Source organism: Lepidochelys olivacea (genome assembly GCF_965140295.1).
Source record: "Lepidochelys olivacea isolate rLepOli2 genome assembly, chromosome: 1".
Classification (NCBI taxonomy): domain Eukaryota; kingdom Metazoa; phylum Chordata; order Testudines; family Cheloniidae; genus Lepidochelys; species Lepidochelys olivacea.
The window spans coordinates 48,987,313-49,105,203 of NC_140411.1; the positions used below are offsets into that span (position 1 = coordinate 48,987,313).

At 43.1% G+C, this 117,891-nt stretch overlaps 2 protein-coding genes across 3 annotated transcripts; one reads left to right on the top strand and one right to left on the bottom strand.

The window, feature by feature from the left end:
* Window positions 1-8,233: 8,233 nt before the first annotated feature.
* Window positions 8,234-83,710, top strand: LOC311521453 (cilia- and flagella-associated protein 337-like). Its single transcript, XM_084629787.1, has 30 exons — window positions 8,234-8,437; window positions 18,462-18,744; window positions 26,315-26,368; window positions 33,121-33,204; window positions 33,771-33,836; window positions 34,848-35,078; window positions 36,115-36,197; window positions 37,140-37,232; window positions 40,334-40,379; window positions 46,234-46,280; window positions 47,862-47,979; window positions 49,624-49,693; window positions 55,803-56,046; window positions 56,709-56,814; window positions 60,694-60,845; window positions 61,351-61,453; window positions 63,250-63,356; window positions 63,443-63,522; window positions 63,615-63,669; window positions 64,732-64,777; window positions 65,750-65,809; window positions 70,012-70,174; window positions 73,225-73,320; window positions 76,706-76,764; window positions 77,035-77,176; window positions 78,020-78,059; window positions 78,525-78,613; window positions 79,558-79,748; window positions 81,954-82,057; window positions 82,148-83,710. The coding sequence occupies exons 1-30, from the start codon at window positions 8,370-8,372 to the stop codon at window positions 82,320-82,322; spliced, it is 3,255 nt and encodes a 1,084-aa protein (XP_084485913.1). The 5' UTR covers window positions 8,234-8,369; the 3' UTR covers window positions 82,323-83,710.
* Window positions 83,711-85,420: 1,710 nt separating this feature from the next.
* HSPH1 (heat shock protein family H (Hsp110) member 1) lies at window positions 85,421-117,089 on the bottom strand. Of its 2 annotated transcripts, none has more exons than XM_084628566.1 (18): window positions 116,793-117,089; window positions 115,125-115,182; window positions 111,955-112,095; window positions 107,402-107,524; window positions 106,395-106,494; window positions 104,358-104,491; window positions 103,295-103,539; window positions 101,507-101,735; window positions 99,519-99,625; window positions 97,772-97,905; window positions 95,170-95,375; window positions 94,349-94,480; window positions 93,290-93,427; window positions 92,740-92,865; window positions 90,883-90,990; window positions 90,192-90,311; window positions 87,246-87,407; window positions 85,421-86,699 (listed from the first exon to the last, which is right to left on the bottom strand). In XM_084628566.1, exons 1-18 carry the CDS (start codon window positions 116,897-116,899, stop codon window positions 86,499-86,501), a joined length of 2,571 nt encoding a protein of 856 aa, XP_084484692.1. In that variant the 5' UTR covers window positions 116,900-117,089; the 3' UTR covers window positions 85,421-86,498. The 2 variants fall into 2 exon arrangements, with proteins under 2 accessions (XP_084484692.1, XP_084484693.1); XM_084628567.1 differs by lacking the exon at window positions 116,793-117,089 and adding an exon at window positions 116,074-116,239 and having other exon boundaries at window positions 85,424-86,699.
* Window positions 117,090-117,891: the final 802 nt, after the last annotated feature.

Genomic DNA, 117,891 nt, shown 5'->3' on the forward strand with positions numbered 1-117,891 from the left:
CAGGCATACAACACATTTCTGAGATACAGATACATAGCCAATATTCATAACTTCAGATATAAAGATATAAACAGAACTATCATACTTAGCAGATTACAACTTTTCATTGATACCTTACATGCCATACTTTGCATAAGATTTGTTGCAATTGTATAACAGTGCTAGCAACAATAATATAAATGGTCATATTCAATCATACAGCATCACATTGATTTCTAACAGAATAGTGATTGTCAAGTGTGGAGATGGTTCAAGTCCCCAGTGTCATATGAACAATGGATTTCTGTAAGGATCTGTACTCCCTCCAATACTCTTTACTCCTGGGGGAATACTGCACACGCCCATAATTCATGTCCTGCCACAGATTTTTTTTCCCTGCAGAAAACACATTCTGCCTGAGAAGTGCTGCAGTTCTGTTTTTCGCCTGCCGGAGGCGGCTGTGGCGCCAGAACAGCCAGCAGCAAGAATGCAGTCAGCTGCTGGCTGTTCTGGCACCACAGCCGCCTGTGGTGGGCAAAAGGCGGAACTGCGGCACTTCTCAGGCAGAATGTGTTTTCTGCAGGGAAAAAAAATTGTGTGCAGTGGCGCAGAATTCCCCCAGAAGTAGAAGTTCATCACAGCACTCTGCCTGTGGAGCCAAGTTAGCACAGGCAGAGTGGGGCACACAGGGCTGCTGGAGGGAGGGGGCAGGGAGGGTCACAAGCCAGGGTTCAAAATGGCTAGTGAGTGTGATACCCTGGAGCACGGGCTCAGGAGCTAGTGGGGTGACAGCATTGAGCCAGGGGCCAAATAGGAGTGGGGGTGCAGGGCCACGTGGAGATGGGGGAAGAAGGCTGCAGGGCCACATGGGGATGGGGTGTGTGTGTGGGGACAGGGTCAGATGTGCCTGACTGCAAAGGAGAGGTTTGGGGTCAGCCAGAGTCTGCATGGGGAGGCTCCCCAATTCCCTAACAATGCCTCCCTTCTCCCCCCTCTCTGTCCCCCCCAAAAAACTCCTGTTCCATACCTTTCCCACCCACACCCAACAACCCACCAGGTTCATTCCAGGCTCCTTTCCTCTCCCTCAACTGCTCCATTGCCCCTGATTCCCCCAAGCCTTTTGTGACATTGTATACCTTGGGGGACCATAATGTAACCCGCATATTCCTCATTTTCATATAATTGTGATCTTACATATAAAGCATGCCTTGTAAGGTATCGGGGAAAGGTATGATCTGCTGAAAGTCATTTCTCTATCCATATATGTGTATCATTAATGCATATGAAGTTATAAGTTGTGTGGTATGGTTGTCACTAAAACAGGCTGTAAGTTGGGGGAATCAGCCAGATATTAGCTCCGCAGAGGCAACAGCAAGGAAAGTATGTAACACCCAGGTGGGGTGTCAATCAACTCATCAACAGCCATTGTCCAGCAAGAGAGCTACAATGCGATGACTCACCTGTATGAGGCCACACCAGGGAATTTGCTCAACCTTGCTTAGAGAGATTCAGTAATGCTCCCCTGACTCTGAAGGTGGGGGGCAAAGCCAGGAGGGAAGAAAGGACATGATAAAAGGGAGAGACAGTTGCCATGCTGGCTCTCTCTCTTCCACCTACATCTACAGACACCACACCAAGCGACTGAAGCGCTGATCAAAGGGGAGAGCCTGACTGAAAAGTAACCAGCCAGCCTGTGGTGAGAAGCATCTAAGTTTGTAAGGACACTGAAAGTGTTAAGATCAGCTTAGAATGCATTTTGCTTTTATTTCATTAGACCAAATCTGACTTGTTGTGCTTTGACTTATTATCACTGAAAATCTATCTTTATAGTTAATACATTTGTTTGTTTATTCTACCTGAAGCAGTGCGTTTGGTTTGCAGTGTGACAGAGGCTCCCCTTGGGATAACAAGCCTGGTACATATCAATTTCTTTGTTAAATTGACAAACTTATATAAGCTTGCAGCGTCCAGCGGGCATAACTGGACACGGCAAGACAGAGGTTCCTACGGTTGTGTCTGGAACTGGAGATATTGGGTAGTGTCATTCGCTTGCAAGTAGCTGGGAGCAGCTTACATCCAGAGGCTGTGCGTGAACAGCCCAGGAGTGGGGGTTCTCACAGCAGAGCTCCCAGAGTCAAGGATTGGAGTGGCCTAGCAGACCACTGGTCTAGACAACACCAGAGGGGAACATCACACCTTTGCACTGCTTCTGACAGGTGCAGGAAATACGTTTCTGTGTTGTAGTTTAAATGAATTACTCAAAGTTCAGTATTAATATGTCTAGTAAGGAATCTATTTGTTAAAAAAAATCTTTTTTTTTGTCTGTATTGTTACAGACATACTTGCTGACAAGTATTTTGAAATAAATTATCAAAATAATTGAACTGGAGTGATTATCTTGTGTTACTTTGACAAATAAAATATGCAGAATTTTTCAGAATTTTTAATTTTTTGGTGCAGAATTCCCTCAGGAGTACCTCTTTTATAGATAGATAGATAGACACAGCTGACCTGCCACCCTCCTCAACAACAAAGTTTATGTACACTGATGACATCTGCCTGTCAATAGGCAGAAGGAGCTTTGAGGAGCTGGAGTCCTGCCTGTTATCTGACCTCGAGACTTCAGCCAAGTATTTTTTGAAGTGAAGACTCAAAAAACACACTGAAGACAGCGTCATCTTGTTTCAACTCATCATCGAGTTGAGCTCATTGCCAGCTCCAGGTCCTTCTGCACCGTCAACCAACTGTACCCTACTTATTTGGGGATAAAGCTTGAATGCGCTCTGTGCTTTCAACAACAGGTCAAGAAGACAGGCTAAATCCAGTCAAGAGTCATACTCCTCTGCAAGTTTGTCAACAACTCATGGGGAGCTAGCACAGCAACCTTGTGGACATGTACCAACGCCCTAATTATTGCACCTACTGAATACTGTGCAGCAGCTTGGGACTCTAATAATCATTGTGGCAAGCTGGATTCAGTGATCAACTGAGCCCTTCATATCATGACCGAGGTGACCAGGGCAACTTCAGTTTCCAACCTTCAGGTCATGGCTGGCACTGTTCTCCCGATAATTAGGTATGAAGGGAGGGCCCTGGCCACCTTACTGTGTGCAGCCAACTATCAAGACTGCCTACTTCACAATTTCATCTCAGAGCCACATCAAAAAAAGCCTGTTAAAGTTTTCTTTTCTAAAATAGCCATGCCTCTTAGTAAATCAGACATGACCTTTTTAAAAAAAAGCACCACAGGTTGCACAGGACTATTGTCATACATATAAAGGGAAGGGTAACCACCTTTCTGTATACAGAACTATAAAATCCCTCCTGGCCAGAGGCAAAACCCTTTCACCTGTAAAGGGTTAAGAAGCTAGGATAACCTCGCTGGCACCTGACCAAAATGACCAATGAGGAGACAAGTTACTTTCAAAGCTGGAGGGTGGGAACAAAAGGTCTGTCTGTCTGTGTGATGCTTTTGCCGGGAACAGATCAGGAATGCTCTTCAGAACTCCTGTAAAAAGTTAGTAAGCAATCTAGCTAGAAATGCGTTAGATTTTCTTTTGTTTAATGGCTGGTAAAATAGCTGTGCTGAATGGAATGTATATTCCTGTTTTTGTGTCTTTTTGTAACTTAAGGTTTTGCCTAGAGGGATTTTCTATGTTTTGACTCTGATTACCCTGTAAGATAGTTACCATCCTGATTTTACAGAGGTGATTCTTTTACTTTAATTAAAATTCTTCTTTTAAGATCCTGATCACTTTTTCATTGTTCTTAAGATCCAAGGGTTTGGGTCTGTGTTCACCTATGCACATTGGTGAGGATTTTTATCAAGCCTTCCCCATTAAAGGGGGTGTAGGGCTTGGGGGGATGTTTTGGGGGGAAGACATCTCCAAGTGGGCTCTTTCCCTGTTTGTTTAACACGCTTGGTGGTGGCGGCATAGGGTTCAAGGACAAGGCAAAGTTTGTACCTTGAGGAAGTTTTTAACCTAAGCTGGTAAGAATAAGCTTAGGCGGTCTTTCATGCAGGTCCCCACATCTGTACCCTAGAGTTCAGAGTGGGGAAGGAACCTTGACAACTATATTTTGGATCGATGGTGCATTTTTTGGCAGATATACAATTCAGATCTGCACTCTCTAGTCTATCCGGATCAGCTGTCGCATGCCCCTCAGCAGGGCACACGAGTTATATGAGCCTGTAGTGCCTGGGCTCCAGCAATGTTCAGGGCCTGGGGGCCCAGCTCCACCAATGTTTGGGGCCGGGTCTCTCCCCTGGCCCCCCTGCTGCCCCCACACACCTCCCCCAAGTGTCCCCCGGCCTCTGCTTGCTGCCCCTGCACACTTCTCCTGGGGCCCCAGAGCATCTCTACCACTCCCCTGCAGCTCCATATGCTGCCTCCCCTCTGCTGGCTCCCAGCATCAACTGCCACCGCAGGGTGCAGGCTCCTAACACCCCCCAACTACTAGTGCTTGTCCTTCTCTGGCCTGCCTGCACTCCAAACTCCTCATCCCCAGCCCAGCCCCACCCCAGAGCCTACACCCACAGCCAGAGCCCTCACCCCTCTCACCCCAACCCTCTGTCCTAGCCCTGAGCCACTCCCACACTCCAAACCCCTCATCCCCAGCCCCAGCCAGAGCCCTCATCCCCTAACCCTCTGCTCCAACCCTGAACCCTCTCCTGCATCGTGAACCCCTCATCCCTGGCCCCACACCACAGCCCTCACCCCACCCCCCAACCCTCTGCCTGAGCCCCTCCTACACCCTCAACCCCTCATCACCAGCCCCACCCCAGAGCCCTCACATTTTTACATTATTTTAAAATATATATTTTGGCTTACAAGGCAGATGTGTGTGTGTGTTGGGGTGGGGGGGGGGGAGACTTGGACCTGTTCTGGGCACCACCAAAAATTATACAAACCTGCCGCCTCAGAACAACCCTGTTTGTTTCTGTTTCCCTCAGAACAACCATCTGAACCAAAAGATGCTTCTTTGTTACAACAGGATAGGTTGTGGTCACGAATATCTTAATTTACGTCTTTACCCCTAGGGTTTCTTGAGCTCCCTGCCTTGACCCAGTGGAGCTCAGGAACAAACAGTGTGTCATCTGGTTATGGACTGCCCTCCTCCTCTTTATCATCTTGATGGTGGATGGATGTGCTTGATGTCTCCAGATGATGCTACCGTGTTAAAGTGGCGACATTGCTTACCCAATATTTGTTTGCACCATCAGAAGCCATATGACAGAAGACTTTATGTATAGTGTCTTACCTACAAACTGTAGCCCTGATCCTGTTTCAATGGGAATACTCCTGTTTATACACATGCTTAACTTTAAGCACAGGAGTATTCCCATTGAAACTTAAAATTGTGCTTAAGAGTCTGCAGGACTAGTGCCTTAGTTTGTTGGCAAGACAATAAATATACATACTACACAATGAAGTTATGCTACCATATTGTCTAGTGTAAGTGTTTGTAGGATAAGTGCTCAAATTTCAAAATGCTTTACAGTCTTAGGGCCTGATCCTGCAATTCTAACTTGGGCAAAACTCCCACTGACTTTAGGTCCTTAAATATATCCCTGTTACAGAAGTTAGGGTGTGAGGAATTTACAGATAAGAGATCTTGTATTTGTGCTTGTGTATTTGGATTTGTGCTGGAAATGGCCCACCTGATGATCACTTTAGATAAGCTATTACCAGCAGGACAGTGGGGTGGGAGGAGGTATTGTTTCATATTCTCTGTGTATATATAAAGCCTGCTGCAGTTTCCACGATATGCATCTGAGGAAGTGAGCTGTAGCTCACGAAAGCTTATGCTCTAATAAATTGGTTAGTCTCTAAGGTGCCACAAGTACTCCTTTTCTTTTTGCGAATACAGACTAACACGGCTGTTACTCTGAAACCTGTATTCTAGCTGAGATTGTTATGAGACAGAATGGCAATGAAGTGATTAGGAATTCTATTTTAGGGGGTATAAGCTCCAGAGGAGATGTCTCTTGCACCAACGATGGCCAGATTCAAAAGAGGCTAGAGACAAGTTATGCTCCCTCCTGTAAGATGAAAAAAGTTCATGAAGCATTTAGCAAACAAAGAGCAATGGCCAATTAACAACATAAAAATAAACAATTAACACATTAACAAAGGCTAAAGAAACACTTATCAAGATTTAAGTTGATATATAAAAAGGAGGAAATGTTTGCTAACCATTAGCAACTGATTGATTAAAAGCAAATTTTAGAATAGGTATGCAAATAAAGTAATGTAAAATGAACGTATTCCAAATATTAGTTTTAAATAGAAATTTTTAACATAGAAAATAACTTAATGGTAAATAATTTGGAACCTTAGTAACTCAGGCTGTCATGGGAAATAAAATAAAGAAGTAAGAGTCACGAATTTATAGAAAAAATGCAAAAGTCATGGGTAAACTTATTTAGAGCAAAATATCCAGGTCACTGTCCCATATTGCACTGTACTGGACATACATACAGGCATTCTTGGATTCTTTTTTAATTCATGGCAAAACCTTCCTTATTAATGAGTTTAAAGATAATGGGTGAAATCCTGGCCCCACTGGAGTCAATGGCAAAATTTCCATTGATTTCAGTGGGGCCAGGATTTCACTCCAAGACTTCTATAGTGTGGGGTGTGGAAGGGAAAGACAAGTTATACAAACACTCCCTGGGTTATGCAAGACCCGACTTACACAAACTCGCACTTACGGAAAAAGTTCCATAAGCCAGAAATAGGATTTTCGAGTTGTGGAAATTTTTGCGTAATGTACAGCTATACATTTCTGACTTACACAAAATTCAAGTTATGCAAGGCTTTCCAGAACAGAACGATTGGGTAAGTCGGGTGGCTTCTGTATGGTTAATGTCATGAAAGTTATTATTATGGTTATGCTTAACAACCTAACCCTCAGTTGTGGATTACATCTCAAGTGGTCTCCGCCAATCTGTCCTAATCTGCATTTAGTTTAGACACTCTTTCTCAGACCAAAAGAAGAGCTCTGTAAAGCTTGAAAGCTTGTACCTTCCACCACCAAAAACCCCCCCATCATGTCACATATCTTGTCTCTCTCATGAAAACCATGACACAGACAAACACATAGTGTTACCCATAACTTTAAAGGATGTTCTCTGGAGGGAGATGCAGTAGCTTTGAATCACAGAGGTATGTATTCTACCGTATTAATAAAAGAACAAAGGGAACAATGCTGATACTCCCTCTCTCCATGGGTTTTGATGGGCAATTGTTGGGCCACTCCACATCATTCAGTTTTTTAAAATATTCTGCCCATATGGGTCCTGATTCTGCCACTGTTACATTCTAAATGGGCCATCTTGATTATCACTACAAAAGTTTTTTAATTAATTAGCTTCCTACAGTTTGTATGGCAACTTCCACCTTCTCTGTATGTATATATATATCTTCTTACCATATGTTCCATCCGATGAAGTGGGCTGTAGCCCACGAAAGCTTATGCTCTAATAAATTTGTTAGTCTCTAAGGTGCCACAAGTACTCCTGTTCTATTCACTGAGTAGTTTCTATTGATTCCATTAGGTGCCTAAATACCTTTGTAGATTCACCCACCTGGCTGATTGTTTTACAGGGTTTTAAATTGTATTACTTTTCACACTGTCTCTCTGACACCCTGAGGTGGGATTCTTTTATCAGCAAAATGTTTCTATATCTAACATCCTTGCTAATCTCAAATTGCGTATATTCCGTGCTGGAATCGGCCTTTTTTTTGCAAAACACACTAGCTTTAACAACCCTGCTCCTTGCTGTTCTTTTGAAACCTGGCAAAATGAAATTAAAAGCAAGTGACAATAGCTGCACGTATTCTTTTCTGATCTTCTCTTGCCCTGACTGGGCGGGAGAGGAAAAATGATTTACCCCTAGTGTCAGTCAAGGGTGGCATTTTCCTGCCTATAACTGACAGCTCCATAGATTGGGGGAAAGTTCTGTTTATTACATGAAGTGACTAAATTTTGCCAAGCAGGGGCTGCTCTTCTGTGGGCATTTTTAATAAACTCTTCAGATCAGGGCTAGCGCTGAAATTTTACTTCTTTTGCTCACTATTGCGGCACCCCCTCTCCCTTTTAGCCAGGGGGCCGAGGGCCAGCCCCCGGAGAGATGCGTTCTGCAGAGGCTGCGCCGCAGCCCCGGGCAGCAGACCACGCTGCAGGAGCACCATTAAGCTGAGGAGAAGGGTGATCGCACTTTGCAGCGCTGTTCCCGCCAGCCCAGTGCAATCCTTGGCCTCACGTGCCAGGCCCGCGGAGCAGGGCGGGGAGCAACCCCACGTGCCAGGTCTGCAGCGCCCTGCAGTGCGGCGGGGCACGGGCTGCTGCCGCTGAGCGGGCTTGGCTGGGGGTGCCCGGAGACCATGGCTCTGAGGAAGGCAGCGCGACCGCGCTCTGCATCCGGAAAGCTGGAAACATTCCCCCGCGGCAGGTGAGCCCCCTTTCCCCCTCCAGCCTGCGGGCCCGGGCCGAGCCCCGGCGGCAGCAGCGTGGTGGGCTCGCTGTTGTCAAGCAACCAGGGCTGCGGCTTGCGCCGGCCAGGAGCCGCAGGTGCTCCCCGCGCCCAGCCCCGCCCCGCCCCGCCCCGCCCCGCCTCCTCTAGCCGCGGAGCCAGATGTCTGAGGGGTGTCGCCGCGCGCCTTCCCCTCCGGGCTGTGCGCGGGCTCGGGGCGTCGCTCCCCGCTGGGTCCCGCTCTGCTGTGCGCAGCCTGGGGAGTCGCTAGCCTGCTCCCGCCCCGGAGCGCTTGCTGCTGCCATGGGGAAGGTTTTGTTGTGGGCGCTTAGAGAAAGCGGTGCCAAGTCCCCCGCTGCTCGGGACAGCGCGAGGGAGGAGATGGAAGGAAGGAGCATTGCAATAGACACTGGGGGGAAGCCTGAGGGTCTTTTTTTTTAAACCCTTTCCTGTTAATGCCCTTGGTTATTGCCAGTAGTTATTCCCCTTCCTTTCTTCTTCTTCTTCTTCCTCTTCTGCTGCTGCCATTGTATTTGTCCCAGAGCCCAGCCTGATGCACAGGGCACAAGGTTGTGTCCTGGTCCCATGTCTGTCCTGGTTCCGGCTCACCACTGCTGTAGTGTATTGTGGAGGGGGGACAAGCCGCTGCTTCCGGGAGCTCCACAGAGCCATGTCACCCATGGAGCGGGGCAAACCCCCGACCCAGCTCCCCGGTGGGAGCTCCAGGGCCGGATTAAAAGGTCGGTTGGCTGGATGCGGCCTGCGGGCCGTAGTTTGCCCACCCCTGCACTAGGAGAACATTGTAGGGACTGTCTGTCTTTCCCAGGCCAAGTGTAGGAGGACTGGGCTGAGTGGAACTTACCCAAAACTTGGAAGGAAAGAACAAAGTTTAGGTGAGACCCAGGCATGGAGGCTTTTTGCTTTGCATGCTGTGTATCTTTGGTTGAATACATAATAGTTTCTTTTGAAGAAGTCTTGAAGTTACATTAATCAGCCACTGGTTTTTGGAGGAAAAGGGCTAATGTGCCAAAGGTGGGGCTGTCATGTTATCCGAATTGGTAAACAGGAGGGCTGCAGCATCATCTAAGCATGGTAGGACTATGTGGCCCTTTCCAGAAGGGGTGAAGATAGCAAAACCTATCTGCAGAGAGGTCCACTCAAGAGGGACTAAAAGGGGCTTAAACTGCAGCTCATCCCATAACTTAGACATTTGACAACATCTGCTTTTGTAAGAGGAGGCTTCCAGGTGCTTCTAAAACAGTCCTGGTGAGATCCCTACTTATAAAGAACAGGAATACTTGTGGCACCTTAGAGACTAGCAAATTTATTAGAGCATAAGCTTTCATGGGCTGTGATGAAGTGGGCTGTAGCCCACAAAAGCTTATACTCTAATAAATTTGTTAGTCTCTAAGGTGCCACAAGTACTCCTTTCTTTTTGAGCAAACAGATGGCTGCTACTCTGAAACCTACTAATAAAGGTATCTCTTGACATGACAATCTTGACTTCGCAACCTGTATTGAATTTCTTAGCACGTGAGCAATGTTTTTAGTCTTGGAAGAAATGCTTGTGGTGGTATACTTTTTGTTATACAAGTTTGGGGTAGAGGGAACTGTGCGAGTAGCAGGAGAGTCTGCGCTCTGCTCGCTCTGATTAGACTGAGGCAGAGTTGTATGCTGGAAACTGACCTTTGGTGGTGGACTGAGATTTCTGAATGAAGTGATTGCCTGCATCTCTGTTCCAGGACTAGTATATTTGTAACTAGAGCAAGTTACGTTACAGCTATGTCTACACTTAAACCACTGCAGTGGCCCAGCTGCGCTGTTGTAGCGCTTCAGTGTAGACACTCATTACAGTGGTGGGAGGGTGTCATAGGTGCCGACTCCATGGGTGCTCTGGGGCTGGAGCACCTATAGGGAAAAATAAGCGGGTGCTCTGCACCCACCGGCAGCCAAGCTTCCCACTTGTCACCTCCTTCTCCCACCCTCCGAGCGTGCCGCATCCCCGCTCCTGCCCCTCCCTCCCAGCGCTTCCCACCCCTCCCCTTGCTGCCTAACAGCTGTTTGGCAGCACTTAGGACTTTCCGGGAGGGAGGGGGAGGAGTGGGGATGTAGCATGCTCAGGGGAGGAGGTGGGGAAGGGGTGGGGACTTAGGGGAAGGGGGTGGAATGGGGGCAGGGACTTTGGGGGAGGAGTGGAATGAGGTGGGGCGAGGGCAGGGAAGAGGTGGGGCCAGGGTGGGGTGGGGGGGTCAAGGACCCACTAGCCGGAGGGGAAGTCGATGCCTGTGGAGGATGTGACGGTATCCCTGAGGTGCAACCGGGGACTGTGGGTCTGCTGTGCCCCCTTAACTCAGTAATCTTGGTTGTCTCAATGCCTTACTGGTGACAAGTAGCAAACCCCTCCAGTAGACCCACACGTGGAGCCCCACACCCAACCAGATTGCCTGAATGCTCCTGGAGACATTCATGAATCACACAGAAAAAGGCACCAGCCAAATCATCCCTGCTCCCAGCCTTGTACCACCAGAATATACCATCTTGCACTGCTCAAGACCCTTTCTTGAGCAATGCAGGTTTATTAATTTGTTCATCACTTCATCAGTGGAAAATGGACATAACACCAGCCTTTGTAACCTGAGCAGATTTATCAAGCACTTCAGTCAAACTCACTGATAAGGATAAACATTAGAATAAGTTTATTGATTACAAAAGATGGATTTTAAGTGATTATAAGTGATAGGCAAAATTCAGAGTAGTTACCAAATGAAAATAAAAGATAAGCACCCAGTCTAAATTCTCAACCTTAATAAACTAGGCAGTATCCGGACTAAGCAGTTTTTCTCATCCCACTGGATACTGCATATTAGTTACAGCCTTCATATGCAGGCAGAGCCATCCTTAGGATTTATGGGGCCCTACACAGTATTATTAAACTGGTGCCCCACGGCAGCCCAAGCTTGTAGCCCAGTGTGGGGCGGAGGGGAGGGAGGGATGAGACAGCAAAGGATAACGAGATGTCCGGCCTGCTTCAAGGTGGCGGAGAGTCACAGTTCCCCGCAGAGACCCCTGTACTCTCTCCCTCATGCAGAATGGACATGCAGAAGTTACCTATTTAAAAGCACTAAACTTGGGAATAAAAAATGTCAGTCACAGGTTTTTTGATATGCTCTGAAGTTTGTCAGACATTTATTTTCAAAAACTTTGTAGTAAGGGTGAGTCAGCTGTCTTGCTGAATACAACATTAAATATTATGGAATACATGATGGAGCTCTTCTCTGTTTTACATTTTCTTAATCAGTATTTCTAAGCTGATTTTATATTTTAAATGTACTCTTAAGCCTTCATAAAATAATCATTCCAGATTACTACATATTTAACTCACTGAAACAAAGACATTATTTTAAGTTAATCAGTCACAGAGGTTAAGTGTGTTCATAACAATGTTCATTGCTTTTAGAAAAAGGGAACATTAATTTACTTTGTGTAATCTCCATAACAATAGACATGCTTATGAAATTTCACCAACTTTAAAAAATATGTTTCCAAAGATTTTAGGCATAACAAAGGATTTTATATCTTATTAAGGTACTGATTTTGCTGGAGGGTTCTCTTAAAAGTAGTTCATCAGATAGTCAGAAGTAAAGAAAGGGAAACTTTGTCCAGCTATCTGGAAAGAAAGGAGTGTTGTCTCTTTAAGGGCTCTCTTCAATGGGGGGTAGGGGGAGAGGGGGTGAAGGGAGACAGGGAAGGACAGGAAGTCTTTGGAAGCAAGTTCTTTTTACTATAGTAATTAAAATGTGTATTTTAGATAAGGGTGGTCTTTTTGAAGGATTTATTTAAAAAACTATGTGTCTGAAGATCCCAGCATTTAAGGCTAAAGATGATTGTGTATCTAAAAATCTATGCAAGGATTTTTTGGAGATACGATTTTATAATCTTCACCAACTCACTAATGAAATATTTTTAAAGCACATTTTAAACTAAAGGCCTGTAGACTGACATGTTCTGAGTAAATATTACAGTAATGCACCACTGTTTTTGTCAGTAAATTCAGAAACTGACAGTATATACCTGGGGTTTGGCAAATGCCTGTTAAATGGCTTCATTACCCCTTGAATGGCTCTTTAACAGTTTCAATGTTGTGCTAATAGGTCTGGCTGGCTGGAATGCTTTTTCACTTTTAACTACTAGATCCCCTCCCGAGGAAGACTCACCAGGCTGCAGCAGCCAGCTGTGGGAGCCTGCAGGAAGGGTCAGAACAGAGATAGGAAAGCCAGAATGGTGGACACTAAGACCTGGTGGTGCCCCAAATTTTCAGGTGCCCTAGGCAGCTGTGTATGTTGCATATGCCTAAGGACTGCCCTGTATGCAAGCTCTGTCTGTTAGCCTGGGGACCGATCTCCTCAGCTCCAGAGTTCTCATTCCCTTCAGCGTAGGTGGGGGAAGAGACAGGACAAAGCATGCGGCCTCTGCTCTCTATTTTATATCCTCATTCCAAGTGCTTGGAGAACACAAGTCCAGGCATGTCAGGTGGGCATTGCTGAGTCACCAGGCAAGGCTGAGCAGTTCCCCTAGTGTGGCCTTGTGCAAGAGAGTCATTGAACTGTAAAAAGAAAAAAGAAAAGGAGTACTTGTGGCACCTTAGAGACTAACCAATTTATTTGAGCATGAGCTTTCGTGAGCTACAGCTCACTTCATCGGATTCCACGGTAAGCATCCGATGAAGTGAGCTGTAGCTCACGAAAGCTCATGCTCAAATAAATTGGTTAGTCTCTAAGGTGCCACAAGTACTCCTTTTCTTTTTGCGAATACAGACTAACACGGCTGTTACTCTGAAACCTGTAAAAAGAAAAGGAGTACTTGTGGCACCTTAGAGACTAACAAATTTATTTGAGCATAAGCTTTCATGAGGTAAGTCTCTAAGGTGCCACACGTCCTCCTTTTCTTTTTGCGAATACAGACTAACACGGCTGCTACTCTGAAACCTGTCATTGAACTGTAACTCCCTTGCTGGACAATGGCTGCTGATGATTGTTCAACATCCATCTGGGCATTGGTTAGCTCCCTTGTGGTTTCTGGGGAGCTAATATCTGGGTGATTCCCCAATTCACAGTATATTTTAGTGACAACCATACAGCACAATCTCATAATTTCATATGCACTGATATACATATTTAGATAGAACAATGGCTTTCAGCAGATCATAACTTTTCCTGTGATACCTTACATGGCATGCTTTATATGAAATATTACAATGATATAAAAATGATGAAGAGGTAGGTTACAGGGTGCTCCCCCAAGGTATAGAGTGTCACAGAGGGGTTCTCCCATTGCTGTAGTTAATCCACTTCCACGAGATGCGGTAAGTAGGTCGACAGAATTCTTCTATCAATTTACCGCTATCTACACCAGGGATTAGGTCGGTTTAACTATGTCCATCAGAGCTGTGTTTTTCACACCTCTGAGCATCGTAGCTGGGTTGACCTAACTTTTTAGTGTAGACCTGGCCTTAGAATGTACCCAGAATCTGTATCACTGATTTCTGCTCTGCTGGAAAAGCTGACCTGCAAGGTCCTGACATCTGCTACCGCTTGGCAGATGGGCAAGACTGGTGTCAGACTGGGACGTAGTATCAGAAGGGGGCATTAGGATTGAGTTGTGTTAATTAATCACAAAGTACTGGCATTCTGTCCAGCCTTCGTACCCAGCCTTCAGAGACTGACACCTCTTGGGTTTCCCTTTCTGTCAGTTTGACCAAAATCAAAAGACTTACTGATGTTGGGTAATAGAGTTTGGACTGAATCCATACATCATCCTGGGTCATGATCATAGTCCTCACTTCATCCTTGGCCCAAGTTGTTGGTCAATCCATCACAGATATGGCTGGCACAAGAACTTCACAATCTGCCAGAAAATAAATGGTTGTGGTCAATAAGGGACGTGTTGCCTACACCTTCCAGGCTATTTATACTGCCCCAGAACATCCTGGTGACGTAACATTACCGTAGTGATACATAATGTGGTGTGGGGAGCATAGCATGCAGGCACAGAATGCTCCTTGTTACATTTGGTGCACTGGATTATGGGATTGGTGGACTGCACTGTGGGATTGCCTACCACAAAGAAAAATGAAAGTTAAGAGAATGTTCTAAACTGACTAAACTAGTGTGAAAGGTTTGATCACAGAGATCCCCTTGGGACTGTCACCTGACGTGCTGAATTTACCTCTGAGCCCATTTTCTCTGCCATCTTGGGACTCCAGAACCCTGTCTTGTTGAGCCAGACACGCTAGCCTGCTGCAACACAGACTCAGATCTGGTCCACGCCCCCAAAGCCGCAGACTTTAACCAAAAACTGCTCACCAGGTCACTTATCTCCAGCACCCAGACACCCAGTTCCCAATGGGATCCAAACCCCAAATCTGTTTTACTCTTTATAAAGCTTATACAGGGTAAACTCATAAACTGTCTGTCCTCTAAAACACTGATGGAGAGATATGCACAGCTGTTTGCTCCCCCAGGTATTAATCACTTACTCTGGGTTTATTAATAAACAAAAATGATTTTATTAAGTATAAAAAGTAGGATTTAAGTGGTTTCAAGTACTAACAGACAGAACAAAGTAAGTTACCAAGCAAAATAAAACAAAACTCTCAAGTCTAAGCCTAATACATTAAGAAACTGATTACAGGTAAATCTCACCCTCAGAGATGTTCCAATAAGCTTCTTTCACAGACTAGACTTCTTCCTAGTCTGGGCCCAGTCCTTTCCCCTGGTACAGTCCTTGTCAGTTCCAGCAGACATCTTAGGTGGAAACTAGGGGTTTTCTCATGACTGGACCCCTTTTGTTCTGTTCTACTCCCTTTTATATCTTTGCACAAGGCGGGAATCTTTTGTCTCTCTGGGTTCCCACCCCGCCTTCTATATGGAAAAGCACCAGGTTTAAGATGGATTCCAGTATCAGGTGACATGTTCACATGTCCTGTGAGACCTCAGCCTCCATTCTTCCAGGGCTGACCCCCAGGAAAATAGGAAGGCTTGCAGGTAAATAAACCATTTAAAACTAATTGTCCTAGTCAATGGGAGCCATCAAGATTCTAAACCACCATTAATGGCCCACACTTTGCATAATTACAGTAGTACCTCAGAGTTATACTTCATATTCCTAGTTTCAGATACAAGAATGATACATTCATACAAATAGGATGAACACACTCAGTAGATTATGAGCTTTGTAATGATACCTTACAAGAGACCTTTTGCATCAAGCATATTCCAGTTACATCATATTCACACTTATAAACATATTTTTATAAAGCATATGAAGTGCAACATCACAGCTGGCACTAGTCATGCTTCCCATCCATATCAGGAAGCTAGCACACTACCAAGAGCTCAGAATGACACTGGCCCCAAGCAAGACTGTCAATTTTGTCAAAACAGTCAATTCTGGGTCTGATTCTGTTCAATATCTTCATCAATGATTTAGATAATCGCATAGAGAGTACACTTATAAAATCTGTGGATGATACCAGGATGAGAGGGGTTGCAAGTACTTTGGAGGATGGGATTAACATTCAAAATGATCTGGACAAACTGGAGAAATGGTCTGAAGTAAATAGGATAGAATTCAATAAGGGCAAATACAAAGTACTCCACTTAGGAAGGAAAAATCAGTTGCACACATACAAAATGGGAAATGACTGCCTAGCGAGGAGTACCGTGGAAAGGGATCTGAGAGTCAGAGTGGATCACAAGCTAAATGTGAGTCAACAGTGTAACACTGTTGCAAAAAAAAAACAAAAAAACCCAAGTATAATTCTAGAATGTATTAGCAGGAGTGTTGTAAGCAAGACACGAGAAGTAATTCTTCTGCTCTAGTCCACGCTGATTAGGCCTCAACTAGAATATTGTGTCCAGTTCTGGGCACCACATTTCAGGAAAGATGTGGACAAATTGGAGAAAGTCCAGAGAAGAGCAACAAAAATTATTAAAAGTCTAGAAAATATGACTGATGAGGGAAGATTGAAAAAAATTGGGTTTGTTTAGTCTGGAGAAGTGAAGACTGAGGGGGGGACATGATAATAGTTTTCAAGGACATAAAAGGTTGTTACAAGGAGGGGGGAGAAAAATTATTCTTATTAACCTCTGAGGCTAGGACAAGAAGCAATGGGCTTAAATTGCAGCAAGAGTGGTTTAGGTGGACATTAGGAAAAACTTCCTTTCAGGGTGGGTAAGCCTTGGAATAAATTGCCCAGGGAGATTGTGGAATCTCCGTCATTGGAGATTTTTAAGAGCAGATTAGAGAAACATCTGTCAGGGATAGTCTAGATCAGTGCTTCTCAAGCTATCTGATGTGTGGGACCGGTGTTTTTTTTTCCCAATATGCGCGCAGACCGGCAGCTGATGGCTCGTAGACTGGCACCTGTCCGCGGACCCACCACTTTGAGTAGCACTGGTCTAGATGATACTTAATCCTGCTATGAGTGCAGGGGACTGGACTAGATGACCTCTTGAGGTCCCTTCCAGTTCTACGATTCTATGATTCTGTTAATTTAATTTCAGTTCCAACAACCTGTGTTAACCCATGTGTATATGTGAATACAACCTAGGTTTCATCTTTAAAAGAATTGGGCACTGAATTTGAGCATCTTTTTGGCCAGGGGTAGATGGGTGATTAATTGTTCATTAGCTTCATGTCTATGTTCTCAGTCAAATTATTTTGGTGCTAACTTCTCCTTACTCCTGGCAATGTTGTTGTCATGAGCAAACTTCACAGCTGCTGCTGATGTGCTCTCTTGTGTTAGGAGGAATGACTCTCACTGTGGCAGTAAATGATAACAAGAAATCTCAGTAATGCACAAATGAGATCATCCTCTCACAACTTCAAACCCACATGTGATTACAAACCATGACATTTCAATGTAGCGTGATCTCCCGCATGATGGAGAAAAGCAGCTTGCCATATGGATCGCTGCTCCATCACATATCTTTGCAAGTACATTCACAGACATGAGTCCAGTAGACAAGAATCGTTAGTGTTTGGGCAAATGTAAGCTGTACTCGAGTGTGCATCGGTGATTATTTTGTTATGTGCTACATCTTGGGGAAACATAAGATGGTTCCTGCTTATAGGGGCCTGAGCCACATAGGAATTATTTTCAATTATATTTGATTGAAAATACATTATGGAAATATGTTGGAGAGCCTGTATCAAGGGCTCTTACTCTCCTAGGCTAGCATGACAGATTGTCTTGTGTACCCTAGCAGCATGAACATCATCATCATGTGAAAATAACTATTCTTGGCTTCCATGTTCCACTAGGGAAATTCATTTGCTTTCATCTAGAAAAATTGTTTGTGCTTTTCAGACCTGCAGATGAGGCAAGATTCAGCAAGTGCGCAAAGGACCCAGTTCTTCTGCCCTTACTCTCGTTAATGGGGCTACTGATAGGAGTAAGAGCTGTAGGATCAGGTCCGTATCCAGATCATATAGTGCTGTAAAATAATTTCAGAAAATTCTAAGGAAGATCAACAATCTCACTAGTGCCTAATGCCTAAACTAGGCGGGGGGAGATTGGTAGCGTGCCTCACCACCCTCTCCCCAAACTGATGGTGTGCTCTAGCTTCCCCCTACCATCATTCATTGCCTTTTCCCATTTGTCAACAATGAGAAGTAGAAGTATGGAATAGCTAGCAAAATCTCCCTAACTTAGTTCAGAGAGGCAGTCTTCTCTAGTAGGTAGGAACACAGCCTAGGAGTTAAGCAACCTGCTTTCTGTTCCTGGCTCTGCCACCAGTGTCATGTGTGGAAGTGAGCAAGCCATTTCACCTTTCAGTATCACCATTTCCCCATCTTTAAGAGGGACAGTAAAACTTATCCCCCTCTGTAAAGTGACTCGAGATGTACAGATGAAAAACACTACACAAGAGCCAAGTATCATTGGTTTCAGTACTCTGACGTTGCCCCGTACATGACTCTCTTCTGGTGTTTGTTCTGACAGCATTCTGAATGAGCTACGGGAGTCGATGGCCGAAACCGAGGCTTCATTTCGACGTGCCCGGACTTCGCTAGGAGGCCCCAGATTGCAAGCTGCCTCTCCAGTTTCCCTCAGGAGCTTTTCAGAAGAAGCACGAGAAGAAAGCTCTTGGCTTCCAGAATGGCTGGTGAAAGAGTTACTGAAAGGGCAGCAGAGGAGTCACTCCATAGAACTCCTGGAGAATATATTGGAGCGTGAAAGTTTTCGGCATCACATTGACTCTGCCAAGAGTCTGAGGAAAGGAAAGGTATTTTCAGTGCTCTCCAGTTTGTGTCTCCTGTGGTATGCCCCCTTTGTGAATAGCATTTGCCACAGGAGAGGAGCCAGAAAGCCAGAACTCTGGTTTTCAGTGTGAGTGTAATGATCTTAAGAACTTTACAATGTAATGTGTGTTTTAAAACCCCCCCAAAAAGCCTGTTTAGGCATATGCTTGCCTTTTGATGCACCGAGTTATATGGCTAAATCCCTGCATGGTGACGGGGATGTATACTCAGATGCAACCCACCTGAAAATTTATCTGGCCATCTAAGAAAGCAGAGCATCAAAAAGCCCTGGATGCTGGCTCTGCAGTAGGCTGATCTGAGGCAGAAACCAATTTAAAAAAAAAATCTGCATACAAAAAGCAACCCTCCAGTTTTATGGTGCGAGTTGCCCAATGTAGGGATCGCTGCTCAGGTACCTGAATTACCTGCATGCACTCCTATAATCAAGACCATCAGCCTACAAGTCTCAAAAGAGTGACTGAGTGTGGGTTTGGGAGGATGATACCTCTAACACTCAGCTGCACCAAGCCTCCACTTAGCTAGTCTAAAAAGGAATGTGGCGAGTTGGGGTGGAATATCAGTTGCTGGAAGTTGGGCTGAGTAAGGACTTGTCTACACTTGAAATGCTAGAGCAGAGCAACTGCGGCACTTCAGTGTGGACGCTGCCTATGCCGATGGGAAAAGTTCTCCCATCAACATAAATAACCCACCTCCCTGAGAGGTGGTAATTAGGCTGAGGGGAGAATTCTTTCATCGACCTAGCGCTGTCTACACAGGGACTTACATTGGCTTAATTATGCCACTCAGGGGTTTGGTTTTTTCACACTCCTGAGTGATGCAGTTATGTGGGTATAACTTTCTAGTACAGACCAGGGCTAAGGACTGCAGGATTTAGCTCAAGAAAAGGAAAAGTAGGGTAAGTGTCACATTCTGGGATGCAATCCAAACTGGTGATGAGTTGTCACCTCTCATCCTGTAACCCTTAAGTGCCTTAAAGCTTCGCTATTGTAGCTCTTTGCCTTGGACACCCACAGTCAGCAGCAAGCATGCACTCTATGTCTATGTATTGGGCAGCTCTGGTCCAATGTTTTGGATCCAGGAGCCTGCCTGCAATACCACAGACTTCTACTGGTCTCCCCCAGCCTTGGTTAACAACTGGTAAGGTGACTCCATGCTCTCCCCAGCCCCAAAATTTTCCTGAAACGTGTTCTGAAATGTCCAGCTCTGTCCTGGCACAATCAGAGGAATGTTAAGGTTTTATTGCTCCTTTAAAGAGTCAATATCCAACAGTTTGTTATTTTAACTGGAGTTACCAAACAGTTTGGTTCAAACTAGCGCTGGATTGGTTTAGATTAAAGATAAACCAAGTTTATTTAATTCCAAAGAGAGAGGTTTTAAGTGAGTACGTGTATAAGGATTAAAGTCAGAAATGGTTACAAGAGAAATAAAGCTCAAACCCTTTCTAATAACTAAAACTTAACACTCTAGAGTTGGTTCAAGATAAAATCCTCACCATGTTTTCACCAAGATGGCTGATCAAACTCCTGAGTCAGGATCCCCAGAAGTCAAAGGGCTGGTACCTTTGTCTGCTTAGGTGAAAGATGGCTAATTTAGGATTCTGTTACCCCTCTCTTTTATAGTCCAATGAATCTTTGAAATGGATTCTTCTGAAGGATACCTCCAGATAAGTCTATTTCTACCTCTGGGGCAGGCAACATGGAGTTTGTCTTGAAGGAAGTGATCTGCTGCTTCTTCTCCCACTGGGGTTGGTTGCTAAAATGCAGATTATTTAGTTTCTACCCCTCCAGTGCGGCAGAATGACCATTAAACACACGATAGTCGATCTTTTCCCTGCTGTAATAGTGTGAGGTTTGCCTCCACAAGTTGTTAGCTTGATGGGTCTGTTTATGTAATATATAAATACATTCTTATGGTCTGTCAAAGTATTTTGGAAGTAACTTCCTGGTGGGAAAACCACATTCCTTTGTCTAGTGTGGGATAACTCTTCTTTGGCTGGCAAACACATTTCAAGAATTATAATTTCAGTTTATGTCCATAGTTCAGTTCTTTGCACCTATATAATGCAATAGAGATGGGCTGAACACTTCAATAGTCTACTCAATAGACCATCCACAACTGATCGGCGTGTCCTTGATCATTTACCCAAGAAACCTATCAAAGAGGATCTCGACTTCCCTCCATCAGTTGCGGAAGTTATGAAAGCCATTAAACAACAGAACTCTGGCAAAGCATCCAGAAAAGATAGTATTCCAGCAGAATTGTATAAAGTAGCAGGCCCAAAGTTTATCAAGGTGTTCCATGACATCTTGAGGAGCATTTGGGAGGAAGAAGAAATGCCACAAGACTTCAAAGATGCTATTATTGTATTACTGTTCAAAAACAAAGGTAGCAAAGCTGACTGCGGAAACTACAGAGCCATTGCTCTCCTCTGTACAGCAGGGAAAATACTAGCTTGCCTTCTACTGAGCAGACTCATTGCAAACATATATGAGGAGAATCTTCCAGAAGCGCAGTGTGGTTTCAGACCTGTTCGTAGTATTATGGACATGATCGTTATTGGAAAGCAGGTCCAGGAAAAATGTTTAGAGCAGAACATAGACCCTTACGCAGTTTTCATTGATTTAACCAAAGCTTTTGATACGGTCAACAGAGAGGGTCTAAAGAAAAGGAGTACTACAGGCTATTCTACATAAACTGGGCTGCCCAAGAAGGTTCATATAAATCATCCATCTGTTCCAAGACCACATGACAATGCAAGTGCTCACCAGCAGTGACTTTTCTGATGCATCTGAAATTTCGAATGGAGTGAAGCAAGGCTGCGTACTTGCTCCAGTGCTGTTCAATTTGTTTTTTGTCTGTGTCCTCAGCCATGCCACAAGGGACTTGGATCAGGGGATATACATCCGCTACTGACTCAATGGCTCCCTCTTTGATCTTAAAGACTCAATGCGAAGACCAAGATGCTGGAGAGACTTCTCATCTAGGCACTTTTTGCAGATGACTGCACCTTAATGGTCCATAGATATGATGACCTTCAGGCCATTGTTGATAGGTTTTTTGAAGCATCCCAGCTCTTTGGATTTACGCTCAATCTTGGTAAGATAGAGGTCTTGTTCCAATGCCCCAGTGCCAGCCATCTTCATCTAAGGCATACAGCTGAAAAATGTGGATCAGTTCAAGTATTTGGGCAGCACCATCTCAAGTGGCAGTTCCCTTGATAAGGTAATTGCCTCCAGAATCAGTAAAGCCACCCAGGCTGACTCCAAACAAAAGTCCTTAACCAACACAACATTCGTCTCTCCACCAAATTGAAGATCTACAGTTCAGTGGTTCTAACATCTCTCCTGTATGGATCTGAGACATGGACTCTTTATTGCTCTAGCAATTTCACATGTGCTACCTCCACTCAATAATGAGCATTCACTGGCAGGACAGAGTGACCAATATTAAGGTAATTGAGCATAGGTGCTGACTCCATGGGTCAGTGAGCACCCATGGAAAAAAATTAGTGGGTGCTTAACACCCACTGGCAGTCAGCTCCCCCTTTCTCCCCCAGCACTTTCTGTCCACCAGCAGCCCTGTCGATCAACTCCTTCCCCTCCCTCCCAGCACCCCCCGCCTGCTGCAGATCAGCTGTTCTGTGGTGTGCAGGAGGTGCTGGAGGGGTGGGGGAGGAGCGGGGACGGGGCACACTCAGGGGAGGGGCGGAACTGGGCAGGAAGGGGCGGGAAGAGGCAGGGCAGGAGTGGGGGTGTGGGGGAAGGGGTTGGGTGGGGGTGGTGCCTGGGGCAGAACTGGGCAGGTAGAGGTGGGGTGGGATGGAGGCTTGGAGGAAGAGGGTGGGTGGGGGCGGGGTCTAGGGTGGAGCGGGGGGTTGAGCACCCCCAGGGCCCAGAGGTAGCTAGGGCCTGTGTCCTTGAGAAAGAAAACACAACCAACAGTGAGGAAATGTTACTGAGAGCACAATTTAGGTGCACCAGACATGTCATCAGAATGGAAGAACACCATCTCCCAAAACAGATCTTGTAGCTGAGTCAGGGCAAAAGAAAGAAGGATCGTCCATATAAGCACTTCAGAGATAATCTGAAGAGCAGTCTCCAGTGGGCTGGCATCATTCCCAGAGAACTTGAGCAACTTGGCTCAGAACAGGGCTCACTGGCAGTCTCTGTTAAGAACAGCATGTAACAGGTTTGAGAGGGATCGACAAAATCATCTCCAGGCTGCATGTGAAAGGCGCCACAGAGTTGCATCATCAAACATCAAAGATACAGACTTCCCATGCCCTCAGTGCGGCCAACTCAGTGCACCAGGGTTTGGACTTCAGAGTCAAATGTGTAGCCATAGATGAGAACTGCAACAATATCGTTATCGTTGGCTGCAATGGACTACCAACATGCAATTATATTAGTAACCAGTGGGTTATGAGCTTTCTGTTGATACCTTGCATGGCACTTATCAGATACATTTCATTACATTAGAACTGGTAGGCCAGCTGGAAATTCAATAGCAGATATCAGAGTGCCCCTTGCCCCCTGGGCTGTTCTTAATGTCACAGTAAGAAATATTAAAATATTCCTGGTTATAAACATATTATGCAGCGAGAAGGGTAATTACAAGGGTGGATTAGTCAGACAAATTCTGCACTTGTATCCAAGTATGAAAAGCTGATAGCCTTAACATGAGTGGCGACTTATGGGAGTGTCTGTGCAATGATACGTACCATTACATATATGGGGAATTATCAGTGTGTTAGGGTTCTGAGCATGGCCAGCGTTACCAAGATATTTCCAGAAGCCTGAGTAGACTCAGTCAAAAGTACCTCTTCTCAAACCAACTGGCCTCTGGAGTTATTATTAAATATTACATCCACTGAAACTCTGTGTGTGTGTGTGTGTGTGTGTGTATTTGTATTCAAGAGCAGAATTTTCCCCTTAATATTTGTGTGGTGCTTGGAAGGTGTCAAGCTCAATATAAATTATAAGTATTATTACTCTTGCATGTTTATACAGTGGTAAAAGTATCATGTCTGTGGTAAATTGTTGTTGTGTCTATGTTAGATCAGTCATGATGCACTCTCACTTTGCCACAGATACTGTGGATAAGAAGGAACTTTAAGTGAATCAGCTAGAGCAGGGGTGGGCAAACTTTTTGGCCCTAGGGCCACATCGGGTACAGAAATTGTATGGAGGGCCAGATAGGGAAGGCTGGGGGAGGCGATGCCTCCCCAAACAGCGAGGCGTGGCCTGGCCCCTGCCCCCATTCCAGCCCTCCAGAACTCCCACCCCCATCAAACCTCCCCTGCTCCCCACCCCTGACTACCCCCTGGGACTCCTGCATCCTATCCAAACACCCTTGCTCTCTGCCCCCTGACCAGCCCCCTGACTGCCCCCTGTAGTGCCCCCCCTACCCCCATCCAACCCTCCCTGCTCTCCCCGCCCCATGTTACCTGTGGGGTGGGGGAAAGGGGGGCTCAGTCATTTCCCTGTGCGTTTTCCCTGCTCGTTCGGCTGTTCTCCCTGGCAGTCGGGCAGGGCTCACTCCCTGTCTGGGCTTGGCTACTGGGGACAGGGGCCAAGTATGCTGGAGGTGGAGGGGGGCCCTGGTTTGCTCTGTCCCTGTCCTCGGCAGCAGGGCCCAGGCCCCTTGACCACCCCCATGCAACTCCCTCTGTTCCTCACCTCCCCCCCCCCCCCGAAACTCTCCCTGACCGCCCTGCCCTGGGGCACCAGGTTGGGCCGTGCTATAGCCATGCCACCTGGCCGGAGCTGTAGCCACGCTGCCCAGGTGCTGGGGGAACTGTGACTGCGAGGGAGGCAGGGGAAAAGAAGGGGAGGACCAGGGGCTAGCCTCTGCCCCGCTCACCACACCGCTGCCGGGGAGTTGGGCTGGCTCCTCTGCAAGCCTGTCCTGACCCCATTCCCTGGCAGGAGCTTGGGGGCCAGAGGGAAGGGTCTTGCGGGCCAGATGTGGCCCGCAGGCCGTAGTTTGCCCCCCTCTGAGCTAGAGACTCGAGCCAGTAGGAGCCGTGGCAAAAGGATCCAAAGCAGGGAATGCTGCATTGATGGGGGTGGGAAGAGGTAAAATAAGGTCCAGCCAGGGCCACCTCTTTCCCCAGTATCCCTGCACCCAGAACAGTGCAGGGAAGACACTCCACCCCATCTCTGGGGAAACTAGGATCCAGGTGGTTACTTCACACTTCACCCCCACTCCACTATGTATGTGGCCTTGTTTGGGGGGCGGAACTACAGGGAGGAGCCAGCCAGATGCTCTGTCCAGTAGAAGCTGAAGCAGACAAAGCAGAATTCAGAGACCTGTGTACAGTTTTGACAGGACTTTCTCTGCCCTGTGCTAATTGGTGGTTTGCTGTAACCCTCTCCCTCCCTTTCCTCACAGTCTCTTCACCTCAGCTGCATTCCACACCTGCCCCTCTTACCACCTTCTCCCCTGCCCTTCAGTGTCCCATCTCCCTTCAGTTTTCTTTCCAGGTAGCTGATCTCTTCCAAACTAAACTCACCTGCCCTCAAAAAATTGTGGAACTAACCTCAGGTTTGCTGCCATCACATTGTTCGCTCTGTTTGTGTGTTTTTATAACCTTTCCCCTACCCTGTGTCTGTTTTGTCTATTTAGACTGTTAACTCCTTGGGCAGGGACTGTTTGCTGCTCTGTTTGTATAGTGCCTAGCACAATGGGGCCCTGTCCTTGGTTGGTCCTTAGGCACTGCCTTAATAATTATGATTAAAACCAAAGTGAAATGCAGCTTGATTCATTGTTTATCATTTCAATGAAGCCAACAATTGTAGTGTTGCATAGATTACAGTTTCAAAAGACACATTGTTTATTCAATAAATTATTGATGAATGCAGCTCAGTGAACATTTGAAACAATTGCTTGTCAATCTACTGAATAAATAACAACACCTAAAACACTTACAGTAAATATTGCCTCCTGGATTCAAAGGGACTCAGGGAAAAGGACAGATGGATGCTCTTTTACTTTGTCTTCATAGAGGTATATAAAAATGCATTTCATATTTGAGGGTCTGATTATGTGGTGGTTTGAGCATCTCCAGCAATGTGTGTGGCTTCAGTAGAAACTGAAAACAGTCAAGTGAAGTTGAGCGTTCTCAATATTTTACAGGATCAGGCCTTTAGTCTGTCATAAGGCTTAGTTTAAAGATGATTTTGATAAAACAAAGAACGGGCCTGATCCTCTTCCAGTTACAGGCAATTACAAACCCCTTTGTCTTCAGTAGGTGTAGGATTGAATCTTAATTCAGAGAATGTACAATTGGGATTTTCTTAGCATTGATGTAACAATTATGTTTAAGAAAACAATCTGAGGGGAAAGAAGTTGGTTTAACTTGTACGTAAGTAGAGATCCTCTTCTTTCCTTTCCTCTCGACTCCCTTTTAAACATGAACACACTCAGGCTTCATATCAGTTGTGTATTCCACTTTTGTGTCTTCACTAAAGGTGTGGCTCTAATACAGTACATATATTTTTAACTCTTGCTTTCTCTCTTTATTTTGGAAAGATTGAACAACAAGTGACCCTTGAACAACTTCAGAAACTAAATACAGCTTTTCAGGTATGACTTTATTAGTGAAATCATATCAGTACATAGCCCTGATCACAAAAGGAAATGCCCAATTTATGCAAAACAATGTGTAGATTAGCAATAAACTTGGGGGGCAGGAACTGTTTTTCTCTGTACAGCGATGAGCCTGTTTTGGGTACCACTGTAATACAGGAATCATTTATAGAATCATGGTTGGTACTTCAGATGTTTCAGGTAATGTTGTGTCTTGTGCTTTTATGTAATGTTGTTAATAGGTACATTATGCATTGAGGTTTGTTTCCATATGTAGTTGTCACTCACACCCATGTTTGTTTCTCAGAACTGTGATCTTTCCTAGTTTGCTTTTTGGTAAAGAATATTTCAGGCTGAACTTGTGGATCTAATTGTTAACATGACAAACTCTTTTTTTTTTTCTCTGAACTATATATGGGGTTTTCTTAATGCATATGCCAAGCAGAATGCCCAGAAGATTTGAATATTCTTTGTGGAACACGTCTTTGTACAAAATAATACAGCTGGTCTCATGCAAGAACAATATACAGAGAGAGCAGATCTACCAGTAGCCTGTACATCAATGTAGTTACACCGGTGCAAAACCCTAATGGCAGACAACAGCACTGTTGCAATCTCCTTTATGCTGAAGTTACACCAGTGTGAATTTCCTAGTGAGGGGCTGCTGTTTTGTAGGAGGAAGAGGGGAAATGGGAGCTGTGCTCAGGAACTGGAGCCACCAACCACAATCAGGAGCTGTTGCAAGGAGAGAAGGCAGGAACTAATGGAAGGAGAGGAATGTTTGAGGGGGAAGGAAACCTAACACCCAGGTAGCAGGAGAAGGGAGCTGGTGGCCAGGCAGCATGTGCAAAGGGAGAGGAGGAGCAGGAAACATGCAGTAGAGGTAGCATGGTACTTTGTTTTGTTGCAGTCCAATACCTAAATACTTCCCTAATGCTGCTATTGTTCTAGAAGTCCCAAGGTGGTGGTCTGCATGACTGTGAATGGCTGGGGAAGTTTCTGTCAGAAGAGGGATGATCAGGGAGCTAGCCTGGAACGTAGGAGATCTGAATTCAATTCGCTGCTCCATCCCAGACTTCTGGTGTGATTTTGGGCAAGTTGCTTAGCCTCTGTGGGCCTCAGTTCCCCATCTGCAAAAGTGGGGGTAATTGCACTTCCCCTATTTCCCCGGGATGTTGTGAGGGTAAATACATTACAAGTGTTCTGATACTACATAGATGAGATGAGCCAAATTATCAAAAAGCTTGAGAATCTCTGCAGTAACTAAAATAGCAGTTTTTTAAGTTCTCAGATTGCTTGTGAAGGAGTCAATGAGCCAACTGCAAAATGAGATGGATGTGCTGACTAAGCCCCCTGCTAGCAGCTTCCTGAAATCTGTGCAAATGTTGCAACCCTTGAGAGCAGGGGTGGGCAAACATTTTGGGTCAAGGGTCACATCTGGGTGGGGAAATTGTGTGCAGGGCAGGGGATTGGGGTGTGGGAGGGAGTGCGGGGTGTGGGAGAGGGTGCGGTGTGCAGGAATGGGCTCAGGGCAAGGGATTGGGGCAGAGAAGGAGTGCGGGGTGTATGAGGGGGTTCAGGGAAGGGGGTTGGGGTGCAGGAGAGGTGCAGAGTGCAGGAGGGGTGCGGTCTGGGAGGGAGCTCAGGGCAGGGGGTTGGGGTGCAGGAGGGGTGTGGGGTGTGGCAGGGGGCTCAGGGCAAGGAGTTAGGGTGCAGCAGGGGACTCAGGGCAGGGGGTTGGAGTGCATGGAGGTGCAAGGTGCAGCGGGGGCTCAGGGCAGGGGGTTGGGGTGCGGCAGGGGGCTCAGGGCAGGGAGCTGGGGTGCAGGAGGGGTGTGAGGTGCGGCAGGGGGTTCAGGGCAGGGAGTTGGGGTACAGGAGGGGTGTGAGGTGCGGCAGGGGGCTCAGGGCAGGGAGCTGGGGTGCAGGAGGGGTGTGAGGTGCGGCAGGGGGCTCAGGGCAGGGAGTTGGGGTACAGGAGGGGTGTGAGGTGCGGCAGGGGGCTCAGGGGAGGGGGTTGGAGTGCATGGAGGTGCAGGGTGCAGCGGGGGCTCAGGGCAGGGGGTTGGGGTGCGGCAGAGGGTTCAGGGCAGGGAGCTGGGGTGCAGGAGGGGTGTGAGGTGCGGCAGGGGGTTCAGGGCAGGGAGTTGGGGTGCAGGAGGGGTGTGAGGTGTGGCAGGGGGTTCAGGGCAGGGAGTTGGGGTACAGGAGGGGTGTGAGGTGCGGCAGGGGGCTCAGGGCAGGGAGTTGGGGTACAGGAGGGGTGTGAGGTGCGGCAGGGGGCTCAGGGGAGGGGGTTGGAGTGCATGGAGGTGCAGGGTGCAGCGGGGGCTCAGGGCAGGGGGTTGGGGTGCGGCAGAGGGTTCAGGGCAGGGAGCTGGGGTGCAGGAGGGGTGTGAGGTGCGGCAGGGGGTTCAGGGCAGGGAGTTGGGGTGCAGGAGGGGTGTGAGGTGTGGCAGGGGGTTCAGGGCAGGGAGTTGGGGTACAGGAGGGGTGTGAGGTGCGGCAGGGGGCTCAGGGCAGGGGGTTGGGGTACAGGAGGGGTGTGAGGTGCGGCAGGGGGTTCAGGGCAGGGAGTTGGGGTACAGGAGGGGTGTGAGGTGCGGCAGGGGGTTCAGGGCAGGGAGTTGGGGTACAGGAGGGGTGTGAGGTGCGGCAGGGGGCTCAGGGCAGGGGGTTGGGGTACAGGAGGGGTGTGAGGTGCGGCAGGGGGTTCAGGGCAGGGAGTTGGGGTACAGGAGGGGTGTGAGGTGCGGCAGGGGGATCAGGGCAGGGAGTTGGGGTACAGGAGGGCTGTGAGGTGCGGCAGGGGGTTCAGGGCAGGGAGTTGGGGTGCAGGAGGGGTGTGAGGTGCGGCAGGGGGTTCAGGGCAGGGAGTTGGGGTACAGGAGGGGTGTGAGGTGCGGCAGGGGGCTCAGGGCAGGGAGTTGGGGTACAGGAGGGGTGTGAGGTGCGGCAGGGGGCTCAGGGCAGGGGGTTGGGTGCGGCAGGGGGTTCAGGGGAGGGAGTTGGGGTGCAAGGTGCAGGCAATGAGGTTAGGGCAGGGAGTTGGGGGGCAGGGTGAAGGAGGGGTTCGGGCTCCAGGCTCTGTCCCGGCGCCCCGTTCCTAAAGCGGCTCAGGGGTGGCAGCGACGCGCACCGGGGCCGGGGCAGGCTCCCTTGTGGCCGGCCCTGTGTCCCTGCGTGGTCCCTGGGCTCCACATGCTGCCCGTGCCACGCCTCCAGGGACCTCCCCTCTAGCTCCCACTGGCCGCGGTTCCCCATTCCCGGCCAATGGGAACTGCGGTGCCTGGAGGCAAGGGCAATGCATGGAGCCCTCTGCCCCCGCCCCCGGGGCCACAGGGACATGCCGGCTGCTTCTGACGGTGACACAGGGCCTGGGGCACCATGGGGGGCAATCCTGCGGGCCGGATCCAAAGCTCTGAGGGGCTGGATCCAGCCCGCAGGTTGTAGTTTGCCCACCCCTGCTTTAGAGGAAGTTTGATAAGTTGAGCAGTGCAGTCATCAGTTCTGGAAATACAATGACTCCTCCCATCTGGTTGAATTCAAGCCCTAGAAATAGCACTGAGAGGCATTAATATATGGTCTGAAATGAGCCAAACTCAATGCTCAGGCTCAAACCGACACTTACTTGCACTTCTAGCCAACCATGTCCTACTCACTCAGAGCGCCTGTGCTCCCACAGGGGGTCAGCGGAAGGGAGGGAGGGGAAAATGAAACAGGGCTACATGGCTGGAGGGAGAAACAAACAGGGGTGACCCAGAAGAGAGAAGAGGGGCCAGTGAGAGAGAAATGAGAAGGTGGGGGGGAGGGCCCAATCCAACTGAAGTCCATGGGAGCTGTTCCGAGGTCTTTTATGTGGATTGGTGCCCTGCAGGGAGGGAGAGGCAGAGAGGAAATAGGGAAACAGGATGGGGAGTGAGATGAGATGGGGGACTAGGGAAGGAAAGAATGGGGAACAGTGATAGGAGAGAGACAGTAAAACAATAAAAGGGAGAAAAAGAGACAAAAGAGTTTAGTGCTAGGGAGGATGAAGGGAGAGATGGAAGGAAAGAATAAGAGAAGGAAAAATAAAAAGCGAGGAACAATTCACCACTTTCAGGTTAGACTCTATTCATACATTTTTTTCACAACAATTTAGAGCCTGGTGGGGAGTGGTGAGATTGGGGCCAATTGTAGCCTGGGCCTGAAGGGCATATTTTCAGATTGATGGTGGGGAAAGAGATGTATTTGCTCAGTTCATGGACCTGAACATCCTTGCAGGCTGGGTAGATGGGACACTGACCACTGTCCCAAACTGCCCCGTTGGGCATGGGGAGGATTGAACTTCCCTTTCCTCACTTGTGGAACGTGATCCAGAGACTGCCCCCAAACCTGGTGGGTCTGGGGAGGCCAGGGCTGCTCAGCCAGACATCCTGTGCCCCTTCCTTGGCCCTGGTAGCTTCGTCCAGCTCCCTGGCAGCATGACTTCATTGGACTCTCCTCTGTCTATGTCGGCCTCCGAGACCCAGGGATTATACCACAAAGGTGGTAGAGCTCTAAGATGTATTAACTTTTCCAGGATCCTTCCCTGGGACCAGATAGAGGAGGATTTACATGCTCCCTTCAGCCCACCCACTGATCCTCCCAGCTACCCTCTTTCTCCCTTTTTACCTCCCCGGTACAGACCAGAGAGGTCCCTGCTAGGTCTGGAGGAAGGCGGTTAAGCCACCCACTTCTGTATGGAACAGGTGGGCTGTGTTGGATCTATGGAATAACAGTCTGGCCTGATATATATTACAAACCCACAATATCCTATCGAGAAGTCTACCTTGACACCAGGTGTCCTGTGATAGGATGGACTGGACAAGCAGTAATATAGCATTTATAGCCATGCCAACCCTTGCTAACAGCAGACTGTTAGAAGGGTCAGACTAGAGGAGCATGCTGTTCCTTTTCATATAACGTTCCTGTTCTGTTTGTCTAACCTTGTGGTCTGTCTTAGGCTTCCTACTAGTCATAAAGGAACACGGTAAAAGGCTGATGATTGATGATGTTAGACTACTTTACAAGTACACTCGTTATTGTCCATTATATGCTCCATGACTTGCTGTAATACTCTTCTTGGATACCAAACATTTTGAATATTGTCTCAGGGCACGGCTACACTTGCAGATGTAGAGCGCTTTGAGTTAAACCAGCCTTCGGCGAGCACAGAAGGGAAAGCGCTGTAGTCTGTCCACACTGACAGCTTCAAGCGCACTGGCATGGCCACATTTGCGGCACTTGCAGTGGCATTGAGCGCGGTGCATTATGGGCAGCTATCCCAGCATGCAAGTGACTGCAACGTGCTTTTCAAATTGGGGTGGGGGTGGAGTGTGACAGGGAGTGTGTTGTGTGTATGTGGGGGGGAGAGACAGTGGGTTTTTGGGGGACTGAGAGCATGTCAGCATGCTGTCTTGTAAGTTCAGACAGCAGCAGACCCCCCCTTCCCCCTCCGCCTCTCTCTCTCACACACAGCATTCCACACTAATGGTTGCTTTGTCTCGGAGCAGGTAACCATGCCCGCTGTCAGAAACGGAGCTTTCAAAGGGCATATCCGCATTCCTACAGTGATTCAAAAACAATGAGAAGAGTGGCCACTTGACTTAAGGGGATTATGGGACGTTTCCAGAGGCTGATCAGAGCACAGTAATGCAACACCTTGTCCACATTGGTGCCACGGCACTCCAGTGGGAGCACAGCAAACGTTATTCCACTTGCCAAGGTGGAGTACCAGCAGCGCTGTACCTGCAGAGTCAGAGTGCTCTACGTGCCTTGCCAGTGTGGACGGGTAGTGAGCTCGTGTGCCCAGGGCTCCTTTATTGCGCTGTAACTCGCAAGTGTAGCCAAGCCTTCAGTGTTCCCATTTCCTTGAGTTGCTGGTACCCATGTATGAACTGAAAAGTGTTAATGGATGCTTTTGGGTACTTAGCACATATACCAAGCTGTGAAAATATTGATACCCACTAGCATCCACTGGTATTGTGCCCACTGTAAATCCTTTGCTTCCCAAATAAGGAAACTGGTAGATCCTGAATCTGGGTCCTTTGTGTGCTGGGGAGAGAGGGATCTTCTGGATATCCAGATAGATTAACACATTAAATCAATAAGTTAAATTAAAATATGGCTCATACACTTGAAACTATTTCCCTAATAGTTATAATTTTCTCTGCCAGCATTTCCCAAATTTAGCAAACTAAGCCTTTCTCAAAAAAGGCTACATTTATTAGAAGTTTGAAACTACCATCATTTTTTATGTATCCGAGTGCAAAACCAGTCTGAATGTTTTTTTGGCAAGGGTTTGGAGTTTATTTTTAATGAGTAGGATAAACAATATTATTATCACATTCAGGTAACTAAAAAATAGCTACACAGATTTTCTTGATATTATTAAAAAAAATTCGGGAGTAAGAAAGCATGAGAAATCTCAGTCTAAATGTTATAATTTAGAGCAATAGGCTGATACATGCGTATCTAAGCATCTATCTATGTTAATGCAAGCTAAGGCTATGATACCATGTTTTCTAGGCTAGCGTACTGTAAAAATTCAGGTGGCATCCCACAATATATAGTATAAGACTGTGACCAAGTTTTAAAGAGGAAATGGTCCTGAAGATTAGGTTCATGTTAAGGTACTCACATAACGATGCTCTTTTACAACAAGCAAATCAAAGGTAGTCCTTTTCAGTAGCTAACTGTGCTTTGCCTGTTGCTGCTTCTGCTTTCAGGAGTTAGAAAAGAATGGATGTAAATCACTAGATATGGAGAAATTCAAGCAGGTAGTGAAGAACTGTATGGCACCACATAGAACAGTAAGTGAGCAATTCTCTTAAAAAAGTTGTATAATAGAAAACCTTTTACGTTAAAGCCTAGCTCAGCTCTGGGCATAACCTTGAAATCTTGAATATATTTGATCCATGAGTTGTTGGATTGACTGGCTTCTTCCTGCAAACCCAAGAATGTTATACATCTGTACTAAAAGTTCAGAGCAAATGAGTGTTAAAGTTCCCATTCTGGACTTGAAACTGGGAGTTCTTCCGAGTAAACACTGCAGGATTGGACCCTTTAGGACAACTCTCTTAACAGATCTGAACAACATCTGGAACTTTTTCTTCTGTGTTCAGTCTTTGGATCTGAGGATTTGAAAAGTTTAGATAAAACACAACAAATTTGGAGTATTCCAATGTGATTCACATTTGGAAACAAGCTAGGAAATCAAATAGAATTTTTTTAAAAATTTAAATAATGTAGCATTTGCAAAACCCGTTGTCCCTAGCTGGGGAGAGATGCACTATGAAAACTTAAAATCTTTTGATTATTCTTCATATACTGTACTTGTAATATATAACAATACTTTTAATATGCCTTTTTCCCGTAGAGTGATGAACAAATAGAAAAACTTTTCATGAAAATAGACTGTGCTGCAACGGGAAGAATTCAGTGGGTGAGTGAGTGTATGTGTGGGTGGTGGTTGTTTCGGGGGCTTTTTGCAGTTCGTGGATCAAAACTTTGTCAGTAAGGAAAGTGTGTCAGAATTGCAGATCCACAACTTCTGGAGACATAACTCAAGTGGGACTAAATGTTTATTTTATTCAACCTTTTTAAATCAGTGGTGGAAATTTAATTCAAAGGGAAGGGGCAAAATGTATAATTATAGTTTACAGAATATTTTGGAAAGAGAGAGAGTATTAAAATGAGATTTATTGTTTCAAATTGAAAATATTCCCCAGCATGCATCATTTTATCCTACTTTAGAGTATGACCTAGGAAGGGGTCCAAGTCTCATGGTTGAATTTTGACTTAAGTAAGCAAGAAGTTAGGAATATTATTCTGGAATCCTTTTCCAATCAAACTTACATAAATTCACAGCTCCAGCATCTTGTCAATGCTCTCTTTGTTCTGTACAGCACTAAGCATGCAACTCGTGCTCCAAAAAATAAAGTACCTGCATCTCATGATATTAATATAGAATGTGACATTGTTTCTTCCAGCTAGAAATAATGACTAGGTAGCTGGCCAGTGAGGATTGCTGATATATTTTTTATCTTATAATAATAACAATATACTTGATAATTATTAATAAATATATTATTCGTATTATTATTATTATTATTATAAATAAAAAACTTGTAACCCTCAAGTTGTGAACTTAAGACATGGTTCAGCAAAGCATGTAAGGACAGGGGCCGTTGCTGGTCTGTGTAGCAGCATATTCCTATTGCATTTGCCTTTGTCCTCTCCCTCACATTCCTTCTATTTATTGCACCAACTTGTTCCATCTTGGTCATCTTAGATTACAATTTCATTGTGGCAGGTGCCTTGTTTTTCTGTATGTTTGTAAAATGCCTAGCACAAAAGGCCCCCAACTCTCACTGGTGCCTCTAGGCACCACCATAGTAACATATTCGCTGTCTTTCTATTATAACTATGAATCACCAGCTCTTTTCTGTACTAGGATGAGTTCTGCACATACATGCAGCTAGAATATGCAGAACAAGACGTGTCATCTGCCCGATTAAAGGAGCTGACATTCTCGCTTCCTGCTGTGATAGTAGAACGCTCTCCTGGAGAGCCTGTCCTGCGCATTTGTTCTCTGTTTGACAACACCTTAGTAATGACTCAAGAAGATGGAGTTATTTCCTTCTGGTCTCCACAACTAAAGCTGAAACGAAGCAAGATGGTTTTTGTATGTGCATTTTATTTTCTCAGTAACTGCTCAGGTTTCATGGAAATGCTAGAACGCTTGATTTCATTGACAATTAAATTGTTTATTTTAAGTACAACATTGTAAATCATGATTGATTCTGCTATATTACCAGCACGATAGGGAACTGCTCTTAAAATATAAGTTTTTATTATGCTCCCTTGTTCTATGGTGATTTAAAGCAGAAATGATTCTTTACATGCTGTTCGGAATAAAAGTTTGTAATGGCTGAATTTGCAGAGGTCCTGAGCACCCTCCTGGCTTTTCCTGAGGTGACCTGGGAAAAGTACATGTTAAATGCAGTTGAATTTAACTGAAATTACACAAGCAAGGTGGAGAAGGATCATACATGTGGGGCTGGAAGGGACCTCAAGAAGTCATCAAGTAAGCTCCCTGAGCTGAGGCAGGAGCAAGTATACCTAGACCATCCCTCTTCTGGTGGTTCTGGAATACTCCACAACCCTGCCCACAGGATAATAAATGGTAATAACATCACCAGAACAAACTTGTATTTGCTGAGCGTGTGATGCTGTTCACGAGTAACTTCTCAGAGGTATTAACCTTTTTTGAGTGCTGTAGGTCCTGATCCAGTGACAATGGCTATCAACTCTACCAGGGTTCAGTGGGACTTGAGTGCTCAGCACCCTGCAGGGTTGGACCTGTATATAATAATTTGACACCATATAACGTTTTGAGATTTGCTTCTGGGCTATATCCTGTAGGCAGCAGCTTTGTGTGTAAGAAATGGTTCCACTCAGAGGGACTTGGGAAATGAAACGAACTAAGGGCTGATCCCAAGAGATGCTGAGTGCCTCTTAATTCCCATTATATTCAGTGGGAAGTGTCCTGTGCTTTGCAGGATCTGGCTATAAAGGACATATACTCTTCCTAGTTAACCCATGCAACCCCCTTTCAGTGCGTTTGCAACAGTGTCACCAAGAACAGATTCAGCCCTCATCTGTGGTGTCTTGTCTTTTCATATGATGTAGGGATGACAACTAGCTCTCTCACTTTTTAGGAAAAATCTGTCAACAAAAAATCTAAGTGGGCGACAGATTTCACTGTTATGACACATTACAACAAACTCATCCTGGGAACTGGGTAAGTGCTGTTCTTTACCAGAATCAGAACTAAAATTGAATGTGGTATTATCAGCACTAATTATCTCTGGGGGCTGGGAACTTGCAGAATAACGCTACGTAAGTGAAACAGTTGGTGATGTGAGTTCCAAAAATGCTGTCACAGCTGGTGTTCTTGTGGACAGCCTCATGGTGGCTGAACTGCCCTCTCACACCCACAGAGAGTCTTTCCAGGTCAGTGTAGAGTGAGATTGGGAATGCAGAATAGGGAAGCGTGTGCTGACCATATTGTCATTAATTAATTCATTTATTAGGTTATTAATAATCATAACATAAAGCTGTGTATGCCCCTTTAAAGACATAAAACCTGTTCCTTGTCCTGAAGTGCCTGAATCTAAGTTATTGTACCAGCCCACACCCCCAGACCCTTAAATACCAGGTTCAGGATTTAATCCAGCCCAAACTGGTAATGAAATGACAAAAAAGTTATTCCTATCTGATGGCTGCTCAGTGGCCTATGTGCAATGAGATTGGTGATCTCAATCCAAATTCCTATGAAAGGATGCCCCTACCTGAAAAATCACCACCACAGATTTCAAGCTTGTTACAGTCCTCTGCTAAGAGGCCAAGGATGGAGTGAACATGGAGATTGGTCCCTTAGAGGAGGTCTCTCAGGGTCAGGGATTAGGGCTTGGCTACACTTGCGAGTTAGAGCGCATTAAAGCAGCCCCTGGTGCCCTAGCTCACTCCCTGTCCACACTGGCAAGGTAGGTAGAGCACTCTGACTCTGAAGATTTCAATCTCCAGGACTGCTAGATAAACAACATCCTTAAATTAACTACACTTCACACCCATTAAAAAATATAATTTAAAAGACAAACTGTTTAAAAGAAAAGATTAACAGTGCCTCAAAGGGATGACTGAAATCTGCTGCTCATTTAAAATCTGTCTTGTTTTCTGACAGGGATCGTGAAATCCAGTTGTATGAGATGTCCAACTTCGAACCATACTGCCAGATCAGTGGTTTGGAAGCAATCCCTTTAAAACTTGACTATTGGTAAGCAATGTTCTATGTTCATGTTGTCAGTCCCAGGTCAACAGTATTTCATTGCACACTTTTAGACACAAGGTATTTATTTGTGATATCTGTCTGGTCTTGGTATCATCTCAGTGTTCAGTTTTTCTGTTTGTGTGGTATCTTGTGCTATTTCTTTTCAACATCCTGTCAGACATACAGTGTTTTGTTGTCAGTTCATCATTTTATCCCTATAGATGATGATCAGAGTTTTACTTTTCTACTTCAATTTGTACATTTTGGCTCTTATTAAGCAAGATAGTGGGACACTCATATGCTTAAAGTTAGGCAAGTGCTAAAGTACAGTGGTGCATCAGGGCTGTAACGGGAAGTGAATATCAGTCTTTGTAATGTGCATGTTGAAAAGCTATCACCAAAATATTGTGCACGGATAAATATGCAATGAGGGTGGGAGGTAGGAGATTACTCTGACTGGATATTGTGGTAGAAGTTGAGTAGTGTGGATGAAATGACCTCAGTGCTTCCTCGTGAAGTTCTATAGTAGTTACCGCGTATTGGAGATCATTAAGCAACTGGAAAGCCTCATTTTATTTCCTATAAAAACGTGTTTATTTCTCTTTGTTTCAAAATCTTACCAAAACACGCATCTGTCTCATGTTCATGTACACAGAATTCCTATGCAACCTTGGGCAAATTACCTGAGGTAGAATTTCAAAAGTACTGTAGTGATTTACGAGTCAGTCCATGGGGGCGGGGGGCACGGGGCGGTGGCGGTCCAGAGGTGCCACGGGTGCTGGGGAAGGTGGCCCGGGGGACTCCGCTGTTGCTGGGGCGGGAGGTTGTCAGGGCTATCGGGCTCCCTACCCAGCTCCATGTCTCTGCAGCTCCTAGGCGGTGGAGGAGTCAGGGGGCTCGGCACACTGCTCCTGCCACAAGCGCCAGCTGCCACAGCTCCCACTGGCCAGGAACTGCAGCCAATGGGAGCTGCGGGGGCAAGGCCTGCAGGCATGAGCAGTGTGCGGTGCAGAGCCCCCCTCATTCTCCCCCCCGACCCCTTCGCCACCCAGGAGCTGCAGTGCTGTGGAAGGTGGGGAGCCCCCCACTCTGAGGTAAGCTCCCCCTTGCCCCTAGCCCCCTCCCACACACCCAAACTGCTGCTGCTGGCCCAGGGGCTGCCCAAGTCGGGCAGCCCTTGGGCCAGCACCAGCAGCTGCAGAAGTCACTGAGGTCACAAAAAGTCACGGAATCCGTGACTTCTGTGACCTCCGTGACAGACTCGCAGCCTAACTCATAGGTCATGTTTTCTAGACCTGTAATCATTTATGTTGCTCTCCTCTGGACTTTCTCCAATTTGTCCACATCTTTCCTGAAATGTGGCACCCAGAACTGGGCACAGTACTCCAGTTGAGGCCTAATCAGCGTGGAGTAGAACGGAAGAATTACTTCTCATGTTTTGCATACAATCCTCCTGCTAATACATCCCAGAATGATGTTTGCTTTTTTTTTTTTTTTTTTTTTTTTTGCAGTAGTGTTGACTCTTGACTCTCATTTAGCTTGTGATCCACTGTGACTCCCAGATCCCTTTCTGCAGTGTTCCTTCCTTGGCAGTCATTTCCCATTTTGTATATGTGCAACTGATTGTTCCTTCCTAAGTAGAATACTTTGCATTTGTCCTTATTGAATTTCATCCTACTTACTTCAGACCATTTCTCTAGTTTGTCCAGATCATTTTGAATTTTAATCCTATCCCCCAAAGTATTTGCAACCCCTCCAAGCTTGATATCAACCACAGACCTCGTAAGTGTACTCTCTGTGTGATTTTCTAAATCATTGATGAAGATATTGAACAGAACTGGACATGTTGAGCCACTGTTTTTCTTCACTTAAAAAAAATCTCCCTGTGCACAGTCTGTGTTCTAGTTTATGGCATTAAACTCTGCATTTATGACATTAAATTCTGCATTACATTCCTGGTGCCAAATGCAACATGGAGTAAATGGGTCCCTGAATATGTCAAGGCCAAATTGAGCAGGGACATGAATGAGGGAGTGGCTTACACTTTGTGTCAAAGTAGTGAAGTAATTTTCACCAATTTGTCATTCTGTGGATGTGCAAAAACAGGGGTAACATAGAGAAGTATTCTATTTGTGTTCTCCTTCATCACTACCTCTATCTCTCTCATCACTGTAGTATCAGAGTGCCTTCTGGTAGTGCATAAACAACACAACTAACATCTGTCATGTGTGGTTTGTTCTCTCTCTGTGTGTTCATGGCAGAGAAAAGAAGCCAAAGATGTGTACCTTTCACTTGGAGCAGAAGGTAGTGAGGTTTGTGGTGGCCCTCAGTTCCTAGGGGAATTCATTATGCAGTGTTGGATCAGCCTCTAATAAGTTCTTGTCTCCTGCACAGACGAGCTTCACCTTTGTGACAGAAAATTCCATTATGCCTGAGGAGCAGAATTATTGATCATTGTCTTCATCACAGAGCTTTATGTGATCATTGTCTTCATCACAGAGCTTTATGTGATTTTTAGGTATCCTAGGCCATTGGGTTATCAGGAATTTCTGTCGCATGCATATTGCTCGCTGGTTTGATGATGTTCGTTGTGGTTTCACACTTAACAGGATAGGCTGCGTGAATGTCGTCATATTCCAACCTGTTATCAGCAATATGTAAGATAAAGCAGCCCTCTCTCTCCATTAACATTTACTTGCAGTTTGCACCATCCACAACACTGGTGGGGACCAAATTTGTTCCTGGTGTAAGTAGATAGACCTCCCATTGAGTTAAGGAGAACATTTATCCTTATACCAGGCCTGAATTTAGTCTTCACAGAATGCTACACCTGTGAACAGCGGCGGATTAGAGGTTTGTGGGGCCCTGGGCCAGAACAAGGTGGGGAGGAGTGCTAGAGCAGAGCAGGTTGGGGTGCCCACTTTTCTGGGGTCCCCCCAGTTGGCTGGGGCACCTGGGCCCCGTTGGTCCAGTGGCTAATCCACCACTGGCTGTGAACATGGCATTTGTTTTGTCTAATGTATGTTTCACTCAGTCCGACTTTTATTTCTTTTAAACTGAAGTGTTTTGACTAGATTGCACTTATCCTTTTTTCCATCTTTTTTTAGTTGCACTGATCCTGATGAGTGCATGATTCTATATGGTGATGACCAGGTAGATTTTTTTGGTGTGTTTTTTAAAACAACAACAAAACAGTGGTTGATATAAGTAGGGCCCGTCATTTATTTAATTTTTCCAGGGAATTATCAGTGTTTATTACTACAACAAAAACAGGTGAAAATTGGTGGAAAAAACTATTAATAATTTTTCTGGATAAATATTGGGGTTTATTTTGGTGGATGGAAGGACAGGGGGAAAAGTATTCAGTAAATTAACGCTTTGATGAACGGAATTCAATGTGGCTTGCTGCGGAACTAAAACAGAACTTAAATACAATGCCACCTTTGACTTTAAGAAAACAATATATCTCTAATCCCCAAATAAAACTTTTCATTTGAATAAACAGTTTACGTTGTAGACTTAGACCCATTAGCCTATAAATATTTAAATTTAATAATTGGGCCACACCATTTGCAGTGCATACACTCAACTTCATCCTTTTCTCCTGTTTTTGTTTTTTTAAAACTTTCAAACACTTCCTGTGTTCTGAAAAAAGAAAAGGAGTCCTTGTGGCACCTTAGAGACTAACCAATTTATTTGAGCATAAGCTTTCGTGAGCTACAGCTCACTTCATCGGATGCATACTGTGGAAAGTGTAGAAGATCTTTTTATACACACAAAGCATGAAAAAATACCTCCCCCCACCACACTCTCCTGCTGGTAATAGCTTATCTAAAGTGATCACTCTCCGTACAATGTGTATGATAATCAAGGTGGGCCATTTCCAGCACAAATCCAGGGTTTAACAAGAACGTCTGAGGAGGGGCGGGGGGGTAGGAAAAAACAAGGGGATATAGGTTACCTTGCATAATGACTTAGCCACTCCCAGTCTCTATTCAAGCCTAAGTTAATTGTATCCAATTTGCAAATGAATTCCAATTCAGCAGTCTCTCGCTGGAGTCTGGTTTTGAAGTTTTTTTGTTGTAATATCGCAACTTTCATGTCTGTAATCGCGTGACCAGAGAGATTGAAGTGTTCTCCGACTGGTTTATGAATGTTATAATTCTTGACATCTGATTTGTGTCCATTTATTCTTTTACGTAGAGACTGTCCAGTTTGACCAATGTACATAGAATCATAGAATATCAGGGTTGGAAGGGACCTCAGGAGGTCATCTAGTCCAACCCCCTGCTCAAAGCAGGACCAATCCCCTATTAAATCATCCCAGCCAGGGCTTTGTCAAGCCTGACCTTAAAAACTTCTAAGGAAGGAGATTCTACCACCTCCCTAGGTAACGCATTCCAGTGTTTCACCACCCTCCTAGTGAAAAAGTTTTTCCTAATATCCAACCTAAACCTTCCCCACTGCAACTTGAGACCATTACTCCTTGTCCTGTCCTCTTCTACCACTGAGAATAGTCTAGAACCATCCTCTCTGGAACCACCTCTCAGGTAGTTGAAAGCAGCTATCAAATCCCCCCTCATTCTTCTCTTCTGCAGACTAAACAATCCCAGTTCCCTCAGCCTCTCCTCATAAGTCATGTGTTCCAGACCCCTAATCATTTTTGTTGCCCTTCGCTGGACTCTCTTCAATTTATCCACATCCTTCTTGTAGTGTGGGGCCCAAAACTGGACACAGTACTGAGGGGCATTGCTGGCACATGATGGCATATATCACACTGGTAGATGTGCCCGTGAACGAGCCTCTGATAGTGTGGCTGATGTTATTAGGCCCTGTGATGGTGTCCCCTGAATAGATATGTGGGCACAGCTGGCAACGGGCTTTGTTGCAAGGATAGGTTCCTGGGTTAGTGGTTCTGTTGTGTGGTGTGTGGTTGCTGGTGAGTATTTGCTTCAGGTTGGGGGGCTGTCTGTAGTCAAGGACTGGCCTGTCTCCCAAGATTTGTGAGAGTGTTGGGTCATCCTTCAGGATAGGTTGTAGATCCTTGATAATGCGTTGGAAGGGTTTTAGTTGGGGGCTGAAGGTGACGGCTAGTGGCGTTCTGTTATTTTCTTTGTTAGGCCTGTCCTGTAGTAGGTGACTTCTGGGAACTCTTCTGGCTCTATCAATCTGTTTCTTCACTTCCGCAGGTGGGTATTGTAGTTGTAAGAATGCTTGATAGAGATCTTGTAGGTGTTTGTCTCTGTCTGAGGGGTTGGAGCAAATGCGATTGTATCGCAGAGCTTGGCTGTAGACAATGGATCATGTGGTGTGGTCAGGATGAAAGCTGGAGGCATGTAGGTAGGAATAGCGGTCAGTAGGTTTCCGGTATAGGGTGGTGTTTATGTGACCATTGTTTATTAGCACTGTAGTGTCCAGGAAGTGGATCTCTTCTGTGGACTGGACCAGGCTGAGGTTGATGGTGGGATGGAAATTGTTGAAATCATGGTGGAATTCCTCAAGGGCTTCTTTTCCATGGGTCCAGATGATGAAGATGTCATCAATATAGCGCAAGTAGAGTAGGGGCGTTAGGGGACGAGAGCTGAGGAAGCGTTGTTCTAAGTCAGCCATAAAAATGTTGGCATACTGTGGGGCCATGCGGGTACCCATAGCAATGCCGCTGATTTGAAGGTATACATTGTCCCCAAATGTAAAGTAGTTATGGGTAAGGACAAAGTCACAAAGTTCAGCCACCAGGTTAGCCGTTACATTATCGGGGATAGTGTTCTTGATGGCTTGTAGTCCGTCTTTGTGTGGAATGTTGGTGTAGAGGGCTTCTACATCCATAGTGGCTAGGATGGTGTTATCAGGAAGATCACCGATGGATTGTAGTTTCCTCAGGAAGTCAGTGGTGTCTCAAAGGTAGCTGGGAGTGCTGGTAGCGTAGGGCCTGAGGAGGCAGTCTACATAGCCAGACAGTCCTGCTGTCAGGGTGCCAATGCCTGAGATGATGGGGCTATGGATGTAGAAAACCTCTACACCCACATTCCACACACAGATGGACTACAAGCCATCAAGAACACTATGCCCAATAATGTCACGGCTAACCTGGTGGCTGAACTTTGTGACTTTGTCCTTACCCATAACTATTTTACATTTGGGGACAATGTATACCTTCAGATCAGCGGCACTGCTATGGGTACCCGCATGGCCCCACAGTATGCCAACATTTTTATGGCTGACTTAGAACAACGCTTCCTCAGCTCTCGTCCCCTAACGCCCCTACTCTACTTGTGCTATATTGCTGACATCTTCATCATCTGGACCCATGGAAAAGAAGCCCTTGAGGAATTCTACCATGATTTCAACAATTTCCACCCCACCACCAACCTCAGCCTGGTCCAGTCCACAGAAGAGATCCACTTCCTGGACACTACAGTGCTAATAAACGATGGTCACATAAACACCACCCTATACCGGAAACCTACTGACCGCTATTCCTACCTACATGCCTCCAGCTTTCACCCTGACTACACCACACGATCCATTGTCTACAGCCAAGCTCTGCGATACAACCTCATTTGCTCCAACCCCTCAGACAGAGACAAACACCTACAAGGTCTCTATCAAGCATTCTTACAACTACAATACCCACCTGCGGAAGGGAAGAAACATATTGATAGAGCCAGAAGAGTTCCCAGAAGTCACCTACTACAGGACAGGCCTAACAAAGAAAATAACAGAACGCCACTAGCCGTCACCTTCAGCCCCCAACTAAAACCCCTTCAATGCATTATCAAGGATCTACAACCTATCCTGAAGGATGACCCAACACTCTCACAAATCTTGGGAGACAGGCCAGTCCTTGCCTACAGACAGCCCCCCAACCTGAAGCAAATACTCACCAGCAACCACATACCACACAACAGAACCACTAACCCAGGAACCTATCCTTGCAACAAAGCCCGTTGCCAGCTGTGCCCACATATCTATTCAGGGGACACCATCACAGGGCCTAATAACATCAGCCACACTGTCAGAGGCTCGTTCACCTGCACATCCACCAATGTGATATATGCCATCATGTGCCAGCAATGCCCCTCTGCCATGTACATTGGCCAAACTGGATAGTCTCTACGTAAAAGAATAAATGGACACAAATCAGATGTCAAGAATTATAACATTCATAAACCAGTCGGAGAGCACTTCAATCTCTCTGGTCACGCGATTACAGACATGAAAGTTGCGATATTACAACAAAAAAACTTCAAAACCAGACTCCAGCGAGAGACTGTTGAATTGGAATTCATTTGCAAATTGGATACAATTAACTTAGGCTTCAATAGAGACTGGGAGTGGCTAAGTCATTATGCAAGGTAACCTATTTCCCATTGTTTTTTCCTACCCCCCGCCGCATCCTCAGATGTTCTTGTTAAACCCTGGATTTGTGCTGGAAATGGCCCACCTTGATTATCATACACATTGTAAGGAGAGTGATCACTTTAGATAAGCTATCACCAGCAGGAGAGTGGGGTGGAGGGAGGTATTTTTTTCATGCTTTGTGTGTATAAAAAGATCTTCTACACTTTCCACAGTATGCATCCGAAGAAGTGAGCTGTAGCTCACGAAAGCTTATGCTCAAATAAATTGGTTAGTCTCTAAGGTGCCACAAGTACTCCTTTTCTTTTTGCGAATACAGACTAACACGGCTGTTACTCTGAAACCTGTGTTCTGAAACATATTCTGATACAGATTTTCGTTTTCTTTCCATTTTAGTGTGTCAGATCTTTAAACCGTTATCTGCGAATAGTTTGAAATGTGTACATGATGGGCGTGAGATTCATCAGTATGTTCAAATTTGCATGCACTTCAGAGCTTGCATGCGTGCCTGTTTTCTTTATTGTTTTATCTTCTACACTAATACGTAGCCTTACTTCAACAGGCAGCTTTTGTATTAATGTATTAACAGACTAAGGTATTATCGTAATACATATATCTCATGCAATGTATTGTATTTTCCTAATAAAACAAGTTATTTTTTATATATTTGAATGATACAAAAGTAGAGAAAATCAGAAAAAACGAATAATACTTTCTGTAAAACCTGGGATTTTTTTTGGTAAAAATTGGTTTAATCTGAAAACAAAGGGGCTTAAATATAAGCCATGAACTCACGGGGCATCCCTTAGATCTTTGGGTAATCAGGGACCTGTCCTAGAAGTGTCTCCTGGCCAGTCTCCCTGATTATCCAATGGATGGGGTGTGTAAGGTACACCTTTTATACAGTAGGTTGCAGGACTGCTACTTGTAGGTCAGGCTTCTGTACCAGATACAGACTGACTACAGAGCTTCCTTCCCAGAGAGATATACCAGAGGTGTTCACTGTAAGATCCTTTAAAGCACTTCCTGGCTCTAGCTGTGACCAGCTCAGATAAAGTATGGCACCCCCTTGTGGCTGAAGCCCCCATATCAGAACCTCCCCCTCTCCCTAGTGCATCCTGCTTGCCGGAAGGCCCCACCAATCAACACATCGCCCTCCTTCCCCGCGCCTCCCGCCCACTGCAATCAGCTGTTTCACGGCATGCGGGAGGCTCTGGGCGGGAGGGGGAAGAAGCGAGGATGCGGTGTGCTTGGGGGAGGGGGCGGAACGGGATGGGAAGAGGCAGGTGGGGTGGAGTGGGGGAGGAGTCTCGGGCAGAGCTGGGGGTCGAGCACCCCCCGGCACATTGGAAAGTCGGCGCCTGTGTCCATATAGTTGCTGTTGGTGCATGGGATGAGGTATACCACATGTTGTGATAGGACCCAGGGATCCTGGAAGCTTGTGTCTCTCAAACAAAAGTTGGTCCAATAAAGGATATTACCTCACCCACCTTGTCTATACAACATTAATTATCCATCTGCTAAATATAGTCCAGAAATTCTTATTCTGGTAAATCTCCTCCCACTTACTTCAGGGACTGAATAAGAACTACAGGATTTGGCCCTATCCGTTTAGATTTTTATAACAACTTTTTTTTTCTCTTTTCAGGGGTGTGTGAATATCTTGCTTTTGTCTTCTGTGGGGGAGCTCCTACGGTAAGGACTTTACATTGTAGATGTAATTTTAAAAACTGACAAAACTTCCCCCCCCCAGTCAGAGGTTTCTGCGCGCCCTGTTGAGTAGGTTGCCCGGTGCTAGGGCAGGGTGCCTCTCCCTGACTCTGGCCCCAGGCAAGGATCAGGGCACTCTGAGTGCCATCCAGCCACTCTTCCAAATCATGCAGTGTTAACTTTGTTGACATTTAACTCAGATACCCAGTGATGAGGATGAACTATTTAATTCCTCATGGAGGAGAGGAAGAGTCACAGACTGCACAATTTACTGTGAGTGACCTCTCATTTTGCTGCCATAAGTGGGTGGCATTTAGGAGATGGCACTAATTATTTTTTGCCCAGAGTCATAAGGGAGCCAGGACCCAGGAGCCCAGTAGAGCCCATGGGCACATTCAAGCCATACTAAGGAGGAGCTCAGAAAGCCACAAGATCTACTCCAAGCAGTGTTTCATTTTGGCAATTCACATGGGCAGGGCTTGGAAGAGTATGGCTGCCTTTTTCCCTCCCCCAGTAAGACCCCTGCCCACTAGTGACTCCCAGCAAGTGGTCTGCCCTCCCCAATCCGCCAGGCCTCCCTGGATCCTTGCTAATATAGACTGTGGCGGGATGGTCACCCCGCCATGCCTCGAAGGGCTTAAAACAGCCTAAGAGAGGGCTGTAGCCGGAGGAAAGCTACGCTGATTGGCAGAAGTAGCCACAGGTGGGGCCACGCCCCAGTCAGGCCACAGCTGGCCCTATAAGAGGGCTGTTAGCCAGGAGCAGAGACAGCCACTTTCTCTAGCTACATGGAGAGAGAGGGACCTGGCTGCTTGGGAAGCTGAAGAGGGTACCTAAGGCAGAGCAGTGCTGGGGAAGGGCAGAGGGAGCTGGGGAGCTCCAGCCTAGCGGAGCTGCAGGCCGAGGTAAAGGCCCACAAAAGAGTAGTAAAGCTGCAGAGGAGCAGCCCAGACCTAAACAGCAGCAGCTGGTCTGATTCCCCCCTTGCCAATGATGAGTGGTACAGACTGCAGTCTGCCCCAGGGAGTGGGGGCTAGATGATGACTGAGAGTAGCCACTGAGGCAAGGGAGGGATTGGGGATTCCCTGGGAGAGGAGACCCAGACTGAGGGGGTATTGCCAGGGGGCAGAACCCTTATCTAGAAAGGCACCAAGGTCTGGGAGGGGCATGGGGCCAGTTGCAGGCAAGACACTGACTGGCAGAGGGCACTCCTGGCTGAAAAGAGCTAATTCCCTGGACAACCAGCAGGAGCCGCCACAGCGGTGAGTTGTCGCCCTGTCACATAGACCCAGGCAGATCCCTTGCTGGCTTCTCCAGCAGCTACTCTTCTTTCCTCAGCAGGGTGTCTGCTGGAGCAGCCTACAATCAGAAATTGCTGGGGCAACTTTTCAGTATCCCAAAAGGCAAGATAAATAGCTACAATCTTTTAAAATAACAACCTTGGGTTGGGAGTTTAATGCCAGAGAAATAGTCCAGATTTTAGGAGTGTGAGGAAATATTTGCTTCCTAGCACTTAAGGATGATGGCTGCTGTTTCTCTTCTCTTCTTTGTCCCTGGATTTTTCAGAACGTGGAAGAAACTGCCAAAAGCTGAAAACCTGCCTAGTGTTAGCATTGAGAATGCTGTTCTTTCTCCAAATGTGACTTACATTCGTTGGAAAGTGCATGGAGACTGGGTTACACAGGTAAAAGAACCAAAATCTTTCTCACTCCAAAATAAATAAAATAGAAAGTTTTCCACAAATGAAATTGTCATGGGAATAGGTAAATAAGGTTTCAGCCACAGCATCTAGTCAGTCTACAGAAAAAAACTCTTATTTGTCAATTAGAATAGCACTGTCAGCAGTATGATAGGAAGAACAGGAAAATGGCACAAACTGTCAAACTTGATAGAATGAGGGCTTGACAATAGAGAATAAGGCATGAAATTCAGATTGAAAGTTGTGAAGCCCAAATTCAACACCTGTTTAGTTTTCAGTTGGACTTCAGTAGTGCTAGCTTTTAAAGTTAGGCAAGTGCATAAACTCCTTGCTGGGGCCTGAATAAGGAGAGATCTGAGTTTGGGATTACTGCACCCCCAGGATCCAAAGTCAGAAGCTAAAGGAGAGTGGGCATGGAACTAAAGAAATGCTCTCTATCTCTTCTAGCCCTGACTGCAAGGTGTACAAACTTTGAAGTTGTCACTGCCCCTGGACTGACTGTTGCCCATTCTTGACCTTTCAACAGTGTCATTTTGGGGGATAAAAAGGAAGTATTTGATAGCTCTCTGAAGCTATTCTGAGTTTTGGAATGTTAAAGATAGTCCTAGTGGCATATTTATACATTGTCTCACTAGCTGATCTGATGAGATAAATAGAGCCCTGCAAATCTGTGGATATCCGCTTTTTATCCATGGACCATCTTTGCAGATTGTGAACTGGATGTGGATACAAATTTTGTATCTGCTCAGGGCACTAGAGATAAAATGTATTTATTATAGCACCATACATTTTTTTTAAAGCTATGCCCTCATATCTAGAAAGAATTTTAGCCCCATTGCACAGACCAAGCAACTGGGTCACTATTGCAGCCTTAGCACTGGAGTAACCTCTGCACAGCTTTACACCCCTTTCATATCTAGAGTAATGGCTTCCTCTTCCCCCAGCGTGCTTGTCATTGGATAAGTGTGGCTCAGACATCAGGTTCCCAAATCCTGAACCCTTGTGCAGCAGCACCACATTGGGCTAGATCCTGGAGGACCCTCCTTGACCTTGGAGGAAGGGTCAAGACTTGTTCTAAAATCAGCTTTATGGGTCGTGTTTTACGTTCTTGAAGGCCGATAACCAGTCTGGGGGTTACATGCCGTGGTACATGATGGGAGCTGAGTATTTTTTTTACTTTTCTAATGCTGCTGTTGCTGCTTTCTGCAAGCAGTGGGGGCCCCACCAAGCCGACTGTAGCTCAGATGAAGTAGCAGATTGTTTTCCATGTTCTGGTCCATCAGGGAAGAAGTAGGGAAGCCTCTGACTTCCGCAGAGAGTCCTGAAATGGAACTTAGAATCTGTATGTCATGCTTTTGGATACACAAAGGAGTGAGGTACACGCATTTTGCCCTTTTTACGTGAGAAAAACAGCAGGAACGTGCTGGAATAAGAGCCACTGTAATGCACCCACTCAACCCACCCTTAGGCAAACAACTTTAAATGTTCTTATTATTCATCCTGCCTTCAGAAAGAAAAACATTATAAGAACAGAAACAAATGAAATAATCCCAGCAGATTATATTCTCTTCTAATCTGTATTGTGTATCATTCATATATAACAGTAATCTCTTGTTCTGTTCCTTTTAGCTGCACTACTATGATTCCATTAAAGCAGTGATTTCTACCTCCAACCATGAACCTACAGCTTTAGTAATAGGTAACCATTTTACTCCTATTAAGGCCTCTAGGAATTTCTTTCAATTTAATGTTTCTCTGATTTACACTCCGTTCCATCTCCATGTCTGCAATCTTACTTTGCTGTCACCTAGTTGGCTTTATTTCTAGTAGTGCCACTGTGTGTAAGATTGTAATTGGTAATGGGAGAATCTCAAAGGGTTTTTCAGTCTTCTGATTTAGTTCAGCTAAACATCCTATCATTAGGAGGCTAGAATGACCTTCCACAAGGGCATATTGTGTCCTCAGAGCCAGCTGAGTCAGAAGTAAGGGAAATTTTTAAATGCCATCTGGGGCTGCATAGGAGACACACCAATCAGTGCATGTCCCAGCTGGCTTGGGCCCAATCCCTTTCCCTCACCAGCCCCACTCAGTTTGGGAGATGAACCAGCTGGCCATGGGCCTTCTGGCAGAAGGCAAGTCACAAGCCGCTTTCACTGCTGTATCCCTGCTCCCATGGATTTACAGTACCTCTGACAAGGGCCTGCATCAAGCCCAGTATGTTTGTCCAAACTATCTATTCTCTTGTTTCCATCACAATTATGTGGCTATTAGTGGAAACCTTACAAGAACAGGCTTTCTCCTGAGACTGCCAACTCTTTCATTCCTGTTCCAGGTGGATATACCATAAGACTAGTGTTTGCATGGTGTTTTACACACACTAATGTAGTGAGTAAAAACCTCCTTTTATCTACTGTATAAAAGCCAGTTGCTTGGGACAGGTTTACTACCCATCTCCTATTTCTCTGAAATATTTTCTAGTCCTTCTGATATTTTTATCATTGCTCGTTCAAGAACATTGCTCAACAGATAATTTGTACCCTCTGTGTGCAGGCTGTCACACTGTCTGGAGTGGCTCACGGCCATGAGTACCTACCTCAGGGCAGACTGTCAAAAGCAGGGCAGACACCCCAAACTGGTGGTATGTTCTATAATTAGATTTCACCAACCCAGTAAAAAAACATGAACTCCTGGATCACTGTAACTGTCTTACCATGGAGTCACAGACAGTCCCCTTAGACTCTCCAGTCTATCGTGTCACCCAGACAAGCTGGACTTAGTGATAAATGATTCCAAAAATCACACAATATTCTGATTGCTTCCTGTCCTGAGAAACCAGTCACTTATGCCAGATCAGTTGGTACCCTAGATCTTACACCAAGGCCTGTAGCCAATCCTGTAATAAACTATATACAAGTTTAAACAGGAAAAAGAAATTAGTTATTTACAAGTTAAAACAAGCAAACATATGAGTTATCATCTATGATTCTGAAACATGACAGAGATGTGGTAATATGTCAATTCAAAGTGTAACCTTTTTATTTTATTTAAAGTGAATTGAGTGATGCTGTATTATACCACCATGCATTCGGCACAGGTTGCTACAGTTTCAAACTCAACAGAGTGAAATTGCCTCTGATGCTTTTCTCAAATTTGGAGGCTCTAGAAACACATGGAGTCCAAGGATAATGACCACAGACACAGTCACAAGTACAACGTCTTATCTGTGCTACAAGTTTTATTAAAGCAATAAATAAAGATACAATTAGCCATGCATATAGAAATCCTACAAAAACCTATGCAATAATTATGGCTGTGGTCATACTCACATCCTCAGAGATATTCTAAGGTCCGAAGGACCTCTCAATAGATGATTGAGGAATAGTTCCTGTAGGGGTTTCCCGTGGGCTCATCCCTTAGATCTTCCCACTTTTACCCAACCCTGGGAACTCTTTTATATTGTAGTTCTGACCACACCTAACACTTTATGCACATGCATGAAGGTGTCAACCCTCTTCCTTATCTGTACTTCCACACCCCATGAATATTGGGGAGTTTGATTTTTCGCAGGTTTTTTGTAGTTCCTCTTATTCTCATTAGCATCTATGCATGACATGTATCCTGTGGTCCAGACAGACATTTAAAGACGTTACAATCAGGTGTCTACTGCCTTGGACAATGCATTTCAGTCTATTGCAATCCATTTTTCTGTGACATCACTATTTGGCACATCTTTGGCAGTAATCCTGTGACTTTATGGGCACAGAGTTATTCCTAGGTCACTCATTCATGTCCAGCATTCTTAAACCTATGTCCTAGTGTGGCTAAGCTAAAGACTTACAGGTCTCAGCCTGTAGGCCTTGTGTTCCAGCCATGCTTTACTTATACACCCACTACACACTTATCACACCTACATACTTATCAGTCCTATAATTCTATAATCCTACAATTTAAATCTGTTTATCATACATTAATTCTATATGAAATAGCATATAAATTGACCATAACATCACACAATATAAGGATAAATGGATGATAAAATGAACTAATTAGCTACAAAAGTGTCTTTCAGGGCAGACCCCCTGCTAACTCCTGGGGATCTCTGCCTCACTTTAGAGTCTCTGACCCTGTGAGTGCTCAAATAGCAGAGAGGACAAATTTTCTTATGCCCTGTTTTATCTTTTACATTTGGCTTTCCAGTCCATGTGAAAAGCTCCCTTGCACATAGCATTTCCAAGGTTTGATAGGGCCATTCACCAATCCCTTGTATTGTCATGTTTCTTAATGGCTCATTTAATCTTGATTCCTGTGCCTGGGCTCACAAGTTCAGAGCAAACATTTTTAAAGTTAAAAAGCAAAACTTATACAATTCCTTATAGTATGGTATACAGGCATTACAGGTGAGATTAATGTGTGCAGCAATTTACAAGCATTTCATAGAGTCTAAACACTAAATACATTCTTATAAGACTAATACCTATTTTGAACAAAACTAATATACTGTTGAGCTGTTTTGGTTTTCAGCTATGAGTTTGTCAGTTCTTAGGGCCTTGGCCAAAGCTGGCACTTGGTTTACCATTATCATGCAGGTTGTGAAGAACAATCTTATTTTACACAAGTTATACAGGAGAGTCTTGTTATGATGCAGAGTCCGCAGATTCATAGATTTGATTTTTTTTTTTTTGAAGCCAGAAGGGACCATTAGATCATCTAGTCTGACCTGCTGTATATCACAGGCCATTATATCCATTACTCATGTATTTAGCCCAATAAACAAAAGCAGGCTGTTTTACACAACGTAAAAGCAATTAATATAAAAATGTGTCTTTTGTTTGATGTTTTGGTATTTGAGTTGTGGCAACCAAAGAAGTTCCAAACTCTGCTGGAGAGGTGTTTCTTCAGGTTTGGGGAGTGGAACCAGCTTGGAACTATGTTCTTGTTTGTTCATGTTATGCTTTACATCATAGACTTGGTCTTGGGAGGGAGTGTGTGGTTCCTCTTAGGGCACTGAACTGCAAATGTGTAGGATGGAAACTGTCCATCAGTCAGGATGATAGCCATAGAAATAGATGACCCAGAAGTCATTTTGTATTTTTCAGCTATGTCTGGGAACCCTGAGAGCAAACGACAGATGTTCATGGTTATGGAATGAGTTAATAAAAAGATGTCCAAGCCAAGTGCTAACTGACAACAGTATGATTGTCATATTTCTTTGTCTCGGGGCTTATGGGGTTTTTCCCTCCCCCATTTATGTTGCCTCGCCTCAGTCAGTCCTTAAATAACCAATGCATGTGAAAAAGATTTGTACCTGGTTCACTTAAAAATTCAGATAATCTAATTTCTTCACATTGGGCCCATAGGCATAGGCAGTTCTGAGCACCCACAAATCTCATTGGGTAGGCAATGGGAGATGTGAGTGTTCACCTCTCAAGAGCCCTGATTCAGCAAAGCAGATAAGCACATGCAGAATTAGGACCAGAGTTAGGTTCCTCCAATCTGTTCCTACTCCTAGAAAAGTCAATAGCAGTACTCCAATTGACTTCAGGGGATATAGGAGCAGGCTCTTTTATTCAGTGCAAATAACTGAATGAAATGACTTCAATATACAAAGCAGTATTCATATACCACAAAGTAGTGTGATACAGCAAGTTTCTCCTTTATTTAAGCATCACAGAAAGCTGAAAATAGTGCTGAAAATAGTCCAAATTAATTCATGGTCCATACTTCCCTTAATTTTTCATCTTAAAATATCCAGTACTGTTACCTGGAACTCCACATATGATGAAATCAAATGAAAGTCCTTACATCTATTTCAATTTCTTAAGCGTCTCATTTGCTCTAGCCAAATGAGTAAAACATACTAAAACTACTCCCTTAAGCAAGCTTATAAAACCCCTACCTAATCTACCTAGCCCATGTAGATTTCAATTATTCCATTCTTTGCTTGTTGAGATCCCTTTCACACTTACTCCTAAGAGACTCGGAGGACAGGTTGACAAATATTTAGAATTGGTTTAGTGCATTGGGGGAGGGATAGCTCAGGGGTTGGAGCATTGGCCTGCTAAACCCAGGGTTGTGAGCTCGATCCTTGAGGGGGCCATTTAGGGATCTGGGGCAAAAATTGGGGATTAGTCCTGCTTTGAGCAGGGGGTTAGACTAGATGACCTCCTGAGGTCCCTTCCAACCCTGGTATTCTATGATTCAATGCACAGTCAACCTGTAGAACTCTTTGCTAGAGGATGTTGTGAAGGCCAAGACTATAACACAGTTCAAAAAAGAACTAGATACATTCATGGAGGATAGGCCTATCAATGGCTATTAGCCAGGATGGGCAGGGATGGTGTTCCTAGCCTCTGTTTGCCAAAAGCAGGGAATGGGTGACAAGAGATGGATCGCTTGATGATTACCTGTTCTGTTCATTCCCTCTGGGGCACCTGCCATTGGCCGCTATTGGAAGACAGGATACTGGGCTAGATGGACATTTGGTCTGACCCAGTATGGCTGTTCTTATGTTATTTCAGAGCAGTTTCTTGCTGGTTTTGGTGAAGCTTTATTTCAGTTGCAATTATACTTTTTTTGACCACCTAATTTATAGTAATGTAATAACACTTCCATCCAGTGACCTCAGTGCATAGTAAAGTATTAATGAACAACACTGCTGTGAGTCAGACAAGTATTCTTACCCACAGTTTGCAAAGAGGTAAATGAAGTACAGAATGGTTAATGGCCCATCTACAGAACAATATTCATGAATGTTAATTTCAGACAAAAAATACCCCAGCAGTCTGACTTCACCAGATGGTGGACACACACAATCTGGAGTAAGTCAAACTGACACAGTGACAACAACAGCTCCCATAATTCATAAACACAAAGTTCTTTTAAATCCCATCAAGATCTTATTTTCTAAGGAGTAGCTCACAACTGGAAAATGTTCCTAGTTTAGTGTGAGAGAATTAATAATAGATCACTAATCTGTTCTGGAAGCACTGAAACCCCCTAGGTTAGAATCTTCTCAGCAGCAACATTTTGTGGTGGACTCTGAATTTCCAGCTTTTTATTTAAAAGCTTTTTGCTTTGTGTGTGTACGTTTTCCAGATCCCCTCGTTTTAGATCTTGGAGGTGGAGGGGGGAGTTGAATGCCATTGTTTGTGGCATCCTTTGCCCCTTAATGTGGGCTTTTTTACTCCCCCTCATACTGGGATTAAGCATCAGAATTAGTCTTGGGAAAGCAATAGTGATATAGAAATGAGGCTTCAGAGACTTGTTTGCTTCTTCTTTGTATCTTGTTTCCTGCCTCTCCTTCCTGGCACTTTTCTTTGTTTTATTTTGCCTGAAATTAGAAGCAGCAGCAGCAAATTAGACATTGGTGCAGACTCTGTGCCTTGATGAAATGATGAGCAGCATGTTCAACATGGTGTTCAGTTTTGAACCTCTCTTTGCCAGAACAATGTTAACAAACTGTAAGAAGTTCCAGAAAGAGAAGCTGGAAGGATTTTCTTATCAGGAAAGATCAAAATAGCTAAGTGCTGACTAATGGGAAACATGGTCAACTAAAGGGTTCTGAAAATAGTAAACCCCAGTGGGATTGGGAGGAGGGATTTTTTTACCATAATAAAAAGGTTATAATAAATAGGACTAATGGCATGTAATGAAGAAAGAAAATTATAAAAATTTATAAAATGCCTATTGGGAGAAATTTCCTGAGGATGAAAGTTATTAGTACCTAATCTGCAGGAGGTAGTGGGAACCAAGATGTCTAGGATATTTTCAAATTTATCAGCTGTTTCGGTGAGTATGTTCTTTTTCAGGGTGTACTGTTGGTGCTACTAATGTTGAGCAGCAGATGAAAAAAATAAAGGACCGTGGGAAAGATTCAAAAGCAAGAAAAGGGCAGGTGATACCTAGAATCCCTCCAAAGAGAGCTGAGGGAGATCAGACTGTGTTTCAAGTCTACAAAGGAGTAAAAACATTTGCATTCTGTAAAAAAAACAACCTCATAGTGACAGGCGGAATGGATCGAATCATTCGGATGTGGAACCCTTACATGTCTGGGTAAGAGATGGTTACAATACTCACTGAAAGACTCTGTTATGAAGGGCTTTGTAACTACACATTACTGATGAGTAATTCTTACTGTCTAGTGAATTGCCCTGTTAATAGGCATCAGCTAAGTGCATTGAGGAGACAATCACAAATGTCCTGGAAATATGCGTGAGTTTACAGAATGGCTCTGCTGCACTGTTGATAATATCAGCACGCACACATGCATGCAGCAAAATCATTCCCATAAGTTTAAATATTTTATATAAATATAAAAATTCATGGATTATCCTCTGTTTTTTATCCAAGATTGATTTGAGATTTTGCTTGTGCCTAAGACCCCAGTCCTGCGATATCTCTGCCCACATGGATCTCATTGTATAATTGAGGTCTAGGAATCCATTTGGCGCATTAACATCTTATGAAAAGCTGAACTCTGCAAGCAGATACTATTGTTTCATGTACATCACTCCAAGTGCCTGATACTGGAAAACTGCTCTGTTTATGTGTGGGGTTTTTTTTTTTTGTTTGTTTTTTGGTGAGAAAACCCAAAATACAATTCCCACCAAACATACAACTAGTAGCAGATTCCAGCCCATTTATTTTTACTTTGTTTTATAAAAAGCGATCAATTTGAAACCGCTTAATATTGAACTGTTCTTATTAAATTTCAGCCGACCAACAGGCATGCTCAGAAGCCACACAGCGCCAGTCTGTTACCTCTCCATAGCTGCAGAAGATGTGAAAATATTTTCCATATCCACAGACAACACTATTAAGGTCTCATTGTGTATAGCAAGTGTCTGATATCCTACCCCAGTTCTCTTTTTTGTTTTCGTGGAAATAAATATAAATAATGTTCAATCTAATAAACATGAACACATACATAATAGTACAGTATAGAAATGTAGGGCCTGATCTAATTCTCACTGAAGTCAATAGAAAAGACTCCAACTGAAATTGAAGTTGGATCTGGCCCTTAGACAGATCAATGTACAGAGCAATTCCAGCAAGTACTCCTATGAGTCAACAGTCTCTTAGGTTTTCAGTTCAGTTGTATTAAATGCATTTGTTGCTAAATGTTTCACAAATTATGATAAAACTTTTAACAAGGATCTAGTACTCTGAAGTTTTTAAAGTGTTGTTCTACTTTAGAAAGTGACTTTGTGTTTTGTTTTTTAATTTAGGGATCTTGCTTCTATGGTATTTTCTCTAGGATAGAAAAGGAGTACTTGTGGCACCTTAGAGACTAACCAATTTATTTGAGCATAAGCTTTCGTGAGCTACAGCTCACTTCATCGGATGGGAAATAACAATAAATTGGTTAGTCTCTAAGGTGCCACAAGTACTCCTTTTCTTTTTGCAAATACAGACTAACACGGCTGTTACTCTGAAACCTGTCTCTAGGATAGGTATTTCTGTTTCTTCCTTTGCTGAAATCTCCCTAACCAGGCATATATTACATGTGTGTATTACACAAAAAAACAACCACCATACATTAAAATAATATGATGAAAGTTGGAAATGCTGGAATTAAGGTTTTCTCATGCAACCTGAATTTGGGCTCTCCTGCACAGGCAGACTAGTTTAAATACACATACTATTTTTCCCACAATTCTTTTGCCTCATTCAGTGCACAGAATGGATAGTGCTCACTTAATGAGAAGCTATCAAATATTCTGCTTTCTTCTTGTTCAACCCAGGGTCTCATTAATTCTGGCATTTTCCTAACTTTTGAGTGCTTGACTTTGCAACCTTGTAATGTGGATTTTTGTGTGTAATTTCTTAGGTTTTCAAAAAGCTAACTGAAAAAAACCTGAAACTCTGTCACATGAAATCATACTGACATTTGCATGGGTCATCAGCAGGGGTGGAACTTGATCCACCGCACAGACCTCTACCATTTGAGCTAACAGGACAACTGGTAGCAGTAGTAGGTTGTCATCATCTGTGTAGACAAGCACTACAGGAGAATGGGACACTTTCCCAGTGTGTGACCGACTCAGGGATCTTGGGCTCCATTCAAGCTTTGACAGGGAGTGTGCTCTAGTGATACAGACTCTTCTGTGCATTCCCCTGAAGTGTGACCCCGTCTGCCCCATTCCCTTCAATTTATCCCTGTCCCAGTCCTGTCTGTTCCATACCCCAGGCTTCTCATCCCTTTCCAAGTCCCATTCTCCTAGCATAGCCAGTCCCAGTCTCCACTCCTCAGATTTCTCATCCCACCCCCAGTCTTCTTGCCTAGCAAGTCCTACTCTCACTCCTCTGCACTGCCTGCCACCATCTTCCCCGTGGCCCCAGCAACATTTCATCCCCAGTCTCCTTGACAAGCCAGTCCCCTACTCCTGGATCTCTCCAGTTCCAGTTTCTATAAGTCCCAGCTCCTTGTCACATTCTACTTCTCCCAAGCCCCAATAGGTTAATCTTTTGTCCCCTCTGTATTTGAATCAGGCAGCTTCCTCTTCCATGCTGCCTGGGCCCAGCAGGGTGTCACGGTCTCCCTGCTCTAAGTCTAGGTGCTCAGACCCAGCAGGGCCCACAGCAGCCAAGAGCTGCAGTTGCAGGGAAAGTCTTACTTAGCCCTGGGCTAGAGCATGCCCAGGGTGGGTGGAATCTTCAGGGAGATTAGCTGCTAAAATTAATCTCTGTTTAGCATGTGCGAACTGTGATTTTTTTTTTTTTTTAAAAAGAAGGCTTATAACTTTGCCAAATTTGGCAGACTTTCACAGGGATGGCAAAAAGCACATCCCTGACACAAAAGCCCAGCCCCTTGCTAAATCTAAAGAATACCTTTTCCAAAGTATGGAGGAGCTAGAGCTTTCCAAAGACAAGTTTGATAGATTTTTTTTAACATGAGTAAAGCACATTTTTTTTTACCCTTGTTCTCAGAAACTGCTGAACCATTTTGGCTGAAATTTTCCAAAATATTTAGCTTAATGCAGACACTCAGCATGGAAAACTTTAACTCAAGTGGTTAAAATTTGCTAAAATAAGTCACTGAAAACAGGGTCTTATAATGGAAAGGGTTGAGCAACCTTAATAATAGGCAGTTCTACCAACTCTGTCTATAGTAATAATATTAGCTTTTGCACTTCTTCCAGTGTATGACTTCAATATTAAGTTTATGTTTCTGACTGCTATATTAGCAAGCACTATTATATTATTATTTTTAATTACCTATTTAATCTCCAGTGGCATGTCTTTAGAACTCTACTCCACACTTTATAATCACAGACATCTTCTGGTGTTTGTGTGGGTCTTTTGTGTTTCCAGAGGATTCCACTGTTTTTCTCCAAGTTTGTACCTCATTTGAACCATGTATGTGTACAACCATTGTGAGCACCTTTTCTGTTTGATTAACTTATTAATTGCCCCTAATTTAAAATTTTATTCAGAATTTGTAAAAACACGATGCAGGGGTTGACTTGTTTTATAAATGTAAATTATTGTTCATCATTTTCCATTATACCATATGTGCCAAATTCATCCTTAGTGTGTATCCATTGAAGTCAGTAAACATACACTGAAGATTAATTTAGATATAGGGCTAAATTAATCTCTGGTATATTTCCACTGACTTCACTGGGTATATACTAAGGATGAATTACGCATACTTGGTATGAAGGAAAATCACAAACAGTAGCCTACAGTTATATAGCACCTTTCATCTCAGAGCACTTTCACCAAGTATGGGCTAGAGTCAGTGGAAAGACTCTCAGGATTAGACCTATAAAGCTGCTTAGGTGCCTAAATCCAACACTTAGGTGCCACTGACGTTTTCAAAACCACCACTCAGCTGCTGCCTAACCCTGCAGGTGCCTAAAGTCCACTAGCTGTCTAAGTTTCGACCAGTGGGTATGCACAAAAAGGGGCCTGAGTCCTGATGCTGCACCACAGCTAACTAGCTGCTTAGAGCCCTTGTTTGTGCCTAAGCCCAGTGGGATTCTTAGACTAGCATGTGCGTGTTGTATATAATACCCAATAGTCTTGTGGTTTGGGCACTCACCTAGGAGGTAGGTGACCTGAGTTCATGTCCCTGCTCTACCTGATTCACATTATAGACTTGAACCTGGGTTTTACGTATTCCAAGGGAATAACATAACCACCAGGCTATGGGGTATCCTGGCATTGGTCTCTCTCAATCGCCCCTCTTGAAGCAGCTCCACTTTGTATAGCTAATTAATTATTCACTGGAGCAGAGACTTGAACCTGAGTCTCCTACATCTCAGGTGAGTGCCCTTGCCTCTGGTCTATAGAGTCCATCTCTCTGGCCCTGTGAGTATGTATGTATGTATTTATACAAAGAGGAACGGCTCCAACAGGAGAGATGGAGATGGAGAGATGGAGAGGATAATCTATCTTGTGGTAGCTGTTCCCTTCTGTGGAAAAGTAACACAGCATTTTTAGGGTAAGTAATTTGTTGCTTACTTCCCTTCTCTGATTCTAAAATACCCAGAGACCCTGGTCTAGCAGCGTTGTGTTGGGGGTACTGTTGGTCAGGGTCTAACCTTCCAGTGTATGTGCCATGCATAAATACTTGACCTGGGTGAGAAGGGAAGCATAGCAGTGTAATTTTAGAATTGCATGAGGACGAGTGTCTGACAATCGAGTACAACCCTACTAATTTTTGTTCTGTTTGTGTAACATCTTTTCCTGCAGATCTGGGATACTGTAGACCAGACCTGTTTATTTACAGCCTGTTCAAAAACCAGTGGAATTAAGGGAGAGCTCACTGCTTGCCACTACATCCCAGGCATCAGATCGCTTTGTGTTGCTGCGGATACACTTGCTCTTCTTCATCTAAGATTAAGGTACATGGCAAGCTCATTTGAGTTTGAGGGGTTTTGAGCCTCTTCAGCTGTTGTTCAAAAGTTCAACAGGTGGGAGGTTTGTGCGTGTGGGAAACCTAGAGCATATGAAATATAATTGGAGAAGTTTGCCCTCTGTGGGAACAGGGTAGCGTAGATCCCTGTCCCCTCCTTTCTTATCTACCCTCAGGCTTTCACTATAACAGCTGCTGGTGCAGTGGGACTGGTAGCAGCACAAGTGGGAATTATTTGCAAAGATTCCCTAGAGTTTGGTCTAATAGATGCAGGCAGACTAATAATGGGATGGGTGTGGAGACCAAAGGCCTCCCTCTTTCTTCCCACCGCTATCAGTATCTTTAAATTAAATTCACAGCATCGCTTTTCCCCTTTTGGAAGATGTACTGAGGAAATAGCATAGAAATGCTTAATGCTGTTGTACTTTCTCCAACTCTTGTAGAGTCTGGTTAATATATGGTGCATTGCTTTGGTTTGTTTTTCCATGAGACAGGCCTCCTCCAGAGCCCCACTTGATCGTGTCTCATAAGGAGCCCGTTCTGTGCTGCAAATACAACAAAGAGTTCAGGCACGTGGTGAGCTGCTCAGAGGGATCTGTAAGTGAAAACTATACCACATAAAGGCAATGTAGTTGCTGACACAACTCCATGTGCCTGTCTAATCTATTGTATGTAATCTGTGCCTTTTTAACACACCCATCACTAGAGCTGGTCAGAGATTTTCCAGTGAAACAGCTTTGTCAGAAAATGCTAGTTCTTTAAACCCCAAATGTTTCATGAAAGCAAGTCAGGTTCGACAAACTTTCTGTGAATCAACCTGCCTGGTTCCCTGTCAGCTTGCCTTGTGGGCTGCTGCAGGGCTATGCTACGTGGACTGCCCGGGGCCAGAAACTCCAGGCTTCCAGGATCCATAGTTTCAGAGCCACCCTGTCATGCCAGGGCTTCCAGACTCCCTGCCATAGAGCCAGGAATCTGGAAGTCCTGGGAGACCTCGCTCTAGTCAGGACTCAGAATCTAGGTTCCGAGCTCCACAACAGGAAGCTTAGAAATCACAGGGCTTCAAGGCTCACTGGGCAAAGCTGGGACCTGAGAGGCCCTGGGACAGAAGTGGGGGAGCCAGCTGACCTCGGGTCCTGGGACACATGCTAGGGCTACCCTGGAGCCACAGACCTCAAAGTCTGGGCAGCTGCTGCCTGCAGTTGGCATTCTTGTCAATCTCACTGTTGCTGTTAGCAGTAGTGAAACTCATCACAGCAGTGACACTGACCACAATGTCAGTTGCAGTCAAGCAACTGCCATCCCAGAGAGCATATTTTGTTTTGGAAATGCAGGATGTCAGAATCAGGTTTCTTTCTTCTCCAGGATTTCTGGTACACAGGAAACGTCAAAAATTCTGGATTCTGGAAATTTGGAATTTAATCAAGTTTGAAAATGTTGCAATTTCTCACGAACCAGAAAGCCCAAGTTTCAAGCAGCTCTACCCAGTGTAGCTAATCGCCAATCTGTAAAATATTTTAAAGGCAATAAATCAAGTCATGTAAGCTACAGTGACATCTTCAGAAGAACTTCACATATTTTTGAGAAGAGGCATATGTTACTTAGGGCTTGTCTTCACGTACAGCGCTGCAGCTGCACCACTGTAGCACTTGAGTGAAGATGTTACTATGCCAACAGGAGAGCTTCTCCCATCAGAGTAGTTAATCCACCTCACTGAGAGGCAATAGCTACACTAGGAGTTAGGTCACCCCAATATGCGTCTTTCTAGAGTCAGTATTTCTTTTTTCTCTCTCAAACACTGAGCCCGTGAGAGGCGTAAGTGCTTAGGTCGATGTAGTTAGGTCAACACAGTATCAGTGTAGCTTACATCGGCTGTTGCTGCCTTCCAGAAGCCATTCTACATTGCCCCACACGGACAGTTAATCAGTGCAAGTGCTCCTGGTGAGGATATGCACTGCCAACACAAGGAGCATAGCGTGGACATGCAAAGGAGATTTAATTACTGCCTTTGCTATACATTGACGTGACTTAGGTCGTCTTAATTTTGTCCTGAGTAAATCTGGATACTGATTAAAGAGATGGTAATCCAGGCAGTCACGTTGAGTAGTGCTATATAAATTTCTTCATGCATCCGTGCCAATCCAGGATAGGTAGATACTTGGCAGACATCACATTGGTATCTAGGCACCTTACAAGGCTCATTTTGAGACACTGAAGATCTCAGTAAAGGAGATCAAATAATAGGCTCTCCTGCTGCCTGCAGCGACACCATTCAGCTAAAAAAAAAAAAAAAAAAAAAGCAGTTGGGAAAGGCTGGACTGAAGGGGGTAAAATGGAAAAATCCTGCTACTTTTCGGACTCCTTCAATCACTATTTGTTTGCTTGTCTTTTAAAAGGTGGTTAAAGTGTGGGATTTTGAAACAGGAAAGCATTTATTTGAGTTTAGTGGTGCTCATGGAGGTGCTGCAATCACCTGTTTGACCTTTGATGTCAGTGGAAGAAGGTATGTTTCTTTTTATGTCTATTTAAAGCTATATATATAATTGTTGGCACATGTGGGAAATATATTGAATTTTAATCCCATTTTAGGTTAATTACAGGAGGAAGAGATGGATGCTTGAAAATATGGAATTACAACAATGGACATTGTTTGAATACTTTGAAAAGGGGTAAACAGCATGTTTAAAAATATTTGAAAGACTGGAAAAATGTGATTTAAATTATTGAAAAGAATAAATGTTTGGTTTATTTTTCCCAACAGAAGACAAATGTGCTGAAGTCTGTGACTGCACCTACGTGGAGGTGAACAGAAGCAGGTCAGATCTTTCACAGCTTGGTGTGAAGCTTGTCCTAGGGCTAGGGAGTGATATGTATTGTGGGAATTTATATGGCAAGTGCTAGCTCTTTTCTGTAAAAAGTGATTACTGGAGCATTGGTCACACCTGTGCCACAAAAAGAACTGCAACCTCTGAAAAAATAAACATAGTGCAAATAAACAGACTTGTACAGCTATACAAAGCAGGTTACATTCTTTGATGAATGCCTATAGGGCCTTTAATGGAGCACTGGCCTGTAAGTATGGGGGCAGCCAGGCCATCTGTTGATGGGGCATGGCACAGGGGTTGCTGAGAGTTGTAGTCACCAGACAAAGCCCATGAGGAAAGGGGTCAGCGGACTAAGCAGTATGTTACTGTATGCTGGAGACTACATAATGGAATGCCCTGGTTCAGTCTGGAGAAGATAAGGGTTGACCTAAGACCCTGAGAGAAGTCCCTTCATGGGAACCTGGCAGGAGGCCTAGCGAAGATAGCCAGGAAAGGCAGCTCAAGGCGAAGGTTGTGTCCTGTCTCTTCCCAGCTTGCTGAAAGCTTCACAGGCCTCTGGTGGTTGGGACCAAGTGTTTTGAGATACTTTGCTCTTGTTTTGAATCCTCTAGTGATGACAAAGCCAGCCCAGAAAAAAAGGGTATGACCCAAACTGCAGTTTTGGCTTTATTTTACCTTCCCTGGCTAGTGTATCTGCTTACTGGCTTACAGACCCCTAGTTCTCTGAGACAGATACTGTTGCTCCGCTACTCAGTACACAGTGCTCCCATGTTATCATTTGTATTACAGTAGCATATGGAAGCCAGGACCCCAGTTGTGTTAGCCACTGTAGAAACATAATGAAAAACACAATATTGTCCTAATAGGTGCTGTCATTCCATGAAGGCAGTTCTCAGTGGATTATTTCATTAATTTTGGCAAGTTGTTTGTAACTTTCCCATTTCCTTGATGTTTAAAACAGTAATATTTAAAAAACATCTCTCTTTAAAAAAAATAACTAGTATACAAAATCAAACAGAAGAATACTGAACACTTTATTAAATCTTCTCGTAGGTATATCATAGCTGTTGGATGGGATAGAAGAATAAACATGTATTTTGTAAGTGAAAAATATATATCTAAAATGACTTAGTATAAATATAAAATTATTATTATTTTAAAACAAACACTTAAAATTTGTGTTTATTGCTTCTCATTCAAAGTAAAAAGGGGAAAAAAATCTGTTTACAGTCACTGATGTATTAACCATTTCTGTTTTGGGCTAAGATTAAAAATGTTGTCCAACACTCAACCTCCTCCGTTTAAAGGTGGGATGTAAAACTTGATCTCACTCTCTGTAGGTTGCCTAAGGTTCTATGCCCAGTAAACAAACAAAATTTCAAGGATATGATCCTGCAGAGACACAATAATGTGGGTAACTTATTCCACTGAGGGTGAAGTCCTAGTCCCATTGACTTCAGTGGCAAAACACCAGCTGACTTCACTGGGGTCAGGATTTCACCTTGAGACTAGTTCCATTTAATTCCACATGGCCACTCAGCACATAAAGTTGGGCACACATGTAAATCTTTGCAGGATCATGGCCTGGACATTTTGTCTATTTTCTGAATTCAGTACCTTAGGCAACCTGCAGGAGCAAGTAAATGCAAAATTACATTTGACAGTCATCAGTGAGCCATCCAGTTGCCCATCATCAAACACATGGCCAAATCAAAGAGCCTTTAGCAAGCAGTGCTGTTACATATACTGCTATTAATATGCAATGCATGTTTATTATAATAGTTAGCCAGATTTTAATTAAAATCTGAACTTAAATAGACATCGGAAACATGCTGTTCTCAAACCTTTTGGTTTGTTACCTATTGTTTCTAGCAATATGAAGGGCCTCATCTGCTCCCTTTTGTATCAGTGGGAATTACTTGCGTTTTAAAGCCATTTGGCTTTTGCACATGTGAGTTCAACTTCTTTTGAGCTGTACATACATACCTAGTAGGAGAACAAATCCCTGTTGGCTGAGAAAATGCTGAAAATACACCAACTTCTTCTCTTTTATCTATGTTGTTTGGAACAGGACTCTGCAGACGACCTTCATCACTTTCAGAAACCTCAGCCCTATTGGCATGATGACATAGTAAGAATCCATCTTGATTCTGTATTACAAATAAATTTCTTTTAAAAAAAAAAAAGTCGGATGTGATTTGACACAAAGCTGGATAAATAATTGAACATAGGATTGAACACAGACAATTAGACTTTAGTAAAGAGCAGTTTATTTGAATTCTTCCCAACATATAATTCTAGATAGATTATTTTCACACCTGAGTTTTGAGCAGACTAGAGAGGAACTAGGTAAGTGTCATACAGGTTGGAAAGGTGGAGGAAAAGGAGAGTAGTAGTTGAGGCATGAAATGATCGAGGTCTGAACAGGAGCTTTTTATGTTGGGAATGGAGAAGAATAGCTGATTTTGCAGAAGTTTTGGAATGAAAACCAGCAGAATTAGATGGCCACTTCAGTGTGAAAAGGAAAGAGGAGTAAAAAACTGACATCACGGTTGTGAGGCTAGGAGGATGGTGGGGCTGTGGATGTAATGGAGAGGGAGAGAAGATGATGATCCTGCAGGAAAGATGAGTTCGTTTTTTGACTGGTCTAGTATCTTGAGGCTTCAGTGAGACATCCAGCAGGAGATGTCAGAGAGACAGACACAGTCTGAACTGAGGATGGGGGGAAATCTGTGAGTCACCAGCAGAGATTCATAGATTCATAGATTCATAGATATTTAGGCCAGAAGGGACCATTATGATCATCTAGTCTGACCTCCTGCACAATGCAGGCCACAGAATTTCACCCACCACTCCTAAAAAAGACCTCACACCTATATCTGTGCTATTGAAGTCCTCAAATTGTAGTTTGAAGACCTCAAGGAGCAGATAATCCTCCAGCAAGTGACCCGTGCCCCATGCTACAGAGGAAGGCGAAAAACCTCCAGGGCCTTCCAATCTGCCCTGGAGGAAAATTCCTTCCCGACCCCAAATATGGCGATCAGCTAAACCCTGAGCATATGGGCAAGATTCATCAGCCAGATACTACAGAAAATTCTTTCCCGGGTAACTTGGATCTTACCCCATCTAAAAACCCATCACAGGCCATTGGGCCTATTTACCATGAATATTTAATTACCAAAACCATGTTATCCCATCATACCATCTTCTCCATAAACTTATCGAGTTTAATCTTAAAGCAAGATAGATCTTTTGCCCCCACTACTTCCCTCGGAAGGCTATTCCAAAACTTCACTCCTCTGATGGTTAGAAACCTTCGTCTAATTTCTAATCTAAATTTCCTAGTGGCCAGTTTATATCCATTTGTTCTTGTGTCCACATTGGTACTGAGTTTAAATAATTCCTCTCCCTCTCTGGTATTTATCCCTCTGATATATTTATAGAGAGCAATCATATCTCCCCTCAACCTTCTTTTAGTTAGGCTAAACAAGCCAAGCTCCCTGAGTCTCCTTTCATAAGACAAGTTTTCCATTCCTCGGATCATCCTAGTAGCCCTTCTCTGTACCTGTTCCAGTTTGAATTCATCCTTCTTAAACATGGGAGACCAGAACTGCACACAGTATTCCAGGTGAGGTCTCACCAGTGCCTTATATAACGGTACTAAAACCTCCTTATCCCTACTGGAAATACCTCTCCTGTTGCATCCCAAGACGACATTAGCTTTTTTCACAGCCATATCACATTGGCAGCTCATAGTCATCCTATGATCAACCAATACTCCAAGGTCCTTTTCCTCCTCCGTTACTTCTAGTTGATGCGTCCCTAGCTTATAACTAAAATTCTTGTTATTAATCCCTAAATGCATGACCTTACACTTCTCACTATTAAATTTCATCCTATTCCTATTACTCCAGTTTACAAGGTCATCCAGATCCTCCTGTAGGGTATCCCTGTCCTTCTCTAAATTAGCAATACCTCCCAGCTTTGTATCATCTGCAAACTTTATTAGCACACTCCCACTTTTTGTGCCCAGGTCAGTAATAAAAAGATTAAATAAGATTGGTCCCAAAACTGATCCTTGAGGAACTCCACTGGTAACCTCCCTCCAACTTGACAGTTCACCTTTCAGTAGGACCCGTTGTAGTCTCCCCTTTAACCAATTCCCTATCCACCTTTCAATTTTCCTATTGATGCCCATCTTATCCAATTTAACTAATAATTCCCCATGTGGCACAGTATCAAACGCCTTACTAAAATCTAAGTAAATTAGATCCACTGCGTTTCCTTTATCTAAAAAATCTGTTACTCTCTCAAAGAAGGAGATCAGGTTGGTTTGGCACGATCTACCTTTTGTAAAACCATGTTGTATTTTGTCCCATTTACCATTGACTTCAATGTCCTTAACTACCTTCTCCTTCAAAATTTTTTCCAAGACCTTGCATACTACAGATGTCAAACTAACAGGCCTATAATTACTTGGATCACTTTTTTTCCCTTTCTTAAAAATAGGAACTATGTTAGCAATTCTCCAATCATACGGTACAACCCCTGAGTTTACAGATTCATTAAAAATTCTTGCTAATGGGCTTGCAATTTCTTGTGCCAATTCTTTTAATATTCTTGGATGAAGATTATCTGGGCCCCCCGATTTAGTCCCATTAAGCTGTTTGAGTTTCGCTTCTACCTCAGATATGGTGATGTCTACCTCCATATCCTCATTCCCATTTATCATGCTACCATTATCCCTAAGATCCTCTTTAGTCTTATTAAAGACTGAGGTAAAGTATTTGTTTAGATATTGGGCCATGCCTAGATTATCCTTGACCTCCACTCCATCCTCAGTTTTTAGCGGTCCCACTTCTTCTTTCTTTGTTTTCTTCCTATTTATATGACTATAGAACCTTTTACTATTGGTTTTAATTCCCTTTGCAAGGTCCAACTCTACTTGACTTTTAGCCTGTCTCACTTTATCCCTACATATTCTGACCTCAATAAGGTAGCTTTCCTTACTGATCCCTCCCTTCTTCCACTCCCTATATGCTTTCTGCTTTTTCTTAATTACCTCTCTAAGATGCTTGCTCATCCAGCTTGGTCTACAACTCCTGCCTATGAATTTTTTCCCCTTTCTTGGGATGCAGGCTTCCGATAGCTTCTGCAGCTTTAATTTAAAATAATCCCAGGCCTCCTCTACCTTTAAACCCATAAATTCTTCAGTCCAATCCACTTCCCTAACTAATTTCCTTAATTTTTGAAAGTCAGCCCTTTTGAAATCAAAAACCCTAGTTGCAGATTTATTTTTGTTAATCCTTCCATTCAGTTTGAACTGAATTAGCTCATGATCACTTGAGCCAAGATTATCCCCTACAACCATTTCCTCTATGAGGTCCTCATTACTCACCAAGACCAAATCTAAAATGGCATCCCCTCTAGTCGGTTCAGCAACTACTTGCTGAAGGAATCCATCAGCTATCGCATCTAGGAAAATCTGAGCCCTATTATTATTACTAGCACTCGTCCTCCAGTCTATATCTGGGAAGTTAAAGTCTCCCATGATCACGCAGTTTCCATTAGTATTTACTTTATTAAAAACATTAAAAAGGGCTCTATCCATATCCAAATTAGATCCCGGAGGTCTATAGCACACCCCAAGCACTATCCCAGGGGAGGCTCTAATAGTTTTCTTCCCCAATTTAATTGTTGCCCAGACAGACTCAGTCATATCCATTTCATCGCTTCTTATTTCTTTACATTCGATCTCATCATTGATATACAGTGCTACTCCACCACCTTTACCTTTATTTCGGTCTTTCCTAAACAGCACATACCCTTCAATACCTGTAGCCCAGTCATGACTACTATTCCACCAGGTCTCTGTTATACCTATAATATCTGGTTTCACTTCCTGCACCAGTAACTCTAGTTCCTCCATTTTGTTACCTAGGCTCCTTGCATTAGTGTACAAACATCTTAATTTTTGCTGTTTGGCCTCACTCACATTCTGTACCCTATTAGGCACGGTTAAACCTCCTTATCCCTACTGGAAAGAGAGAGAGAGAAGGTGGTAATAATTAAAGTTGTGTGAGTTGTAATCCCTGATGGGATGGGAGGAGGAAAAGCATCTGCAAATAAGATGTATGGTCCAAAAGACACTAATCTCAGTTGTTTTAAATTTCTCACCTGATGCTACGTAGGAGATTGGGCTGGAGAGATGACATAGGTTCTTGTGTGTGAGCTGCAAGAGCCAGGGGAAGTCCGTGCCTGGGTCCCTTTCTCTTGCTGAACAAAGGGAAAGGAGCAGCCTGTGTTTCTCTGATGTCATCTTTTTTCATTTAGAGCTGTGGCCACAAGGAGGATATTCTGTGTATTTCTCAGTGTCCACCTACTCTTCTTGCCACCTCCAGTTATGATGGTGAAATTATTGTTTGGAATATGATCTCAGGACACCTATACCGCAAACTTCACACGTCTTTTCCCACTCACTGTGCTGGCATAGAAGGTAAGTACTCACTAGGGAAACTATAGGGAAAACAATTCCTAAACACTTTCCAGCTTAATCCTTCATTGGAAATCTTTTCTGGAGAGATGTGGACCTTGCATGTTACAGCAAACTACTATTAGAAGTACACTTAATAAATTCAGTAGAGCAGGGAGACAGCAGGGTAGCTGTACATCAGATAAAATTATTGGAAGGTAGGGCAAAGGAGCACTGCCATACCATTGGTTTAGTTAAAGCTGTTATCGCTAACGTAATGAGCAAATCAAATAGTTTGTAGTAAATATCAAGGACAAAGGATGAAGCTGGTTATATATGCTTTCTTGATATGTTTGAGAGGGTATATATACACATATACATGAATAATTATTTGTATTACAGTAGTGTATTACAGTACCCTCCCTTGAACAGCTTATATTCTAAATAAACAACCCAAAGGAAAGCTTATTATGCTCATTTTATAGCTGGGAAACTGAGGTACAGAGCGACTAAATGACTTGCCCAAGGTTAGGCAGGGAGTCTGTGGCAGACCAGAGAATTGAACCCAGACCTTCAGAGACCGTCTACTGCCTTAGCTGCAAGGCCATCTCTTTCTTTAAGCATTACAACTAAATGAACAATTGTCCTTTGGCTACGTGCTTAAAAGTATAATAGTATTTACAAGTTCCTTCTTCTGGAAATATTGGGCCAGGTCCTCAGACCATGCTCTGTCTCCTTAACTCTGCAGAGCAGCAAAGGGGATGGAAAGCTGCCCTAATAGGGTATCTGGAGATTCCCTTGGCATGGTGGAATTCCTGATTGGTGTAACTCAATGGTTCTCAAACTTCACTGCACTGTGACCCCCTTCTGACAACAAAAGTTATTACTTTTGTTAAAAGTTATTAAGTTGTCAGGAGAGTGGACTGAAGCCTGAGCTCGCCCAAGCTCCACCACCCGAGGTGTGGGGGACAAGCCAAAATCCAAGGGTTTCAGCCCTAGGCAGGGGGCCTGTAACTTGAGCCTCACCACCCAGGGCTGAAGCCCCCTTGGGCTCTGGCTTGGGCCCCGAGCAATGGGGCTTGGGCTTTGACTTTAGCTCCGGACCCCAGCAAGTCTAAGCCAGCCCTGGAGATACCATTAAAACAGGGTCGCAACCCACTTTGGGGTCCCGACTCACAGTTTAAGAACCACTGGTATAACTCATATCTGGCCTTCCTCAGTGTAAGAGGTGCATTGGGAGGTATGGTGGGGCATGGTTACAGTGCCTTTCATTCCAATGGTCCTCAACGGCCTGTTGGCCCCTAGCAGGCTATTACCGGTCAGAATCAGTTGTCCTTTCAGCAGTTCCATGGGACCTGACTATGGAACTGGTGCTTAGGAGCAGCTCCACATCACTTTCTGCCCCAACTTGACTGACCTTGGGATCGGTCAGGCTGGCAACAAGCTCCCCTGTGCTGGAGTTTGGGGCATATGTATCCTTTAATGCCATGGATAACAGGGTCAGAATTTGGCCCCAAATTGATATTCCAGTGCTTGGCCTGGCCTGTGGAAATGACCCAACTTCCCTATCCGGTTCAATCCTGTGTACATAAGAATGGTACAGAACCATTTTCTGTCATGGCTCTTTATCTAGGTTCTTGTACCATACACATCACTGGTGTCCTGCCTTAGCATGCTGCATGCTCTGCAATACTATACATTATCTTTCTAAGGTACACATATATTAATACAGCAGTGATGAGGCACATTTCCAAATGCCTTCACTCTGAAGAAATGCAAATGGGCGGCTATACACCTACCGACGTTTTCTTATTGTGTACTAAAATTCTGAGCATTCCTGAAAGTAGAAAATATTTTGAAAAATTTTCCATAGTAATTATAAAGGAATTGCTGTCGAAGAAAAAAGGCATTCTTGCCAAAACCATAATTTGTACTTTCTTCCTTTCACCATCTCACCACTAGCATCCAGATATTTTATCTAAGGTTGCATTAAATGAAAAACTACTAACATAAGGAGGGGTGGAACTTTTTAGGTGTTAAAAGAAATCTATGTAACAATTGCTTTAATTTATCATAATTAAAAATTGCACAACATATTTTATTAATAAAATACTTATGATCATTTCATTTATTTGTATTGTGGTAGTACCTATGCGCCCTCCTCATGGAGCAGGACTTCACTGTGCTAGCCATTGTACAAACACAGAACAAAAAGATGCTCCCTGCCTGAACCAAAGCATTTCCAATCTATATAGATTTCACTCAGAGTACCCACACTCTCTGACAACAGACAGTGGCTGTCACTACACATGGTAAAATCTAGAGCTGGATACAGAACAGAAATTCCATTTCATGGAGGATTTTGAAATTTCTACATTTTGTGTTCATTCTGAATTGGAACAAAACCTGAAAATTAAATCCTCCAGGAAAGAAAATTTTGATTAAAAAAATTCTCTTCAAATTTATCCAAACATTTTGTTTCAATGAAATCGAAACATTTTATTTCAGTTGACTTTTGACTTTATTATATTATAATTCTGTATTATATAATAAAATATTTTAAAATTCAAAATGGAAAATCATTTTAAAAGGAAAAATCAAAATATTTTGTTCAGAAAATGTAGAAATGTTTTTTTTAACTAATTTCCCCTTTTCTCTGTAATTTCATGAAAAATAACATGATTTTGCAAAGCGTGTTTATTTAAACTGAACTGTGTTTTTTCCCAAGGAAAACTGTTCTGTTGAAGTTTTCCCAACCAGCTTTAGTAAAAATCATCAGTGCTGATATATTTGTCATCAACACACAGAGAGGTTTAGTATGTCTCAAGCAAGTATAGACAATACATGGAGTTGTGCATTATGCCTACTTAGAGAGAGAGCAGTAGGAATTTAATTGTTATAATCTAAATATGGTGGAAAATAATACCCTGATCTCTGGAAAACCTGCAGTTACAATATAATTCTATTTTAACATTTTGGTTTTATCCTTCACTAGAGAGCAATTAAGTTGTGTTCAAGATTTAAGTAGGCTTAGAATGAACAAATCAATCTTGTTCTTCTTTTTCCTTCCCAAGCTGTAGACACAAGTATTACTCAACTCGTATTTCTGAGGACTCGCGCAGTGAAATTTGAATCAGCAGCAGCCTCTCTTATTTCCAATGGGCCTCAAGGTAGGAGTTAATAACTCTAGCGTTTATTACAATATGTTGCATTTCTAAGAAATAGGATTTTTTAAAAATGATTCATGCTACTAAATTGATTTTAAAAAATCCAGACGATTATGGTTTTTCCCGAAAAAGAGCATTAAACAATCCTTACCTTCTTTGGGACCATAACTAATTGCCGCCTTTAATCCAACTCAGTTCCCACAACACCTTGCACTCTGGAAACCAACTTCCAGCCAAGAAGAATTGAACAGCTTTCCCTTCAGAGACCGTCAACAGCTCATTCCTTAAACCTGCATAATCGTTCTAAGGCTACATCTACGCTATGAGCAAGAGGTGTGATTCCCCTCCTTGTGTGCACATAACTCACATTAGCTTCATGAGAGGTAGTGCAAGCATAAATAGTAGTGTGGGTGGCCGCAGAGCATGGGCAGCAGCAGCATGGCTCAGCCATGCCAAGTATGTACCCAGGGGGTTCAGGAGGGCTTATATTCAGCACGACTAAACGGTGCTTCCACTGCTGCTGCCCGCGCTACTGCAGCTACATTACTGTTTGCACTTGCACTAGTCCTCATCCAGCTAGCACGAGTGTGCGTATGCAAGCACGGGAATCACACTCCCAGCGTCTACTGTAGGCATACAGCCTTTCCTATCCATCCGTACAGCTGAAACTCTCATCACGGTTCTCATCATCTTCTCTCAATTAAAGCAACATCCTTCTCTCTGGCCTTGACAAATGCAGTCTTGCCCTGCTCAGATCCATTCAAAATACTGCTTCAAAGGTAATTTCCTAGTACATCGCTGTGATCATGTCACTCCTCTTTGCTTTCCTCCACTAGCCCCCGCTTCTCTGTTGCATCAAACATAATCTGCTTGCATTCACTTTCAAGGCTCTTCACAGTCTGTCCCCACATTGCCTGTCCCCTCTCATTTACTGTTGAGATATCAGCTCCCACCTCTGATTGGCCTATGGGAGAACCTCCATTGCCCACTTGCTGAATTTTCAAATAATCACCTTCATGCTTTCCTCATGGTGCCCCTCACACTTAGGAGAAGTTCCCTGTAAACATCTACAAAGCTACGTCCTCCAAAATCCTCCTTTGTCATGATGCCTACAAAAATGTTGACCATGGTTAGGCCACTGATGTGCTGAGACCACAGCCTGTCATGTTGACCAGTATTGTCTCATTGTTTCCTTGTACTCCTCTGTCTGTCTCTGTCTCTTGTCCTTTGTTATATACTTAGATTGTAAGCTCTTTGGAGCAGGGACTGTTCTGTATTTGTACTGTGCTTAGTACAATGGAGTCCTGGTACTTGACTTGGGCTCCTGAGGTGCTACAATAATACAAATAATTAATAACTAATTACTGTTGTGTTATGCAGCACAACCTCTGGGACCTTTGCAGTGATCCCATATGCTGCCAGTAAGCTGCCCCAGAATAGAATTTAGGACTACTCTATGGCAGGATTCTCTAACCATTTTTGTATCACTTGGATTGATGCTTCCTCTTGTTTTTGCAATCACATTACATCCCTATAGCAATTACAGCAATTGCTTACATGGAAGACTAATACCGAGGAAAGTACTTACACTGAACTGAAAGAAGCTAAAAATATATTATAGCTAGAAATGAGGAGGCAGAACCAGCACTGCGTGAATGGCTAGCTCACTGTAGATCAAGTGCCCTGTGGGGGAGAGACCTCGATATTGATGATAAAATTATTATGCCTTTTTTCATAAGTCATAACAAACTTGTTTGCATCTTTTCTGAACATTAAGATATAGCTACGCGCATGTTATAGCTAGGATGCTTGGAAATATAACGATACAGTATACTCCTGATTATCCGAATAGCATGGGCGACACGGATTTTATCCGGATAGCTGGGAGGTGGGATAATTGAGAAGGCGGCAGGAGCAGCAGCACAGGGAGCCCTCTGCAGTGCCACTGTCCCAGCCCTGCTCACCCACAATTCTGGATGCCTGTGAAGTAGCGATCAGTTGAAAAAGGAGTGTTTATGAAACAGAAGTTCAGCAGGAAAGAAGTAACCCTCTTTCTGTGAGCTTGCTGAAAAATCTGTATTATTTCTGGGCCACCACCTGCAGCACTGACCTGCCAAAGGGTGCCGCTGCAGAAGAGAGAAGATCCACCTTATAGTGCCCAACGAAGGTGTTCGGTGTAGACCCGGGCGGGGTCTCAACTTTTTTCTTTCTGAGGCCCCCCCACAGTAGGCTGTAAAAACTCCACGGCACACCTGTGCCACTACAACTTTTTTTCTGCCTGTAAAAGCCAGGATGGCATGTGGGGGAAGCAAGCAGGGCAGTTGCCTGGGGCCCCACAAAGCTAAGCTGCTCAGGCTTTGGCTTCAGCCCCGGGTGCTGGGGTCAGGGCAGCGTGGACTTTCTGCCCTGGGACCCAATGAGTCTAATGCCAGCCCTGTTTGGTGGACACCCTGAAACCTGCTCATGGACCCCCAGGGGGCCTGGGACCCCTGGTTGAGAACTGCTGGTGTAGCCCAAGTGGCTGCTTTGCAAATTTCTGAAGTGGGCACACTTGCTCGTTCCACCTGTGAAGTTACTAAGGATCTTGTGGAGTGTGCCTTGATCTATAGGTGCTGGAACTGGGGGTGCTGCTGCACCCCCTGGCTTGAAGTGCTTTCTATCACATACAAGGTTTACAGTTTGCTTCAGTGGCTCTCAGCACCCCCACTATACAAATTGTTCCAGCACCCTGCCTCGATCCTTTCTGGGACAGGAGCCTCTGATGATTTGTAGGCTTCCACAGTACATAGTCTAATCCACCTAGTGATGGAAGACTTGGAAGCTCTGAGTCCCTGGCATTTTGGTGGAAGGACACAAATAGGGAACCTGATTTTTTCATGGATTCTGTACACTTGAGAGAGATTTTCAGTGCTTTTCTGACATCTAAGGCATGTCACACCTCTTCAGTTGGATGTTGTAGTTTTGGACAGAACTTAATATCTTCTATGAATGCACAGTAGTAGGGGTCGTGCATTGCAGAGAAACACCTCTGAGGAGCTCAGAGGTTGGAGTGTACTGATTATTTCCTACTAGGTGAGATTTGGACTGGGAGATTCTTGAGCAGTTTGCTGGTGAGGGAGATTGACTGGTGTGGCAGGGAGCTGACAGCCTAATTTCTAGCAAAGCTCACTCTTGCTGAGGCAGAAAGATGTAAACAGAGACTCGGTGTCCCCAGCAGACTGTTACACCCTTGCAGTTCCACAGTCCGGGGGACCAAAAGTGGTTCATGGACCCCAGTTTGTGAACCTCTGCGTCCAGAAGTCAAACTCCTAAATATTTGTATTCCTGTCAAAATAGACTTTTGTTTCATTGCTATTAATAAACATTTTCACTGTTTGCTTTTTTTCAGGTTCTGTCAACTTCTGGAGTCCGTTCAGTGGAATCCCACTTACAGCAAGCTTCATACCTGTAAGTTTGAGCGATGAATTTCAGAGGGCTAAGCTGTGTAGGACTGAGTGCAGCATACTTCTTACAGTTCAAGATATACTCTGTATGGGGGAGGAGGGGAAACTTTGCTTTGCTTTGCTTTGCTAAATTATGGTAAGTACACATCTGCTTGTTTAGATTTATTATGAGCATTCATATGTTGCACTTTTATTTCCATTATAATCAATATAGTATTATCATGCTGCATGAATTATTGGCTAACAACAAAGCCTGTATTAATGTTTGTCTCAGTCTAGAGTGAAATCCCACATCAGCAGTATTGCCGTCACTGCGGACGATTCATTTATTTATGCAGCAGATGATGATGGATACGTGTATGTCTACAGCATCAAGGACTATGCCCTTCAGGACCCGGAGAGAGAACCACCGAAATGTGTGTCTTGTGGACTGGGTTTTTATATATTAAATATTTTTGTATTTGTATTTTTATATATAAGTATAAAACATATTTTGGAACATATGTGATCTAGGGGAAAAGGGTTTAAAAACCAAGTCCTTCTCATGATCTGTGTCTACTTATACTTCTATTTCATTGTAGTATTTTAAGCCCCCTTTTCCAAATCATGTATGCTCCAAAATGTTTATGCCTTAGCTTGTTCTTAGCTGAGTATGGTGGCCATAGTTCCCATATAATTTCCTTAACAAAATTAATACACTGTGGACCAAATACAGGCAAATCTCAATTGAATTCAGTGGGAAGGAAGGACTGAGTGAAACCTGGATGAGACTTCAGGATTTCATCTGGTGCAATGGTTCTCAACCTATTTACCATTACGGGCCACATATGCAGCTCTGTATGTGTTATGTGGGCTACATCCACTCAATATCCTCAGGGCTGTACAGGTAGTATATATGTCACATGGCGTGCAACTGTGTACTGATTGGGCCACAAGCGGCGTGCGGGTTGCAGGCTGAGAACCACTTATCTGGTGACGTTTATAACTGTGTATCTTAGTGGGAGCTACCTAGTAACAGAAAACGGAGCAGTTTCAAAATACATCCAGGGTAAAGTTTTAACAACTTCGTTGCATTTACAAAAAAAAATTGCTTTAAAACCATGAGTACTCTTTAATGTCCTTGCTTCTTAGGTAGTGGTTGGTTTACACCTAACATTTCTATCTTACCTGACACAGTGCAGTGTTCTTGTGTAGTAACATATTTGTGTATTAATCTGAATTATATGTATAATACATATTTATTCTCTATATTGCTGTAGATGTGAATCATTGGAGAGCTCATGTAAATATAGTTGTATCGTAAGTACTGTCTTGTGTTTTTAACAGAATATTTTTATGTATAAATACACAAACCTGCACACGTGTTGCTTGATATAAATATAATTAGGTTTTATGTCTACTGTGATAACATCTAAAAGGCTCAGTCATGAGTCAGGATCCCTGGTCCATCTTCCACTATTATACGATGATCATGTGCAGTACATACTTTTCAAATGACAAACTCATTTATGGTTCACTTCAGTGTCATTCAGCACTATCAGAAATCTACAATATCAGATATTGCTTTGAGCTGTAATCCCTTGAAACAATGAATACTGTAGCAGCATTCCCATTAAACTTTAGCATTGGCAGAAATGACCCATGTAGACAATTTGCAACACAAGAAGTTTCTAATGACAAAATTTAAGTGACATGGTGTCATAAGTCTTTAGTTAATATGGTTCTTAAGTAGATTTGTTCTGATTATCACTTTCATTTTGATAGAGTAGAGGTGGTTGATGAAGAAAAAGTCCTGCTCTCCTCTTCTATTGATTGTACTGTTCGTCTGTGGAGTCTGGGTGGAGAGTACATTGGTAAGGCTTATATCTACAAAAACAGCATGGCTAGGATAGTCAACTTTAAAAAGGAGTGACATACAACAAAAATATCTACTCAGGTAGCCCCTGTGGATATTCATAAACTCCCATGTTGCTGTATCCATAGGCTAATAAATTATCTTAGCCAGAGGAGTCTCAGCTCACAGTGGAGTATTTCATGTTAGGACTTACACGTTTTCATGGATAAGCAGACCCTGTTTCAGTTCTACATGGGCTACGTTTGGCTCACGAGGCACCATTTGCCCACCCCTGAAATAGATGCTCTATTTTTTATTCCCAGTGAAAGCCAACAGTGGCATTAAAATAGTGTATGATAAAACTGCTTTCCAATACAGAGCTTTCTAAGGTGGTAGAGTATGGCCACATCATATTTAGAAATGGCTGTCCTTCAGTTCAAAGCACTAAAGGTTAGATTTTGAAGTATTTACATGCCTAAAGATGCAGATAGGCACCTAGTGGGGAATTTTGCAATTAATAGGAGTTAGGTGCATAGGCACTTTTGAAAATTCCATTACATGCTATCTGCATATTTAGACACCTAATTAAAATATCTTTAAAAATCTGTCCCTAAGTGCCTGATCCAACACTCCCACTCAAGCAAACAGATATCTTTTGATTGGCCTCAGAGGCATTGGATCAGACCCTAATGAAATAAAATCTGACAAACTACCTTGCAATTAAAGACTTTTCTGGTTAGTTTATTTCATCCACAAAAGTTTTTAAACCACAAGTGCTCTTCCGAGACACAATTTCTTTTCAAAGTTCTTCCCAGCAGCAGAAGTTTGTATACTTTAAAAAGTAAAATTTTTAAAAAGTCGCTCTCTGTCTTAGTTGTGACTTCCCTTGATTTTAGGAGAAGGGTTGGGGCTGTGTACCCTTTGAAACTTTACAATGCCTGCTTGTTTGTATTTTCTTTCTAGGGACTTTTGGGCAGGCAGAACCATGGGAAATTTTCACACCTGCCTCCTGGAAACATCCCAGGGTTCCCTATGAAATCTTGATGAACCCACAAAGCATGCCAGTTCACCCCATGCTAGAAGGAGAATCACCTGTCTTACAACCCATAAACACAGAGCCAAGTAATGTAACTCTGGAAAACTCCTTATCTAAGGTTTGTGTATAGGCAGCAAAGTGGGGGCTATTTCACGTGGGGTGGCTGTTTTGCATGTTATCTAGTGAAGTGCACCTGTAGGAAAATGATGTTTTAGATTTATGTAAGGCATTTGTAAGGCAAATGGATTAAAACTGTCTAGCTATAGGTCTCAAAATGTAAATGTAAGTGGGGAATCGTCAAGAAGATGTATTTCAAGAGCGGGCCCACAGGCATCAGTTCCTGGCCTACCCTGTTAAACATTTTTTATCCATGTCCTGCAAGAAAGCAAAATCATTACTGGTGAAGTTTGCATATGACAAAGATTTGGGGAGTTGTAAATAACAAACAACTAGTCACTGTTGCAGTGTTTTCTGGATTGTTTAGTAAGCTGGGTACTAGCAGATGTGTTTCAGTAGGGCCAAAGTCATACATCTAGGCCTGAAGAATGCAGGTGCCATGCTCACAGGATAGGGGACTCTATCCTAGGAAATAGTGACTCTGAAAAGATTTGAGCCATGGTGGACAATCAGCTTAATTTGAAATCCCAATGTAACACTATGGCCAAAAGAGAATATAGAGTAGGAGTAGAGAGATTATATTACCTTTGTATCTGGCACTGGAGCAACCACTACTTTGTCCAGTTCTTGTGTCCACAATCAAGAAGGATGTTGATAAATTATAGAGGGTTCAGAGAAGAACCAAGAGAATAATTAAAGGCTTGGAAAATGCGCCTTACACTAGCTTGAAGGAACTCAATCCGTTCAGGTTAAGAAAAGGTTAGGAGTGACTTGACCATAGTTTCAGTATCTACATGGGGAACAGATATTTAATAATGGCCTCTTCCATCTAGCAGAGACAGGTATAACAAGATCCAACAGCTGGAAGCTAAAGCTAGCCAAATTCAGACTAGAAATAAGGCATAAATGTTTAATAATGAGGGTAATCAACCCCTGAAACAGCTTAAAGGTTGTGGTACATTCTCCAGCACTAGAATCTTTTAACTCAAGACTGGATGTTTTCCAAGAAGATAGCTCTTATTCAAACAAGAATTAATTCAGGGAAGTCCTATGACCTTGTTATGCAGGAGGTCAGACTAAATGACCATGATAGTCCTTTTTGGCCTTCTATCTGTGAATAGACAACTTACAGCCCAGTTTTCATTTTTTACCTTTAAACCATAGTGTCTAGGACCTTGCTCCTGAAAATCCTAGCACAGGTGCACACAGTTGTGTTGCAGTGCAGCTGAAGACTACATGTGAGCACAGTTAAGATTAGACTAGGCACAGGCCCCTGCATTGAACATATGCAAGTATCTGGCCCCTGGCATACCTGTCCCTTTACTTGCAAGTAGCCATCTTTCCAGGAAAAAGGTGTGGGAACACAATGGGTTTCTTCCTTCTGAGTTCTCAGTATCCATTTCACAATATAGGGATTACTTTAGTTTCACTGTCTTTTCTCTTTTTAAATAGCAATCAGTGTGTAGTAGTTCAAGTCAGTGTTCTTTTGAAAAGACTTCCCACAAATCTTCCATTCCAATTATCTGTCTGGCTCCTGATTAGTCTTTTTCGATATGTAAGAACAAGCTGAGATTTGAATCTCAACAAGACTAAAGACCAGGCAGACTGGTATAGCGGGCTATAGGAATTTGTTTCTTTTAAAATAAAATCCATTATGAGGAAGAAGTCCTCCTGGAAGTGTAGCAATCAAGGTTTGCCTCCATCTTCCTTCTCAAACCAGAATGCTGTATCAGCAAAAATAATTTTTTTAAATAAGCAGTTACAAGTAGTTTACCAGAGTTCAGTCCACATACATGAAGCTAAAATTGATAGTATCCCATGCTGTATCCTAAATAGTAAGCAAAGAAGAGTGCATGCAGCCTGCTAAATGCATATTCTTATTAATACAATCTACTTGAAGAATTGTCACAACATAAGGTTCATGCAAATTGAGGCCTTACATAAGATTGTAACCTGAGAACCTTCCAAATAAATTTAACAATTAACACACATGTATGACACCGAATACATTTAATTCATCCCTCATCTCTGTTTTAAAGCAACTGATTTCTTCCAAACATTTTTTAAATGGTTTACTCAAACTCGTAAAGCTGCCCCAAAAGTGACAGGATTAGGTAGAGGGACCATCATGGCAGTAATATGAAGAAATGTAGTGGCAGTCTAAATACTTCCTGCGTTGCTAAGTGTTCTCTTGGTGTGTTTTTAGCATGAAGTGAGCTATAATCCCAAACTTCCTCAAGTCACTATTCCTGACCTGGATATCAAAGAGGAAATCAACCAGCGGTCTTATGCACAAGCTTTGAGTAAAAGGTAAAAAGAAAACAAGGCCACCAGGTAAATTAATTTCCCCCCACTTTCAAGACAAATTAATAATTCATGCTTTCAATTTTCTTTCCCTAGATTGAAGCAGGAGCATTACAAGAAGATAAATAGACCACTTGCGTCTGGGGGACAGAGTACATATCACCTAATCAACAGCTGCGAAGTTGTCATTGCTCCACCAATATGTAAAAAGCCTGACTTGTCTGTTCTTGGTACAGACTACTTTTATGAAGAATTGTTAGGGGAAGAGTAGAGCAATAATTCTGGAGGTAAACTGAGCATAGGACCATCTGTCCCTTCAGTGGTAGAAAAGCAGTTATTTTTGTTTCTGGTGTAATTTTTCTTCTATTGTTTTGACAGAAATACACTTAAATATGGTGAAGTGGGTTCTAGCCCATGAAAGCTAATGCCCAAATAAATTTGTTAGTCTCTAAGGTGGGGTGGGCAAATTTTTTGATCTGAGGGCTGCATCGGGTTTCCAAAATTACATGGAGGGCTGGTTAGGGGAGGCTGTGCCCCAGCCCCCTTGGGACCCCTGCCCCATCCAACCCCCCCAGTTCCCTGACTGCCCCCTGGGACCCCTGCCTCATCCACACACCCCCATCCTCTGTCCCCTGACTGCCCCTGGACCCCACACTGCCCCATCCAACCCCTCCTCTCATTCCTGACTGCCCCCCTGGGACTCCTACCCCATACAACCACCTCTTCTCCCTGACCACCCCCAGACCCCCCACTGCCCCATCCAACCCCTCCTCTCATTCCTGACTGCCCCCCTGGGACTCCTACCCCATACAACCACCTCTTCTCCCTGACCACCCCTAGACCCCCCACCCCTAACTGCCCCCTGCTGCCCCATCCAACCTCTCTCCTTCCTAACTGTCCCCCTGGGACCCCTGACCACCCTGGAACCCCTGCCCCTGACTGCCCCCCTGGGACCCTTCCCCCATTCAATCCCCCTGTTCGCCGCCCTCTGACCGCCCCGGCCCCTGACCACCCCCTGCCCTCTATCCAACCCTCCCTGCCCCCTTACCACGCTGCTTGGAGCACCAGTGGCTGGCGTCGTGGCTGCACCAGGACAGGCAGGCGTGCCATCTGGCTGGAGCCAGCCATGCACCGTGCAGCACAGAGCATCGGGTCAGGCCCAGAGCATTGCGCCAGCAGCACAGTGAGCTGAGGCTGCAGAGGAGGGGCTAGGGGAGAACCTCTGGGGCTAGGCAGGAGGGTCCTGTGGGCCGGATGTGTTTGCCCACATCTGTTCTAAGGTGCCACAAGGACTCCTCGTTTTTAACTTAAAATATGCATGTTTCTTAATCGCTTCTGGACAGTTTATCCTTCTAAGCTTCCTACTATAGTAGCTCATCAATTAATTCTATAGAGCTGGACTTATGTGGCATTTAAACAAGAATTATATAAGCAAAAAGTGAAAACAGAACATGACTGTTAAATAAACAATTCCATATTAACTAGAGCCTGGTGATATAATAGCACTGTGGAAGCATAGTAAATCTGCACACTTAAGGCCTTAGCAGCCTTGGTTTAGGTCTAGTGAGACTTATTCAACCTACGCTCTGGCTTTGGGGGTTCAAGCTATGGTTGGTGTATTGCATATGCTCCTGGGAGAATTCTGCACCAAAAATTAAAAATTTCATGCACAATATTTTAAAATTCTGCATATTTTGTGTGTCAAAATAACACAATATAGCCACACCAATTTCAATTATTTTTGGTCATTTATTTCAAAATACCGGTCAGCAAGTATGTCTGCAACAGTACAGACAACAAAAAAGATTCAGGAAATATTTCTTGACAAATAGATTCCTTCCTAGTCATATTAATACAGAACTCTGGGTAATAATTCATTTAAACTACACTACAGAACCGTATTTCCCACACTGCTCAGAAGCAGTGCAAAGGCTACTAGAGTCAGGGGTAATGGAGGAGCTGAGGGAGAGGGAAGTAAGTTGCTGGGAAGGAGCCTGGGTGAGAACTTGGAGGGTTGTTGGGTATAGGTGGGAAAAGTATGGACCAGGTTTTTGTGTGGGGTAGGAAGGGATTATTATGGAGCTTCTTCCATGCAGACCCTGGCTGATGCCTAGCCTCTCCCATTGGCAGGCACATCTGCCCCATCCCCATGTGTTCCTGCACCCCCACTCAGACACCCCCATGTGGCCTTGTACCTCCTTCCCCTTATGTGGCTCTGTACCCCAACCCCATGTCTATGCCCCCATTCAGCCATCCCCCATGCTTGTCACTATACCCCCTCCCCATGTCTGTGCCCCCACTCAGCCACCTTCTGTCCCTCTGCACTCCCTTCCCCATCACCATGTGGCCCTGTGCCACCACCCCCATTCAGCCCCTGCCCTGGTCTGTCCTTCTCAACTTGCCCTTATGACCCCCTTCCCCCCCACAGCACCCTATGCTGTCTCCCTCCCCAGAGCCCCCATCTGCTGACTGGCACTGAGAAGAAGACAGAGTCTCTCTCTTCCCTGGCTGGCTAGCAGCTGCTGCTGTGTTCTGTTGCCACAGCACCCTCACGTGGGCAAAAGGCAGAACTGCAGCAACATTTTGGCTGAAGCTTTTTTCCCCACACAAAAAATTAATATGCATGGCTCATTAATTATGTGCACACACACAGTAGTGCACAATTCCCCCAAGAGTAGCATATGCACCTGACATGGAGCTGAGCAGTGATCAGAAGAGCCTGCCCTGTCAAACAGTGCTCTGATATTACAGCTACTTATGGTAGCTCAAGAGTGGCCAAAGCATGAGGGAGCTGGTGAAAAGTTGCAGGCAGGAATATGCCCCCCTCAGAGCTAGTGGAGGAGGCAGGAATGGGGTTGGAGGAGGAACACAAAACAAGGCCAGCAAAAGGGTGTACTTGGCTTTCTTAGTACTGACTAATCAGGTATGGTCTGCACCATTAAATCAACTCTGATCAGAGTAGTGCTAAGCTCACCCTTTTGCTTGTAGTATGTAAGTTGTTCCTTGTAGCAGTAAGCAAGCCAGCCCTCCCAACTGCATGCTACTGTCTTGTAGATCTTATTGGGCTGTCTATTTAACAGGAAGGCTTCATCACCACCATTGTGTCCTCCACATCAATTGTTCCTTTGCAAGAAACTTGACCAGAAATTCCTGAGAGGAGAATCTTAACCTTTAACTGGCTTTTCAAGCTGGCCCTCCCCCAAAGCTGCTTGCTTAGTAGGGGAGAACATCTCATTTACCGTGTTTGTTTGAGATCAACTCCTTTCTAATAAAGGCCAAGAAAGACTTCCAACTGATTTTTAAAAAAGGAGTAGTAGTGGCACCTTAGAGACTAACCAATTTATTTCAACATAAGCTGTAGCTCACGAAAGCTCATGCTCAAATAAATTGGTTAGTCTCTAAGGCGCCACAAGTACTCCTTTTCTTTTTGCGAATACAGACTAACACAGCTGCTACTCTGAAACTGATTTTTAGTGTCCCTTTAGACCCACTTTTAAAGCTTTTGAAAGTTTTATGCCCAGCCTTTGATATTTTAAGTTTCCAGGCAGTCATGCTGTTCCCAGATGCGTGCTGGTTTGTGCAGTTAAGAGTAACAAGCTGTTTCTGCTTGGGTAGGCTGAGTATCCACAACTCCAATTTTTTCCACACTCAATGGGAGGGCAGGGGGAAGTTCTATAAGCTTCTGTTCACACAACACAGCTATTTGGCTTTATTGTCTTTACCATTTGTGACAAAAGACAGCAGTCACACTGAAAACAGTACTGAACATAATCAAGGCAGCATTTTAGGAAATACCAGTTAGATGAACTTTATTATTAAAGCTCATTAAAAGGTTTCACAACAAGATGAACAGGATCAGCATCTCCTTCATTTTGCTTTCTCCACATGAAACTGTACTGTTTAACAAGATGAAATCTACTACTTAACATGCTACTTAACACCTTTCACCATCTTACTAGTCAGCTAGGGTGCAGGACAGTGATAAAGAGAGAGGCTTAGGACAGGAGGTTTATTTTGTTCATTGTAAATTGAACAGCAATTGGCTTTATACAGATGTGCCAAATCAGAGGTCAAATGAAAGAAAACTACCTTGGCATCTACAAGTGCTTATGACTATTTCAGTTACAAGCCTGGTGAAGGAGCAGTAAGTATCATAGCAAAAACTGATTTAATCCTTACTGAAGCTAACGGTTAAATACTGCACAGAAGCTTAGTATGAAATCACAATTCCACAGGAATCTGAAAGTTACGAAGGCAATTTTCCTTTTTATGGTAGTCATGATCAGCTTTCTACTCCCCCGCCCCACCATCATACAACACATTCCAGACAACCTTATGAAAAAAATATAAATAGTTCCCAGAACTATATGTCCCCCCCACAAAATCACATACTAAAGCAACAATATTTTCTTTCATGAGATCAAATTGCTCAATACAATGCAGTAGTCTAGTCCAAGTCCATGCTCGTCGTGTTTTTATCGTTTGGATGACAATCACCATTTTGTTGATGGATTTCAGCATTATTTTTATCTTCTTCCATACCTTCATTTGTATGAAGACTGGGTCCATTCAATGGATTTTCCTCTTTAGGTGAGTCAACATTTGGTTTTGGTTGCAGCACTACAGGCTCACACACACTGTGTAATTCCTAAGATCAAGAGAGGCACTCAGAATACAATTCATGTGATCAGCAAGCTACCTGACGAGCCAGCACTGCTGGTCAGAGACTGATTCCCAGTACCTTTGCTTCCTGAGCACAAAGAGGCTGGAGATACTTTAGGGGTAGCATATCTAGTTTACTTTTTAGACAGGTTATATTAAGGTTCTTTATACAACACTTTGGCACTTTAAGTGAAAAAAAAATCCAATCTCTCAGAAATGTTGCACTGCTTTAATATTTTCTTACACACCCTGTTATATGTATTTACATACTATTGGAAAAGCAGACACTGAATTTTTAACTCTACTGAAAGATGTTTGTAGTGTAAGTTTATCTGCCTAACCCATATATATAGTAAAAACATTCTCCACAGAAATTTTTACACAATAGATTGTAGCTTCATCCCTCCCTTGCTACTCAGATTATTAATTATCCTTTAGAGCTGCCAACCAGTTAGAACATACTGTGATTTCTAAATAATGGCCTAGCTATATCACTAGTCAGTAGTTAGAATTAATTTCTTTCAGCACTAACCTTTAGCTTTGCTTTGATTTCACTTGCACGTACAACTGGATCTTGATCAAGGCTCATTTTAGCCTGGGCATTCATAACATTACTCATCCATTCCATCATTTCCTTGACACATTTCTCCACTTCTATCATTTCTGATTCATCAATGTGAATGTATTTCTCATCCTGCATGGAGTTGAATATTTTGGGTTTGTCAGTAAGAACCAGTTCAAGGATATCAAATTATCTGGACAGACCATCCAAGTTGGTTGTGTTCTCTCACTATTTAAATATTTGTTACATTACTGCTTACTTTGGAAAGAAAACAAGTTCACTGCAGCAAGAAGGGCCATGAAACAGTGGCAGAATCAAACCCATTTCTGAGTTTGATAAACAAGCTCACAGAGAGGAAGCTGGGCTTCACAACAATTTAATGGGGATAACATACCTAGAATTGGGAAAGTTCATACTTTCATGTTAATAGAGCAAATCCTGCACCCTCCAGAAGCCATGTATTAGGTTCTGTAGGATATAATCCAACCTTTTTAGGGCTCCAGTCAGTGCTGTAGGTGGGGGGCAAAAGAGGGAGAAAAGGTATCCAATTACACTGTCTGGTGTTTTGGCTGGCCTTAGATTGGAGAATTTGGGTTTATAAAAATGAAAGCTTGAGTCAACCAGCAGAAATTACCTTTCATAGCTGGATGAGTCAATGGAATCAGACACCCAGCTGCTTTGATATTTCTGGACCATGTGATATTAATTAGGGCTGTCAAGCGATTAAAAAAAATTAATCACAATTAATCATTGTTAAACAATAACAGCATACTATTTAAATTTTTTGGATGTTTTCCACATTTTCAAATATAATTTATTTCAATTGCAACATAGAATACAAAGTGTACAGTGTTCACTTTATTTTTGATTTCAAGTATTTGCACTGTAAAACAAAGTATTTTTCAACTCCCCCATTACAAGTACTGTAGTGCAATCTCTATCATGAAATTTGAACTTCAAATGTAGAATTATGCACAAAAAACCTGCATTCAATAATAAAACAATGTAAAATTTTAGAGCCTGCAAGTCCACTCAGTCCTACTTCTTGTTCAGCCAATCGCTCAGAAAGACAAGTTTGTTTACATTTGCAGGAAATTTGCCCACTTCTTGTTTACAATGTCACCTGAAAGTGAAAATAGGCGTTCTCATGGCACTGTTGTAGCCAGCGTTGTAAGATATTACATGCCAGATGCGCTAAAGATTCATATGTCCTTTCATGCTACAACCACCATTCCATGGGACGTCCATGTTGATGACAGGTTCTGCTGGATAACAAGCCAAAGCAGAGCAGACAGATGTATGTTCATTTTCATTATCTGAGTCAGATGCCACCAGCAGAAGGTTCATTTTCTTTTTTGGTGGTTCAGGTTCTATAGTTGACGCATCAGAGTGTTGTTCTTTTAAGACTTCTGAAAGCATGCTCCATACTTTGTCCATCTCAGATTTTGGACAGCACTTCAGAGTCTTAAACCTTGGGTCGAGTGCTGTAACTATCTTTAGAAATCTCACACTGGTACCTTCTTTGCGTTTTGTGAAATCTGCAATGAAAGTGTTCTTAAAATGAAGAACATGCTTGGTCATCATCCAAGACTGCCGTAATATGAATGTATGGCAGAATGCAGATAAAACAGAGCAGGGGACATACAATTCTCCCCTAAGGAATTCAGTCACAAATTTAATTAACGCATTTTTTTTTTTTTTAAACAAGTGTCATCAGCATGGAAGTATGTCCTCTGGAATGGTGGCTGAAGCATGAAGGGGCATACAAATGTTTAGCATATCTGGCATGTAAATACCTTGCAACGCCAGCTACAAGAGTGCCATGCAAATGCTTGTTCTCACTTTCAGGTAAATAAGAAGAGGGCAGCATTATCTCCTGTAAATGTAAACAAACCTGTCTGTCTTAGCGATTGGCTGAACAAGAAGTAGGACTGAGTGGACTTGTAGGCTCTGAAGTTTTGCAGTATTTTGTTTGAGTGCAGTTATGTAACAAAAAAGTCTACATTTGTAAGTTACCCTTTCATGACAAAGATTGTACTACAGTACAATGAGGTGAACTGAAAAATACTATTTCTTTTATCATTTTTACAGTGCAAATATTTGTAATAAAAAAACCTTTGATTTCAATTACAACACAGAATACAATATATATAAAAATGTAGAAAAACATCCAAAATCTTTAATAAATTTCATTTGGTATTCTATTGTTTAAGAGTGCAAATAATTGGGATTATTTTTTAGTTAATCATGTAAGTTAATTGTGATTAATTGACAGCCCTAATATTAATGCAAGTTTAAAAAAAAAAGAGTAAAGTTTTCTAGCCCTTTTGGACATGAAAAACCCACTCTGAATTTGGCCCTGATGCAGTCCTGACAAACTGGCTAAACCAGCTTTGAATGTTGTGAATTACCCCCATTCACATAAACAGCGTATTGGCTCCAAAACCTAATGACACCAAGGACTAACCAGATTTCCAAAGGGCAGGTGTGCTATTGTGACTAATAGTATGTCAAATGGTCAAATAACAGGCACAAATATAACATACATAAAGTAGGGATGTGTAAGTAACTTATCTTAGGCTGTTGTACAGACACTCATCACTGAGCCACTTCACCACCAATAAAGTTGGAAGAGCACAAAACTTGGCTCAAGAAGTTCAGTTAAAAAATCATAGCTCATTCTTTGTGCAAATGCCCTTTTTGACCAGAGAGATATATTGAGCAACTCAGATTCAGATTCATTGTCTGTGGGAGATTTGTTACAGATTATGTTCTTAGTTGCGTAGGCTTAGCATACAGGCTACCAATAAGTGAACAGCCCACTTGACAAGGATTTTGACACCACTGCTATCTGGTGCAAGTCTGAATGAATCAGTCCCCTCCTACTCCCAACCCATTCCCTGTGAGGCTACTTACCTTGTCCCTGTATTCTCCTGCTATTTTGGCATAGTGTTGAAGCCTGTGTCCCAGTTCTTCCAACACCCGTGGTCGCTCCTCAGCTTCTTGGTATCGCATTTCAATTGGAGTACCTAGTTTCTATAGAAAGTAATATTTTCGATGCATTTCATAATTCAAACCTATATTTACAAAAAAAAAATCATTCCTGCAATACACCTCTACCCCAATATAACGCGATCTGATATAATGCAAATTCGGATACAACTCGGTAAAGCATTTCCCCTCCTCCCCGCTCCCTGGCTTGCGCAAGCCTGGGAGGGAGGGAGGGATGGGGGAGAAGTGGAGCAGCGGCATGCTCAGGGGAGGAGGTGGAGCGGTGGTGAGCTGGGGGGAGGGGGAAGACAGGACATGTGCAGAGGAACCACTCTCCCCACCCCAGGTCACCTCCACTCTGCCTCCTCCCCAGAGCACATCGCTGCTCTGAGCAGCATGTTAAGGGGGCTGGACCATTGGCTAAGGGGCAGAGGGTTTCGGGGGGTGGTCAGGGGACAGGGAGCGGGGACAGGCTGTTTGGGGAGGCATAGCAAATTCAATATAACACGGTTCCACCTATAATGCGGTAAGATTTTTTGGCTTCCAAGGACCGCGTTATATCGGGGTAGAAGTGTATTTTGAAAGTTACATTATACGAAAGTGCAAATGGACCTACCTTTAAATCATCCAATTTATCTATGTACACCTGTTTAGCTTGGTCCTCTCCATCCTCATACAACCAATCTTCTATCTCTGTTAGGAATGCAGAGAATTTTTGAAGATCCTAAAATAAAATTTGGATGCAGTTTGGAATACCAATCAGGCCAAAATACTTAGTAAGTAAAGGAAAAAGGAGTACAACTGCAACATGGTCTGTTACGAAGAAGGCTATTTGCATTTTTCATAGTCAAGCCCTAAGGCTGTTTCATGCCAGGGGCTCAGAAAACAAGAAATACAAAGATTACTTAAAACCACACTTGTACACCAGCATTTGTTTCTGCACTGGGAACAGCTTGGTTTGAACAAAGAACCCAGCCCAGCAATCTGTCTTGACACTGCATGCTTTTCTGTGACACCACAGAAAGGCGCTACCAAATTCATTTTTGTCTGCCTCATATTGAGGGGACACAATGTTTCACGTAAGGCACTCATTTCAAGTCTCCTAGCTGGGAACTGCATTTACTATTGCAATTTCTAGAAGTCTGTGCAAGTCAAGCTAAGCTGCAAGGGTGAACATAGATGAAGGCAAAGCCAACAGAAATCTGTTCGCTCCCTAATACGGTTTTACCAACTAAAATAAAAGCTTGATAGCCTGCAGGAAAAAAAAAAAACTTGCACGGAACAAAAAAATATGGGTACTTTGTCTTTTTTGGATACCTTTTTAAAGATGTCAAAGGTCTGTTTTGATAACATCTATGCATTTGGACAACTCTGTTGATAGTTAGCAAGATACGCTGGACCAAATGATGTCCTTTTGAAAATACAAGTGCAATTTTAGTAGATGTACATCGCTCTGCCTTTTGATTTTAATGGATCAAAATGTGGCAGGTGTTTGCATCTCATATCTTTCAAATATTTAAGATCCAGATCTAGATCCAAGTATGGCTTTGTTGAGTGGAATGTTTACTTCTAAAAAGGTTTAATTGATCAGTTATTTGTGGGAGGATCAATTGGCCAGTGATATATTTTAGGGGTGAAACTGCTGGAGATTCTCTTTGAAGAAGAGTCCAACACACTTTGCTTCCTCCCCTTTCATCTCCTCTCCTTTCTTTTCTCCTGCTTCACCTCCCCATCACCAGATACCTCCACTTATTCACTCTCTGGTCTCATCCCTTCCACTTGTCCTCTGTGCCTTCCATTCCAGGTCTCAGCCCTATTCTTCCTTGCAGTCTTCCATGGTTATTTAACTAGTTTATGACTAGTCAAATTCAGACTTTATTACTTCAGTTTTTAACACTTACTACAGTAGAACCTCACAGTTACAAACTGACCAGTCTACCACACACCTCATTTGGAACCGGAAGTATGCTATCAGGCAGCAGCAGAGACAAAAAGAAAAGCAAATCCAGTACAGAACTGTGTTAAACAAACTACTGAAAAATAAAGTTTAAACATATATTTGACAAGGCAAGGAAACTTTCTGTGCTTGTTTCATTTAAATTAAGATGTTACAAGCAGCATTTTTCTTCTGCATAGTAAAGTTTCAAAACTTTATTAAGTCTATGTTATGTTGTAAACTTTTGAAAGAACAACCATAACATTTAGTTACAAGTAACCCCCATTCCCACAGTGTTCATTAACTCTGAGGTTCTACTGTAATTGCAATTGTTTTTGGACAAAGCTAATTCTGAAAAGAATATGTACATTTTGTAAAACTAATGCAACTCCAGATGATAGGCAGCTATTTTTCAACTGCTTAGCTAAGATTTTCAGATATCTACAGTAAAGGTATGAGGGCAGAATTTCACCACAAAAAAGCAGGACAGATTTTTGATGCTAATATTTCAGGTAAACTACTGACTTTATAGCATACCTCTTCACAAACAAACTTTTGGTATGGTCCTGATAACTTATCCCTGAACTCATACACATATTCTTCCACAGCATTTTTTGCATCATTTCTTTCTTTCTCCAGCTTGTCTTGCATGATCATCTTGCCCTGTTTGATCATAGAAAACAGCAAGTACTTTATTAAAACAAAATTAAACTTAAAAGCAGTCTTACAAAAGACTACAATAGTCTTTAAAGGCCTTAATTCATACTGTTGCTGAAACTGTGCAAGTAACAGTGGAGTGAACTAAAAAATGGAGACTCTCCCAAAAGTTTCAGATGGTTTTGAAACAATATGTGATCTCATTACATAGATTACTGCTGTAATGCTATAATTCAAAGTGACATTACAATGTTGCCAACATTTGCAGTCAAGAGCTTAAATGAGGTATTGCATTAGCTCATTATGAATGTATTAGTGGCCGGAGTCATTTTCAGGTTTTTTTAAATGTAAAGTCTGACATTGATTCTTGCTTACTATTATTCAGTGACTATTTTTGAGCAGTCTCCCTCACCCAGATTACTGAACTCACCTCTGTTTTGATATACATGTTGAGAAGGTCTTTCCCTAACTGCCAGACCAGATTAGCTTCAATAGGCAGCTCTACGTTCTTCACCTTTATCTTGGGTTTTTTAGCTTCTGGAGGTTGATCACTTTTCTTCTCATTTGTCTAGATTGGAAAGGAGAAAAAAAATAAAAAATCATATCCATGACTTAGTAGGAGTGGTTTTTCACTGCTATGCTAAAATCCCTCAGCAGAACATGGGTCAGTATGTATTGTCTCACTGTTCCTTGGAATCTCACAAATATATCCTTACACAGGATTTTGTTTTTCAGCTGCTGTATATCTTACCTTCCCACTTCACCTAGTCAAACATAACTCAAATTTCAGGAGAATGATGTTGGAAGATAGAAAGGGCAATTGCCAGAAACACTGTCTATTAGAAGGACACCGCCATTCTTTGCAAGTTCTTTTACAGATTATCACTTCAAAGTTAATGCTTACAGTTACATGTTATAACACTTGGATGAAAATTAAGTGCAAACTTCGTTAGCCTGAGGCAGATTCTTGAAGGCAATTTTTTGTTTTTAAAACAGTAATTCTCACTATTAAGCATCAGTACTAATGCTTGAAATAAAAGAGTACAAGCCCTTTGTGGCAACAACTACATCATGTTTGTTAAGAGGCATAAACTTGTGTTATAGGCACCTTCTCAGTCTGGTTTCTCTGCCTACAGTTTAGTTGTGGTAAATTTAGTAAGCTCAGCCTCTAGCAGTTGTTATACAAAGTGAAATACCTTCAAGGAAATACACATATGTAATGCTGCATAAACTGAGTCAGTAAAGAGAAAGCCTTGTTCCTTGCAGGAAGATTATGACTGGAATAGCGAGATTTTGCCAGCTTTATCTTGTCTTAGACAATTATTGGTTATGTTAGACAAAAATGAAAGTAAAGATGCAAAAGGTAATATACATAATACACTGCAAGAGCACCAAACTGCCTACTTTTGTGTGTGTGTAGGTTACGGTTTTAAAATGCCATCATAATAGATATCATTTTTCAATACAATGATTTGAAAGGGTCACTCACTTTCTTGGCATCTGGTATTTTGTTTTCTTCAGAGGAAGGTTCTGGTGAAGGGGGAGACTGTGGAGTTGGTTGACCATCAGTTTGTACCTGGGACTGTGTTCCAGCTTCATTGTTGTCTTGCTGGATATTTTTCTGAAATGAAAGCCCAGGCACAAAGGATGTAGAAAGAATGTGCACTTGTATTTATTAGAAGTTATAGTGTAATTGCTTTCCCAAATGCTTGCTTTCTTACTGAGCAATAACTCTGTAGTCAATGTATTCATGGAATCATAAGTATAAGATGAGAGACTAATCAAGACATCTAGGCTACCCTAACGTTGCAGGATTCTTTCCCTTCCCCCATTATAGAAAGTCAATAGTTTTTCCCCATGGGTAAGCCATTCAGTACTTTACTAATAATGCACGATTATGTGCAGATAATCAAAACTAACTTTTTTATGCTACAGTTATTATCGTCACACATTAGAGTCAAATAGCAGTAGCAATTTTTGCTTGTAACTAACATTCAGGTTGTTGGTATATCCCCAAATAGGGAAAACTTTAAAGGTATTAAACTAAATGTACAGATTGAATACTTAAGTTCCTACTAAAAATGTCTAACTGTTTCCATCATGGGACATAAGCTTGTTTCTGGACACATTTTTCCAGGGAGACAGCACTCAGCTGCCCCCCTTTCTTGTAAAAGAAAGTTTTCTTTCTCTTGAAGCCTGGCCCAAACTTAATTACTTGGTCTCCCTAGGAGAAGGTATTTATAATTCATCAAATATTACAAAAGAATGCATTTTGTTCAGAACACTGTGTGCAAGAACAGACCAACTTACATCATCTGAATTCTCCGGAGGCCTCTGGTTCACAATCACCACTTCAGTCTCCACACTGAGATCTTCATTCTCTTCAGCTTTAACTTGTTCTACCATCGAGGCAGTAGACACACTGAAAATGCCATGAGTATTGAAACGGACTTTAACTTTAACTTTAGACCTCTCTCCATCTTTCTGAGCTGCCACATTTTGGACAATGTATCTGCCTAAAAACAAAGGGGATACAAATTTGTCTGTTGTCATTTTAGCTATTTTTCCAGCATAGCATCTTTCACAAAAACTGTATTTCCATATATTTTATGGAGTTAATGGAGAAAAGAATGCAAGACATGAGATCTGGCTCAGGCAGAGGAAGTTGCAGAGAACTGTCATTCTAACAGTGAAGAGAGGTAAGAAGACACTGACGATCAGGGAGTGAGTGTAGAAATCTAAAAATTCCAGGGTGGGTTTAAGTTTCTCTCCAATTTCCATACCAGATGCACTTAATCTACAGACAAGATATCTCCCTCCCCCACACCCCAATTACACAAACTTTCAGCCCTGCAAACTCAGTCCAAAATCTGAGTCAGAATTGGGCACTTTTTCTCATCTGCACCACCACCAGTGAGAGATTCTAAAAGCCAAATTAGGCTGTACCGGCTTCAATGGGATCATACATGTGGCCCTGCAACCGAACTTAAATAATTTGATTGATGATGCACAAAATGAATTAGAATCCAGCCAGTAATTGAGGGGAAGATGGGGATAAAACAAAACTTTCCGAATCCAGACTGTGGTCTCCAGTCACAACTGTAATAGAAATATAAAATAAAAATAATAAGAAAGGTCATCCACGGTTGTGTTGGCTCAAAAGTAATGCCAAGATTTAAAAGGTTACTATAGTAAACAGATAATGAATGAGTCAACAGATCCTCTGTGTATTCAAATTATGTCATTTTTACATAAATTCCTGTTCAGTGTAGAACAGCACTTTGAAAATACGGTCAGATTACCCCCACACTTTTATAATCTTTACCAGCAACAGCATTCTATTAATATCCTTTGCTCCGGGTGTCAGAATGTGTTGGTCTTTTGCTACTCACACGAAGAACTTCAAAGGGTTGTGAAACTAAGAAATATAATATTAGCTAGAGCCAACTGCTGCTGTGCCAGCTTCCCCCTACAGCTCTGGTTCACGCAACTCAAACCATGCAACCTGGAATTTTTGAATATGGATGTTTCCTGGTTTTTAGTTCAATGTTTATTAACTTTCCTCAGTCATTGACTTCTATTATATAATGCTATTTATGAGTCCTCCAATTAGCTTTCTGTTACTTAATATGTAGATTGCGGATGTGGCAGAGAGATGACAGGGAATTATGGTGCATGATTAATTGCCAGTCAATAAAATGCTATTGTAACCAGCAAATATTGGATTATAGATTTGTCAAATATGTGAAGCTGAAAAAGTGATTTCCCTGCATTCACTTTGCTTAAAGCTGGCAATTGGAGACTTGAATTCAGATTTAGCTAGCACTTTTTTTTTTTTAAGCAGATAAACTGGAGCAAGCTCAGATAGTGTTTTGAGAAGTATTAGGAAATTAAGATATAAGAAAAGGTTAATGCATGTTTCTACTCTGAGAGGTGACTACATACAAATGTCCTCTTCTTAATCAGAAGGTCTGGTCCCTTTGTGTACTGAGTTACGTCTGCTTACTTTACTGACTGAAGTCAGTTCTAAATTCTATTTTGTCTTGCAAAACGAATACAGCTAAGGAGCATGACCTGCATCCTCTTCTGGCTCACACGACACAACTACTAACTCAATTCTGATGAGGAAACTAACTATTGATTGTGTGAACCAGTACCAAACTGACTTTCAAATTCCAGGTAAAGTTTTCAGGGTTGAAGTTAAATCTTTTGACTTGTAAAACTGTACAGATGTTATAAATTACTGTAGACAAACATGAACCCTACAATGCCTTTGTAACAGTCACAACTGTGAATGTTCCATCTAAGGAAAAAAAAAGACAAAGGGAAGACTATTATGTATAAGCATGTAAAGATTATGAGCCCAATTCTCATTAATCAAGGAGACAAGTACATGTTAATAAAATGCAATACAATTTTCTGATTAAATATTAAGGGAATCCCTATAACAGTAAAGCAATGGAACATGTTTCCAAAGGTGGTTTACGGTTTCACTTTCAGTGGAAAATTCAAAGCTTAATTTTTTTTTGTATATAGGGGATGGGTTTAGGGATACTTTAAAATTGAGACTGCAGTGGTGCAAAGTGGAAAACTAGTTTTAAAAAAAGCATTAAGAAATCCCTTGCACTTATAATGGTTTCATTCTAGTCAAGGAACTTGACATAACTGGCAGTCTCTCTTTAGCTTGTGACATGGAAGTGCCTACTAGGGGCTAGGCTAAATGCAAATTCAATTCAAATGTAAATTGGACTGGAAACATAAAAACATATACATAAATCCATGCGTTACAGCTCTATCAAAACAGAATGAGGTGGGTTAACATTATACAATTCCAGTGAAAGTAATGAAGGTATAGTATACCAAGAGATTAGATAGATGGCAAAGTGCCACATTCACCAGGATGATCACTTACCAATCTTTGTTTCAGGATATGGGACACCATTAGGATCAGAATAGAAAGCTTCTAGCTCAAATGGACCTTTCCTGTAGAAGGTGAGAACTTTGGAGAAAGGTGCTGCATGATTTCTGCTGAACACTTCATGAACCCTACAGTTAGGATCAAGCAAAAAGTACTTTAGAACAGTACACGTGCTGAAACAGCTAGGATTTTCCCTTCGAGAAATGTTGGCTCCTTTAACATAAATAGTCCTGAGAAAAAGTTATTTCTGGGAAAGAATCTTTGCTATCAGACATTACAGAGAGACCTACATTCTAAGTTGATAAATGTGAAGCGATTACACATTCCAGCTATTTTAGGGCCTGGTGAATAAGACAGTTTAATCATGTTTGAATAGGATTTGGGAACAGTTTACCAGTAGATGTACAGTACTTGACTTTTCTTCAGATGTGTCCCTCAATTATCTTGACATAACTATTTAAATTCAAAATTGCACTTCTATAATGCCTTTCTGAATCTCAAAAGCTATGTTCCTGCTTACCAGCTAATCTGCTTTGTGGCTCAGTCAAGAGAGACACTATCATTTTTCCTCCCTTGCTCTGACAGGAAGGCTGACAATTATTCATCCAGGATTCTCCTGTGCTCTGGGCTTTCTGTGTCAGTCTGATTACTTCCAGTCTCCAGAAAGTTTAATCTAACAAATCTTTTGTTGAACTCCAGTCTTGGAAACATTGGGGGGGAGGGGAGAGAATTAACTGCCTCACAACTGAGCCACAGAAAACAAGATAGTTGAAAATGGTAATACAGTTTGCCTTCAGAGATTCAGTCTACAACAGAACGAATACTGAGATCTGTACAGCTGCATCCTATGAGATAACACAGATGGACAACAAGAGATTCAAGGCTGAACTAAATGGAACTTTGGGCAAGGATAGACTTTATCATTTTGGAGAACTGGTGTAGAGACTGAGGTGTATATACAGCACTGCTGCAAGCCACATGTGGTAGATTTAACAGAAAATACGGAAGTGTTGACTATTTCAATTGCAAGAATTATAAAACAACAACAACATTCTTTAAAGACTATTATGAGGAGACACTAAAGGATTTTCGTTTTTTTTAAAATATGACTTAGTAGCACATCTTGCCACAATTTTTTTTTTAAAACAGTTACTGAATGTATTCTTATATCAGTATCTTTGATTAATCAAAGAAAAATCCTCTACAAAAGTTCGTTTTAATCAAACAATTAGGATTTCAAACTATTAGGAATATTTTCATCTAGAAAACTGCCCACTAGCCAGTCCACCTTTGAAAGGAATTGGAAAGGTAGAAAATGTGTTCAATGTATGTATTAACATTTACATAGTTCTTGATTAACCTCTCATTTCTGTATTTGTTATCCAATAAGTTTTCTTCTCAAATATGCAAGTCAAATTGGGCCCTGTATACAGGTGGCCACTTTATCTCATAATCGGTACAGTTCACTGACTAAGGAGGTTAATTCTGAGTCTGATTTACAAGCCACTGTTCTTACTTTTGGTGGGGATTAATACAGCATTCATTCAGTTTCACTTGTGCGACAAAAGTACATATTGTTAGCACAGAATCACTACCAAAGCTGTGAACAGCACACCTCAATGGACCTATGAGTTGTTAGATTATTTAGCACTGACCCTTCAAGACAAATGCATAGATGAACTTTATCCTTATATGGCGTAAAACCGAAGTCCAAATGGGAACAATACTTTAAGCTACCTACCCTTCAGTGTCATCTGCTTCAGTGTTCCACATCAGAGATATTGGGAATGGAACTGCATCTGTGACAGAGAATTCTCGCACTTTAAATGCTGGAGAAAGAATTGCACACTAAAAGACAAACAAACAGCTGTTATGATTGGCTATGTGCCTGAATGTTATGCCTTAAAATAAAATAAATATTATAAAAAAAGAGTCCTATACTTTATTGATTGTACCAAAAAAAATTTGGTAAATTAACTGCTTAAGTGAAACCCTGATATGAAGGAAAAAGGAATTATGTTCAAAGAGTGCATGTTCTTTAGGTACAAGGGACCTTCAGTTTAATCCCTTGCACTGTAGCAGAACTGCTAGTTATCCCTAAACCAACCAAAATTACTCCTATCACCTTAGTTCTAACACAGATTAACTAAATTTTTCTTTCAGAGTAACAGCCGCGTTAGTCTGTATTCGCAAAAAGAAAAGGAGTACTTGTGGCACCTTAGAGACTAACCAATTTATTTGAGCATAAGCTTTCATGAGCTACAGCTCACTTCATCGGATGCATACTGTGGAAAATACAGAAGATGTTTTTATACACACAGACCATGAAAAAATGGGTGTTTATCACTACAAAAGATTTTCTCTCCCCCCAAAACCACTCTCCTGTTGGTAATAGCTTATCTAAAGTGATCATACAGTTTTTCTTGTTGCTTAACGTTACAGTTCTCAGGGGATGCACTTAGTATGTTCCAAAGGAGTAGCAGCATTGCACAGAATGCCATGTGAGCGAGCTGTGCATGTCCAGCAGTAAAGGGGGTTAAGCCCACTACCATTGTTTCTTGTTCTGTGCTTATGGGAGTAGTCAATGGATGTTCAAGGGCTGTGGTTAGTGAGGTGGAAGACAGGAACAGAACACAAAACAAGGAATGAAAGGAAACAAGGGTGATGGAGGCAGAGAAGGAAAAAAGTTTCAGAGCAAAAGCAATTTACTTTCAGGGTATGTGTACACTGCACATGACTGTGTGTTTGTAGCATGGGTAGTCACATCCCACTCGGGCCAGCTGCCTGAGTAGAAACCCATCAGGGACCCCGAGCATACACTTGGGCTGCAAGCCCATGCCACCACATCTTCACTACTAGCTAGCGCCCTTAACAATAGATTAAGGGTAGCATGGGTATGCCTACCTGTGCTACTTCATACCTTCACTTGCAGTGTAGACATACTGTAAGAGATAAACAATCTACTTTCAAAGTCAAGTAAATATGGATTGCGGGAAGAGCAGCAATGAGATGTTCTAAGTTAGTGTTACATTTTGTGATTAAGTCCAATACCAGAAAATGTTACACACAAATGTATGTATATGTATGTTCAATGGTAGTACATACAAGCCATCTGAATAAGTTAGGAAACAAAGGAGGCTTTTGCAGCCTTTGATGGATAATGCTAAATCCTTCGTGCCAGAGGTGATCCTCCTATATTTCTGAAGAGTTTTGCTTCTGGAATGCACCTAATTGTAAATGTTTTCTAAACCAGTATAGCAGAGAATATCCTGAACCCCCTACAAAGGCCTACTGTCTTTTTGCTGATTACTTTGTATTGTCTAGACTGGTCAATGACCATGGCCTTACCCCGTCTACACCTGGCAGGGAGGCTTTGAATGAAGCCTAAGCCCTCTCAGCAGCACCCCCCCAGGACTGACTGGAAGAGAGGTGAAGTGGAGAGAGAGAATAAGGTGTATGACAAGAGCACTGGGAGTCTGGGAAAAAAATGGCAATGGCTCCACAGGCTCAAGCCAGGTAAAGTGCAGTGACTAGTTACAGTTTAGTCAAATCAGTAAGTATGTAAAATTAAAGTGAAAGAGCTTTTTAAGCATGTCACTGTTTCAGCACAAAGTATATGTTCCATTGCCCGCTTTAAGAGTGCCACTTTTACCATCTGCCATAACTACATGGTCAATTCTCCAAAGGAAGTACTTTCAGAAGACTTAAGTGGTACTGTGAATACTGTACCTGTAGAGCACAGCCTCTTGCAACAGCTTCATCTGCATTCAGTGTTGTGCTGACATCTTTGCCAAAGAACTTTGCAATTTTCTCTTTAACAGCTGGAATGCGTGTAGCTCCACCAACAATCTCAACAGCATTCACATCTTCCACTTTAAACTGAGTTTGTTCCATTAATGAATGGAGGGGCCCCTCTATCCTTTGTAGGAGCTCAGCACATAATTCTTCAAACTGGGATCTAGGAAAATTAGACAAAAGCCACAGTTAAAAACAGTTTTGCCTTAGCAGGTTTTGTTAGGAACTGTTTAAAACTGCATAGTTCATAAAGCTTTTTTGCTGAAACAAGCCACCATGAACAGATCTTAAAGCTGTTTAGTATTTTTAAAGTTAGTGAATTTAGTGTTTGCAAATGTGCCAAACTCAAGTGATGTCCACACAGGCTAACAACACTATAAACAGATACCATGCAAATTTCCCCACATTTCTGTCAACACAGCTCAACTTGTGCCTCTAGTTTCTAGGGCTAAACACCAAATATCCACCTGAGATAGTTACTTTTGGTCAGTAGTGATTGAGAATGAATGTAAATTAGTAAAGCAGTCTGTATGACAATCAGTCAGCCAGTCGCCTGTATAGCATTATTCTGCCCTCCAGTTCTATCATGGGGTGCATTACAGTATTTGCAGATAAAGCAATAAAGCTCCTTTTATCACCAAGGTTGAGCTCGTCAAAGAGGTATAGGGGATTTAGTTTTAATTAAGGGTGTGTAGCCAACTTCCCTGCCCTGCTTTGAAAGTGTCCACCCATGCTTGTAAGTTAATGTCTTTCTGTATAAGTGGAGAGTTTCTATGTTTCTACAGATGAAGAGTGCAACTGTGTTACTTTAATTATTTGCTTCAGTCTCTCAACCAGCAATGAGAATTAACTGCATGTACAACATCTCTACACATGAACACTTAGATGAATTTATACCCCACTTTAAACCCATATTTTTCTCTAAAAGGAGGCAGCCAGTCAGTGAGAGATTTTACACCTTTGGATTCTTTGTGTAGTTTGAGTGTTTTCTTTCTCTCCATACATTTTTAATAGAAATCTTTTGAATTTGGGCTCTCAAACAAACACAAAAAACTTGGCACAAAAGTGAATCCTGAGTAGATCTGGTGTACGAGGCAGGTTATTTATTTATTTTTTTAAAAAAGGTTAGATTTAGGGTAATTTTTAGCTATTTTTCACATCATAATGGACAGTTTGTGTGCTGTGCAAACAAACAACTGTAAGTAGAGGAATAGAGGGTATGCACATTAGGTGGGTTAACTTTTTATTTCCTTACTTTCATGGATTTGTATCAGGTATGTTGCATGTTGCAAAATTAATTGCTTCAAACTACGAAGTATTTTGTGTATTAAGTCTAGCAGGTTTACTTCTAGACCCAACATGATAGTGCCTTGTACCTAAAAATGAAGGCATTTCAGATTAGGCGTATAGGCAAGCCCTGCAACATCAGTGTTTAACACTGTACATTTGTTTCATGCATATGGACATCACACACATTATGTAATTGAGTCTGAACTATTCCAGCATCACAAAAAAGCTGGAAGTATTCACAACAAAGATTAGATTTATAAGTGGCCAGGATGGGCCACTGTTTCAAAGATACTCCATGTTTAATAAACAGTACTACATGTACTCTAAGTATAGATGGTCCCTTTTCTATTAAGACTGTGGAAACGAAGAATCCCATCCCCTGAGGTTTTGCTTTAAACAGTGTTCCCTCATTTTCCTTTAGCTCTTATTCACCTGTTCATCTTTCCAGCCACATCTCTATCATTCATAAAGCACTCAATGTTAAGTGGGATGTCCGTGCTGTTAGAGCTCATTAGCTTCTTCAGTTTCTCACACTCCTGATACAGACGAAGAAGAGCTCGAATTTTTGATTTCGGATCCAGTTTATACTTTGCTTTTATTTCCACACAAAAGTGATCCACTAACTTTTCATCAAAGTTTCTCCCCCCTAGGAAGGGATCAAAGGCTGTGCCAAGCACCTAGTTTGACAGAGAAAATAGTTTAGTGTTACATTTGACAATCAGACATTACACTGGACTTCCACCTATACCAGCAGGACTTTTTTTAAAAACAAAGATGCCACCACATAGGCTTATTTCTTCCAATGTGTAGGTTTAAAGATTTAGTAAGGTGTATTAGCATAAGTTGGTCTGTACACCTGTAAGTTAGACGCTTGCCTTAAAAACAAAGAAAAAGCCCATAGTCTTTCTAGACTGGGTGACAGTCCAGTGTCATCAGGGCCTTAGTCCACACACACTTCAAATGGCTTACTACAATCTCAAATGACTGTACTCTGATTACAAGAAGTCAATCAATTTACAGCTTCAGTGTAAGGAGCCAATATTAATGGTGCTAAAATCCTTAATGTTTGTGTCCATCCTATCACTTTCCACACATTAAATAAATACTTCCAAAAATGAAGCTGCAAGTTGTATATTTTAGTAGTCTTTACATATACTGCCACTAAGAGCTTTTCTTTTTTAAATGTGGTCAGCAAGTTCAAGAGGTGTAATTGCTTTAGTTGTTTCAGTGTACTGTTACAACTATTTCACATGTTTATATTAGAACAGTTTTCAGGTCACTTGAGTCCCATCTCCCCTGCAAAAAAATTAATTCACAATCTAGAGCTACACCTGCTGATCAATATGAAGAGATGTAAGGTGTTGTACAGCCAAGTTCTGTTCGGTCATCATTTCAATTCAAGCACATTTTAGTGGTACAGTTTTCCCCCCTTTTTTCTTGACTAAACTTTACATGGCCCACGGAGTAACACAAAAATGGATTATCAGCTGACTACCTTTAGTTTACCCTTGTTAAAAGCACAGGCTGATACTTGAAATGCAGAATGTCCCATGTCAACAAACACCACTATCCGTGGCTTCTCTTCTGGAGCTGGAAGGTCTTGTTTATAAATTCCATAGTTAAGAGCCACTGTAAAGCAAGAAGCATCAAATGTTATCTGCACAATCACTAGTGGATCTCCATTTAGTGCATCATTCAGCTCATCATTTTTGTAATGGTACACAGAGACAAAAGGCAGGTTCCAACTAAAATGTTTACATATATACATTGCTATACATACTTCCTAGCACTAATACTTTATATTACATCTACCAATGAATTTTCTGAGCCCCGAGCACATCAGCAAAAGTTGATTAAATATGTATATGGATGTCGACATCCAGTTACACTGATAGTGGTTTTATATCCTTGAACAAAAAATTCTAACTGATCGCATATATTACGAAAAAGTTCCTCATACAGGCAACTTACTGAACAATTTATCACTATGATGCTTCTTGCACATTCCTCTGAAGAGACAGGATGCTGGACTAGATGGACCATTGGTCTATACTGCTAGGGCAACTCCTATCCTCAAATGTGTGAGTGAGGGGGAAGTTAACTACAGTAGAGTAGAACCTCAGAGTTACGAACACCGGAGATACAAACTGACTGGTCAATCGCATACCACATTTGGAACCAGAAGAATGCAAACAGGCAGTGGCAGAGACAAAAAAAAAAACAAAAACAAATACAGTACAGTACTGTGTTAAATATAAACTACTAAAAAAATAAAGGGAAAGTATAAAAAATGTGACAAGGTAAGGAAACTGTTTCTGTGCTTGTTTCCATTTAAATTAAGATGCTTAAAAGCAGCATTTTTCTTTTGCACAGTAAAATTTCAAAGCTGTATTAAGTCAATGTTCAGTTGTAAACTTTTGAAAGAACCACCATAATGTTTTGTTCATCGTTTCAAACATTTCAAAGTTACGAACAACCTTCCCACCGGAGGTGTCTAACTCTGAGGTTCTACTGTATTCCTATTAAGTCACCTTAGGAAGCAAAGCTCTCTTTTTACCATCTTCACAACACCTCATGACAGGAGTTTTATAGATCAAGAAAAAAAGGGCACAAGTGTTGTAAACCAATTCTGCTTTTAGTGACTGGTCTATTTTTAGCAATTCTTTGTTTCTTAGTTTGAAGTTATTTCAGTACAACTTTACCCCGATATAACGCGACCCGATATAATGCGGCTTCGCATACAATGTGGTAAAGCTCCAACACGCTGCTCTGAGCAGCATGTTAAGGGTGCTGGGCCGAGGGGTTGGATAAGGGGCAGAGGGTCTTGGCTGTGGTCAGGAGCTCCCCCCAGAGTCTGTGAGGCAGGAGCTGTGGGGGGGCACTTTTGGCACCCCGCAGTCCCAGGAGCAGCCCGCTCTGCTTCCCTGGCCCGGCCCCAGCTGTGTCGCTCAGGGGAGGGGGCTAGGGGGAAGCAATCCCCCCGCTCTCACCGGCAGCAGCAGAAGCGGAGCAGCCCAGTCCCAGCCCGCTCTACTCTGCCAGCTTCCAGCCACGGCGCTCCACTTCCCGCTGCAGGTGAGTGCGGGACATTTCCCCAAACCCCCCGACCCCAGCACAACATGGCTGGGGCAAGGAAAGCGGAGTGGGCTCGGGCCACGTCACTCTGCTTCCCGCCGTGGGTGAGTACAGGGGGCATCCTTTCCCCAACCTCCCCACACTCACCAGCGATGGGAAGCGGAGCACCGCGGCTGGGAGCTGGTGGAGTGGAGCGGGCTGGGGCTGTGTTGCTCCGCTTCCTGTTGCTGCGGGTGAGTGCCTGTAAGGGGTCGGGGTGGTGTGGAGCAGTCAGGGGACGGGGGGGGTCTCTGGAGGGAGTAGTCAGGGAACAAGGAACGGGGGGGGCCAAAGCAAGTTTGATATAACGCAGTGAGATTATTGGTCTCCTGATGACTGCGTTATATCGGGGTAGAGGTGTATCTAAATGGATCGCCATTAAACATACACTTGCTGGAATAGGTTTCCTTTGCTTTACCTGCTGTCATGTCATTCATCAGTCTCAGACAGTTCAGGCCAACAATCTGAGCAGCATCTAGGACAGACCTCCTTTCAGCATCAGTGAAAAATGATGGAACCTGAAGAAATCATGTGGGAACAGAATAAACGTTAGAAAGCCAGACTTTCAACACAAACATTTGTTTGAAATCCTACCCATTCATCATCCCCAAAAGGAGATATCTGCCACTGTATCTAGCCACTGCAAGATTTTAGCCCAAAATAAAGTTAGTTACTTAAGACCCTGATTCAGGATGGTACTTAGTAGTCCCATTGAAGCCAATGATTAAATACTGTGCTGAACTGGGCCTAAAAGCACATGCAACACCAAACAGTAAAGTAGAATATTTTGAGGAGAGGCATAACGTAGATGAATCAAGCCTAAATTAATTTTTGACAAGAAGTAGTCACTTTGATGTTAACATTAAATGCAGCGTACTGCCAAAAATTTTTAGTTTAAATTCTTTGCAATACTTGAAAACCAAAGGAAATTTTCCCAGTGATACGGTGGTGCCCACTGGCAGATCACTTAAAATAAATATTTAATAGCTTGATATATTGTGCAGCTTGACAGAGTACTCACAATATTTCTGTCTAGGTATTTTAGCTTGTTCGTCTCCATGGTATCTGAGCAACTGTTCAGCACTTAATGTAACACCCCCTATTGTCTTTTTCCTAATTACAATGCTTTTCAAATCTATTTTACTTTAGCATAAAGGCAGTATATTAATATGAAGTAATAAATCTGTACTTTTAATATTGGCGGTTTATAGCTTCCATTGCTTTATAACAAGCTCATATATAGAATACACATATTCCTTTTTAGAAGAAGGAAAACGTTAAATCTGATATGTACAATGTTATCCTAAGCATACAAGTACTTGAGCTGAACAGCTTCTTAAAAAGTTATTTAAACTAGAAATCTTCAGTGATTACAACTAGGGAGATTGATATTTCTATTGGTCCAGTGTAAATAGAATTACTTACAGAAATAACACAGTCTGTTACTGGCTTTTTTAGGTTAGTCTCAGCAGTCTCCTTCAACTTAGTCAACAGCATAGCTGTTATCTGTTCCACACTAAAGAAATGTTCCTCACCCATGTACATCACCTGTATAGCAAAAAAAAAAAAAAAAAAAGGACATTTCATTTTAATTGCAGAAAAGCAGAGTTCCACTTAATAGTTCTGAATGCTCTGCTGACCAACAACCCTTCCCTCCAATCTTAATGCACTCACCCAACTCATTATACAGTTACAATTGAGAATTCAACCCCCCCAGAGTTTGCAGATAATGTCATTCTGTTTCTACACACTCAGCTCTGGTCTACACTAGGAGTTGAGCTCAAATTTAGCATTAGATTTAGGTTAAATCGATTTAACCCTGCACCCGTCCACAAGACGAAGCCCTTTTTCCCCTGATTTAAAGGGCTCTTAAAATCAATTTCCTTACTGCACCCCTGACAAGGGGATTAGCACTGAAATTGGCTTTGCCTGGTCGAATTTGGGGTACTGTAGACGCAATTAGACAGTATTGGCCTCCTGGAGCTATCCCAGAGTGCTGCATTTGACTGCTCTGGACAGCACTCTCAACTCAGATGCACTGGCCAGGTAGACAGGAAAAGGCCCGCGAACTTTTGAATTTCATTTCCTGTTTGGCCAGCATGGCAAACTGCAGGTGAGTGCAGAGCTCATCAGCAGAGGTGACCATGATGGAGTCCCAGAATCACAAGAGAGCTCCAGCATGGACCGAACGGGAGGTACGGGATCTGATCGCTGTATGGGGAGAGGAATCCGTGCTATCAGAACTCTGTTCTAGTTTTCGAAATGCCAAAACATTTGTCAAAATCTCCCTGGGCATGAAGGACAGGGGCCATAACAGGGACCCGAAGCAGTGCTGCGTGAAACTTAAGGAGCTGAGGCAAGCCTACCAGAAAACCAGAGAGGCAAACGGCCACTCCGGGTCAGAGCCCAAAACATGCCACTTCTATGATGAGCTGCATGCCATTTTAGGGGGTTCAGCCACCACTACCCCAGCTGTGTTGTTTGACTCCTTCAATGGAGATGGAGGCAACACGGAAGCAGGTTTTGGGGACAAGGAAGATGATGAGGCTGTAGATAGCTCACAGCAAGCAAGCGGAGAAACCGGTTGTCCCGACAGCCAGGAATTGTTTCTCACCTGGGACCTGGAGCCAGTACCCCCGGAGCCCACCAGGCGGAGAAGGGAGCTCTGGTGAGTGTACCTTTTTAAATAGTATACATGGTTTAAAAGCAAGTGTGTTTAATGATTAATTTGCCCTGGCATTCGCGGTCAGTACAGCTACTGGAAAAGTCTGTTAACGTGTCTGGGGATGGAGCGGAAATCCTCCAGGGACATCTCCATAAAGCTCTCCTGGATGTAATCCCAAAGCCTTTGCAAAAGGTTTCTGGGGAGGGCAGCCTTATTCCGTCCACCATGGTCAGTAGCACTTTACCACTCCAGGCCAGTAGCACGTACTCGGGAATCATTGCTGGCGTTCAAACAACATCCGTTCTTTCTCTCTCTGTGTTATCCTCAGGAGAGTGATATCATTCATGGTCACCTGGTTGAAATAGGGTGCTTTTCTTAAGGGGACATTCAGAGGTCAGGACATCCCGGTTTCTTGTTTTGATCCACTCCATCTATCGTTTACATCTTTGGCTGGCAGCAGACTGTGCAGTAGGACTGCTAGCCATCCTCATCTCCTGGCTGCTCGGCAGAAGATGGTGCAATAGGACTGCTGGCAGGACTAAAGAGAATGACCTGGTCGAGTCATCCCTATTTTAGTCCCTGTGCCCATGTCTGCCCAGGCACTCCTGACCCACCTTACCGAGGCAGCCAGGAGCACCTCGGACATGACGACGATGGCTATCAGGCCTATTGCACCGTCTGCTGCCACAAGGCAATAGGTTGCTGCTGTGTAGCAATGCAGTATCGCGTCTGCCAGCACCCAGGAGACGTACGGTGACAGTGAGCTGAGTGGCCTCCATGCTTGCCGTGGTATGGCATCTGGACAGGTAACTCAGGAAAAAAGGCACAAAACAATTGTCTGCCGTTGTTTTCACAAAGGGAGGGAGGGCCTGACGACATGTACACAGAACCACCTGCGACCATATTTTTGCCCCATTAGGCATTGGGATCTCAACCCAGAATTCCAATGGGTAGCGCAGACTGCGGGAACTGTGGGATAGCTACCCACAGTGCAACGCTCCGGAAGTCAACGCTAGCCTCGGTACTGTGGAAGCACTCCGCCTGAGTTAATGCACTTAGAGCATTTTGTGTGGGGACACACACAATCGACTATATAAAAACTATTTCTAAAAACCGACTTCTATAAATTCGACCTAATTTCGTAGTTTAGACATACCCTCAGTGTCATTGATAAATGAATGAATTCCCCTGGATAAAGTCACTGGCAGATGACTTACAACTTACACCATTATCTGAATTGCTGTAAGTGTCAATTAGTAAGGCTAGCACACAGTAATGAATCACTATGCCAGTAAGTTAAAAGTGGCCAGCAACTTTTAAATTGCTCAACTTTTTAATTGCTTTTTAAATTGCAGAAGAGGTAAGAAATTATCTACCACAAAACATTCAGTTAAGAAGAGTTCTTCACAGCAGTATTAAAAACATTTACTGAAGAGCTTCTAAACTATTTCATAAAAGAGTTTCCCAAAAGATCACTATGCTCAAAACCTAAGATTTGTGTTGTGTGTCTTGGTAGCCAAAACAGCCTGCACTTCAATAGTTCAAGTTATATCCAGGAATCAAATAATATAAACAAGCTTAAAAGACAAAGTTAAACAAGCCTTTACTCTCATATTGCTTCCTTCCTATAGGCATCTTTGCAAACTAAAATGGTTGGGAAGGGAAAATCAGTAATAAATCACTGTAAAATCAGTTTTAAATTACCTCTGTATATCCCTTCCTTTGTGTATTCGCCTTTTTGTTATCTATTCTATAGTTTAAAAAAGGTGTAAAGCAGAATGCTTTGCAAGAGATCCTCTTGTGGACTCCAGACATGGCAATCCCCTACTGCTTTGTTCTCAAAACATTTTTCTCCAAGGACAAGAAAAAGCTCCATACAGATTGAGAAAAAATTGACAGTGACCATCACAGTACTGTCTCTCTTAATACCAAATTTATCTAACTCGTATGTGTGTTAAAGAAAGCTACTTAAACTCACTTAAGATTAAAGAGACACCAAACAAAGTATCTACCATTGTTACAACTCACTTCAGATAACTATGGATGGATGAAGAAAAAGTCTCTTTGCAGTCTATTTTGTGCATTGCTCACATTTGTGCGGATCTTTCACAGAGCACTGAGGGAGAGGGTTTTTTTTGGGGGGGGGTGGGCGGGAGTTATTAAAGAAACGGAATTGTGACTACAAAAAATCACACTAATTGGTTGTGGAATCTATGGGGCAGGTTTAGTAAGTGAATCTATTTTTAGTTCTTTTAAAAACTGACAAAATTCAGATTAAAACCATGGGATACTGTTTCGATCCTCCCATGTACCAGCAAAAAAGTCCAATCTAGAGGTAGATAAGGACCACTTGTATGTATGCATGCTTCGTGTAGTTTAATCACATACCCTATCAACTATATGACTTTTTCTTATAGCCTTAGATACACAACACATTGAAACATTCTCATTGGCATAATGGCCACTGTATTTACCTGACAAGCTTCTTCTATGCTAAGTTATCGTCTCTAGGTCTCACTATTACTTTGTTAGTTAGACCTGGTGCACGCTTCAAAGTTTTGCTGGCACACCTATGTCAGTTAGAAGTGTGGGGAATAAAATATAATAAACACCCCTAGCTGACATAGCTCTTCTGGCAAAAGTCCACATGAGGATAGTCATACCAATAAAATGGTCCTTTTGTCAAAATAGCTTATTTTATTTGGGGCATGGTGTATGCTATACAAGAAAAATAAATCTTTTGCGAGTGTTGCATCTCCAGAAGGAGGGCTGGGAGGCATAGCTATAGCATCCTTTCTAGTGGAGACAAGGTTCTAGTCTGCAACAGATGTTGCAGGAACAGTTTGTGTACATTTACTGCAAGTGTCCTTAGGGTCTCTGTCAAGTAATAGTAGAGATTCTAACAAAGTATATAGCATTAACTTGTATTGAGAAACAGTATGCCACCATATAATCAGATTATCACAGTGCATAGGCACAGGGGGAATTAAGAACACCATTTCCCTGATTTCAGTAAAAAGTTATATAATCCTATAATTATCTTAATAGTTTTTCCTGCCAGAATGTGTAGACTTTGCTCACAATTGCCACCAGGGAAGCTCTTGTTTGAGAAAGTATTTATAATGAAAACTTGACTCCACCCTGGAGTAAAAAAGGCTATTCAGTTCAAAAGCCCTTCTGGTACAGAGTAAAGAACAGCTTTTACGGGAATTAATCATGAAAATAAGGGATTTTAATTAAGTGCTAGAAAACAAAACCTTTCCAACACAGCTATAGAAACTAGAAAGCTAGACTGAAAATATGACACCCTTACCTTTATTCCAACACCGCCATTTTTCATTGGAACCAAATCATAACTCAAGCTTTCTTTCTCCTTCTGAATAAAAGGATCATTAAATGCACGGCCATGGAACCTCTTGAAGTTAGATACTGTGTTGTTAGCATGAGTAATTTGCTGCAAGAAAGAAAAAGAAGGTATCTTGAATGCAACACTTAGCCTGCATATTAGTAAAAGAATGGCAGTGCCAGATTGCTAGCCTCTGTTCCTAAACCAGAGACTTGACATCTGACCTCTTTTCTCTAATATTAAATGATGTAGTACTCTAGTTTTATACAGAAATATACTGGTATAAGAGGTGAATGAGCATTGCATTACAGTGTTTACAGTTTAAAGTCTCAAGCTGTTACAATACAGAAAGTCTACACTCAGTCTATGTAACAGTTTAATTTTAACAAGAGCAATAAAAAAAGCCTTTTGTTCTCTACCATCTACTGATAACTTATAGTACCCAGCAAATACCAACAAAACTTCAAAAACAGACTCCAACGAGAGACTGGAGAACTGGAATTAATTTGCAAACTGGACACCATTAACTTAGGCTTGAATAAAGACTGGGAGTGGATGTGTCATTACACAAAGTAAAACTATTTTCCCATGTTTATTTTCCCCCCCTACTGTTCCTCACACGTTCTTGTCAACTGCTGGAAATGGCTCACCTTGATTATCACTACAAAAGGTTTTTTTCCTCTCTTGCTGGTAATAGCTCACCTTACCTGATCACTCTCCTTACAGTGTGTATAGTAACACCCATTGTTTCATGTTCTCTGTGTATATAAAGTCTCCCCACTGTATTTTCCACTGCATGCATCTGATGAAATGAGCTGTAGCTCACAAAAGCTTATGCTCAAATAAATTTGTTAGTCTCTAAGGTGCCACAAGTACTCTTCTTTTTGCAGATACAGACTAACACAGCTGCTACACTGAAACAAATCTAAAGGTAGTAAGTCAAGGGATCAACATATTGATGGAGACTTGTTTTGTTTGGTCACCCCAGCACAGAGGAAAACAAGGGCCTTGGTAGCGTAAAATTAACTATAACAAAGCTCATGAGGAAGGGTACTTGACATCTACTTCTAGATACTTAACCCATAGCTCTATGGTCACTCAAGTTGGAAGCACTTAAACAGCAAAAGTAACTTAGTATGCAATAGGCAACAAAGCAAAAAACTTTAGTGGCTTTTAATGAACTGATTTACAGCTATCTTCATTTAAAAAAAATAGTTAATTTTCAGGTTAACTGTATGTACAATCTGAAGACACTTTTTTAAAGTAATCACATGCCATTAATACTGTAGGATATTTTAGAATATTCCTGCTGTCTTGGCCACAATTAAAGTGCCAAGCCAGTTAGCATGCCACACTTAAACAGCGCTACTACAACATGGTATTCTTCTGAAAACTCAGTAGAACATACAGCAAGTAACAGTGAAAGACCAGAATGAAATAATTAACTATTCCCAAATCCGTCTAGCATTTCATTGAAGATGCACAAAAATTGAAATTTAAGTTGCTGTTAAATAGAAGACCATGTCAAAGTTAAATTAAGATGATTACTTGTTAAAAACCCAAAACCATTCAGGTGTGTAGTTCAAATGGCTGTTACACTCCCTTGTTAGTGAAAATGCAATGCCCAGATTGTCATGGGCCAAGAAGTGCCCATGCTTGCATGGGCAACAATGACCTAAAATTCCACTGTTGTCAGGAAAAGAGACTGTTCACTACTAAGATGTACTTGTATTTTGAAATCCTCAAATCACCCCAAATTTTTAAGTGTTTGTCAAATGGAAAAAATTGGTTCATTTTGTTTTCAAACTGTTAAAACAAAAAAGCATGAAAAATTGAATACATAAGTATGCTTCTGAAGCTATTCCAAAAGCAACTGAAGCCACAAACTGTCCAAGAACAAAAGTCTGTTGTGAATGCATGTTCTCAGATGTAAGTTGAGCGAGAAACTGCTTTGCTTTCAATTTAGCTAAAGCTGCTGGACAGCTTTTAATTGACTGATCTCTTAGTAACACTCCCCACATTAGTCTCTTGAGAATCCAGATAGAAGCCATTTATGTAAGACAACAAATGCTCTGAAGACACCTTTACTTTTTCTCACTACTTTATTGAATTATGTTAATATCTGAATCAGTGACATGGAAATATAGTCTAAAGAAATAAAAATAAAAGTAGTGGTATGAAAGTCCTGATCAAAAAGATCAAAGTTAAATCTCTAGTGAAATATTTGTTCCACAATGTTTTATGTGGCTATTTGTTTTAATTAAATACATTACCATTCCTAGGAATGAATGAAAAACTGCAAAACTCACTATGCAAATCACTTTGTTAGCTTCTGTCTTTGAATCCTGTACTTGCAGATGTATGAGTAGCTTAGGAAAGAGGTTATGATCACTCCTATATTTTCAATCACATCTCCCTGTTTGTTCATAGCTAAACGGAAGACTTTCACAGTTCATGCTCTCTCTCTCTCCATGGAAACCTACCACAGCATCTTTTCCCCTTGACAGATATGAATAGGCCAGTAGAGGAAGCATGCTTGGTCTGCACCTGCAGTACACTAATCTTATTTAGATATAATCAGCCCAAAACATGGCTTTTAGAAGTTTATATCTGAAGTTTTAAACATTGTACATGGTTATTTTAAAAAATGTATTAATGTTTTAGCACTTTAAAAAAATATATTACTGCAGTGAATAAGAGAAAATATTTAACACTTTCTCCTTTTAGAGTAGTTCATTCAAGCAAAGGCCAAAGCTCTTAGTTCATATTTCAGTTTAAGGACACATTCTACATAATTTGTGAAGATGCATTTCTAATGCAAAGAAATTTCCAAAGTAAGCGTGTGTCCTGGTGATTTTATTTTTAAAATTATCAAATAAGGCAGGCATCTAACTAGAAATTATTAACCCAGCAGACAGACGTAGAGTTCTAGCAATGGCATCCTCAGCAGCAAACCTGGAGAGGAGACTGTCGGCATAATGCAGTTCTCTGATTCTGAAATGTTACCTGACAATTAAGATCACAGAATTTTATCTAACTGCAATCAGCTATCTTTTTCATTTGTTCCTTTATTTGGAACATATTTATGTTATTAATTTTACTAGTAGTTGGATTCTCTTTCATAGGCGATAACCTACCTGGTTTTTAGCTGAAACACCAATAGCTCTGTTTTTCGATCCAAATGATACAACTGATCTGAAAAGAGAGAGAGATACTTGTTAACTAAGTATTTTATTTTATTGCAAGCAGAATTTGAGAGTTTGAGCAAGTTAAACTGCTACTCTTGTGGCTTATGCTAATACACGGCATTTAAAAAAAACTGATCAGCAATCTCTCACTCTGAGCCACATACTTTTCTCTATTATATATTGCATGTTTTTATTTTCATACACATGCACAGAAAGTCTCAGCTCCAAAGCATGTTTTGTAAAATTACAACACGTGCTTTGGAGTTGAAACGTTCTGTACTTAGTCTCAGCCCAAGTGTAAATTGTTCTGTACAATTTCAAGAACAAACTTCAACCAAGTTATCTGCATGAAAAGAAACAGATGCTTCTGTCACCATTTTTTTTTTAAATGGTAATTTTTTTTTTTGGTATGGCTAACCTATGAATAGCTGAACTTCTGAGTTCACATGGAGCACTAAGTAATTGTTTCAATGTGGGTTAGAATTTTCTTCAGTGTAAAGCTGAGCAATTACAAAATCAATTTCTGTACAATAAACCTTTAAGTTGTTTAACAGCCTGCTGTACTAAGAGCTTGAACAAGAGAGGCTGCATATCTTCAGTTCCATAGCTGAAGTTTCTTAAAAGGGCATAAACAAAAAATTAAAGCCCAAAGACTATATTAAAGCAAGGCTGCAAATTAAACCACGCATCAGGAAATTTATAATTCTGATTCAAACATGACTTCTCCCAAAATGCACCTAAGAGCCTTCCTGGTTAAAAAAGCTACTACCAAAGCATATGCATAAATATATTTGCAGTGTGAGAGAGTTAACGCTCAGTGAGAATCTTTTCTAATCCTTCAGGGTGGTTAAACATACAAACATTGCATGATAAGTATTTTCATTTAGCTATAAATTACATTCTCGGTGCGTACGTCCAAATCTGTCAAACGTTAGTGCATCTGCTTTGCTGTGGGAACACTCTCCCCCCGCGAAGTTGTCGGTTTCATTTCCGATCACAATACAGCATTATTATTCAGATTTTAAATAGGAAGCCTCTGAAGATTACAGAGCTGTGCAGGTTACATGCAGCTGTTCATATTCCCCGGTGCTTCTCCAGCAGCCGCTTTCCGACCCCTGCTGCTCCAAGAGCCCGCTCCCGACGCGTCCGTGTCACGATCCACCCGCGCCCCGTCTGCCGGGACCACGCTGCCGGGGCTCCGTCCCTCCCCTCACGCCAGGCGGCGGCGGGGCTCCGGCAGGGACTGAGGAGGCGCGGGAGTAACGCGGGCGCGCGGGGTGGAGGGAGCGGGGGAGGCGGCTGCTCTGGGAGCTTCCAGCAAGTTCCGACTCGCGGCGCGGCGCAGCGAGCGCGCCCCCCTCCCCGCCCCAGCGGCACGAGCCGCTTCAGCATCACCGCCCCGGCCGCAGCGTTCACCCTCCCCCGCTCCCGGGCCACACTGGGGCCGGGGCCAGGGATGCTGCCCCGGCCCCGCGACACCCCGCCCGGCTCCCGCTGCAGCCCCGCACGCGGCGCGGGAAGGGCCCGCAGCCCCCGCTCCGGGCGGGACAGCCCGACTCCCCTCGGGGCCCCGGCAGGCCCCCACCCCGGGCTCGGCCGAGCAGCCCCCGCACTCACGGGGTGCATCTGTCGCTGAACTCGTTGGCGACGGTCTCGATGCCCCCGGCCCGGGCCACCGCGATGTAACAGCTCTGCGAGCCCAGGTCGAACCCCACCACGGCCATGGTCCCGCCGGCAGGGGCAGCCCCCGTCCCGCCCGCGCGAGCCTCTCCCCGGACGGCTCCGCCGCAGAGCGCTGGCTCCGGCGCTGCGTTGCTGGCTCTGGCCGCGGGAGGGGGGGAAGCTGGCGCCGCCGCTTTAAATATGACAGCGGGAGAAATTTCCAGAAACTGCGGCAGCGCCTTGCCGGCTCCACGTGCGGCTTCCGCTTCCGCTTTCTCCAGCTTTCTCGAACAATGCTAACCAATGGCGGGCGGAGGAACGCAGTGACGTGTTTCGTTCTCATGACGACCTGGGACGCCGCGCATTCTGCGCCGGCGGCGGCTGTCAGACTGGGAGGAAGCCGGCTGGACAGGAGGGGGCGGGGCCTGGAGGCTGGTAATACGGCGCGTGAGGGGCGGGGGTGTCCTCGGATGCCCCCTTCACGGCGCTCCCGGCTATGGGCTCCCGGCGCCAGTGCGGCCCCCGTAGCTGGGCTCAGGATACCGCGTCTGCTGGATCCCTGGGTCCGGCTCGGCCTGTGTCTGCTGCACCACTCCCCCTCCCGCGCGCCCTGCCCCCAGCTAACCCCCAGCCTCCCCCGCTCCTGCCGCTCTCGCTCGGCGCCCTGTCCCTGCCCCCACCGCGCCGGGCCCCCGGGACACGCTTTGTCCGGACTAGCGCCGGGTGGCGAACGGACGGGGCGGGCTAGTGACTGGTGCTCGTGTGGCCATGGAGGGTTGTGCCGGGAAGGGGAAGTCTCAGGAGGGTGAAACTGGCAGCCAGGACTACTGGGTAGTTAGGGCTTGGCGGGCCTCGTCGCTGTTCCTGATGGCTACTCCGGAGTAAGCAGTCCGGAACTCCCACTGCCGTGTGGACGCTCCTGTTCTAGACTAGCCACCTAGACAAGCTCTTTGAGAGGCGCGGGCGGGGAGCAGACACCGCAGGAGATGGGCTGGCGCAGTGGGAGGCACAAGTAGCCTGGCCAAGAATTCTCTTTTAAGACCCCCCACAAACT

What these genes read in the sequence shown, in the direction of transcription:
- HSPH1 (XM_084628566.1), bottom strand. Translation starts at nt 116,899, where the DNA reads ATGGCCGTGGTGGGGTTCGACCTGGGCTCGCAGAGCTGTTACATCGCG. An exon ending in TTAACAAGGGTAAACTAAAG is followed by an intron (nt 103,540 to 104,357) that starts GTAGTCAGCTGA and finishes CTGTCAAACTAG; the next exon opens with GTGCTTGGCACAGCCTTTGA. An exon ending in CAGGAGAATACAGGGACAAG is followed by an intron (nt 87,408 to 90,191) that starts GTAAGTAGCCTC and finishes AACTCCATGCAG; the next exon opens with GATGAGAAATACATTCACAT.
- LOC311521453 (XM_084629787.1), top strand. Translation starts at nt 8,370, where the DNA reads ATGGCTCTGAGGAAGGCAGCGCGACCGCGCTCTGCATCCGGAAAGCTG. An exon ending in GTATGGCACCACATAGAACA is followed by an intron (nt 33,205 to 33,770) that starts GTAAGTGAGCAA and finishes TTTTTCCCGTAG; the next exon opens with AGTGATGAACAAATAGAAAA. An exon ending in TGGAACCCTTACATGTCTGG is followed by an intron (nt 56,047 to 56,708) that starts GTAAGAGATGGT and finishes ATTAAATTTCAG; the next exon opens with CCGACCAACAGGCATGCTCA.